Below are 144,179 nucleotides of genomic sequence, written 5' to 3'. Positions count from 1 at the left end.
TCGGATGTGATCTAAGTCTCAAATTTTTCAGAGAGGCTTAAGCACGTGTATTCCAAAGAACCCAAAAAACGTTTTGGGAAATTCCACCAGAAATAGTTGTATTAAAATAATTAATTATTTTTAAAGGGACCCTAAGTCTAAACTTAGGAAAATAAAATAATTAAAGAGTATTAATATAAACTGTGGGCGTAACTTCTAGAAGAAGACGAGGACCAATCAGAAATGATATTAGCCATTGATCAGCTTCTAATCTGGGCCATTGAATGTCAACGAGAAGATTATTTAAGGAGGCTTGAGGGTCATTTGGAAGACACACACAGAGTTCAGAAGTTCGATTTTCTGAAGCAGAGCATAGGAGCTACCAGGAGAATTTCGATAGTGAGTTGTTTTAGTGAGAAGCAGGGATAGTTGGGTTGGATTATCTTCTCCAGGACCTAGGATACACAACAAAAAGAGGTAGAGACACACTAGAAGGGTTGACACTGGGCCAGAAGGGCCCATGCAGAGCTTGACACTAAGCCAGAAGGGCTCATGCAGAGACATTGCAGTCATCTAGAGCAGAAGTTCGACTTTTGCAAAGGAGATGACATTTTTGAGCCGGGAGGGCTAGAAACTGCTCCAAAAGGAAAAATGTTTCCCATTTGAGCTGACAAGAAGCCTTTTGAGGCTGATGCAGGGCATACGCAGGGCCAACGCAAAGATAACCAAGGACAGTTGGTTCAACTACTGGAACAACCAGGATTTTCCGGGTAGAGTGAGGAAATCTCACTAAATTTTTCTGCTAGTTTATTTTCTTTGTAACTGGATTGTCAGAAGGGCATCCAGAGTTTAATTAAGAAACCACTGCATAATAATATAAAACCTCATATTTGTTGCATCGGTTTTCCCGTACTAGGTTTTTCCGGGGACATTTGTCCAAAAACTACTATCACTTGTGTGGATTTTTCTCTATTGTTTTGTTCTTGTTTTGGGAAAATTAATTAGTTAAGTGAAGGTTGCAGTTGTATTAGCTTCGATATTAGGAAATAGTAAATTATTTGTTTTGGTCATTAACAAATAGGAGAATTTTAATGAGTTTCTACAGTAGTTAATTCGGGTGGGATTCTCGAATTTTCACACAAAAGTGATGTTGATCCAAAGATGTAATTCAAGGTCGAGAAGAATGAACCTATGATCCTATTGTTGTATGTTGATAACCAATTCCTGACATGTATGGAGCATCTGATTATTCAGTGTAAGAGGGAGTTAGATTATGAATTTGATATGAAGGATCTTGGATTGATGCACTATTATTTTGGACTAGAAGTATGGCAAAAGCCCGGGGAAATCTTGGTCAAGAAAAATATATTATTAAGATCATGTAGAAGTTTGGTATGATGGATTGCAAGTCAATATTGACTCCCATGATTAAAAATATGAGAAAGCTAAGAGACTCTAAGTCTTATTTGATGAATCCATCAAAGTATAATAAGTTTATTGGCTCATTGATGTATTTGGTTAATAACAGGTTGAACATTTCTCTATAGTGAACACGTTAAGCCATTTCCAAGTGGAACCTAGACACGATCATTGGATTCCAACAAAACACATATTGAGGTACTTGCATGGTACAATTGAGCTTGGTTTGAGATATGTCTCAAACAACAATATTTAGCTACATGGTTACACAATTGCACATTGGGAAGGGAGTGTTGAAGACAAGAAGAGTAGATACATAGGATGCTTCAGTTTTGGCTCCACTATGGTTTTGTGGAAGAGATAGTTGCAAACATTTGTCACATTCAATATTGCCAAGGCAGAATATATTGCAACTATCTTGGCGAGTTATGAAGTAGTATGGCTTCAGAAGTTACTCTTGGGACTATTTGATCATGTGCTCAAGTCGTATGTGATAATAAAAGTTGTGTGAAGCTGACATAAAATCCAGTGTTCAATGGCAAGTCAAAGCACATCGAGATCAAGTACAATTTCATATGTGACATGGTGCTAAAGGGAGCAGTTAAGCTCTAGTATGTCTCCACTAATGAGCATATTGCATATATTTTGATGAAGCCCCTGTCCTATGAAAAATTTTGTATACTTCAAAGATGAGCTTGGAATTATGGAGAATGCCTCTCTCATTGAGAGGGAGTGATGACGAGATAGCATAGTGAACTGACATTCTTCCTGCATCAAGTACTATGATTTGCATTAGGGAGTCAGGTTGATGCTTTCAAACTAAATAGTCTTGTCAAAGTGAGCGTTATTTTTTTATGATTGGGTAGCATCAGAAAGGTGTTCTAGTCTAAACTTATTTCAGAGAGGCTAAGAAACACTAGATCTCCAAAACCCAAAAAAAGTTTCAGGTGAAAACACCTAGAGATGGCTCAATTAAGTTAATTAAACATTTCCTAAGTCTAACTTAGGAAAAGTGATTAATTAACAAGAATTAATTGAGAAAGGTGATATTTCTCTATAAACTCACATGGATCGACTCATAGATGATCTTAGTCATTGAGAGATTATAAGAGGAGGTCGATGGGGTTGGAGCAAGACACTTGAGAGATCAATTTCCTTGGAAGATTGAGCTATCCAACAGAAAAAACTAAGTAGGGAAGAGGGGTTCAAGCCAAAAGGTAAGCAGGGTCAGTGAGGGGAAAAGACATTGATTTCAAAGGAGATTCCAGTTTTGGAGAGGTAGCAACAAGTGACAGAAGTATTCCACAGTGAAGCTATGTAGGGGCTGCGTAGTAGCTTCAATGAGCAGTTTGATTTAGCTAAGAGGGAGGTTGATTCAGCTTCCAAAAGCCGGGAAAATCTTCCATAAGGTTGGGGAGTCACTTCCAGCAGTAGAGAGGCAGAATGACTTGATCACAGGTTGAATCAAGCCACACGTGCGAGGGTATGTGTAGACGTAGTGCATAAGGCCTGCTCAAGGGTTTGGATGACCAATTTTCTGAGGTAGCTAAGTGCCAAGATTGCTTGTAGAGAGAGAATTTTATCTCTAATATATATATATATATATATATATATATATATATCAAATATTTGTTGATTTTCTAGACATCCATAGATTATACTCAGATTATTTCACTCCCGCATAATAATAAAACCCTCATCTGCTACACCGATTTTCCTGCATTGGGTTTTTCTGGGGACAATTGTCCAAAAATAATTGTGTCAATTTTTTTTTGTGTGTGCTCTATATTTCTCAATTTCCAACATTTTATTTTCTATAACTTTTTTATGGTGAAAATTACAGTTGTGATTTTATTCATTATTTGTCGTAGCAAATACACTGCACTTAATTTTTAATCAATTAGAAGAATAATTTCCAATTGTTACAATAGATTAAAGATTTCACATGGTATTAGACCGATTTTGATCATATTAGAGGCCCAAAGAGGAGAGGGATAAATTCTAAAATTCAAAGAGAGTCTAAGTGAAATTCTTCTGAATCTGCGCAGAGGTTATTAGGTAGATCGAATTGCTAGATAGGGGTTCGATTTTCCAGTTGCAGGTGGCAAGAAGAGTTCGATTTGTTCAGTAGCAGTTCCAACAGTCATTAGTGTAGCCGAAAAGTAGCTCTAGTGAGCATATCAGTATTCTCATTGAGAAAACCTGGACGTAGTTGTCTTTGCAACAGTTTTAAAGTAGCAGAATCAACATTGGGTGGAAGAGAAATAGCACACACTAAGGGATTTTTATCAAAGAGCTTATAGATTCAATTTTCTGAAGGAAGTATGTGATTATCAGTTGTAGGTGGCAGTAGCAGTAGGAAAAACTACACATTCCATGAAGGAGTGTGAGTAGCAATGTGTGCAGCCAAGCAGGAAAGGAAGATATTCATGCTTATTTCTTAGTTGTGATTTTTGTAGAAAATAGCCTCAACATGACTTCAAGAACACGATAGGCTAGATGGAGCCTCAAATTATTGTATCTGGAAATCCAGAATGTCTTTCATACTAGATGAGCATGGTATGAATATGTACATTGATAGAGTTGTAGTCGTACTGAAATACCCGCAACAACTAGAGAATTACAATAAGGAGATGGCCAACATGAAGCGGTCGATCATTGATGGAGTTTGAGATCATGTAGTCTCACACATAGTGGCCAAGAATACGACCAAAGAAATGTGGGATGCTCTTGCATCACTCTACTAGAATCCTTCCGAGAATCGAAATATGTTCCTGAAGGAAAAGATGAGAACCTCTAGGATTTAGAAGGGAGCAGTTACTCCCTACCTCACCAAGATTAAAGATGTCAGGAATGAGCTTGCACAGATGGAAAGATACCTCAAGACATTGAGCTGGTCTGTGTAGCTATTAACAGTTTCACTAAGGAATGGGATAATTTCATCCAAGGTTTCACTAGAAAATATCAACTACCAAGTTGGGATCGATTGTGGGAAAATTTCACGCATGAGGAGATTTTCCTTGCTCTAGTCAAGAGTAGTATTGGTGGCAACAACAGAGGATCAAAGAGTGTGAAGGAAGAGGATAATGTAACCCTTGCATCAAAGGGAAATGAAAAGAAATGTCCCAATCAGAGACAAGGCTCACAGGGAGGAGAAAAGAAGAATAAATATCTGTCAAAGATCAAGTGCTTCAGATGTGGTGAATTTTATCAGTATAGTACCTAGTATCTGAAGAGAAAGAAGGAAATGAATGAGAAGTAGGAGAAGGTGGGAGCTTCAGTGGAGATCGACAATTTATCTTCCAAGTTGGAGGATGAATTCACATTGTATGCAACTATACCTCTAGGAGAGAAGTGGGGTCACATTGGACTTTAGTCACCATAGTTGCAGAATTTTGGGCAGGGTCCAAGGAGGACTCCATCTGACAAGTGTTTCCTCATGGATCAATACCCTTGCAACAAGGGCCCATAATATTCAGTAATACGTGGATTAGTATTAGATGGCGTAGTTAGTTCTTGACATCAATTATAGGACTAGTAGTATTCAGATACTTGAGGGGCGCAAAACTAGTCAAGGTGCATACAGACTCAATAGGCACTAGAAAGGCTAGTTGTAGTCAGAGACGCATGAGACAATTGCAGTATAGGGACACAATTGATTCAGTTCTCAATTTTAGTAGTTGCAACAACAACAACATGAGATCAAAAAGTAGAGTTGGAAGAAATACAGATGGTACAATGCAGTGTCAGCAACATCGTAGATGCAAGACTGGTTCAGCTCATAATAACATATGAATTAGAGTTGCACAGTGGATTTGTGGAAGTGGTAGATTGTCACGATTGTTAGACATCAGAAACATGTATGGGAGGATGTTATAATATTGTTTAGAACACCTTCCTCGCTACGAGGGAGTGTTAGTTTTTTATGATTGGGTAGCATCAAACAAGTGTTCTAGTCTCGAATTTGGTCAATGAGACTAAGAAACACTAGATATCTAGAACCCCAAAAACGTTTTAGGAGAAAACACTTAGAGATGGCTAAATTAAGTTAATTAGTTAATAATTAAATATTTCCTAATTCTAACTTAGGAAAAGTGATTAGTTAACAAGAATTAATTGAAAAAGGTGAGATTTCTCTAGAAACTCACATGGATTGACTCATAGATGATCTTAGTCGTTGATGAGGATTTAATCATGGTCATTGGTGAGCCTAGGAGAGATTATAAGAAGAGGTCGATGGTGTTGGAGAAAGACACTTGAGAGATTGATTTCCTTGGTAGATAAAGCTATCTAGTAGCAGCAGCTAAGTAGGGAAGAGGAGTTCGAGCCAGAAGGGAAGTAGATTCAGTGAGGGGAAGAGATACTGATTATGGAGGAGATTCTAGTTCCGCAGAGATAGCAACAAGTGACAAAAGCATTCCATAATGAAGTTGTGCAGGGGTTGCATAGTAGCTTTAGTGAGAAGTTCAATTTAGCTGAGAGGGAGGTCGATTCAGTTTCTAGAGGCTGGGAAAATATTCCATAGGGATGGAGAGTCACTTCCAACAATAGAGATATGCAGGACGACTTGATCAAATGTTGAATTGAGCCACACGTGTGAGGGTTTGTGCAGAGGTAGCTCAGAAGGCATGCACGAGGATTTGCATGAATATTTTTTTGAGGTAGCTAGGTGCCAAGATTGCTTGTGGAGAGAGAGAATTTTCTCTTTAATACTTTTTGTCAGATATTTTCTAATTGAATAGCCAACTAGGAATCCATAGATTGTATTCATATTATTTCACTCTTGCATAATAATAAAACCCTCATATGTTGCACTGGTTTTCTGACATTGGGTTTTTCCGAGGATAATTGTCCAAAAATAACTGTGTCAATTTTGTGTGTGTGTTTTCTATATTTATCAATTTCCAACATTTTATTTTCTGCATCGTTTTAATGGTGAAAATTGTAATTGTTATTTTATTCGTTATTGGTCGTAGAAAATAAACTACAATTAATTTTTAATCATTTAGACTTATAATTTCCAGTTGCTGCAATAGATTAAAAATTCCACATGGTATCAGAGCGATTTTGATCAGATCAGAGGCCTAGATATGGATAGGGATAAATTTCACAGTTTAGAGGGATTCTGAGCGCATTTCTTCTGAATTTGTGCAGAGGCTAGATAGGCAGATCAAATTTCTAGATAGGAATTCGATTTTCTAGTTGTAGGTGGTAGGAAGAGTTTGATTTGTTCAGTAGAAGTTCCAACAAGTAGTATTGTAGCCAGAAAGCAATTATGGTGAGAAGATTAGTATTCTAGTTGAGTAGATTTGGGCGCAGTTGTTTTTGCAGTGGTTTGTAGTAGCAGAATCAACGTTGAGTGGAAAAGAGATAACACACACTGAGGGATTTTTCTCAGAGTGCTTCCAAATTCTTTTTTCTAAAGGATATTCTTGTTTATTTCCTAGTTGTGAGTTTTGTAGAAAATGGCATCAATGGGACTTTGAGATCAAGATAGGCTAGATGGAGCCTAAAATTGTTGTATCCGAAAAGCAGAACGTCTTTCTTGCTAGATGAGCATGGTCTGAATAGATACAATGAGAGAGTTTTAGCTGTACTGACAGACCTGCAACAACTAGAAAACTACAATAAGGAGATGGCCAAGGTGAAGCGGTTGATCCTCGATGGAGTTAAAGATCATGTAGTCTCACACACAGTGGCTAAGAATATGACCAAAGAAATGTGGGATGCTCTCACATCACTTTACCAGATTCCTTCCGAGAATCACAAGATTTTCCTGAAGGAAAGGCTGAGAACCTCTAGGATGAAAAAGGGAGAAGGAGTTACTCCCTACCTCACCAGGATTCAATATGTCTGGAATAAGCTTACCACAGTTGGAGAGACACCTCAATACATTTGATAAGTGTTTCCTCATGGATCAATACCCTTGATATAGGGGCCCATAGTATTTTTTAATAGGTGGATCAGTGTCAGTTGGTGCAGTTAGTTCTTGAGATCAATTGCAGGACTAGTAAAAGTTAGATGCTTGAGGGGCACCGAACTAGTCAGAGCGCATACAAACTCATTAGCCAGTGTAGTGGCTAGTTGCAGTCAGAGACTCAAGAGACAGTTGCAGTATAGGGACATAGTCGATTCAATTCTCAGCTGCAGTAGTTGCAACAAAAAAAACAACATGAGATCATTTCATTTCAAAGCAGAGTTGGAAACAATATAGATAGTACCATGCAATATCAGCAATAACTCAGATGTAGGATTGGTTCATATCAGATTAGCAGATGAATCTTTGTTGCGCAGTGGCTTGTTGGGTAGTGGTAGATTGCCACAGTTGTCAGACATCAGCAAGAATTATCATTATGTATTCTTCGAAACCTCATTCTTGCATGGCCCATGTATGCATCACCATTAAGAAACACATCTCAAAAAATGAGCAATTACATCATGTGTCACTATCAAAGAATCTTACACACATTAAGTTAACGTTGATGATTGATACAGAATTTTACCCAAGTTTCCACATAACTCATAACCACTCCAATAACACAATCTAGGTGGCCCTAATAGTTAAAAACATGAGTTTTTTACTCAGATCACATTGAGCAAGCAAAAATATTAGATCATAGTTATTTGTATTATACTTATTCGATACAGCTATTAAGTTTTTTTATACCATATCTGATTTAATTCACTTCAACAATTTATTAAAACCTTAGAAAATAGTTAACTCAATTATTTCTGAAATTGATGATAAAATATACACATTGGTATATTAACTCAAAAAATTAAAGTCAATGGAAATAAAATGTATAGATCAATGACACTACAGCAACAAATCTGTACCCAACATAATCTTCCTTCATATTATTGAACTCTGGAAAATTTTGGGTTACACCCACACAGAATACATAGAAAAATACAATTGTTGGGAACTTAGAAACTCCACCCCACTAGGAAAATCAGCCTCAAGGAAAATGAACCTTGGAAATCAACCCTCCTAAAGAAAATCCTACCTATAGAATTAGACCTATCTCACCAACAAATAAACCCCCTTTATTCTAACCATGTATGGCCCTCGTGCACTTGAGAAAGTTGTCCTCTCTAGATATTTTGGCCTCCTCCACAATGTATCCCTCCTCTTCAGCAACTCAACCTCCATCTTTCCTGAATTCATCCTCCTAGAAATTTCTCCCGAAATTCCCTATAACGCTTCTCCTCACTTCTTTTTAGTCTAATCAAGCCTATCACTCTAGAGAAGATTAGTTCCTCCACACACTCTGTCTTCACCTCTCCCTTAATATTATTTTATAATTTCATTAAGTCAAAATTCCTAACCCTAATCTCCTAAGTGATCAATGGTTAGGATTAGATCCTAGTCCTCACTTGATATCAACGGATGAGATTACATCTAAGTCACTTAAATAATTTTATTATTTATCCTTAGAAATTTGGCTTAATAAACCACAATAATTAATTCTTGTACTTTTCCTAAGTTAACTTTAGGAAACAAATCATAAAATCAATACTCCACCAAGCAAGCACCTAAAGAGGCAATCAAATATATTCTGCATGCTAAGATAGAAATCCATTATATAAGACCTTTTGTGATCCGAACTTAAAAAAGAATGCAACAAATTATAGATATAACCATAAATACAGAGATGCAGCATAAATAACACTTCATTTCATTAATATCAAATACTGAAATATGCTTACAAATGGAATGGAAATAAGACTAGCTCGGGCGATCGTAGCTTATCTCTTAGAAGAGATGTGGCGGCTACATGCCTCTGAACTATGTTATAATGAGTCTAGGAGGCCTATTTATTATTTAGAAAAAATGGAAAACCATAAACATCCAAAATCCTAATCCTAGGAGATCAAGCACCAAAACTATGGGCCGCGTTTGGGTAAATTGGTACATCAACTTCCCGAGGTCGTAACTTTGGCATACGATCTCCATTTGATGCGCAAAATATCTCGTTAGAAATATCTATCCGAGTAATACAACTTTTGAGTGGCCAACATCAATCCATGACCCATGTTGGCCCTCGTTTTCCAAAAAAAACATCGTTTAGGGCCTCAAAACGGCTTTGGAAGTTCAAGACCCGAAAAACTGCCAAAAATAGTAAATTGCGCTACAATTAAGGAAACCAAAAAACTGAAAGAGATAGTAGTGGGGGTCTAAGTGGAATAGGAAGGTGGCCACCAACATCCACCTACATATTTCCTCCCCCCTTATGAATCAATGGTCCCCATTGTGTTAAGTGTCTCCATGAGATGGGTAAACTTCTGCTGAACTTGGTCCCTGGTGAGCCACTTGCCTTGGTGCAGGAGTTGGCCAGCTTTGAAAACTTGATATTGTTGGATCTTCTGTTGGTGAGTTTTCCTTACCTTTGTGTCCATAATCCGATCAGTTGTGGCTTGTTCCATGCAGTCTGGGTTTAACTCTGTTGGTGTGAGTTGTTCTGCAATGTCTAATGTGTCCAGTAATGGTGGGAAGTATGGTCGAAGGCGGTCCACATTGAACACTGGGTGCAGGCCAAGGAATGGGGGAATGTTGAGCTCAAAATAATTGTCTCCCACAGCTTTGGTAATGGTGTAAGGACCACATTGGAGTGGTCTGATCTTCCGATGGTCTCTGGTAAGGTGTTATTTCTACAAATGCAACCAAACTTTGTCGTTGACCTGAAACTTGTGTGGCACCCGATGTTGATCATGTCATTGCTTGTACTTGGCATTTCACTTCTCCAAGATGTTGTGAACCTATTGGCGGATGTGTTGGATGTGTTCAACAAATCTGATCACTTTATAAGCCTCGAAAAATACATGTGTGGATTATGTCTGTGTAGTCGAATGAGGCATGGCAACATCAATCACAATGGTTGAAATCCGAGACCCACTTGAAAGGGATTGTGACTAGTCAAGCTATGGAGAGTTCTATTATAAATGTGTTTCACATAGGAAAGACTCTCATCCTAGGTTCGTGGATGCTTGGAGTTGTACATGCAAATTATGTGCATTATCATCCTATTGACGACCTTCGTCTGGCCATCAGTTTGTGGATGGAAGGCAGTTGAATTTGTGAGCTTGGCGTCCAATAGTGTCCAGAGGCTTGACCAAAATGTGCTCAGGAACCTACTATCCAAATTTGATTTAATGGTCTACGGGATCCCAAAATGTACCCATACTCGTTCAAAGAAGAGTTTGGTAGTTTCATCTGTTGTGATACTCTTCCTACAGGCCGCCAATATAGCCATCTTAGAAAATTTGCCCATGGCCACAAATACACAATCATTACCATGCTTGGTAGAAGGGTGGCCATACATATAGTCCATGGAGATGGATTCCCACGGCTGGCTGGGAGTAGGCAAAGGAGTGTACAGGCCTTGCTTCTTGATGTTTGGCTTGGCGATGGCACAGGCAGTGTAGGATCTTATATATTTCCCAACAAAAGTACTTTTGCAGTACAGCCATAGTTTTCTCCACACCAAAATACACTGCAACCTGACTATAGTGCGCCTCCCAAATCAACTTGGCGCGCTCGCTTGAAGGAACACAAAGGTGGACAAAGTAGCATCATAATGTGTCCTAGAGGTAGAAATTCAGAACTTGTTTTCCATCTATGTTTGGGCGCGGGATCCCCCAAGGAAAGTTTTGGGGCTTAAAGCCTGGATTTTGGTTAAAAAGTGTAAATCCGATGTAAAGGCTCTACATTTTGTGGGCACGGAGCGCGAAGTTGTAAATGAGTTATAGGGTTGTCCGCCCTCAATTTTGTAATGTAATGTCAGCTTTAGAGATCTATCCATGGTCTGCAGACCATGGGATTGTATAAATAGAGCGAGGCTCTAAGTTGTAAGAATAGAATTAGAGTGATCAAGGAATGATGAAGAATTGAGTCTTCTCTGAAGTTTAGAGTCGAGTCTTTGGGTCGTAGAGTAGGAGAAGGCTCTGCAGCTGAGTGCACAGAGGCCTAGTAGTCTGCAGCTGAGTGCGCAGGGCGAGTCGAGTCTGTAACCGTTGAAGCATTAATAAAGAGAAGTTTTACAGCAATTCTGTGTATTTATTTCATGTTTTCTGTATCGAATATATTGGGTATAAATTGCATTTATGTTGTCTATATGATGCACGAACATATATAACTGTGTTGATTAAGTAAAGGTGAGATAAGGTATCTATTTACATGAAGTTAACTAACAATTGTAACAAGATAAGTAAGATGCGCAGTGTAACTTGGGGAAATAGCGTAGATCGGTGCCCTAACAGCGCGAAAGCATCTCAGCCCCTGGTTAGGGTTGTGCGAAAGGCGATCCTAACAGATCGCGAAGGTCTCGCAGGTCAGGACAGTGCGCGAAGTGACCTGCATGAAGGTAAGCACAGTTGGACTAAATCGACCCCTCAGACATCTCTAGGGTGCGGAAACTTGGTTCCAGCATCCCCCCATACTGCTTCAGGTGAGACTTCAGTCTGCGCACCGCGGGCAGATGCCGAAAGTTCTAGTAGTGTAGGGATTTGTTTGGCTAATTAACTCTGAACCTAGGTCAGACCCCCTCAAGCCTACAAATGGTTCCGTTGCCGGGACCGGAATCTGCATAGAGATGTATAATGTTGTATCATTGGAATCCAACTAAGAAGGAAATTGAAGGTTGGTTAGACAGGAGGATTTACGAGTTCGCGGCGCAAGAGAATAGGAACCTGTGACTGACAAAAGAAGAGTGGTTAGATTTCTACCTGTACACAGAGATCCACAAAATCTTCTTCGCGTCTTTTCCTACTAAGTTGTACGAGTGGATCGCGAAGCTAGCAGATAGCCAAGGAAGGTGGAAACTAGACAATCCTATTGTGTGGACCCCAGAGTTAGTGCGAAGGTTGGAAGCATCAGAGGATAAGATCGCACACGCCGTTGATCACTGGCTTGATCGAATTATAGGAGGATTCATTACTAAGTTTGCGGTTGACACTTCAGTGAGCTACAGTGAGGCAGAGCGACACTTTCTCAAGGGACCGTGAGGTAAGTACGTAAATTCCTTAAATACTTGGATTAAAATGTTATTGTGTGAAAAGAGGGTTATGCAATTACCTTGATGTTCAAGGCTACACGAAGTGAAATAACTTACAGGAACAAATGAAATAAGGGACCAGAAACTAACTCCTTGATTTCACCTCCATTAGGGGACGAGGAAGAACTCGCGAAGGTCTCGCCTTGAAGTGTGATCCATCTGATAAGGCAAAGAATTCTGCGAATACCACCCCCACCCACACCACCACCAGCTTCACCGCCTTCACCTCCATCTTCACCCGTACCACCTCCGCCACCACAGCGAGTCAATATGGCAAGCACAATGAATTTGCATGTGTTCAAGGGATTGGGAAATCAGGATCCGGAGCAATTTTGGTTGGTGGTAAAAGTCGTATTGGAAGCACAAGGAGTTACAAATGACAATATAAAGAAAGCGACACTGGTTAGCGCCCTGTAGGACCACGCGCTGACCTGGTATATTAAGCACTCCAATGATAATCCAAATGCGAGAATCACGAATATCCAAGCAGCACTAAACATAGAATTTAGTTGGCCGAAGCCTGAAGCACAGTCGATCATTGGATTCAAAGAAATCACGATGCTACCAAGCGAGACTCCTTGGGAGTTGGATCAAAGGTTGAAGTGTACGATTCACGAAGCTAATATGAATCTGATGGAAGGACAACATCTCGAATGGTTTGTAGCACCGCTAATGCCACATTTAAGGAGCACGCTATCGCAGCAGAAGTTAACAACTCAGGCCGAGGTCTTAGAGATCGCGATGAGGCTGCATGAGACCCCAATGCAGGATCCTAACTTGGGAGTTCAGCAGATCCACGTGCAGTTGAAAAACTTATGCCTTGAGATGCAGAGTTTGAAATAGGACAGGACAGCTCGACCAGAAGTGCGCGAAGAGGTGTGGTGCATAAAATGCAAGGGTCAGGGTCATGATAAGGACCATTGCCCATTGTTCGCAAATTACCTCGCAGGAGGAGGACCGATGTCGTTAAGGTTGGAAGCACAAGTAGGACCTAGCGCGGCACCTGCTTTGTGGTGTGTGATTTTCCAAATAAGTGGAAAACACGCTACAGACAACTGTCATTTGTTACAAAAGTATACACAAAATTTGTAGCAATTGTTCTATAACTTTTGTATGTCGGTCGGACACGATGAGCGCACTTGTAGGAGCTATGAGTTGATGATGGATAGAACTCCCACCTACGAAGTTCAGGCCGAATCGCGGGCCCTAGACCATAATGCAGGAGTGGTGTGAACAGGATTTTAGGGGCGCGAATGAGGCCGAGGCGGAGGAGGACCTGGAAGAGGTCGCGGTTAGTTGATATGCTACAATTGCAGAGGGCCAGGACATTATGCCCGCGATTGTACAAACCCAACGCGTCCATCATGTCTGTATTGTACTTTGTTTGATCATGAGATGGAAGATTGTCCTACACTGATAGTTAGGATACGTGACAAGGGAGTGCTACCACTTCCCCCGAATCAGAACTTGCAGATGATGAGGTCTGAGCCATGAGAGAAAGATGCAAATGTGAACATTGTGCTCCGAAGTGGAATCGCGATGGCAGATGATAAGGGCAAACAGCCATAGGAAAGTACTTGGGTTAGCAAAGCTCCGGCGAAAGAAGCGGAGTTTGATTTGGATCACACTTGGGAAACCTTCATGGAAGCTAAGAAGACCTTCGCTGATGCCTCCACTTCAGGAAGAAAAGATAGACCGGAGCCAGAGATGGACCCATCTATGCTCACGATGCTCCTGGAAACATGCATGAAGTTACTATGCGACAATAAGGTTGTAAAGGGATTACAGGAACTCATTTATAGATGCGCTGGGACCGCGCCAGGAGAACCGCACGTATCCCGAAAGATTGGAAAGCATAAGACGAGGACAGGAAGAGAAATGAGGCTAACCGCGCAGATTGGAGAATATGAAATGGACCAAGTAATTCTGGATTTAGGGTCGGATACGAATGTTCTGCCAAAGCAGACTTGGGAGCGAATGGGGAGACCTTCGCTACAATGGTCTCCTGTTTAGCTGTGAATGGTGAATCAGCAGAAGATAATACCCATGGGGCGATTGCAGGGACTCACTGTGGATATTGAGGGAGCAAGCACGCTGGCAAACTTTGAAGTGATAGAGATTATTGATGACAACAATCCCCACCCTGTGCTCTTAAGAATTGATTGGGCCACTAACATGAACGGGGTGATTACTCTGAAGAAGCGCAAGATGATTTTTGAAAAGAAATCACTACGCATAGTTATACCTCTGGATCCTGCTGAAGGATCACGCTATACAGAGCCGGTGCGCGACTATGAAAGCGATGATGATTTGGACTACATCTATAAGATAACAGCGTGAAACTAGGACTGGGTGAATCCCACTGCGGATGGATGGCTTGCATGGGAGCACGAGAGCTCCTGTACTTCGAATTCGGATGAGGAAATGGAGTGATGGCAAAACCGGTTACATGAGGTGACTACACTGAATTGTAATATGATGACAAGGTCATTGCGCTGTGTATCGATACAAGTAAGAGACCTGCCTACTTATGATGGGTTAAGTGAGGTATATGCCTTCTTGGAAAAATTTGAAAGGGAGGTGTCGGAAATGAAACACTTCCAGGCCTTGAATTGGGTACTGCGCGCTACGCCCGCGAGGTGGTGAGGTACGCACAAAGGGAGCTTTGATGACTGGCGCGAATGTAGAAGAATGATGCGCACATGGTTTGGGAAGCCTAGAGTACGATTGACAGATAACTATAATTGGTTGGATAATCCGCGCGCACACCTGGCCAAGTGGATGAAGGTCTATGGAGAAAATCCACAACCTCAGTGGGTGCACCTGTTTTTTCATACCCTAGATGTTATACCCATGAATTGGTATATAGAGATGGAGCTCTGCCATGGGATAAGTGAATGGGATATCCTCCGCAAACGGTTCATGATGACCTTCAGATTTGAGGATGGATGGAGGGATAGTATTGATGAAGTGTTACAAGTGATAAGAGCAGCCATCTTTAGGATACTGCAGGAACCTTTAGATCTGAGTCAGCCTGAATGGGCTACTCAGCTGAGTTGCACGCTAGAATGTTATAATGTAACTACTGAAGAGGAGGATGAGGATCCAAGGAATATTAACATTCCAGAAACAGAAGGCCATCGCGAGGTTCAAGGACCACAGATTGAGAACCCTGACATAACCGCGCCGGTAAAAACAAAGCAGGTGAACATTGGTACGGAGGCTAAACCTAAGTTTGCAAAGCTCGGCGACTACTAGGATGACGCGATGGTGGATAAGGTCACTAAGTTACTCCGCGAGTACCAGGACTTATTCCCGACCAAGTTTACAGAGTTAAAGGGAATCATCAGAGATTTAGGAATGATGAGGATCACGTTAAAGCTCGACGCAAAGCCAGTTAAGCAGAGGCCTTACCGCTTAAATCTGAAATACAAGGAGAAGGTCCACGTAGAACTAGACAAAATGCTCGCAGCAAGAATCATTGAGCCAGTGGAAGAATCTAATTGGGTAAGTCCAATGGTGGTGCAGGAAAAGAAGCAGAAGGATGAGATAAGAATATGCATGGATCTCAGAAAATTGAATGACGCTTGTGTGCATGATCCATTCCCAACTCCGTTCACAGATGAGGTGTTGGAATGTCAGTGGATAAGAAGCATATTCTTCCACTGATGGGTTCTCAGGGTACCACCAGATCAAAATCGCGTTGGAGGATAGGAGCAAGACAACCTTCGCGACTGAGTGGGGTTGCTTTCAATACACTGTCATGCTATTTGGGTTGAAGAACGCGTCGACCGTCTTTTCGCACGTGGTGGTTGCAGCATTCAAGAAATATATTCATAAGTTCTTGGAGGTTTATTTTGATGATTGGACTGTATTTGGGTTGGTTAAGCGCCATGTAGCGAGCTTACGCTTGATGATGGATACCTGTCAAAGATACCAAGTCACACTTAACCTCAAGAAGTGTTTGTTTCTTGTTCCCTTTGGGAACCTATTGGGACATGTGGTTTGTGGTTCCGCGAAGTGTGAAACAGTTGCGTGCTACTTTGGGACATACAGGGTACTACAGAAAGTTTATCAAAAGTTATGCCCAAATCACCGCGCCGATGGAGAAACTGTTGAAGAAGGATGTTACATTCTGCTGGAACGATGACTGCAAGAAAAGCCTGGATATATTGAAGGAAAAGATGGTCACTGCACCGATTCTTGTCTTCCCAAACTGGAACAAAGAGTTTCATGTCCATGTTGACGCATCATGTATAGCACTGGGAGCAATACTAACACAGGATGGTGGAGAGGGCTTGGATCACCCTATCGCGTTCGCGAGTCGCAAATTGTCTAAAGCAGAAAATAATTATTCCACCACTGAACACGAGGGACTGGCTATGGTGTATGCGCTCCAGAAGTATTGACACTACTTGCTAGGAGGTCACTTTAAGATGTATACAGATCATTCCACACTGAAGTACTTAGTCAATAAGCCTGTGTTGGGGGAATGCATATGCTGATGCCTTTTATTGTTCCAAGAATATGACTTTGAAGTTATTGTGAAACCTGGATGATTGAACGTGGGACCAGATCACCTGTCGCACATTGAGATAGCAGAGGAACCTACTAGTCTAGAGGAAGGATTACCCGACGCGCAGCTCTTTGTTGTGTGCATAGTGGATGGAAATTTTGAAGATATAATTCACTTTCTCACGACTGGAACTGCGCCGAAAGGATACTCTGTCCAGCAGAAGAAGGAACTAGTGGTGCGCGCGACAAATTTCTCTGTCATTGCGGGGCACCTATATAAGATGGGGAATGATGAGATACTACGAAGGTATGTACCTGAATTTGAATGAATCAATATCCTCGCGGACGCTCATGGGGGCGCTGCAGGAGGACATTATGCAGGGAGAGCGATTGTGCAGAAGATTCTCTGCGCAGGGTTGTGGTGGTCGACCCTTCATCAGGATTCAAAAGCACATTACAAGGCCTGTGATGTATGTCAAAGAACAGGTAAACCATCGCGGAGGGACGAGATGCCTTTGAATCCACAAATGACATTGCAGCCCTTTGAAAAGTGGGCGATCGACTTTGTAGGACCTATCAAACCTCAAGGAAATATGAGCGTGAGATATTTTATCACTACAACGAAGTACCTGACTCGTTGGGTAGAAGCGCAGCCGGTAAAAGATTGCACGGTTGTGAAGGCCGTGAAGTTTCTGTTTGAACACGTCTTGACGTGATTCAGATGTCCGAAGATCTTGATGAGCGATCGCGGTACACATTTCCTGAACGAGACGATCAGTGCGCTGACAGAAGAGTTTCAGGTGTATCATCATAAAAGAACACCATATCACCCACAAGCTAATGGGACAATAGAAGCATTTAACAAAGCACTGGAGACTGCGGTGACCAAATTATGCAACACGCAGCGAAGTGATTGGGACCTATGCGTACTCGCAGTATTATGGGCTTATCAGACAACATGCAAGAAGCTGATGGGACAGATGCCTTTTAGGCTTGTCTATGGTGTGGAAGATGTAATGTCGATGGAATACATCGTGCCTAATCTGCGCATAGCAGCGCTTACAGGTATGACAGACTGCGGAGCCCTGGAGGAAAGGCTAGCACAGTTAGAGGAACTTGAGGAAGAACAATTTTTGGTTGGCTTTTACCAACAGGTACAAAAGCAGTGCGAAAAGCCCTGGCATGATAGACATATTAAGTTGCGCACCTTCAAGGTGAACGATTTTGTGTTACTGTATGATAGTAAGTTTGATAAATTCCCTGGAAAGCTTAGAATGCATTGGCTGGGATCATATTTTATTAAGTAGGTCACAGACGAAGGCGAGGTGCAGTTGGTAAAATTAAATGGATAACCTTTCCTAGGAAACGTGAATGGCAGTTGGTTGAAGCCATACACGAGTGGCCCGGCTATCTGACTAGCCAATAGAAGCACAGTCTTAGCGCTCCAGGTAGCTGAAAGGAGGCACGAGATTATAAACAAGTTCAGGGAAGCAGTTCAACTACAGTGGTCTCTAAACAGCGCGTCTAGGAAGTGCAGCAGGCAGCTACTCAGTGCACTGCCGATCTTGCAGCAGTCCAGGCAGAGTTGGGAGGTCTCCGCGTGAAGATCTCTGCACCGACAGAGTGACTCGAGGGCGAGTCACGATGTTTGTGTTGGGGGCCTGTTGGGCGTGGGATCCCCCAAGGAAAGTTTTGGGGCTTAAAGCCCAGATTTTGGTTAAAAAGTGTAAATATGATGTAAAGACTCGCATTTTGTGGGCGCGGAGCGCAAATTTGTAAATGAGTCATAGGGTTGTCTGCCCTCATTTTTGTAATGTAATGTCAGCTTTAGAGATCTACCCATGGTCCGTGGACCATGTGATTGTATAAATAGAGTGAGGCTCTAAGTTGTAAGAATAGAATTAGAGTGATCAAGGAATGATGAAGAATTGAGTCTTGTCTGAAGTGTAGAGTCGAGTCTTTGGGTCGTAGAGTAGGAGAAGGCTCTGCAACTGAGTGCGCAGAGGCCTAGTAGTCCGCAGCTGAGTGCGTAGACCCCTACAGCTGAGTGCGCAGGGCGAGTCAAGTCTGTAACCGTTGAAGCATTAATAAAAAGAAGTTTGACAGCAATTCTTTGTATTTATTTCCTATTTTTTGTATCGAATATATTGGGTATAAATTGCATTTTTGTTGTCTATATGGTGTGTAAACATATATAACTGTGTTGATTAAGTAAAGGTGAGATAAGGTATCTGTTTACGCGAAGTTAACTAACAATTGTAAGAATATAAGTAAGATACACAGTGTAACTTGGGGAAATAGCACAGATCGTTGCCCTAGTAGTGCGAAAGCATCTCAACCCCTGGTTAGGGCTGTGCGAAAGGCGATCCTAACAGATCGCGAAGGTCTCGCAGGTCAGGACAGTGCGCAAAGTGACCTGCATGAAGGTAAGCACAGTTGGACTAAATCGACCCTCAGACATCTCCAGGGTGCGGAAACTTGGTTCCAGCATCCCCCCATACTGCTTCAGGTGAGACTTCAGTCCGTGCACCGTGGGCTAATGCTGAAAAGGCCAGTAGTGTAGGGATTTGTTTGGCTAATTAACTCCGAACCTGGGTCACGCCCCCTCAAAACAACAATCTACTAGCATTAGGTATGTGGAGGCGAAATCTGGATCATTTTTGTATAGTTGCGGCCATCCAGAGGTCTCGTGACCACAAGAGTTGATAACAGTAGTCAGTGCTGCAACAGGGGGTCGGTTGAGGCAGTCTGCAACATTATTTGTGCTGCCCTTTTTGTATTTAATGTTCAAGTGGAATTGTTGCATATATGTAGACCACTTCTGATGGTGATCATTCTGCAACTTCCCTTATGTTTGTATAAACTGAAGAGGTCAATGATCGATGTGGATGATCGTCTCCTTCCCCATAATGTAATGCTTCCATTGTCGGCAAGCATGCACGATGGAATACATATCTTTATCATAGGTGGGATACTTCTCAATTGTATTGGAAAGTGTCTCACTATGATAGGCCATTGGATACCCATGCTCGGTGAGGACTACACTAATAGCATACTCTGAGGCATCTATCTCGATTTCAAATGGTTGTTTTAGGTCTAGCAGTGTGAGTACCAATGCAGAGTAGAGTCAGTGCTTCAACTCAACGAACACCTTCTATTGGTACTCGGACCAGGAAAACTTTTCTTTCACCCCTCCTTTAGTAATCTGACTCAAAGGCCAAGTGATATGGGATAATCCCAACATGAACCTCTGAGAAAAATTTGCAAGGCCCAAAAAGTTGCGAAGCCTGTTAGAGTGGTTGGGGCTGACTATTCCCAAATGAATTGGATCTTAGTCGGATCCACATGCATGCCACGCTCACCTATGATGTAACCCAAATATTTTCCCTGGATCATGCCAAAGGTGCATTTCTCTAAGTTGGCACACAGTTTGTGCTACTGAAGGTTTTGAAGGACTTGTCGAATGTTTTGCAAGTGTTCTTCCCAACTCTTACTGAAGATGAGGATGTCGTCCAAATGCACAACCATGAATGAGTTGGCGAAGGGTCGTAATATGTCATCGATTAGCCTCATAAAAGTAGCAGGGGCATTTGTCAACCCGAAGGGCATAACCAGCCATTCAAAAAGGCCTTCCTTGGATTTGATGGCAATCTTTCATACATCTTTGGACTCTACTAGAACCTGGTGAGAGCCAAACTTCAAATCGATCTTGCTGAAATACTTGGCCCCCTTGAGTTTGTCTAGAAGTTCATCAATCTGTGGGATTGGATACCTATTCTTGACAATGATTTTGTTTAGTGCCCAATAATAAATATAAAGCCTCCAGGTCCCATCCTTCTTTTGTACAAGTATAATCGGGCTCCCACAAGGCAAGGAACTTGTTTGGATGTGCCCTTTTTGCAGCAACTCCTAGATTTTCCACTTGATCTCTTCATTTTCCAAAATGGAGCAGCAATATATTGGCCTGTTGGGTAGAGGTGATCCAGGAGTCAGATCGATCGAATGCTTGACCTCACAGTGCAAGGGTACCCCTGTGGGTGAGGAGAAGATCTCCTTGTATTCTTCCATGATTGTATCCACCCGCTTCTTCTGCGTGGAGAAACCCTTCCCGGGGGCCATGGATGTGGCTATGATCTCCCCCCTACTTTTAGAGCGAATCAGAAAGAAAACAAATTTCCTATTTGTTGGGAACGGGATCCCCTAAGGGAAGTTTTGGGGCTAAAAGCCCATGTTTAAGTCAATTTTTGTAATGTTATTGTAAAGACTCCACAATTTGTGGTCACAGAGCGCGAAGGTGTTATGTGTCATAAAGGGTAGTCAACCCTTAGTTTTGTAAAAGTAAAGTCGGCTATAAGAGAACTACCCATGGTCTGCAGACTATGGGATTGTATAAGAAGAGCTAAGCTCTAAGTAGTTTGAAAAGGAGAGACAATGATGGATGATGTAATAGAACCATAGCTTTAGAGCAAGAAGTCTAGGTCTTGGGTCGTAGCGTAGGTAGAGGCTCTGCAACTGAGTGCGTAGAGGCCTAGGGTAGAAGTCCGCAGCTAAGTGCGCGGACCCCTGCAGTTGTGTGCACAGGGCAGACAGAGTTTGTAACCACTTGGGAGATATTAATAAAGAGAGATATTCTGCAATTTTTGTGTCTTTGTTCTGTTGATGCATCTTGATATGTTATGTATGAATTTTCTTTATTATGCTTATATGGTGCGCGAATGAATGCAATTACATTGAATAACTAAATGCATATACGAATATCTGTTTACGCGGGGATAACTATAATTGTTTGATAAGATAAGCAAGGCACTTAGATTAATTGGGGAATTTGTACGACATGCTGCCATAGCACGCGAAAGTACCTGAGCAGCAGGCTCAGGCTACGCGAAGGACGATCCTATCCTTTCACGGAGGTATTGAAGAATGGAACACAGGGTTTGTCTTGCAAGCCCTAGAGCGAAGCAACCTGCGCGAAGGCAAGGATAGAGGGAATTAAATGACATCACGACCATCTCAGGGTGCGGAAACTTGGTTCCAGCATCCCCCCATACTGCTTCAGGTGAGACTTCAGTCCACGCTCCGCGGGCTGATGCCGAAAGGGCCAGTAGTGTATGGATTTGTTTGGCTAATTAACGTTGAACCTGGGTCAGGCCCCATCAAGCCAACACCATTCTTGGAGATGATATTACTGCATTACTTAGTAGATATCAAAGAGATGGTAGTAGGCGGGGCTACCTTTGATATCCTATATAACTTACTACCCAAATAAATAATAACAAAGTGGGGTCTAGACTCATATACAACATTTTGTTTCCACAAGTATGGTTTTCCTAATAATACATCACAAACTTCAAGAGGAGAAAAATCACACAGTACCTCATTCGTGAAGGGCTTGATGTTGTAGGGAAGGCGACACTGCTAGCTAACGCGGAGATCTCGTCCTTGGTGAAGCCAGCCAATGGTGTATGGCTGTGGATGTGTTGTGATCAGTAGGCCCATTCGCTTCACGACCTCTATTGAAATGAGGTTCTTTTGGCTCCCACTATCGAAAATGAATTGCAGTGGAGACCCTTCACCCACATCTATGAGTGGAATAGGTTTTCCCCCTCCTCTGTATCTTCAGGCTCAATATTTTGGATCTTGGTGGCGGCCTAAGTGGCACTAGACTCTGCATCAATGATCTGCTTCCCTTTTTCATTCCCCTTGTCAGGTTTTGACTCAAAGTCGAAACATGTGTCTGACTCAGAAGCCTTCAGTTCGGCCACCAGTGACTGCTTAGCCCAACACTCACTTGTGTTTTGAGTGGAGATCTTATGGAACTCATACCACTTTCATGTGTCCTTCTTTGTCTTTGTGGTGTTTTAATTTCCTTGTGGCTTTGATGGGTTATCCTGGGTCACCTCGCCTTGGTTTTTCCCTTTTCTCTGTGGTTTGGGGGCGTCTTTCCCTTGCCTAAAATTCATAAATCCAAAGTGTCACTTTTTCAATTTAAACTTTTTCTCAATCTTGACAACGTATCAATACATCGTGCCAAGAGAGGAGATGTCCATGAGCTCCATCTCATCCTGGATGTACCTATGTAGGTAGTCACGGTACTTGAGTACCAAATGTTTCTTAGAATACTTCATACCCAACTTCGCGTGAAGGCTATGAAAAACATTGGTAAACTTTGGCACGTCTTGGTCCCTTCCATGTCTCAGCATGGTCCACTTTATGTATTTATCCTCATGGACCCGAGAGGGTAGTACTACTCCTTGATGGCGTCTTGGAACGAATTCCAAGCGGGTGCGGCCGAAAATAGTGAGGGTGTACTTTCGTCCTTCTTCTCAAACTAGATTTCCCACTAGTCCTTGACATGGGGGCGGCTTTGAGAAGTGTAAAAGTAATCTTTTCTCGGTTGGAAAAATCATGAATATAAATATATCCTTATAGCAAATGTAACCATTTATCTACGACGTTTTCATCTTTCTGACCCTCAAATATGGGGATGTCAAAGTTAACTTGTACCTTAAAGGGTGTGGCACTTCCAGGGTAGCTGCTGGAAGGAGATGTTTCGCCCTTGGGTATCCGCTGAAGGATCTGGGAAAATTTTTCCATCATCGCGTTCCTTTGTCGCTTGAGGGATTATTCAATCAAGATTTTGAAAGGATCTCCTACCCCCTCGTCTTTCTTCTCCTCCACCATGGGAGATCGTTTGGATTTGTGAGGTTGATCTTGCAAAGGTTCGACCAGTTTGAGGCCTAACTCCTTATATGCCAACCTTGTTGGGGACATGCAAAGAAAAACAAAGAAAGAGCTGACTGCTCTGATACAACTGATATGAACTTAAAAAACAATGCAACAAATTATAGAGATAACCATAAATACATAGATGTAGCAGAAATAACACTTCAATTCATTAATATAAAGTACTGAAATATGCTTACAAATAGAATGGAAATAAGACTAGCTCGGGCGATGGTAGCTTCTCTGAGAAGAGATGTGGTGGCTACATGCCTCTTAACTATGTTACAATGAGGCTTAGAGTCCTATTTATTATTGAGAAACAATGGAAAACCCTAATTGTCCAAAAACCTAACCCTAGGAGATGAAGCGACAAAACTATGGGCCCCGTTTGGGTAAATTGGTTCATCAACTTCCCGAGGTCATAACTTTGGCATACTATCTCTGTTTGATGTGCACAATACCTCGTTAGAAATATCGATCTGAGGAATACAACTTTAGAGTGGCCAAGATTGGAATATAATTCATGTTGGCCCTGGTTTTTCCAAAAAAAAATTGTTTAGGGCCTCAAAACGGCTTTGGAAGTTCAAGACCCAAAAAAATGCCAAAAATAGTAAATTGTGCTACAATTAAGGACACTGAAAAACTGAAAGAGATAGTGGTGGGGGTCCAAGTGGAATAGGCAGGTGGCCACCAACATTCACCTGGATCATTTTGAGCCTACAAAATCAACACTCCCCCCTATCAAGGAAGGGATTCTCAACCACCCCCAGCTTGTGTCTCTAAAACACAACCTTTCCCTTCACTAAAGGCTTGGTGAGAATATTTGCAACCTTCTCCTCTGTGGATATGTACTACAATCTCATAGCACCTCTCTAGGCCATATCTCTGATGAAGTGGTATTTTATCTCTATGTGTTTGGACCTGTCATGAAACAATGGATTCTCAAAGAGCTTAATGCAACTCTGAGTTTCAAAGAGAATCATAAGGGGCCCCATCTCAAGACCAAATAATCCTATGAGCATCTTGTAAATCCATGTGGCCTCACAACTCACTAGACTCACTACCATGTAATTTCCCTCTACTAAGTTAAGTACCACTAGATGTTTCTTCTTACTATACCATAAGATCATAGTTGATACCAAGTTGAAACAACAATTAGAAGTACTCTTCATGTCCACTGCACTCCCTGCTCAGTCTAAATCTATGTAACCTTGCAACTCCACCCCACCAACTCTAACATACCTTAGCTCACACTCGATGAATATACCACGAATATACATCAGCACATGCTTTGCTTCAACCCAATGAACCCTCCTCGGCTCCATCATGAACTAGATAAGTGTGTTCATAGAAAAACAAATATTTAGCCTAGTGTTGACCAGATACATCAAAGACCTGATCAATTGTCTATACAATATAGGATCCACCAACTAACCCTCTGGATAAATTAGCTTCCTCAATTTGGTGACCATAGGTGTAGATATCGGCTTGTAATCCTCCACCTTGAATCTTCTTGGAATCTCAACTATATACTTTCCCAACCCAGAGAAGATATCCCCAAGTTGTTGTTACACCTCTAATCCCAAGAAGTAACGCATCAAAAAAAGTTCATTCAGCTTGAACTTAAAATCAAGGTCCTCCTTACACATCCCTATGAGCTTTTATGATATCATCAACATAGAGGACCAAGATGAGCAGCTTACCCTCAACATGTATATAGTACAAGTTGGATTCCACCTCACTGTTCGTGAAGCCCAATCCAAGTAGGTACCCATAAATCTTGGAACATCATGAATGAGGTGGCTTATTAAGTCCATATAAGGCCTTCTTTAGTCTGCATTCATGGTAATCCCTCCCATACACCTCAAATCCCTAAGGCTACTCAATATACACCTCTTCCTCAATCACCCCAATGAGGAAGGAAGTCTTCACACCCAGCTAATGTATCCTCCACTCCATCCTTGAAGGAATAGATATGACTTCCCTAATAGATGCATGTCTAGTGACAGGAGAAAATGTCTCCTCATAGTCTACTCCCTCCTTATGGGATAACCCTCTCGCCAAGAACCTCACTTTGTACTTCTCAACACTATCATCTATTACATGCTTGATATTAAATATCCATTAATAAGTGACCACTAACTTCCCTTGAGGCCTCAATAAAATCTCCCAAATATCATTATTCCTGATTGAAATATACTTCCCATTATGGCATCCCTCCAAACATGCTAATTTGTTGCCTCAAAGGTAGAAGGCTCGAACTCACTAATGTTTATCATTGAGGCCAAATAACTAGAAAACTTGGTTGGTGTTCTACTTTCCCTGAAAGTACTACTAGGAGCCTCCACATGTTCTTCAACATCTCTCAATGTTTTTTCAACCCATCTCAGCCTCCTCCTAACATAGCTCCAAGAAACATGTCGCTCCTCCTCCTAATCTGAGGGTTGTGTCCCTACAGTTGGTGATATTGGTCCCTGCTCAACCTGGAGCCTTTTGCTCCCAATCCTCTACCACTACTTGATTTCTCCCATGTGACCTCAGAAAGGTATTACCTTCCTCAAATATCACATCCCTCCCAACCATTATCTTTTTGTGTCTTACAATGTAGACCCTATAGGCCTTTTAAGTCTCATTGTATCCAAAAAAAAGCTCGTGTCTAATGAGGGATCCAATTTAGTCCTCTTCTTTGAAGGAAAGTGGACTTACATTGGACTACCAAAGATGCATAGATGACTCACCTCAAATTTCACTCCTATGAAATCCTCCTCAAGAATCATTCCTTCCACTTCCTTATGAGGACACTTGTTCTACAAGTATATAATTATATTATAGCCTTTCACCCATAAGAACATAGGCAAATCTTAATCATGGAACATAGCCTTGGTTTCACTAACTATACTCCTATTCTTCCTCTATTCCACACCATTTTTTTGTGGATTATAGGGCATTGTTAGCTCTTTCTTGAATCCCTCTTTCCCGACAAAAATACTTAAACTTATTGGAGGTATACTCACCCCCATTTTCTGATCTCGAGATCTTAATCTTCTTCCTAGCCTAGTTCTCCGCAAGAGCTTTAAACTATTGAAACTGACTAAAGGCCTCATCCTTGGCCTTCGTGAAGTGAATCCAGGTCCTCTTGAAATATTCATATATGAACATCATAAAATTACTACATCCTGAGATCGGCTTCACTGACATAGGACCACAAATGTCGGAATGCATCGAATCTGACACACCCTTGGACTTGGTCTCACTGCTAGGAAATGTTGCATTAGCCTGCTTTCCAAGCACACATCCCTTACACATACCATCATGCTCTATATTGAACTATGAAAAACTAGTGACCATCTCATGTAACAGTGTTAGAACCCTGTAGTGTAGATGTCCAATTCTCCTGTGCCAAATATCACTCTGGCTATCACTACTATGTTTAAGGGATTTCATTGATTTCCCTCTCAACATATACATTTTATTCTCCCAACTGCATGTAACTTGACTCATGCTAGGATCATCCCCTTAATAGCTACCTAATATCTTGTGAAACTAACCTCAATTCCTCTGTCCTCCATGGCAAAATCTGAGAGTAAATTATTCTCCAACCTAGCTACATACATCACCTACTTCACCTCCATAATAATCCTTGAGTCTACCTAGAATCGTGTGCTACCAATTCCCTCTATTGCATACCTAGTGTTGTTACCAAGATCCACATGTAGATCGCTATGCTCCTTGCGCATAATGTTAAAGATATCATGAGATCACTGTTGAAAATAGCAACAAGAAATGTTAAAAATAGAATCCAGAAATTCTAGTTTAATCTTTCATTGAATTAAACTAAGAATTAAAATCGAATTCTATTCTCATAGCAACTTGTAAATAGTTAATTAAGTTTAATTAAATTAATTAGCTTGGGAATTTCGATTTGGAAGTCTTTCTGAATTCATGTATATGTTTTCCCTATATTATAGGGGTCTAGGATGAGTTAATTGTGAGTTGTAATTAGATAACTCGTTTTACTGAGTTAAGTTCAGTTAAATTAGTTCCAAACTATTTGAGGAACTAATAGTGAGTTAACAATCAGTTGGTGCACTAATGCATTAACTAGTTCTACTCTAGTTAATTGAAGATTCCATCATCAGAAACTCATACATGTCGATTCTAAGAAAGACCTGGTTGAGACTAGAGTGCAGGAACAGTGTATTATCAGTTGTATAATTTTCTGAGTTGAACATATGATGCATGCAATTAGGAACTAAACCTTGAAGGAATTGAACAAATTTGGATGCACTGGTTTCCCTTTAAGATGTGCTAATCAGCCATAGGAATTGCTCAAGGAAATAGGGGCTTGGAGAGCTGGAGAATTGGTTAAGTGTTGGCCAAGAGCTTTCTTGTGAGCTGGGGATTGATTACACTGAGTGTTGGGATTGTTCTTTAGAGAACAAGCATTGTATTAACATCTTGGATTTCTGATTAATGCAATACATATAGTGGGGTTTTGAGATGTGGCTTTCCCTGGAGACCTATTGTGTTATGTGCCATTTATTTGTCTTCCTCTTGCTATTATTGTTTTCATAGATCTATTGGCTTCCGTTGGTTGATAGTAGAAGTAGTTTCTTGTCTCTTGCTTTAGTACATTGCATGAGCTTGTGAATCTACAAGAAATTCTACATGGTATCAGTGCTAAGAACAATATACTAGAGGATATTTCGAAGTTTTTGAGTTCATGGTTATAGGTGAAATTCGAATTTACATTACATACTTCAGGATTGACAGATGGCGTTCTACGGTTTGCAGCTTGAGTATGCCTTGGATGGCAGCTCGGATTATATAGCCTGGGAGGACAGGATGGAGGCCATGTTGGAGGATAATGGCTTGAAGGAATTCAATGATCAGGACATTCCTAGGCCACCAGCATCGGATGCTCAGAATCTAGCCGAATGGAAGAATTGTGTGGCAAGGACGAGACGGATAATCCTTGAGGGATTTCGAGACCACATTGTCTCGAGTCTCCATGGGAAGGAAACTCCACATGACATGTGGAAAGCATTTAAAGACCTTTTATAGAACAGAAGTGACCAAAGGAAGTTAGCACTGAAAGATAAACTTCGAAAAATCAAGATGGAGGTGGACGACTTAATTCCAAATTACTTAACCAAGTTCACTCAATGTCGTGATGAACTTGGAAGTGTTGGAATCAAGGTTGTCGAGGATGATATGGTGAATCTTGCTCTTCTATTACTCCCAAAGAGTTGGCATAATTATCAGGACTCTGTCAATGGTTGGGAGAAGCTTCTAGATTGGGAACGGCTGTGGTCGGATTTGATGCAGGAGTAGATCAAGAGGAACACCAGAGATGGGACCTCTTCCAAGAAAGTGGAAGAGGATTTTTCCTTAGCGAGTAAGGAAAAGAAGGCAAAGGGAAAGATCCCAGGGAGGGAGGGCAGAAAGAAGATGGGCTTGATGAAATTCAAGTGTTTTCATTGTCACGAGCACTATGCCAAGAACTGCCCACAGAAGAAAGAAAGCAAGAAGGAGCCGACAGTAGTGGAAGCAGGTGAAGCTCTAACTTCACAATTCGAACTTGATTTCACTCTCATTGCATGCATGGTCAGCACTACCATGGGAGGCGTGTGGTATCTTGACAGCGGTGCCTCATTCCATATGATGGGGAATAGAGATCTCTTTAGTGATTTTGAGGAGAAAGACCTCAACCAGAGCATAGATTTTAGAGATGACAAGAGGTATAGAGCTATCGGGATTGGTATGTTACCTTTTAGAGGGATTCTAGCTCCCCTCTCAGGATCATATATGTGATGTATGTTCCAGGACTAAAGAAGAATCTTGTTTCAGTCACGGTATTGGAAGACCATGGATATGATGTGGTTTTTAGTAAGGGAAAGGTTTTCCTTAGACACATCACCACGGGACAAGTGAAACAGATTGGTGCACGGGTCAAGACCATGTGTTTTGACATCACTAAGATTCCAAAGGATTGGTGTTAGTCTTGGTCTAGTATTTCCATGGTCACTTTAGTGTCTAATATTTAGAAAAGAGTCTTGTTGGTATGGTCAAATAGGGTCAACACTCCGTTCTTTCCCATCACTGGTCCCACATCACCTAAAATTCCATGTGTCAAACTTGTGTCAAGGTTTTCGTAGTGAAAAAATCACTCTAGGTGTTTTCGTAGTGCAAAACCCAGAATTTTCACTGGCTGCACTATGAAATCAGGGATTCTGAACTAGGAGTTTTCGTAGCGTGCTACGAAACCCCTGAAGCAGCCTGTAAAAATCTTTGTTTTCTGCTTTTACTAGTCAACTTCCAGAAGGTCTCCTGAGCAACTGAGAACTCAATTTCAAAAACTGAAAGAGGCTTTTCTTCCTAACATACTAAAATATAAAAACCTCTTTCAGTTTCTTCAAATTCGTTCTGAGGTGGGAGGAATTTATGGTTAAACTTGCGCTATGAAACTGCTGAAAATCAAGCTTTGTCTTCTGGTTTTAGCAGTGTTTTTCAAGATCCGTTTCTGGTTACAGGAAAAGGTATTTTGGAATTTGGAGGGAGGTTTCTCTTCATCAACTCTCCAAATACAATAACCTATCTCACTTTCTTCATAAGTGTTTTCAGTTGGGAGATACTAAACTTTGTTTGGAACCCTAATTTCAGAAAATGGATTTTCCCTGTTTTACACGTGTTTTCCAAGGACAAATTATGGACAGCTGGAGAATTGTTTTTAAAAAACGAAGAGATTTTTTTGTTCTATACAGCATGGGCTACAAAAACCTCCTTCAGTTTCGTAAAATATGTCATGGATGAGAAGATAAAGGCTCTGTCCCACGTGCCAATTTTCAAGGATCCTAAACCTAAAAACAGGGAAACATGTTCCCTAATTTCTAGGGCTTGTCATCAGAAGTAAGGTGACAACGTGGGAGGCTTCATCAAATTCGATTTCATGAGGTTGCAGCTATCAAATAATGCTTTCATGTTTAGATAAGGTTGTTGTAATCATAATAAGGGGTTACACTCCTAATTGTATTAGGACTCTAGAATTGCTAGTTAGTTGTCATTTGTATTTAATAGTTTGTTTTATGGTTAGAATAGGTGTCACTCATAGAAAATTTGAATTCTCTTGATGAGTGATGAGGGAATACATGTTGTAAATGCTTTATATAGAGCAAGAGGTCGAATTAGCAAAGGGTGGGAGACTTTTTGGCTCAGCTGCTGCTCTATGTGCAGATTGTGTATATTTTTAACCTAATGCAGAATTTCTACTTAGACAACTCAAGATTCATGAAGAGTTCTTGTATGTTCTTGTTTTGATGGCATCTTCCAATACTTACATTGCAGTGGTGTTTACTTATGATACTCAGAATTCATCAATGATGCTTTGACTTCCTTCATAGATAAACTAACTGTGTTTCACTGTTTTGTATTTGCATTTCTGCACTTGAACTCTATAATGCCTTGACTTCCATGCTAGGTAGAATGTTTTGGCTTCACTACTCAGGATTCAAAGAGAGTTTTTAATGTCCTATTGTCTTATGGATTTCCTATTTCACTTACTTGCAGTGGTATGAATACATGTTACTTAGAACTCATCAATGATGCTCTAACTTCCTTCAAGTATTTATAAACTATGTTTCCTTGCATTGTATCTTTGTTTTTTTGATATATAAAAACTCTCTATGCCCTGACTTCATGTTAAGCTGATCTTGTTGTGGTACTGAAACATACTTTGACTCCATAGCCCAATGGTAGCCTCCCTTCATCTTTCAACCTATAAACATATACAATCACAAACCATAGAGTTAGCCATCTATCCATATCTTTAATCAAAATCATTAACCCTTTGAGAGAGCCCTCTCAAGCTGAGGAGGCTAAGCCTTAGCTAAAAGATTGGTTTGAAATAGTTACACTGATAGTCTGATCAGCAACCTATCAAGGTCCTATTTTGGTGATAACATTTTGGTGCGTCTGTCGGGAGTCTGAAGATTATTCATTCCCAAAATCAAGAAGCTGAACTTATGAAGGTAGCAGGAGCTCAAAAGGTTTTCAAGGCTGCAAACTACCTTGGCGACTCCACACATCAAATAAAAAATTGGAAGGTGACTCCACTGCAAGAAATATTAGTAGCTTGATGAAGTTTCAAGATGAGTTCCATTGCAAGAATGAATGCCAGGTATGCCGCTATGAATCGGCCTCATATCCCTGGTTTCCAAATCCTATGCCAAAGGTCGATTGGTTAGATGATCTTCCAATATTCAAAGATGAAAAGAAATACAATGTTGCTCTTCATTTGGTTAGGTTCCATATGCATGTACGCAGTCTGAAGGTTCAGTTCCCTGAAGATTGTCTCATGAGGATGTTTATGACCACTTTAGAAGGGAAAGCATGGTCTTGGTATAAAAGCTTGGAAAATGGTTCATTATATTCTCTTGCTGATTTCCATGATGTATTCTATGACATGTATAAAGAGTGTCATCCCTCCTTATTGCTGGTCAAAGATTGTTGTAAACATTCTACGAGTTTTATTCAATATTTGGAGGATTGTTATGATGTTGATGAGTTTATGGATGAAGAAATTTTAAAGGCTCTTCATAACAATACATTTCAACACCAAGAAGAAAGTATCACATCCCATGAAATGCAGCATGAAAATCAACAGGGGTTTAATTATGAAAATCATATTACATCCTCTGAGATTGATGTAGAGATGCAGCAAACTTTCCAGTATTTTGATCATAAAGAGTATGAAAATGATTACAAACACCAAGAAGAAATACTGGAAGAAATTTTTTATAACCCTCAGGCAGAGGAAAAGGTTGTTCATTTCTGTAATTCCTTGCAGCAGCTTACATCAAAGAATGATCATAATAATGAGGAAAATTACATTGTTTATGGGAATCATTCAGAAAAGCAGTTGGATAGCATATCAAATAAATGTTGTGTAGTTGAGGATCAGTTGTTTGAAGATATAGAATGTTATGAGAATCATCAAACTAACCATGTGTTTTTTGACCCTATAGCTGACTACATGGAAAAGATTTACTGTTCAGGCTTCCAGTTATATTTTCATCTTGAAGAACAGTTACACCTCATGTTGCCTTGGTTATTTCAGTATCTGGTTTATTTTTGCTTCAAGCATAGTCAAGAGATTCAAGTGTCAGATCAGATCGACAACTGGCTTCATTTGAAGTTTCATGTTCCTTGAGCTACAAGTGGAGATTGCAGCTGATAGGGTAGGTCGGAATGTGCAAATAAGCTCAGGGTAGGTTGATTGAGCATCTGTTTCAGTAGGTGCAGTATTGAATTCTTCTTTCAGAAATCATTAAAGGTTTGAGGAGAAAATTGGGCAGAAGTTCAGAGTTTTATTCTAAAAGATGGATAGCGACATTGGAGCTACAAGTTCTTAGTATACCACAAGGGCACACTATCCCTAGTGGAGCCATTGTTATCACCCTAAAAATTTTGTTTCTAAGCTTTCGAAAGTTTGCCTTGTTTCTAGTCATAGTCTTATAGGTTTTGAGTCATCTCATCTCAATAGGTGTCATTCTCTTTTCCAAAAAAAAAGGTTTCAAAACCTCATTCCATGTCCTAAAAGCCTCACCATGTGTTTTGACATCACTAAGATTCCAAAGGATTGGTGTTAGTCTTGGTCTAGTCTTTCCATGGTCGCTTTAGTGTCTAAGAATTAGAAAAGAGTCTTGTTGGCATGGTCAAATAGGGTCAACACTCCGTTCTTGCCCATCACTGGTCCCACATCACCTAAAATTCCATGTGTAAAACTTGAGTCAAGGTTTTCGTAGTGCAAAACTCACCCTAGGTGTTTTCGTAGCGCAAAACCCAGACTGTTATCACTTAAGAAGCAATTTTTTAAATTGTTCACATCAATTTGATTGTAAAGGTTAGGTGTTAGTCCGAGTTCAATATTTTCCATTTTTACTTTAGTGTCTAAGTCCTGGGAGTCTTGCTGGTATGGTTAAATAAAGGTCAACAATCTGTTCTCACTCATCACTGCTCCCACAACTCACGTAGGTTCCATGTATCAAATGTGTTTTAAGGTTCTTATGCACTACGAAACAGTCTAGGAGTTTTCGTAGCGGAAAAACCCTGTGTAGGTGTTTTTGTAGCGCAAAACCCAGATTTTGCACTGGTTGCGCTACGAAATCGGGGATTCGTGCAGATACGTAGCAAATCTCATCTAGCTGTCATATCTGTCAAAATACGTTATTGTTACATCATCAATTGTCATTGCTTACACTTTGCCTATCACATTCAACCACTTGTCCTCATCATTAAGGTCGTTAAATGTCTTGGTACGCTCAGATTGCAACTTTCAAAAAGAGACAAGTTTTCACACTCATCATTATGATTGGGTTCATGCATGAGGAGCGAATTGAGCAAGCTTTCAATTTGAATTTCTTAAAGATCAAGCGAGGCAGTGATCGAAGTTTGAGACAATACCAGTCTTTCAAATTTTCATTCCGCTGGAGTTTCATGGAGGAGTCTGCAGAAAGAAAAGAGCATAGGTCAGGCAAATGTTTGAGGAATGAACCTGAGGGTTTAGACAACATCCTAAAGAATAATGAAGTTGAACAAGCTTTCAAACAGGTTGGCTGTTGGAGGTTTTGCGAAAAACTTCAAGGAGGCCATATGCAAGTCACCAAGGAGTTCACTTTAAATTTCACAGGACTGAATTCGAAAGTTGGGGTGCTTGAATTGCCAATCTCTCCAGAGGTTATATCGACAGTCACTGAGATTCCAAGAGGACAGGAAAGATGGTTTAAAAATTTCAAGTTTGACATGACCCCCTGCAAGGAATTTTTGAAACCAGAGTTCATTGATTCAGACTTAAACAAGTCCATGCCCAGAAGTTCTGTCAAAGATTCATACGCTAATTTTCTTACCTGCATATAGAGGTACTTCACCTGCGAAGGGAGGTATCATAAGGTGTATCCTTATCACTTCAAACTGTTGCTTCATTTCACTAGAAAGATCTCTCTTGATTTACCCTTCTACTTGTTTCGTAGCCTGGGAAAAATGTGTGACAAGGTCCAGTTAAAGAAGGAAGCCTGTGAGACCTCGTTGTTTCATCACGGCTTAGTCAAATTGATCATTTTTCATGAGCTCCAGAAGATAGATAAAGAATGGTCTGTGTTCATGTTTATGTCTGGCTTCAAGAATGAAACCGGTCTTAGTCCTCAGGCTACGAAGAGTTCTCCACCAGAAATTAGTCATCGTGCAGAAACAAGATCCAGGAGATTCATAAAATTGAAGGCTAGGAAACAGGTAAAGGAGCCCACCAGACCAATGGTTATCCAAGACACACCCCAACAGTCCCAGAAAGAGAAAACTCAGATCAAAGAAGGTGGACATGAATCATCTACAGGTGAAGCAGTCCATAGAAGAATAACCAGGAGTCAATTAGCTAAAGAAAAAGGCAAGAAAGTGGTTGCTGAGGAAAGCCCGATCTCAAAGGGAAGTTTGAATGACTTGTTGCAAGCTATTGATATTGAAGAATCTCCCCTGGTTCGAGCAGACTTGATAGAATCAGGTAAAAACAGAACCAAAGGGGTCAAAGCCTCGAAAAAGCTCAAATTTGATGATCAGGTTTCTAAATTTGTCTTTAAACCAAGAAGACCTGTGATGAGGCATTCAAAGGAGGTACAAGAGGAGCTGCCAGAGTCAAGTGAAACAGAGGAGTTAGCAAAAGCTCATGAAGAACCTGTGACTACATCAGAAACACCATCTCAGCTGCATAAAAACGATAAAGGTAAGGCAGTTATCCCTCAAGAGGAATATAGTGTTGAAGAGTTGAAAAAGAAGTTGAAATTAGCAAACCTTGAAATTGCTAAACTGAAGAAAGCCTCAAGGAAACATGCAATTAAGGAAGCTCATTTTAACAAAATGGAGGCTCTGTGGGAAGACAAAACAATTTCAATACCCGAGGTGGTCGACTGTCATGCTCAATACTACACCTGGTCAGTCCCTACAATAAAGGAAGCCAAATACATCAGAAAGGTCAATACAAGACTGAGAGTTGGGATCAGAATCATGAAGAGGCAAATCGAGGATTTGAAGATACAACTAAGCCAGCAAGAAGGACTTCCTTAGCTAAAGAAAATCACACAGCAAAAAAAGCTAAGTCCAAATTTTTGATAATTTACCTTTTTGAAAGAATGGTATCTTTGCATTCAGTTTTGAATAACTTCAGGGCAGATGAAAAAGATATTTTAAGAAAAGGAAAGCTCAAGACAATCAAATTTTGGCATTAAAAACTGTGTTTTTGTGATTACACAGCAGTTTCGTAGCGCGCTACGAAACTGCTGAAGATGATGCCTAATACACAGCAGTTTCGTAGCGCGCTACGAAACTGCTGTAGCTGCATATTTTGATGAAGTTGACCAATTTTGAGGGACAAAAGGGAAACCTTTTTGAAAAGGAGTTTCTGAAGAAAGATCATTTACACAATACAAGCATCCAGCAAGGGCAAAACGAGCAAAGGAAAAGCATATATGAACCATAAGCCATTTGTTATAAAAGTGATCACAGCTAGTATTGTTCATCATACTTCAGGCAGCATTAAAGAGGTTTTATCTTCATACAGGTGCATGGGCAAGGTCTACAGTGCATGAAAAACATGATAGTCCAAAACATTTTTGTGTAATCAAAGAAGAACAGCAGGGATAATTGATTTCGAATATCCTTGTGGAGACCAAAAGCAGAAAAACAGGGGCAGTTTCCTACTTTCCAGGAGCAGTTAAGAGATGAGACATTAAGGGCCAGCAAGCAGTTTCAAACATCCACCAAAGCTAAACTGAAGAAGGCCATCTGTCAGAGAACGAATTTGGATTGTATTTAATGCTACTACCAACATGATGAAGAGTTAGAATCCTAATTGTTTTAGGTCTCTAAAACTGCTAGTTAGCAGTCAGTTGCATTTATTAGTTAGTTTTAAGTGTTAATAGGTGTCATCATAGGAAGAATTCGAGTTCCCCTCATGCTGGAGGAGGAATCTCAGTTATGTAAAGAGCTCTATATATAGCAGAAGAGCTAATGTACAAAAGGTTGGAAAATTATTTAGAAAAGCTCTCATATTTGGCTTTATGTAAAGACTCTGTTTTTAGTAATATAGTACTTTGGCTTTGCTTCTCAGCAATCGGAAGGAATTCGATGCTTTGAATGTCTTGTATTGTTCTCTTCCTATTATCTACAGTGGTATGAATGTGTGATTACTTAGAAATCACTAACAGTGCTCTAATTTCCTTCATGCATTTGTAAACTGTGTTGGTCCTTTGTGTTTCTGGTGTATTCTACATGCATTGAGTTCTAAATGCCCTGACTTCTATGTAGAGCTAACCTTACTGTCAATACTGAAGCATATCTGACTCCATAAACCCAATGGATACTTTCTAATTGTGTTTCCACCACTCACATTTTTACATTTGTTTCACAAGAGTTAGCCATCTTACTCGTAATCAAAAATCATTAATCCTTTGAGAGAGCCCTCTCAGGTTGAGGAGGCTAAGCCTCAGCCAAAAGTAGGTTTGAAATAGTTACTTAAGGTCTACCTGATCAGTAGCCTATCAGGAACTGATTTTGAGATAACATAACTAATAGTGAGTTAACAGTCAGTTGGTGCACTAATGCATTAACTATTGCTACTCCTTTTAACTAAACATTCCCTCATCGGAACCTCATGCATGTCGATTCTGAGAAAGACCCAGTTGAGACTAGAGTGCAGGGTCAGTGTACTAGTAGTTGTATAATTTTCTGAGTTGTACATATGGTGCATGCAATCAAGAACTGAACCTTCAAGGGATTGTGCAGTTTTGGATGCACTGGTTTCCCTTTAAGATGGGTTAATCAGCCATAGGAATTGCGCAAGGAAATAGGGGCTTGGAGAGCTGGAGAATTGGCTAAGTGTTGTCCAAGAGCTTGCTTGTGAGCTGAGGATTGATTATACTGAGTGTTGGGATTTTTCTAGAGAGAACAAGCATTGTATTAACATCTTGGATTTTTTATTAATGCAATACAGGTAGTGGGGTTTTGAGCTGTGGTCTTCCATGGATACTTATTGTGTCATGTGCCATTGATTTGTCTTCCTCTTGCTATTATTATTTTCATCGATCTATTGGCTTCCGCTGGTTGATAGTAGAAGTAGTTTCTTGTCTCTTGCTTTAGTACATTGCATGAGCTTGTGAATCTACAAGAAATAATACAATCACATTATATGACAAGATGCTCCACTATCCACAAACCACACCCCTGTTGTGATGGTTCCAGAAAGACATGACACTAGAGAAAATTCCTTCTCAAATCTTTCATCCATATGTGTAGATGCAGTTGTTGTTTTCCCCTTTCCTTTCTTATTGTTTGGAAATTGTCTGGCATGATGATCAAACTTGTGGCATGCAAAGCACTTAACTTTGCTCATATCCTTCTTCCCTTATGAAGATGCTCCTCCACTCTAGTTTTGCTTGGCGTTACCCTTGCCCTTCTTTGCTTTCCCAACAAGAGCATAGTTCTCCTCATCTCCATCTTTACATTGTACACCAATTAAAAAATCCTCCCAAATCTCCTTTTGGGTGAAATCATCCTACAATCTAGCCCAATTAAGAATATTATCTTTGGATAGGATACATGTCACAAACGTAGCCCACTTCTTGGTACACCCTTTTAGTGCTACTTTGATAAGATCCATCTCGTCCACCTCTTCCCCAACAACTAAAATTTCATCACAAACTTGTTGAATCCTTGTGAAGTATGAGGCCATGGCCTCAAATTTATTCATCTTGATGTTATTAAGCTTCTCCCTTAGCACCATATTTTTTTTCTTGTTGTCACTCTAGTACAGATTTGCCAAGGCCGTCCACATTTGATAGGTTGAATCTTTCTTCATTATCTGAGGGATTATGTGATCCTTCACACCATCCATAATGATGCCCCTAGCTCTTATATGTTTTATCTTATGTTTAGATTCTTAGGTAGCATATTGAGGAAATTGAATCTCTTGGCTTGCAATTTCCCACAAACCATTAGCCATTAAAAACAAGGGTGATACGCTTCTTCCATGGAATGAAGTTTACATCCCCCTCCAACATGTCTTCATAACTCAAATTTGATGTAGCCATGATACTAGATTTACTTTAGCCACAAAATCTCACTACAAAATAAAATTTATCCTTCCGTAAAATAATTCATTGTCATAAACCCCTTGTGAAATCTTATCGCCCACACAGAGTTTCTAAAACTCTAATACCATATCAAAATCATTTATACCAAAATTGATTTACTTTCCTTCAATAATTTATTAAAAGCCAGAAAATATTTATCGCAAATATTTTTGAAATTATTGTTGATAAAATAAACACATTGGTCTATTAACTCAAAAAATGAAATGCAACAAAAATAAAATGGAGAGATCAATCACACTACAACAAAAAAAAATTACCCAACACAGTCTTCCTTCATATTATTAGAATCGAGAAAAATTTGGGTTGGACCCATAAGGAATAGATAGAAAACTGCAACTGTTGGGAACCTGGAAACTCAACCCCACTGGGAAAATCAACCTCAAGGAAACCGAACCCTGAAAATCAAACCTCCTAGAGAAACTCGGCCTTGGAGGATTAGACCTATCTCACCTTTCTTCTCACCTCATATGATCGTTGCACAGTTGAGAAAATTGGCCTCTTTGGATATTTCATCCTTGTCCACTATTCGGCCCTTATCTTTATCAACTCGGCCTCCCTAAAATTTCTTTTGAAATTCCCCGATGCACTTCTCCTCACTTCTCTTCAATCTAGGCAAGCCTTTCGCTCTATAGAAAGTCGCTTCCTATACACTGTGTGTCTTCACCCCTAGCTTAGGCTTATTTTATAATTTCATTAAACCAAAATCTTGAACCCTAATTTCCTAGGTGGTCAATGGCTAGGATTAGATTTGAAGCCTCACTTAAGATCAACGGTTGAGAATATATTTAAGTCACTTAAATAATTTTATTACTAATCCTTAGAACTTGGCCTAGTAGTCCACAATAATTAATTAAATTAATTATTGTACTTTTCATAAGTTAGTCTTAGGAAATAAATCATAAAATCACTTACTTTATCAAGCAAGAGCCTAAAGAGGCAATCAAATATCTTCTACATGCTAAGACAAAAGGCCAAAGTAGAAGACCTTCGAGGCTACAAAATCAACAATAGATAATGAAAATGTTATTTATTCAATATTGTTTCATTCATATAAAGAATCTTGTAATTTGTGTCAATTAGCTTGAAGTCTCTTGTTTTGGATGTAAAATTCCTCATAAGATGATTATCATAGAAACGTGGAGTTAATACAAACTTGGATCTTGTTGTTCTACCAATTGTTTGAGAACGGAAAAGTTTTTAATTGGGTAGTGAACCAACACAAATTAGTCAAGTAAAATGTGCAATGTCCCAATCTCTTGACGCAACTCACATATTTGATATTTATTGGAGGGCGAGGTGGGTGGTAAGGGATAAGGGGTAAGCTATGTACATGTTAGCATGTTGTTTGTAGTGTGGAGCTTGCATGTGTGTATTTTAAGTAAGCCTTGTTTACCTTTAGACTTATTTAGATAGATAAGTCATTATATTAATTGTGTGTTTTAATGCATTTGATTAAGAGAAAAATGTAGGAACAATCTTCGCGTTCACTTGTACCTACCTGCATTTAATTGAGACACATCACATTATAATAATTTCAATCATCCCAATAATTGTATTTACGACAAGAATAGAAATATTACAGTGTGTATTTTCAATATAGCATGAATGATATTGATGACATTCATATTCATCTACACAAACAAATTGATTAGATGTCTATATTAATCAAGTACTTTTACATAAAAAACAATATGTAGCATTATTTTTCTACCACAACCATTTCATTACAATCAACAAGTCCATGACATCTACAAGCAACAACAATCGTGCTTCTCTATGACAATAAGCACTTCACAACAAAATAATTTTTACCTCACACATCGATCAACTTGATCAAAATATTCTCTACCTTCTTTCCACTCAGCTAGCAACAAAAATGTCCAAAAACACGTCCCTTATGACAATTAACAATGGACATAACAATTGAAGCAAAATTTGTTATCACTTTCCAATTTATGATATGATCATTAATGGTTCTTTCAATCTCACATGCTTATACTATTAACATAATGAGGTTTCTACCTCAACCACCAACACTAACTTAACACAACAATCAATATCAAGAATAACTAACTGAATTATGGAGGGCGGCAATTTAATCCCAACTTAAACAACAAAACCACCTTCACACTGCAAATTTCACTGATTCCAACAAATCTACACTTGTCCTTAGTAGATCTACACTTCTTTTTATGAAATCATGCTTCCTACATTTTCCTATCCATGAACATATTCCAATGGTCCAAACCAAACTCTAACAACAAAACCAATTTCAATCCACAAAATTCACCAATCCCAACAAATCTACATTGAGCATTAATTAATCTACACTTCTCTTTCCATACCCATGCTTCCAAGCAACATACGTGCCTATCCATGAACTAGGCAATGCTTTTCTAGCTCCTAAAAACAAAAAAGATCTTTACATTCTCCAAGATTTAATCACCACTATGACCTTTTCTTACACCATGAATTCCACACCCAATCTGCATGATTTCCATTCTAAAAGAAATTTAGTGAACCAAAGTTCCCATTACTTGTGCTCTTTAAATACCATATTACATTAATGCATGAAGAGAGAAACAAAACAAACACAAAACACATGCACACTATAGATCAACACTAGATGTACAATGGAAAAACTTTTCGTCAATGTACGACCCAGGTTCATAACAAGTAAGATTAAATACATCAACCATGCTATTATCATGAAACATATCTACTATTTCCATAAGATTTGAAAAGAACAACATACCTGTAGAGTGAATATAGGCCTTACTAGTGATTATGAGGTTGTCACGCTATCCAGTTCTCGCTAACCACAACAAGGTGTTGGGGAAGACTCTCCACCCAACCTTAGACAAGTTGCGGTCAATATTTCTTGCAATCGTCACCCCCAAGCCCTCAATCAACTTACTATTATCAGTGCCCTTTGTCTCGCAACATTCCCTTCCTCAAAGAATGAGTGAGTGAATGAATGAATGCTTCTCATCTCCCTTTTTTTCCATTAAATAAACCCAACTATTATAAAAATGGTAAGGGGATTGGCAAGAAATCAACATGTGCACTTTATTTCTTCTTATTAGAGTTTATTTTTCCAAATGGTTATTCATAATTTCATACTATTATTATATTTTCTTTGTTATTTGTTATTTTACTTATTTATATATTAACATTATTTCGTTTATCATTATTATTATTAGAAGGCGTTACTGCCAATAGGAACTTACTTTGATATATATATAACCGGTTAACATTATGGGCAATCTAGTGAAGGCACATCTTACAATGGAGACATGAGCCCCTTAAATTGGCCTAACATGTAAAATCTCGTGTCAACAAACAATGGTGACCCAATACCACATATGTAAACCATGTTTCATAAATCCTTAACCAAGTCAAGATTCCATAGCCTAACACTACTGTAATATTCCAAATTTACTCTTCCAAATATTTATAAATAAAATTGTTAAATTTTTTGCATGTATAGGTTATTTTCATTGTATTAGCACCATGAGGTAGACATGTCATGTTGTTGTGAATATAGTAAGTATTTGATTTCTACGGTGAATAAAGCAAATGACCAAGGTTAGCAAATCACGAGCAACTAAAGGGGCTACGGCATCACAAGGAAGGAAAGGTGAAGGGGTCTAAGGGGATTATCACTAAAAACATATACCTTGTCATATTGAACCTTCACTTATTCAAAACATAGTTTGCGAGTTAATAGATGAAAAGGAATGGAAAAACAAATCCGTAGATCTAGGCCATCATTTCCTTGGTATTTGCAAGTTGTATTTCCTACATTATTGGAACTAGCAAGAAGTTGGGTTGGGATTCTCTTGCTATCATTCATGCATGCAAAATTCAAATAAGAGGGGAAGAATTTCTAAGGCGCAAGGTAACAGAGAAGGAAATACTTTTTTTGTTGTGTGGTACGTAATCTGGATGCCTAAGAGCTAATTTATCCTCAGGAAACTTCACCATAAAAATTATTTGGTTTAGACTTGTTTAGTCTAAATTTTAGAACCTTATTTTGTTACTTCATCTTGGTGATATTTTAACATTGCTAGGGGGATATATACAGTGGACTACTTCGAATCTTATTTTGCTAATTATCCCTAGTGGAATCATAAATTGGATGGGGGGTATCCACAATGGACAACCTACAATTGGGTGGAAATCACTATGTCAATGGGTTGCTTGGTCGACAATATAAAAGCATAGAAATTTTCTTTTTTGAAATTTTTATATATATACTTGTTCATAAAATTTGCATGAATGAGGTAGAAACAAATAAAATTATTATATTTGTTTATGAATGTCATAAGTACTTCCTATATGTCTAAATAATAAATCTTTGTTATGAAGTATAAAAACATGTTATGGTAATTGCTTAAATTATACTCTAAAAAATATATTACTTAGTACTGACCTTTCTATGCACACACTAAAGAGCACTCAAGGGATGAATTTCTAAGGCATTATGTAGCAAAGAAGGAAATACTCCTTATGTTGTGTGGGGTAGGTAATGTGGATGCCCAAGAGCTAATCTATCCTAAAGAAACTTCATGATAAACATTATTTGGTTTAGACATGTTTAGTCTGAATTTTGGAACATTATTTTGCTACTTTGTCCTAGTTATATCATAGCCTGGCTAAGGGGGGTATCCACTGCAGACTACTTAGAATCATATTTTTTTTTATTTAGCCCTGGTGATATCATAGCTTGGTTGGGGGGTATCCACAGTGGACAACCTATGGTTGGGTGGAAATCACTATGTAAATGAGTTCCCTGGTCGGCGATATTCCAACGCATAAGTTTTCTTTTCTAAAATTTATTGTGTACTTGTTTATAAAATTGCATGAATGAGGTAGAAACAAATAAAAGTATTATATCTATTTTTGGAGGTCATATGTACTTCCCATATGTCTAAAGAAGAATTATGTATGCTTGAGTAAAGGCTTAAATTATACCATAAAAAATGTATTACATAGCACTAGAAATGAGGATTATAGATTGTATGATAACTTTGAATTCTGTTAAAATTGTTTGACACTTTAATTTTTCAAGAAAATTCTTAAAAACATTATGATTCGTAGATTGGTATGTTTCTCCATTGTCTAGCCCTGACATTAACCCCCATAAAATCTTGCATTATTAAGTTATGGAATACATAGTTGTGTGTTTAACCACATTCATGTGCATTAAATTTTTGAGGATTGTTGTATAGGTACCTTCAGTGACTTGATGCACTTGGACTCTATTTATTCCTCATAGAAAAGCACATATCACAACATATGCATGGAATATTGGAGATGAAGCAATGCCATGTATATTTATATATGGAATTGTTTTCTTTAACGATTTTGTTTTCAATCTGGATTGTTACATCTTATGTCAATTTGAATTGACATTTAAGTCTCCATTTTGCTTTCATGTCCCTTCTTTTACCTACCATTCTATTTCCATTGTAGGTTTACCTGAGGAAATCGTTCATTGCAACTACTATATCATATAACAGGCTTAACATATATCAATCTAGTTTGGAATTGTCTAATTGTAATTAAGTTGGGGACCCAAGAGTTCAATTTTGGAGGTCAAAAACAATAGTTATAAAGGAGGTTGTATGAGCACTCAGTGGTCTTTTTCATTCTACATGTGATGGGAAAGATCATCATTTTACCTTTACTAAGCCAAGGCATTCTCAAAATGAATGGTAACATATATCGATTTTACAAATTTATAAACATACTTTTCATCTATATGTTTCCACTACAAATTTTACCCTTCATTGGTCTTTGGAACCAAATTCTAATTTCCTGGCTGATTTTAAATTTCTCCTAGTTATTTTAAACCCCCAACCTATGTGCTTCATGGTTACTACAGCATAAGAGGTTAACAATGTACTTATTTTATGATACACTAAATTTGTGGAAGTAACACCAGAGTATACATATGACATATTTGTTTATGCTTATACTTGTTCCTCTAATCTTCCAATCTAATAATCACAATGGCATTTTGCTTCCAAAACTATAGTTGAATTCAGAAAATTATAAATGTCAAATTTGGTCCACTATATTGTTTGAAAAAACATATTCAGTTTGAAACACATATTCACGAATTAACCACATTCACAAATTAACTTTAACACATAGTTACAAGGCATTTGTCCTTTGATTCATAAAAGAGTTACCATTGTTGATTCAGTGTAACAAGTTAATTGAAAGAAAATCTATTGACACCTGGCAGCATTGTGATGATTTGGACATAGGCAATTCTTATACAATTACTGAGAATTTTTAATGACAATATCATTTGATATTGTAATCCAACACAACAGTGATGGAAACTTTCAAGAGTAGTTGGATTACAAGTAATAAGTCGAGTTGTAAATTTTGTAGTTTTTTATAATACAGGGTTTTTTGAACTTTCATACGATTTAAAATGTGAGTTGTATTTTATTTGAACTTCCATACAATTTAAAATATGAGTTGTATTTCTCATATCAAATGGTGATATAACTTCTAACAAAATCGTCAAACACAGATACCTCTTACTAGTTTTAGTAAGCCCACATTTAAAAAGGGACTGCAAAAAGAACAATCACAAATAATATTTAACAATTTTATGCTAGAAATCTTCAATTCTGAGGTTTGAATAAGATGTAATTGTTGGATAGAATAAGACTCAGCTTACGTAGTCTTCTTTGTACTCTTGAGTTATATGCACTGTAGTAATGCCCTAACTACATTGATTGCATTCTGACCTGCAAAACAGAGAAAACAACTATCATACACAAAGCCTTGTCGTTTGTTAAATGTGCCCAAATTAACCCTTTAGGCTCTGACAGTGATTTTAAGGAGGTTTGAATTAATTGGGACCACCAATCTTGAATGTACTTGTGCTGCACAAATATATACATTAATATTTATTTTTCATTATTTACCTTTTCATGTATTAAGTATGTTTGAATGAATATAAAATTTTACTAGAATATATGTCAATTTAAACACATTATGGACACATTATCATATTCCATGTATAATTAAATAATTAAACAAATTTTCACTCTACTTAATATGCAACTCACACATGCACAATATTATGTCTACATTTAAGATTAAACACATTTATATCTTAATATGCAACTCACATGCAAAATATTATGTCTACATTTAAGATTAACACATTTATATCCATACACAGGGACAAACAAATCAGAGTAATATATTAATTTTGTTCAACAGCAGAAAAAAATAATTCAAATTTCAAATTTCCCAAATAAGATATTAAAAATGTTTTGATGTACTTAATTTTACTATATAAATATTCAATATATAAATTTTACTCATAAGCTTTGTTGCAGAGCTCTTTTCCAGGTAAATATAGTTTTGGAAACTTGCATCCACATCCCATGAATCCAAATTAATACAAAGATGGTCAAGCTCAACCAGCTATCAACATTGATTAACCTTCTATGTTTCTCCACCAGCTCTCAACATTGATTGATTTATTTTCACCAGCTCTCAACACTGATTGATTTATTTTCAAAATGAGTTTTATCGCAGGGCTCTTTTCCAAGTAAAGATAATGATGAAGAACTTACATTCACAATCCATGAATCCAAATTAATATAAAAATTGTCAAATTCAACCCGCTATCAATATTAATTGATCTTCTCAATCAATTGATATTGATCTTCTCCATCAATTGACACTATCTAGGAAGCTATCAATATTAATTGATCTTCTCTATCAATTGACACTATCTAGGAAAAATAGTTTTACATTAGTAGCGATTTCTTTCTCTGTCAATTGACACAATTGACACTCTCTAGGAAAAATAGTTAGTTTTACATTGGTGGTGATTTCTTTGTTTTGCATTAGTGGTGATTTATTTCTCTGTCAATTGACACCCTCTAGGAAAAATAGTTTTACATTGTGGTGATTTCTTTTTTTAAAACCAGTAGAGCAATGGAATTTGAATTACTCAAACATTGTGGTGATTTCTTTTTTTAAAACCAGTAGAGCAATGGAATTTGAATTACTCAAACATTGTGGTGATTTCTTTTTTTAAAACCAGTAGAGCAATGGAATTTGAATTACTCAAATTTATTAAGATGGTTTATAATTTATATAATATTGTTTAATACTACTATTTAAACGATAATAATTGTAAAGTTATATCGCATATATTTAGATCTATAAAATATGATATTAGAATTCACATAATAGAACTATTTTTAAATTACTACATTATATTTAATGTCTAAAAGGCAACTCAATACTGAAGGGTTGAAATTTCTTCTATTTTTATCCCCAAATGAAAAGAATAACGCGATTTAAATTGTCCAAATATATAATGAATAAAATGATCATAGCAAATGTGAATCTTGGTTTAAATCATTAAAAAGATGTATTCGTATTTAGCTATGTGAAGTTCCAAGTTCACAAAACTAGGGTCTTAATTGTGTCCAATGCACAAAACATGTCCACGACTATTTGTGGACAGACTGATGAAAACCTAATCTGTCGGTCATGAACGGTTAAACGAAGGGACATTCGAGGGCCGAGGGCTTCGAGAATTTGGCAAATAACTGAAGTGCGCTCACACGGTTCCAAGCTATGGATAGAGATTGTTCGAAAATATATTCAGAAGCCATAACTACTCACTGCAGCTGCTACATTCCCCTAACCTCCAAACATGCAAAGGGTGTAGAGTTCTTGGAAAATGGAGGGTTTGGAAAAGATAGTTCGAAAGCACAGGCAAAGATTTTGGAGTCTAGTCATAAGTAAGCATTACTCATGAACTTGCTACGCTTCCCTAGACTCCAAATTCCCAAGTGATGGGCAGTGGCTCAAGGGTCAAGTCTTCGACAAAACCCTACCGAAAAGCACAATCTCCATGAGCTCCGAGCACCAAACGAAAGGGTTTTAAAAAATTCAGGGCTCGTCTTCAGGCGTGAACCTCTAAAGCATCATACGAATCTTCTATGTTTTGACCTCTGAATATAAGAACTAGCGATTTCGGGATTCCAGACAATGCAAAAAATGTAGAACCCTACCTTGGAGCTCCTACTTAAGCGTTCAAGGAAAGTCGACACTTGGAAAATGTGGACCGAGACTTCGGCCTAAAAAGGCAGGCGGACCACACGAATAGAAGGTAGGAAGACTCAAAACTTATCACAGAATTTAGAAAAGTACACCAAGCAACCAGAGGTTCCGCTGATGACAAGAAACAAACACAAAAAGTTACGTTTTCACTCTCAGTAAAGAGGCAGTTTTCCTTGGCTAATTAAAGAGCAATGAATTTTGGCGGTTTCATCTTCAACAGAACATTGGGCAGTAGTGAAGATGATCTATGAGCCAATTTGTGAATTTTGGCATTTTCACCTTCAACAGAAAATTGGGCAGTAGTCAATATGACCTATGCGCCAATTTGGTTGTGGAAAGCACCTATTTATTTACTAGTATAAAAAACTAGCACAACTGTAATTTATTGTGATAACCAAGGTGTGTTAATTACAAAAACCAAGAGTGTGCTGTTGACAAAAAAAAAGCATGCATTCCGTGAGAAAACAGAACGTGGAGTCCCATTATCATTATATTTGGCCACTTGTGGACTGGAGAAATAAAGCTGCAACAGTGCAAAACTTAAGAGTAGACCACAAATGGGACTACAACTAGGGAAGTATCTGATATGGGACTTAAGGTTATAAGTGAGGTAGCCTCCAGACATCCACAATGACCACAGGAGACTGTTTTTTTTGGGTGTATTATCTATAAACTAACCACTTCTGATTGGCTAAGAGTTTATCGTTCTTCTCTCAGATGAAAGAAAACAAAATACAAAACAACATCCCACGACCTAAAAGGCATTTCACAGGGGTGGAAGTCTGCCCAGTATCAGATCACCAGCAGGTTATTTCAGGTGGCCAAGGTTTTATCTACCCGATAATATTGCTCCACATAGGGGCCATGAGATTGTATCAAATACAAACAGTGGCTAGGCTAATACCCCAAGTATTGTAGACTTTTTCTTACTTTGGAGAACTTTCCGGTATTATAGATTTTTTCCTACTTTGAAGGAAAGGACTTTCCGATGTTAGCTGACACTGAGGTCCACCTGCCTCACATAACATCACTTTTGTATCTTATATATCAATGGTCCCCCTCATCTCTGCACTCTCACCTATTTTTGTGTGGGTGCATATTTTATAAAAAAATACACTAGCATTGGTTTTCGGTCAAAATATATCTTTGCCAAGCGAGAAACATCCAACCTATTCATGAAGACTGAACCTAGTGTAAAATTGCAAAGATCAATCTTTACAAAAGCAACCAATGCACATTGGACTGTTGTCAACGAGTCAAACATTTCCAGACCATTGAACTACAAGTTCGAAAAAATGATTAAAAGCAAACAGTAATATTATTCCTTAAAATGTAGAGCCAGTGTCGATCAGCAGATGTTAGTTGTGCAAAGTACAATCAACTGTCCAACATTTTTGTAGGTCTCCATTGTAATTGAAAAACCTATATTTGTGCCTAGTGTGCTTGCTGGACAGAACCACAATGAAGAATGGATTAGAAGATTATTTTTGAAAGAATCAAAATCAGTAAATATCAAAATTAAAATATCTTATGTGGTATGCATCATACACAGCATCACACAGATAGAAACCACCAAACTCTAAAAACAAATATTAACCTACAAATCAACTTTACAGTTAGAGCAACGTGACTATTTCAGAATTAGAATCCATCACTCCAAATTTAACATTCACCAAGAATTTTGCAAAACTCCGACTTGAAAGTGATTGTAGGAAAAATAGAAACCAAAAGACTATCTCCATACAACCAACTTTTAAAGCAAAATCCCTCTGGCACCTCCCTTTTGCAGAGGTTTCCCATCTAGTTGATTCAACTTGGAGAGCTTGCCAAACACTAAATTTGAAAACAATACTGAGTTAAAAATGCAGTGAAAGTTACATGTACAATGTCCTCAAAAAGACAAAAATTGCAATAACTCTCAAGCAAAAAATCAACTTGTGTACATGCTATCCTTGGAATCCCTTGAAACTCCAATTTCAAATTGAATGAAAAACAGAATAATGAACAGAATAACTAATCACATCTTATGTAAAAATGGCACTTGGAAAAAATCTAACTGTAGAACCATCAGAAATTTATCTCATATTCTGTTTTACTTTGATCATTCGCTTAAGGGCAGCAAGCCAGAAACTGCATTCATCCCAGTCACTTGTTGTCAGTCCCACCTGAAAGTTACAATGAAGTTAGTGCATTAAAAAGCATATGCACAAAGGTTAAAAAGGCAAGACTCTGTGCAGTCAAATAACCTGTATTTGAAAAGCAGTTGCATAGTCCCTAGACTCCAGAGCTTGGCAGAGATGCACCAGTTTAGATGCAGCATTGGAAGATATATCACCAGAGTTCAATTTTGCAAACAAAGACCCAATTTTTCTGGAATTATCATCTATTTCACGGCGTTTAGCTGGATTTGCCCTTGCCCCTCCAAGAGCTTCAGATGTTTCGTCGTAAAGCCTTCTTAATGTACCAATTACAGGTCTAATTTCAGCTGACAACCACAGAATCCAAGACGATGGGAATCAGAGACATAAACCCATAGTCAACTACAGACCAACTGAACTTCATCTGTAACAGAAGACAAATTAATCTTACCTGCCACATTTGATGTATCAACATTTTGTATTGTTGGAGGTGGTGTGGTTGGAGCTGTCACAGACTGCACCTGACTGGACTGAGGACTTTGGGGTTGAACTGGAGGATTCGCACTGCCTAGCGGGTGTTGAGTTGGGGTTGTAACTGGCATGAACCCTCGGGGAGTAACTGCAGGTGCAGTAACTGGTCCCGGGACCATGAAATTAGGAACTACAGATGGCTGCCCTGGGGTTGTCCCCACTGAAACAGATGCTGGTGCACCTGTTTGGTAGGGATGTGTTTCAACTGTAGCTGAAGAAACTCCCTAAAACCAAATCATAAAAAGTTTGGTAAAACATAATTGAAAAATCCAAACATAAATGGACATAACTAAATTTCCAACTTGTGAAAGAGCAACATAAGAAAGACTAAAAACCTGATAGAGTTGAGGGTTCAAAGAAGGCGTCTGATATTGATCTACATTTCTCAAGATTGGTGGTGTAGATGGAACAAATGTTTTCATTGGTGGCTGATTCACAGGTGGAGCAAAATTAGTCTGCAAAATGCAAACAAAATTTGTCACATATCAGGATCTATGGAGAGAAATAACCAGAAACAAACTCATCAAAATTACTAGTTAATGAACTTAAGCATAACAAACTTGTATAGGACTGCTTAACAAATTTTCCACATCACCTGCTCAGCTTGAGAAACTTGTGATGGATAGAAAACATTTGGAGATGGTGCTGGCTGGTAAGATGCAGGAGTAAAATAGTTTTGGAAGGAAGGTTGCTGTTGTGGTGCCGGTTGGTAGCCTGCTGTGTAATGGATATTAGCAGTCGGCTGATAATTGTCAGTGTATGACCCACTAGGTAAAACCTGATGCACGTTTTCCTATCGACAAAGAAAATACTGTTAGAATAGAGTTTGAAATGCCACACACACACGCACACATATATATATAACCTCAGCTACTGTCCACTGGGATGCTCTTTAGATATCAGAGCCTGCAGGAGTTTACCATATTAGAAAAAGAAATGGGATATCATGCCGCAAAAACACTACCTTATCCTACCAATAGCAATGTACTATCGGCAACAGAAATCAATACATATCTTCATACTTGCATTTCAAAAATTTGTTTTGACTTCATTCCCTGATTATAATGCACCTTAATCTATGCTATCCTACAACACAAATTTGACCATTCATTTCTCCTCCTGGATAATTGCCTTGGCTCAATTTCAAAAGGATCCATTTAGCATTGCAGCATCTCAAAATAATTACCACTTAGATTTCAAGTTTACAACAAAAAATATCACCAGTAAAAACATCCCAATTACCTGATAATTTTGAGTTTCAGGTGCCCCAAAACCTGTTTGATGCATATTGTACTGGGATTCTGTCAGATCCTGCCTTGTTTCAAAAGGAAAAGATGAAGCCTCCACCTTATTATCTGCAAGAACAAAAAAAAAAGCACACCCCTGTAAAAATGGGCAACAGCCAAACTAAACTTGAATTTCAAAATTTAGAACTTGGCTGATGATAAACAAGGAATGAATTATTCTGAACCTCTAGACTAACCCATGTCAACAAAATGCTACCCAATGAATCTAGTGTGAACGGTAACAAATGGTTGAAAACAATATATTAAAGAGATAAGAAACCTGTAGGTAGTGTTAGCGCTTGAAATTTCACCTCAGGCTGGAAACTGGCAACATTTAGCCTCGGGCCCTGCAGGGATTGGACACAGTCTTTTTTAGCAGGGGGTTCTTTGGGTGCAAGGTAGGAGACAGTATTGATGTCTTTGATAGAGGTGGATGGATGAGAATGACCGGTGAGGAGTTAAGGAGAGCAAGCAATAACCTTGAATTCCCCTTAAACAGTTGAAAACATTGATATTAAGCAAATTTAAAAGCAGAGCATGGAAATCATGAATTCTACTTTAACACTTCATTTGCCTAATTTCAGAAGAAAAAGAAAGAGGATGATTTCACATAACACATTTACAAGTACAAAGAGAAGCACACCATCAATACATGTAACCACAGGAATCCCAAAAAGGACTGCAAAACCCTGGTCTTTCTTCCTTTACCAAAATTGCAGAGATACAATGAATAATACAAAAGAGCTTTCTCCCTCAAGAGTCCAACCTCTTCAACCTCTGAAAATGACTAAGAAAATACATAATATAGGCAAGCTAACACCTTTCCTTGCCTCTAGGGGTCGAGCTCATCCTTCTAGGAGTTGTTTCAACTAATTCTAAACTGAGCACTAAAATCTAGGCAGTCAAAACAACTTGCCTCTATAAGCTAGGGAACCAATTCATTCATTAAATGTTTGCTATTTCATGAATGAATCTTCTAGAATAGGTAAATAAGTGTCATATCAACATGAAAATACATTAATTACATCAAAGAGGGTGAAAAATCCCATCCCAAGTCAAAACTGGCCAAAGCTGGGCGAATTCCTGAGCTGTAGGTGAAAAATTATGAAAATTGCCTGATAGGTCGCGCCCTAATCCTGATAGGTCGCGCTTCTTTGGAGCTCCGTTTGAGGCACTTCCAGGTGTCCAAATGAGGCAAAAGTGGGCTTGTTGGAAAGGTCTGGATGTCTACTTTCCAACCCAACTGGAATTTTTGAATTTGGTGGCCATTTGCCCCTCCAAAATTGCAATCTCCCAAGACTGCTCCCTGTTTGTCAAAAAGGTGGCAGAAAGTCAATTTTTGCATGTTTTTTGACCTTCTGGAGGCTCAAAACTTGATGAAATCTCTTGGTAATTGCTGAGCAAGTGTATCTTTGCATGACAAATCCAGAAATGTTGAGTTTTCCAAAAATGAAGTTGCCCATCGAATAGGTCGCGTACGGCGCGCGACCTATCAAGGAGAAAAACCTGTTTTTTGCCCAAAAATTCATAAGTGACCAAAAATGCTCAAAATTTTTTGAAATTTGTGCTGTAGTGAGGTCATTTAATATCGCGCTCCTTCAAGGAAGCCTCAGCCAAGATGTGGAGGGGATCGGGCCTTTTCCTTCGTTTTAGTGCCTTGGCCAACCTCTTTGGATCTGGCGATTGTAATTTTGACATTTCTCTAAAACCATGACACCTGTGCAAAAAGTGAAGGAGGTTTTTCTTCCTTGGCCTGTTGTGGACAAAAACCTCTCTCAGTTTTCCAAAATTCATCTTTGATTGCTCTGAAACGGCTTTTGAGTGAAACTTATCCCGATGTGTGGAACAAGGGATTTTGTCGAGATGAAGCGAGATGAAGGGGATAAGAGGCTTCTAAATTCTTGGGGAAATTTTTGGAAGTAGGGAGGGATGTTAGGAAGCAGGGGAAAGTGGAATCGCAGAGATTGAGTGAGGGGAAGGGGTCCAAAAGGGCAAAACACAGGCCAAACCTAGAAAATTGTCAGGTTGTAGCTAGAAACTAGGGTTTGTGCAAAAATGAGGAATTTGGCGGATCTAAGAGATGGGAAGCATTTAATAAGGTGCTTTAGGGATAGGGGAAGGTGTATGAACATCAGGATACAAGTTTTGCCGATGATTTGACCGTCTAAGAGAAATTGCCTTCAAAACCCTAGGCGAGGGAAATGACCTTGCCTAGGTGCAACTGAAGCATGGACAAGGTGTAAAATGACTCATTAGTCACTGAGATGGTAATGAAAACCCTATGAATGATGATAGACTCAGCTGAATAGTGACATAGATTTGCATTTGGACAACTTTGAAAACAGTGAAAGCAAACCCTAGACCTAATGCCTAGTGACCAAATTTTGCTTGAAGACTCACTGAAATGACAAAATTTGACCTTGACACTTCAAAATCACTTTGTAAGAGCACGTTTGATCACTGGAGGAAGGCTGGAAAGACTGACACTAACAGGTAGTATTCACAGTTAACGATATTGTTGCTTGTTACCCAAGAGTTTCAAAGCACCATCTTCTAAGGCACTTCTGGGTGGAAATTTGAAGTGCACAAAATATAGTAACGGAGGATAGTACGTTTCTCTGGCAAAGACAGGTTTTACTATTATTCCCTAACAAATGGATGGAAGGCAAGGAAGAAAAAAAAACATATTGAAGTTTTTCGCTTCTTGTCCCTTGGTCATCCTATTTGCTAAACAATTTTGAAAAGCTCCGTTCAATGAACAAGTCAGACATCAATATGTAAAAGCTCAACAATAAACTCCTTAACAATAGAAATCATTAAAAGGGAATGTTTCAACAATATAAAAGTGGCCATGTTTTGAAAAGCTCAATTCAATGAACAAGTCAGACATCAATATGTAAAAGCTCAACAACAAACTCCTTAACAATAGAAATCATTAAAAGGGAATGTTTCAACAATAAAAAAGTGGCCATGTTGTCCTTGAGTCGTGTCCCAGACTCTGGGACTTCATTTACTCCTATCCACAATCATAACAGGCATTCACCCCCTATAGAACAAGTATTGCAACTTACCTCAAGGCTTCTCCAAAACAAAACAAAAGAACCTTATGTCCTCAACCCTCAAGAGATAGACTATGGTGTTTTCCATGCAGAAAGGAATCCCTGTTGCATTTGACATGAAAGTGGGTCCACGTGCCATGAGGCAATCACCTAGACCTGATCATCACATCCTCCTTGCACTGAGCTTTCCAACGAGCCCATACAAACTCATTTGGCCACCTCTAACTCGAGATATAACTCATATAAGCTGAGACTTGATTGTCGTCAATTTTATGTGCAAAGCATTTATGGTCATCATTGGATTTAATAAATAACATTTATCCCACTTTAGTAGTGTGAAAATATTCTTTGATCTTTACATTGAATGGGGCTTTCCCTTTGTTATCAAGTGGAATACCCAGCTAATCCTATCCTCATCGATCACATCTGCCACGCATGATAAATTTTAGAGTGTCTATCACACATGTGCCCAATCATTCTGGAGTTTGTCTACCCAATGACAGTTTTCACCTCAAATGGATCACTCATATGTCACTCAGCCACTGATTGGTCTATCCTATGTCATGCCATCACTATCGACCTAGCATATGCATGTCCCTTATCGACCCCACTGGACAGGTCTTTGGCCTTTATCATTGATGTGGAGAACAGCAAAAGGAACAAGTGTAAAGGGAGGTGAAGTGCTCCACATCCCACATTAGGAATGTAGGAATGCAAAGGTGTGGGTAATGGGAAGGCGGAGATGAAGGGATTTGAAGGACAGATGCTTGGTCAAGGCAGAAGAATGGAAAGCTACGCAGCTAGACGTGGATGTGGAGGAAAATGTTTTGGTCGTGAATCTCTGCATTCTATACTCAAAAAGCCACCAAGCCCCAAAATTGAATATGCATGGATAAAGAGTGCAAAGGAAATGGAAGGTAAAGGAGTGGGCAAGGTCTTGGAGCTCTGCACTTGGCATTCAAAATTTTGACTGAGTAGGTAAGGTCTTGGGTCTCTGCACTTGGCATTCTAAATTTTGACTAAGCCTTTGAAAGGGAAGAAATGGGAAAATGGTAAGGAGAGGATGAGACAAGGGAAAAGGGGAAACCTATAAGCCACAAAATTTACAGATTTGGCCTTGTTAAACATAAATAGTAACTTGTGGAATTTCATGACTTAACAGGAATTATAGGTGAAAGGAGGAGGCTCCACAATCACCGATATGTAACATAAAGTATACAATCAATAATAAAAAAAGACAGTGAGTGAATATGCCAAAGCCAAACAATGGGGATAGTTATGCGCTAACTAGATTGATTCATCGAGCCATACAAATGGGAACTCCAGTAAAATGGAATACCTATTCATAGATGTACCTTACATGGTAGAAACCTTAATACAAAAGGCAGAGGAATTTGTGCATATAGACTTGTAGGTGGAGAACCTCACTAGGGAGTGGATGATCTTAAGTTTTAAGTTTTAACTCGGTAGCGATAGGGATCGCCATACCCTTAAAGAAACAATGACTATTGATGATTACAAGATGAACCATAATGTGGTTTATGGTGTTTTATGGGTCAACCTTCTACCAAAGAAAGAATGGCTAAGAATGGAAGAACAACATTGTGGTACCTCAAATTTCAAGTGAGGACAGTCAGGATGGCATGTCCAAACAAAGTGCAACCTAAAGCAGTGTTAATGCCATATGAATCATTTATAGTTGGTCATAGATGCCATGGTGAATCAGTAACTCGTTGGAGTACTATTGGCGAGGCCTAAGATCAAACCTAGTGGCTGCCACTATAACACAAAGAGTATACCCAACAGCCCATACACCAAATATACCAAGAATTTATGACTTAGCAAGGGCCGAGACTTTGCGAGGATCGGTGAGCCTACTCCTTGAGCCTTATCACAACAGGCCAGAGATGTCCCCCTGTGGGATTTGAAACCGGGTGGAGGGGATAACATCCAATCGTGCCAACCACCTTGTTAATCATGTATTTCCTATTTACATAACGACGCCAACTTATTTAGCTTCTACTAGGACAAGCAAATAGTCCAAGCTATTCATGTTCAGGTTAGGGATACAATGGCTATAAAGAAAGCCGACAAAGAATTATCAATTGGTATTAATAAAACAAACAAATAGTGAGGAACAAGCTTCAACTATGAGCTAAAAAAAATCTTAGCGCATGGTGGAATCCCAATCATAAACCTCCAAAGGACACATCAGAACCCACATATTCTTTGGTGTATTATCGCTTGAAGAATGTTTGGAAGAAGTAAACTCAACTAATGGCCTCCAAAACTACTAGATGGAGGATTTGACATGTCTACACCGATATGTTTCCAAGTGTCTATGACAGAAGACACAAATAGTGAGGAACAAGCTTCAACTATGAACTAAAAAAAATCTGAACGCATGGTGGAATCCCAATCATAAACCTCCAAAGGACACATCAGAACCCACATATTCTTTGGTGTATTAACGCTTGAAGAATGTTTGGAAGAAGTAAACTCAACTAATGGCCTCCAAAACTACTAGATGGAGGATTTGACATGTCTACACCGATATGTTTCCAAGTGTCTATGACAGAAGACACAAATAGTGAGGAACAAGCTTCAACTATGAGCTAAAAATAATCTGAACGCATGGTGGAATCCCAATCATAAGCCTCCAAAGGACACATCAGAACCCACATACCCTTTGGTGTATTATCGCTTGAAGAATGTTTAGAAGAAGTAAACTCAACTAATGGCCTCCAAAACTACTAGATGGAGGATTTGACATGTCTACACCGATATGTTTCCAAGTGTCTATGACAGAAGACACAAATAGTGAGGAACAAGCTCCAACTATGAGCTAAAAAAAATCTGAACGCATGGTGGAATCTCAATCATAAACATCCAAAGGGCACATCAGAACCCACATATCCTTTGGTGTATTATCGCTTGAAGAATGTTTGGAAGAAGTAAACTCAACTAATGGCCTCCAAAACTACTAGATGGAGGATTTGACATGTCTACACCGATATGTTTCCAAGTGTCTATGACAGAAGACACAAATAGTGAGGAACAAGCTTCAACTATCAGCTAAAAAATACATGAACGCATGGTGGAATCCCAATCATAAACCTCCAAAGGACACATCAGAACCCACATATCCTTTGGTGTATTATCGCTTGAAGAATGTTTGGAAGAAGTAAACTCAACTAATGGCCTCCAAAACTACTAGATGGAGGATTTGACATGTCTACACCAATATGTTTCCAAGTGTCTATGACAGAAGACACAAATAGTGAGGAGCAAGCTTCAACTATGAGCTAAAAAAATCTGAACGCATGGTGGAATCCCAAGCATAAACCTCCAAAGGACACATCAGAACCCACATATCCTTTGGTGTATTATCGCTTGAAGAATGTTTGGAAGAAGTAAACTCAACTAATGGCCTCCAAAACTACTAGATGGAGGATTTGACATGTCTCCACCGATATGTTTCCAAGCGTCTATGACAGAAGACACAAATAGTGAGGAACAAGCTTCAACTATGAGCTAAAAAAAATCTGAACACATGGTGGAATCCCAATCATAAACCTCCAAAGGACACATCAGAACCCACATATTCTTTGGTGTATTATCGCTTGAAGAATGTTTGGAAGAAGTAAACTCAACTAATGGCCACCAAAACTACTAGATGCCAAGATGGAGGATTTGACATGTCTACACCGATATGTTTCCAACTGTCTATGACAGAAGACACAACTCAAGACAATGAAGGTGTTGAAGAACACTGTGATGGAAGGTTTCTTAGAAAGATGTTAAATGGAAGCAACAAAGGAAGTGCTACAAGATGAAATAACGAGTGAAGCATAACTTTATAGGATGCCTTGCATAGAAGAAGCCTAACATTTGGATGAGAGGATAGGATATAAAAAGACTAGATAACCTATTACCATGTCCAACAATGAAGTGAGTAATAACATAGTGAAGACAAACAGCCCCTGAAGACATATATTGCCAGCTAAGGCATCCAATAAAGAAATACATGATAACATCATGAAGAAAACAAAGGCATTGCATGACCTACAAAACAGCTAAAAAAACATGTGAAGACCTCATAAGCATAACAACCTTTAATTAGATCGATGAAGACCAATATTATCATAAACGGACTCAGAATCAAAATCAGTTTGCCCCAAACTGGAGCAATAAAAACATGTAATAATGCCAACTGGCACCCTGCAGGAGAAAGAGATACAGTAAAAATATTATGAAATGGTAACTATAAGTTCGCCTGCTCATCTAGGGCTGCACCCAAGGTTCAATCACAACACTTGTTCTCTGTGGTACAAGATTTATTTTTACTGTATCATTACGGAATTCAACTAAACCATGCACCGTATCATACCTCAGCCCTCTAGTACATCTATTGTATCAAAACCAGGACTCTATGCACTAGAATGACTAGTTGTAAAAGGGTATCTGCCTACCAGGAATAGGCACAGTTGCAGAAAATAAATGAAGCTTGTTTATGTAGAAGTGTAAAGTATTGTACAAGAGAGAATAGTAAAACAAAATTGGCATTCCAGAATGCAATTTAAAACAAACAAAACATCTGAGTCAAGCTCATCATCCAAATGCCTCCTAGTCAGTAATTACAATGTACCTGTCCCAGAGAGGTATAGTCTATCTCGTAAAATAGACAGCTCATGAGAAGATTCTTCAGTACCCAGGAGCTTTAGATACTCCATAGCTGTGGTTAGAAGTCCTTGACTTGCTAGCAATTCTGCATAATTCTGAACCAATTTTGACAGAGAGGGACTAACCCGTTTTTGTCCAGTTGCTAAAGCAAGAACAACAGTCTTTTCCATCACGTCCTATGCATTACAACATGCTAGTCAGAGGATATTGTCAACAAATACTTTTGATATGACAACAAAGCAATCTCTACAAATAAAAAATGAAAAATGTAATTTAGTAGCTCACTTGCAAATGATCAACAAAGCTCCTCCCGTCATAATCATACTTAAGACTTCGAGACCATATTTCCACAGTCTTTTCAATATTCCCAGCACATATGTAGCAAAGTGTTGCTGCCATCACATTGCCTGCTGCCATCAATCTAGAAGCAAGCATATCACATAAAACAGTCCATTCCTCCCTCTGTGAATACTGCACAAAACATAATAGTTTATGAATACAAATCGATGCAGATCCAAAGGCAAACCCTAAGTATGACAATCTCAACAATAAACAGCAATTACCTTGAAGATTCTCTTTACTTTTTTAGCACAAGATAAAGACTAAAATCCTACCATATCAAAGGCGGGGTAGGAATAATGTGTATACTGTATTTTTGAAATAATACGGTACAGAAACCAGCATTAAATATGATCCAATTTGAGGAAACTGTAGAAATAATAGGCAGATTTGTCGCTCACGCACCATTTCCAACATATCAACTGCATTTCCTATCCTAACATCAAGTTCCTAATCTTCAAATGTCTTAGTAACGTAGGTCCAATGAGAAAATCTAATGCAGAGCTCATTACAATGCATGAATGAAAATTACCAAATAGATAATTGAAAGATGGAAGACATCCACCTACTTAACATACAAAACAATGTTTCCAGCCATTTCGCATGCTCAAAAACAAAATTGAGGAAGAAAAGGAAAAACTACCACGTCTTGGACAGACAAGCAAGTTGTAAGTAGCCATCATAATATTGTAAAGTATCCTGCTACTGTTACAGAACCTCCTAGTGGTCAAAACAAACTACACACACTCGATCAAAAGAAAGAGTTTAGGAAACCTTTTTATTCTCTATTGCTGTATCTTAAACAATTCTGTTTGTACAACCACATCTAAATTAATGAAAAATTTATTCATTCTGGAGTAATTACCAATCTTAAGCCAACTTCATTGATTGAAATTGAAAAATTTATTCATTCTGGAGTAATTACCAATCTTAAGCCAACTTCATTGATTGAAAACCTTACTTCAAATGCAGTGTATTAACAAGAAAATAAGTTGATTTTTTCAACATTTAGTACAAATTCAAATATATAAACATGAAAGCCATAGAACGTTTCGAATTCTGCCATCCATCACTTAATAAAAGAGTCTACAATGCATCTAAAACAGACACTGCAGAGCATCATGTAAATACGCAAAATGCTCTCTCCATCCAGGTGATGTCTTGAGTGTATAAATCATTCCTATCTTCAGTCCAAAGTCAGGATAATTACAGCTAATGGATATATTCTTTTACTTCAAAGACAACCATCTCATTCCACATCCCGAGAACTTTGCTAAAACCGTTTATGTGTTGAAACTTGAAAGGGACCACTTATTTCACCAGTCTAGTTATTCCAGCTCCACTGATTGCTCCTGTGCAGTTTCCACCTAAATTGTAAAGAAAAACTTTTCAAGCTTCACAAAAAGATATCAAAAGCAGCAAAGATATTGTCATCTCTGGTTGTATTCTTTACCGAGGAAAAAAACCTATCGTAGTATTCTTTGTTTAACCTAAATTATCCAATAGGGTGGGTAGAAATCAGTGAAACCAGATTCGTTGTTTTTTCCTCAAGTGTCCGAATCCTACGAATCGGATTCGGTTCAACATAATTTGAATCCGATTTTCGGGACACAACGTGTCCTAACGGGACACGCTCGAATCCGGGTTGTGCCCTGTTAGGACACATCGTGTCCCAAAAACCGGATTCGAATCCGGCGAAAAGGAACCTGCAGGCAATTAAAAAGGGGGTTGTGGGTTTGCTGTTAGAAGTTTGGAGCAAGGAGCCAAGGGTTTGGAGCGCATTCCAAGGAGATTCAAGCACCAAGTAAGTGCATTTCATCTCTATTTTTTTGCATTTGTATTACAGCAGTTTGTATATGCATTTCTTTTACAAATTTGTGCATGTTTGTTTATTTTTTTTTACAGTATTCACGACTCAATCAAGGGCACCAGGTAGGGGACAAAGGAAGGGGAAGAATGACCACATTGGAGATGCCCCTCCTCCCCCAATATCATCAGAGTCTGCTGCAAGTAATGTTGAGGGAAGAATTCCCCCTAAAGGTAACATTAAGAAATATCCCTTGTGGAAATATGTCACAAGAGATGATGGGCCAAGCAGCAAGGGGAAGGGAGGAGGCAATGTGCATTGGAGATGCAAATTTTGCCACAGTACTTACACAAACACATTTTCGTGTGAAAGGCCATTTTTTGGCTTTACCAAGTTGTGGAGTTGGAGCTTGTGCACAAGTACCTTTACAAAAGAGGAAAGAAATGGAAAAAGAGTTCACTGCTGGTATGGCAAATGTGGCTGCAAAATCAAGAAAAACCAATAATGATGACCAACTTCCATTTTTGAGGAAAGGCACCACCAAATTTCCATTTGAGAGTCCTATTGGGGGACAAGCAGCAAAAAGAAAGGCAATTTCACTTGGTCCAATGGACAAGATTTTTCAAAAAGAGAAATTGGAAGAGCTTGATCTCACCATTGCCTTCTTTTTCTATCAAAACTTCATATCCTTTAATGTTGCACGCTCACCTCTATTTATTGAGATGTGCCGAGCTCTAACTCAAGGGTCTCCATCATGGTATGTGCCACCTGGTTCAGAGAAGCTTAGAACCACATTGTTGACGAAGGCAAAAAAAGAGGTGCAAAAAATGCTTGAGCCTATTAAAGCATCAAGGCCTACATCTGGGGTTAGCATTGTTTCTGATGGATGGACAGATCCAGCACGACACCCACTCATCAACTTCATGGTGTCTTCCTTGAATGGTCCATCTTTCTCAAAAGCAGTGGATACACTTGGAGAATACAAGGATGCGCAATTTATGGGTGAGTTGTTTATTAAAGTTATTGAAGATATAGATGTTGATTCTTGTGTGCAAATCATTACAGATAATGCACCTGTTTGCAAAGGCTATTGGCATGCTTGTGGAAGCTAAATATCCACAAGTGTTTTGGACACCTTGCATTGTCCAGTCATTGAACTCAGCACTGAAATCCATTGCTTCTGATGTCCTTTGGATTGGTAACATTATTAAGGATGCACGACATATCCATAACTTCGTGCAAAATCATACAAATGCCCTCACTATCTACAAGGAGTACAGCAGTCTATCATTGTTGAAGATTGCCAATACACGGTTTGCCTCTTCATTCATCATGTTGAAGAGGTTGAGGGAGGTCAAGACCGCTCTTGGGGCCATGGTTATTTCTGAGTTTTGGTCTTTTTGGAGAAAGACAGATCAACTAGCCTCTAAAAGAGTGAAGGACACAGTGCTAGATGATGCTTGGTGGGAGAGGGTAGATATAATTATTCAGATCATAGACCCTATTATTTCTTTGCTTCGATTTGCAGATACAGACAAACCCATCGTAGGAGAGATTTATGAGGGATGGGATTCCATGATTGAGTTTGTAAGGAGCATTATTCTACAGAGTGAGTGCCCCGAGTATGAGACATCACCAGAGGCCTTCTGTGGTACTATACAGGATATTCTTGTCAGCAGATGGGACAAGAATTGCACACCTTTACATTCTTTGGCTCACTCATTGAACCCAAAATACTACAGCCATGGGTGGCTGAATGGTGGACCTTCCTGCAGATTCCCTCCTCACATGAATGGTGAAATCTCATAGGGGAGGAAAGATGCATTCGGGTTTTCATGATAGAGCATTGCTTGATGAGGTGGAGGATGCCTTTGCAGAGTTTTCCACTGGCACTAGTCGATTTGCAAGATATGATGTGATTAGAGATAGGGGGCTAAGAAGACCTATTCTTGGTGGCCAAATCATGGGGCAACAAGCCCTCCTCTTCAGCAGTTAGCCATGAGGCTCCTCTCTCAGGTGACTTCATCCTCTTGTTGCGAGAGGAATTGGAGCACATATGGGAATTTGAATAGTGTGAAGAAGAGCAGGCTTGAGCAGTCCAGGGCAGAGACAATGGTGTATGTGCACACCAACCTTCGTCTTATTTACAGGCAGAGGGAAGAGTGGTTGAAGGGAAAGACAAAGATGTGGGATGTCTTTCCTGATGATATGGGTCTAGACAACAGTGTTGAGTTGGCATTGGCTAACATGGATCTCAATGATCCAGTGCTAGAGCTTGTTAGATTTGATGACAGTGATATTGTAGAGGGGTCATCATCCACACCAGCAAATGCAGAGGCGACTATGGATACAGGGGAGGAGGAGGATGCAGAGGAGAGCAATGGTGACCATGATGATGAGGACAGTGACGCTGATTCTAATGATGACTATGAGGATTGATGACTCATGAGTCATGGGCTACCTACTGCCTTGAGGCTTGTATACCTGTAGTTTTGTATTTTCAATTTCTATTTGCCATTAGCATTGCACTACCTATGTAACACATTTTGATTTGATGACTTAATGAGAAAACTACAACTTTATCTTACTATCTTGTCTTTCTCCTATTGGATCATTTATGAATTGAATATGTATTATGATTTATCATTTATGAATTTAGAATTTATGATTCATTGATTTATCATTTATGATTTATGTGACATGTATTTGAATTTTGTATGTACTATGCATGCTATAATGTTACTTACTTTGTAAACAGTAAAACTTACATCTAGATGAAGATCTATGTTTGAAATCAACGAATTTGTATCATTAATGAGAAATTGTGTAAGAAATATCTAATTTTTAATATATATATATATAGATATAACGAATCCTATGTGTCCTATTCCGGGGGGGTCAACGTGTCTGAATCCGACACTCGAATCCCCGTGTCAGGTTACTTAGGTAGAAATATTGCAAGCCAGGTCATAGGAAACCAATTTTGTTTATTAGAGTATGGATTACAGAAATATTGTTCTGATTCATTTGTTTCTATTTACATTAAAAACCAGAATCTTCTTTTTATTATTTATTAATAAAGGATACTAAAAATTAAGGCCATCGCATCTTTGAATATCATTTATATTGTCACAAAAGGGAGGGCAAGAATATTTTACTATCATGTAATTGGGTTCTTCTCTGACTAAAACGACATTTTTTGCTCCACATTATTGAAGATTGCATCATAAATAAAAGTCTCTCTTAACCCAAGGGGTTAGCTCTATCAGCCATTGCCAATGTCATTGGGCATTCAGCTATTTCAACGAAAGCAGGTGCCCTTCTTGAATCCTAGTGGGTGAGTCACGCTAGTCTATGCCAATGGATCTATTAAGGATACCATCCAGGAATGTGGGGAAGCATCCTTTGGCTTTCTGCATGAGGCTTTCCTTGGTAAAAAAATAAGAGACTCTTAAATCTGTAATAACAAGACTGAAGCACATAAAACCAGTGTCAAAAAAATCAGCATCAGCAAAAAATTGATGATGGTCCAAAAAACATCTTCTCAGAAGCATCAGCGAAAAAAATCAGCAAATATTGGCAAAATGTGGCAAACATTAAAAAATGAAAATATATTCATGTTTTCAAAATCAGAAAAAATAAGAAATCACGATTCTTTCGGGCCGAAAAATTGGCAATTTTATCAACACTGCATAAGACAAAGAATGTTATGTCGAATTTTTTTAACAATAAATACTATGGTGCGTAAATAAAATTACTTTCACTCTCTTACCAATATACATATATATTATATATATGGTGAAGCAAAGCAAAAGAACACAAAGAAGGATTGCAAGAAGTGCAGGTCTTTCAAGCATGCCATGTTGGGATTATAAACTCTGCCATCTTAGTAAGCACTGCTCACATTATCTGCAGGAAGTGGCAAAGTAAGATCCGGTTCCCTTGATGCGAAAGAGAAGTTGCCTAGAAAGATTTGAATCTGTGGAAGAAGAGGATGCCAAATCTATTTGCCTTAGTGTTCCACAAGGAGCCATCCCCCAAGGTGGTGGTCGCGCTCCCCACATTTACCATGCTCCTAGGACGGGGGGATGCCTGGGGGAACGTTTCCCCACACCCCCCCCTTTTGGGGAAACTCGGGGAGACACAACGGGAAACGTTTCCCTAATGCAGCGGATGCATTTCCTCAAAAGGGGTGCTTGTGGGCATCCCTCATGAATTTTGTTTGGAAACAATCATTTGAGTGGGGAAACCTAATATTTAACCCTAGGACCCTACTAATGCTATGTAATTAATAGTAATGATAAGTAAAAGGATGAAATCCTTTTTACTTAAATTTTTAACATTGCAATTAATTGACTCAAGATATTTGAGAGCAGTTCTGACCTCACTAGATTTTATATGGAAAAAGTAGAATTTTAAACCCCACTTAAAATCTAGCAGACTTAATAATTTTCAGGGTTTCGGGATTTAGGTTCAGTAGGAGTAGAGGAGTAGGTCCATATATTTCCCCTGTCCCCCCTATTTTTTTCTAAAATTTGCCAGTGTTTCCACACACCTCCCCTGTGCATCTCCCAGTTCCCACGCCCCCTATCCAGGAAATTTAATGGAACATTAATTCACCTACATTATGCCTTAGTCAAGCAAGTGTGTGAAGCGAATATGCTCAACAATAGATAGAAGAAATAATTTTTATTAATTTTTGAATGAATGATTGATGGTTTTTTTACACGTAGGGCCCTAGCTTAAATAAGCCCTTGGCACCTTTTTGAGAAGGGGCATGATCTTTGATCGTGCCCCAATTAATTAATTACATAACATTGCCTCCCTCTTGAAAAGATGTTTTGTCCTCAAAGCATACGTAACGACGGGAGTTTTTTACAAAAAGCTTTTTTCTCCCAGGAGGCTTCTTCTTCTAGTAGATTCTTCCACTTGATAAGGTATTCTTTAATTACTTGAGATTGCAACTTCCTTTCCCTAGTGGTAACAATTCCTTCTGGTTCTAAGATGAACTTGCCTTCATCATCTAATATCGGAAGCGTTGCCTATGCTAATTGGTATCTGCCCAATGCCTTTTTAAGACAAGATACATAGAAAAGGTTGTGAACTTGACTATTGTCTGGAAGGCTTAAGTTGTATGCTACTTCGCTGATCTTTTTGTTAATTTGATACAGTCCATAAAACTTTAGCACCAATTTGCTTTTCCCTTTTTGTTTTAGGGATAACAAATATCCATTCTCCAACTTCAAATTCTCTCTTTGTTCTGTGTCGATCGGCCTGCTGCTAATGTTTGAAAAACTTTTTGGGTTTCTTCTAATTGCTCCTTTACTGCTGGAACTTTTGTCTCGGAAATGGCCAAATCCTTCCATTTGGGAGGTTCATATCCGTACAGAGCTTGAAATGGGGTCATCTTTGCGGAAGTGTGATAAGTTGAATTGTACCACCATTCAGCGAGATGTAACCACTGAGCCCACTTATTTTGTTTGTCTGTTGCATAACAACAAAGGTAAGCTTCTAAGCACTTATTAACAATTTATGTCTGATCGTTTGTTTGAGGATGATATGCAGAACTCATGTTGAGGTATGTTCCAATATGTTTGAAAAGCTCCTTCCAAAAATTCCCTTTAAACTTGGGATCTCTATCACTAACAATGACTTTAGGAAATCCATGTAATTTGTAGACATTCTTGCAAAATATCTCAGTGATCTCTTTTGTTGAATCTGATTTCTTCATTCCTATGAAGTGTGCATACTTTGTGAGTTTGTCTACTACTACAAGAATTTTATCTTTCCCGTCTGACATGGGTAATCCTTCAATAAAATCCATTGATATTTCTTCCCATTTTTGGTTTGGGATATTTAAGGGGTGGAGCAACCCTGGGGTCATAATGTTCTCACTTTTATTTCGCTAACACTAGTCACATTTTGCTACATATTTTTGAATATCACTATTCATTCCCTTCCAAAAGAATGGTTGGCGTGCATTATAGTAGGTTTTAAAGAATCCAACATGTCCGACTTACAGTGAATAATGCAACTCTTTAAGAATCTTGGCTTCAAATTTGGAATTTGAACTCAGATAAATCCTTCCCTTGTACCATAGAATATCGTTTTTCCATTCAAATTTTGAATTCTGAGGAAGGTTATTAGTTATAGCACTTGTTTTGGGATCTTTTGCATATTCATTTCAAATCTCATTAAACCATTCGGGAACAACAATTGAGACTGCAAGTAATGATGGTTCTTCATCTTTCCTAGACAGAGCATCAACTACTACGTTATCTTTCCCTTTCTTATGTAATATATCCATGTTGAAGGCAACGATTTTTTCGATCCATTTTTGTTGTTCTGTAGATAGCGTTTTCTGTTGGAGGAGATGTTGAAGACTATTATGATATATTCGCATTAGGAAATTACTTCCCAAGAGATATTGTCTCCATTTGGCTAATGCGTTCATAATAGCAAGCATTTCCTTGTTGTATGTAGACTTGAGACGTTCTTGCTTATTGACCTTCCTACTCTCAAATGTGACTGGGTGTCCATCCTGCATTAGTACTGCTCCTATGCCAAACCCTGAAGCGTCACACTCAATTACAAATGGTTTTGAGAAGTATGGAGTTACCAATATAGGGGCATTAGACATAACTTCCTTCAAGTCTTCAAAACGCTTTTCTGCTTCATCATTCCATCGAAATGAGTTCTTCTTTAGAAGGTTCGTTGGGGGCACTGTTATATGGGCATAGTTTTTAATAAATCTTCGATAATACCCCGTTAATCCTAAGAATACTCTTAGCTTGGAGATATTAACTGGTTTGGGCCATTCCCTTATAGCTTTGATCTTATTAGGATCTACTTTTACTCCTTCATTGGATATTATATGTCCAAGATACTCTACTTCTTCCTTCCCAAGAGTGCATTTGGACTTCTTGGCATAGAATTGACGTTTTTCTAATACAATGAGAACTTGCTACAAATGTTGTAGGTGCTCCTTGCATGTTTTACTATAAATTAGAATGTCATCAAAGAATACTAACACAAACTTCCTTAGATATGGACGAAATAGTGCGTTCATAGTAGCTTGGAATGTTGTCCGTGCATTGGTTAAACCAAAAGGCATTACTTTAACACATAATGACCTTCATGTGTTCGAAACGCAGGTTTTGCTACGCCTTCCAACTTTATTCTAATTTGATAATAAGTCCAATTTTGAGAAGTATTTAGCACCATGTAGTTCATCCAACATTTCATCGATAAAAGGAATTGGAAACTTGTTTTTAATTGTTATTTTGTTTAGTCCTCGATAATCGATGCATAATTTGAATGATCCATCCTTCTTTCGAACTAATACAACTGGAGCAGCATACGGACGTCTACTTTTGGTGATGATGTCACACTTTAAAAGATCTTGGACTAATCTCTCAATTTTAGTTTTTTGATGATGTGGATATCGATACGGTTTGATGTTGATGGGATTTGATCCTACTTTGACTTCTATTGTATGCTCGATTTCTCTTTTAGGAGGCATCTTCATTGGAAGGTCTTGGAAGACTTTTTCGTGCTTTTGAATTAGCTCTTGGACTTCTGGTGCTTCTTCGTTGACCAGATTCAAAGTTAACATTTCTAATTGATGACACTGTACTACATAAGTTGGTGCTCCCTTCCGAATCATTTTCATCATCTGAGATGATGATACAATTTGGTTCTCAGGTGGCTGGAACCCATATAACTTGTATTTATGCCCTTCCCATTTAAATTTTATAAATTGTTTCTGATGGTTGGCAGAGTAAGTGCCTAGGGTTTGAAGCCATTGGATACCTAGGACCACATCCACTCCCCCTAATGGTACAGTGTAGAACGAAGATTCTAGATTATAGCCTTGAATCTGTAATTTAACTTTATGGCATTTCCCTACTTTTTCAACTTTCTTACCATTAGCTACCATCATCTTCAGGTTGGGCATAGGAAATGTGAAAATATTGAGTCTTTTCACCATAGTCGAGTACAAAAAGTTGTGGGTGCTACTAGTATTGATCAGAACCATTACATTCCTCTTCTCGATATGTCCTTTTAACTTTAATCTCTGGGGCTGCGATATACCTGTCATGGCCGATAGTGATACCTGCGGAATATTCTTGTTATCTAGCTCTTGAAAGAATTTTGGAGAATCTTTGATTTCTTCTATGTCTGATTCATCATTGTCTGAATCATTAGTTGCTTCACATTTACACAGGTTCTTGGTCTCTTTTCCTTTAGTAGACCTATGTTTAGGATCCCATTTTTCGCCACAACGTTTGCACTTGCCCTCTTTCATTCTTTGCATTTCCAAGTTAGTTTTTTCTCCTTCACAAAGATGTGGTGGAACATATTTTGTGTTATCCATGTTTGCAACTTGGGAAAATCTTCGTCTCGAATATACTCTTTCAACTTTTGGCCACTACATCTTTCCGTGCTTCTTTTCAGCAAATTTTTCCTTATATCTTGCTACTTCTATAGAAGTGATGTCATGAAGCTCAAGTTCAGCTTGGCGATGGGGTTAAAGTCCAATGGTGTATGATTGAATGAGACGAGTTTCTGATAATCCAGGTACTCGTGTAGCTAAAGTTTCCCATTCTCGAGTGTGTTTGTCAACATCTCCTTCTTGTTGCAGTCTGGTGAATGCCAAATATAACTCTTCTTCCTTGACACCTTGGAACCTTTTAAAGAATGCATTTTTGAATTTCCTCCAACTAATAGCAAGTGTCACCTTTTTCCACCACATATACCAATTATATGCTTGCCTTCCATTTGCATGGATGCATACCTGATCTCATCACCATTGTCAATACCGTAAATCTCGACATATTCTTCTGCTTTATTGAGCCATGCAACACTACACTTTTCGTTACCGTCAAATTTGGAGAGCTCAATTTTTCTCTTCGTTGATATGTCGCAACTGTTGGAGTAAAGAAAAGCGATTGATTTGCGAACTGCATATTTGAGAACTGATTCCAGAGCTACATATTTTGAAAATTCGTGTTACTATTTTGTTGATGGGGTATGGACGATGCTTTTGGAGACTCGGGTTTCTCATGTGATTCTGATGAGTTTGACGAATCTGGAGAATTGAGATGTTGAGTAGCTTCATTATTCTGGGGTATTTGATCGGGTGTAATCTTCAACTTGTCACAAATATAGGTCAACATCACCATTGCTTGACTGTGATTTAGATTCACCGTATTTGAAAGGATTGCATGATCCTTTTTAAATTCATTATGGTTCTGCTCGAGTTGACTCTCTATTCTCTTTGACGTATTCTGGAGCGCCTCGATTTGTTCGCCATGTCTAGTCACCTTAGTCTCAAGATCTATCAATCTTTTATTGAAATCGGCCATCGACATTGATGAAGCCATTGATAACCACAATACCCATGATTACAAATTGCAGCGTAATGTTTTTATATATATAGGTGTCAAGCTATATATAGATATATATATATATATAGATATATATATATATATATATATATAGGAACGAATGGTCGGAATTAACAATGACAGTGGGAGAAGTGGAAGGGTCAAAGGGCGGAAGACGTGGAATGGTGGATGAGAATGATACAGCAGGCAGCGGGCAACATAATTGGAACGCAGCGGATGAACAGAGAGGTAAACGACAGCGAACGAGGCAGCCAGAGAATACAGGGACAGCAACAGTGGAAGGGAACCAATGAAAGCGGGTCGAACAGCAACAGAGTCCGAGGAGCAAACTCACTCTGATACCACCTAAAGCGAATATGCTCAGCAATAGACAAAAGAAATCATTTTTATTAATTTTTGAATGAATGATTGATGGTTTTTTTACAAGTAGGGCCCTGGCTTAAATAAGCCTTTGGCACCTTTTCAAAAAGGGGCATGATCTTTGATCGTGCCCCAATTAATTAATTACATAACAGTGTGGAAGTTCAGTAGTAAATTTCAAGGGTATCCACCACTAGAGGAATCCTATGTTGAACAAATGATTAGGAAATGGCCCAAGACTCCTTGGAAAGTTGAGCTTTCATCACAAGTATGGAGAATTTCACAACGCTTCATCTTCTAATCTCCATAGAATGCCCGAAATAATAAGAATTTTTAAGGAAAAAGGTGGCCTACTGGAACAGATGTTACGAACCTGCAAGATAAATATACTTAGAAAAAGAATATATTCAAGATAAATGATTATAATTGATAAGATGGTGGCATAATTGAGTGATGTCATCTCCTAATATAGTGTTTGAAGAGAATGTATACAACAAATGGTAATGACCTTACGGTTTAATTTACAATAACAATATATTATACATCTAGGTTATAAATGATATATTACTTATAATTTTTTTTAAAAGGAACGAGTATTGGTTTTATTATATAAAAAAACTAGTTTCTTGCCAGTACCTTTACAAAAGTCTTCATGTTCTATAAATTCACTACTATTTGCAAACTAGTACATTGAAATTCTATTCTTGTGACAATCTTGCCTCCTATTTTGAATACATGTCTACTGTAAACCCGAAAAAAGACCCCTAACAGCACTGTAAATCTACATAACATCAAAATTAACTAGATTCAGGGGTGGAAAAAATCAACATGCCTTGATAGAAGTTTAGACTTGCCTCGATGTTTCGGCCTCATGCTCTCTTCAAACTTTTTTCTTTGCAAGTTCATCACTACTTTGTTTTGCTTCCTCACTGGACAAGTCTACCCTTATGAGGTTTTCTTCCAAGTTCGATAATCGTGCAACTAACACTGACAGTTCAATTCGAACCCCCCTTTGAAATTGGTCCACCTAATTGCAAAAAAGTGTGAGTCAAGTATCCATGAAGAGTCAAGTGGTCTTTCTTACGTTTTCTTCAAGCTCGTTCCTATCCTAAAGAGTTATCAACAACGCCTCCACAGAATCAAGAAATTGAGCCATCTCATCATACTTTGTGTCATGAGACTGACCACCCAGAGTCGCCATCACATAAAGATATTGCTTCAAGCTATAGATGAAATCATTCCACTATCAAGACACTACATTCTTCCTAAAATAATCTCTACTCCTACTAAACCATCATCTTAAGCCAATGTTATTGCCCCCAGCCATATCCACGTCTAAGAATCATCGTACTTCAAGAATTTTCATGCGAGAGACACAAGTGAGGGGGGGCATTAACACCATTCTGAAAGTTATTAAATTTTCTAATGTCATTAAGGCTTGCAACTTTGATATAAACCGTGTCGGTTCCTTGAGGTTTAATACCTGAAACCCTTGAGGACGCCAACTATAACTGCTAATTGCCAGTTGTTGTATTTATTGAGACGGGGATTAATTCCCCTAGGGCAACCTGACTGGAGTATTAACTTTGGCATCCTCTTAATGCCCACTTGCACTGGCTTTCGAATTAAGGTCATTTTGTTTGATGAAACGAGGTCCACCAATATGGTTTGTTGAAAATTCCTAAAGAAAAAAAATTGCCAATGCAATAGATATTTTTGTTTTTTGATTCCATTTTTAAGGAAGAGGAGAAGAAACTTGATCCCTGATCCAAAACTAACTTCCCTTGCTCCAAAGTAGCCCCTTGATTAGCCATGGTATTTGCTATTGAGTTTAGTTGCCTCAAGACATGAAAAAATTCAATTTGCTTGAATTGAGTTGTTTGAAGAATAATCCTTTGAAGAATCGAAGAAATACCTAGACTTTGTGTCCCTTTGGCTTTCCACAGCTGACAAATGAGAATCATTCAGTCTCCATAAATTGTTAGTCTGTTGATCTTCCTTGTCAATGTTATTTCCAAACATTGCCAGAGTGCCAAACGTTCAGCTTGATTATTGGTCACCTGACACAATCCCCAAGCATATTTTGTCTTTGTTTGCTCATCGGGGTAGAGAATAATCCCTCCCACTCCTACCACCCCTGATATATTACTTCTATCAGTGGTATACCCTAGGTAGTGTTAAATTTCTAATACCAGCCAAATTTATTTTCTCACTGCGATTCTAATTTATCCCCAATTTATTATTTATTAATCGTTGATATCTTTAACTTCTAGAATTAAAAATATGCCATGGAAATATACCAGAGAGATCAATCACACATTGCAAAAATTAGCCCACAGACAATTCTCCGTCATTTCATTATCTGGAAAATCTGGGTATTTCAACCCATGGAGATACAAGGAGAAATACAATTTGGAACCTACAATTCAGCTCCCTCAAAATGAATTCGGCCCAGGTAGATCGGCCTTCAAGAAATCTGCCTCCAAATGAAATCGCTCTGAATAAATCGACCTCCAACAATCAAATCTGCACCCTCTAGCAACTCGATTTGCACCCTACCACTAATGCACACTGGAAATACCCCACAACTCCAGCAACTCTAGACAAACTTGATCTCCTTTTGGCAACTCGAACCTGCAATCTCCTCCATCTCGGCCCTCCTAGATTTACTCAAACCCACTCGTACTTCTCCTCCTCTATGCACTGGTCACTGAGCCACTCGCAGTGCAAAGAGAATCGCTCTCTCTCATGATGACTCGCTCACATACTTGTGCCCTTCGTTGTTGTGTCTTCACCTCCATCGCTAGCCTCAATTTATAATCTCCATTGAGTGCAAATCTTTAACCCTAATCTCCCCTCTAGAAACATCTTAAATCTTCCTTCTAGAAACATCTTGAATCTTCCTTTTAGAAACATCTTGAAGATTCCTTCTAGAAACATCTTGAATCTTAACGATTGAGATTATTTCTAAGTCAATTAAATAATGAAATTATTTATCCTTAGAAAATAACCCAATAGTCCACAATAATTAATTGACTTTCATTACCGTACTTTTCCTAAATTAAACTTAGGAAAGAAGACATAAGTCAAGAGAATAAGCAAATAATGTCTTCCACATGCCAAGACACCAAGAAATTGTAGAAGACCTTCCAATGCTACTCACATCAACACTCCCTCCTAGCAAGGAAGGGATTCTCCACCACCCCCAGCTTATCCCAATACTTCACAAACTTTCCCTTCAGTCACAACACTATATCCCACACATCATTGCTCATGATGGAGCTATACCTTATCATGGCATCTCTCCAGACCTGCTCGCCTATAGCTTCCTTAAAATTGGAAGGCTCAGATTCACAAACACTACTTGATAGTGCCAAATAACTAGAATATCTAGTTGGTGGTATGCTATGCTTGAAAATGTTGCTAGGAGCCTGCACATGCTCCTCAACTTCTCTCAATGTTTGTTTGGCCCATCTCAACCTCCTCCTAGTAGAACTCGAAGGAATATCCAACTCATCCTCCGATTTTGCTAGTTGTCCCTATTGGTGTTGTTGGTCCCTACGCAACCTTAGGAGCCTCTTGCTCCTTCTCTACCATTGTTGGCTCTCACTCAAGGGATCTCCTAAGGGTCTTGTCCTCATCAAATCTGACATCTCAACTCAAGATCATTTTTCTTTGTCCTAGAATGTAGACTCGGTAGGCCTTCAAGACCTCATTGTAGCCAACAAACATGCCCCTCCGAAATAAGGGCTCTAGCTTAGTCCTCTTAGGAACATGGACATAAATTGGACTATCGAATATGTGCAAGTGACTCACATCCAATTTCACTCCTATAAACAGCTCCTCATGAGTCACGTCCTCCAATACCCTATGAGGACCCCTGTTTTGCACATACGCAATTGTATTGAGGACCTCCGCCCACAACATCATAGGCAACCCCTGATCATAGATCATTGCTCTCGCTGCCTCCATGATCGTCCTATTTTTCCTCTCAACAACCCCATTATGTTAAGGGTTGTAAGGTACTGTGAGCTCCTTGATTCCTACTTCCCTGCAAAAGTCCTTATCTAATCTTAGCACCTTAATCTTTCTTCCTGTCTGCTTCTCCACAAGAGCCTTAAACTCATGAAATCAATCGAAGACCTCATCCTTGGTCTTCAAGAAGTAGATCCAAGTTTTCGTAGAATATTCATCTATGAATGTCGCAAAATATAAAGATCCTATGATCAACGTCACAGACATAGCACCACAAATATCAAAATGCGCCAAGTCTAGCACACCCTTAGACCTAGTCTCACTGTGAGGATATGCTTTCTTGGCTTGCTTGCCAAGTGCACACACTTTCCACACTTCATCCCGCTCCACCGGGATATCTGGAAAACCAGTAACCAACCTATGCACCATCAGAAGTGCTTTGTAGTGTAGGTGCCACATCCTCTTATGCCGAAATAGAGATCTCTCTCCCCCCTACCAATCACTCCTTGCTGAAATCAGTCACCTTCGGCCCAACAGCCACTTCACCTCTCGTAAAGTTGAGCTCGAGTCCTCGATCCTCCATGGCCGAAACTAAAAGGAGATTCTTCTCCAAACCCGGTATATATAGCACTTCATTCACCTCCATGATGCCAACTCAGTCCATTTGGAACTCGATACTCCCAGTGCCCTCGACTGCATACTTGGCCTTGTCACCAAGCTCCACATTTACATATCTAGGGCCCATGGTCATGCTAGTGAAGAAGTCCTGTGACCACGTCATGTGACGAGATGCTCCATTGTCCATGAACCAGACACCTCTCATGACGGTTCCAGAAAGGCAAGATATTAAGGCGAAGTTTTTTCTCAAAATCTCTGCCATCTCCTCCTACGCATTAGTTGTAGTAGTAATCTTACCCTTGCCCTTCTTTTTGTTAGGACACTAATGAGCACAATGCCCAAACTTATGACAAGCAAAGTATTTAACTTTGTTCACGCCCTTTTCCTTCTTGCTCTGTGAAGATTCTCCTCCACCCTGGTTCTGCTTGGCCTTCGCTTTGCCCTTTAAAAATGTTAAGAAATGCTTGCAGAAATGCCCTTTCAAACTCGTATAGATGCTATAGTCACAATTAGATCATCTTGTCCTCATCCCCAAAGAGCATATAGACACAATTAGATGCTTTGGCCATGATCTATGACCTTTGGTAGTTGACAGTCAACATGGGTAATACCAAAATACAATCTCCAACGGGCCGAAAAAAGTTCTCTTGTATCATTTTTTTTTAGAGGATAGGGGATCAAGATTATTTGCACATATACTCACTTGTGGGTGCAATTCTTAGGGCTTCATTTCAGTCTACGACATGTTATTCTACCCTGAGACAACAAGGTTATGGGGTCCATAGTACCTAAGGGACAATGTTGTTGTCACCATCTTCAAAACATTCCATCCAAGACCTCTATCATGGACACCTTCATTCGACCCATGGTCTTTTCTAATTCAGAAGTTTGGGGGCCTTGTTTCCTAAATTCCAATAGAACCTCAACTGAGAGTGTAGACCATTCTACTTTAATGCATTATTAGATGTAAACAAAGAATCCTTCCACCCATCATGCTTGCAAAGTTTGGGGCCTTACCACTCTAACTCGAGATTATGTTCAAACTTGTTTCAGTGCTACGTCAAGTTTGTAGTTTCACTAACTTGACAAAGCGATAACACCAATATTTGCACCTAGGTAACTGAAGTCCCTTGCTTTAGCAAGCAACCCAAGTCATGCTCGATGTTGACTCATAGAGCTCTTAGATCTTCTAGAGTCTCTCAATATTCTGATGGACTGACTTGCTCCAATCATATACTCCCTTGATCCACCAAGTCAACTCTCAACTATTAGCTAAGAGTTAAACAAGATCATTTGGGATGACATCTATTGGCAATTCCTACAAGTTACTTGGATAAAAACATCAAGCGAGTTACATCCAAAGATAGCTTTCTCTTTTGAACACTTCAAAGAGTTGAGAGATAGACTCATTTCCTAGCCTCTTATATGCATCATCATTGGACACATACTCTTTGTATTTATTTAGGCCAATTGATTGTGAGATCACATATACTTCAAGTGGAAGCAGAGCACTAGCCACTATCCCATCTTCAAGGGGTTGAGATAGAGGTGCACTTCATCTTTCCACTACTCGAACTACTACAATATCAGAGAGCAAAACTGTCTTTTTCGAGAAGTTACATAACTCTTCCAAGTTTGTTCTGGTACCTTGACCAAAGATGCTTGGCCTTATACATGCAGGAGACCTTCAAGCCACGCTCCCATACTCTCCAACCACCTTCTACACCAATCCCCAAACAAAACAATCATTTCCTTTTTAACAGTGCTCCCATTTGCTAAGGGCATAAAGAGACAAACAGAAAACAGCCTTGAACTCAATTCCAATTAGTGTCAACTCATGAGTGGTTGGACGAGGTGGTCACCCAAGCCCCAATAGTGGCCAATCTCCTCCAAGTAGCAATGCAGCACACAATCCAGATCCTTCTCTATGTCCTCCAAACAATTTTCTACCCTAAGCTTTCTCCACTTGGTCTCAAATGTTAGGGGAGCTAGCTCCAACGGACCCTAATACATTTTGTTCTTGTGTTTTAGTTAAGATCGACACTTTATGTCTTACAGCTTGCTTTTTATAGGAGTCGCCTTTACACTCTCGTTTTGTATTGGCATCATTGTATTTGCCACTTCCATTGACCTACTTCAATGGTCATTATTCAAACATTAATAAAATTATCTTATCTTATCTTATCTACATCTAGGCAGCCCAACTACCATAGATGTAGAAGCCGATTTGAACTCTAATAAATGCCCCCTTTCTCAACCTAGGTGGAAAAGTATAGTTATCTTCAAAAACCAAGCTTTTGAAGCCTGACTCAACACATAAAAGAATTTCATCAATATGATCCCTCTTACCTGCAAATTACAACTCCTGTGGATTTACATACGCCAGTATTTACATACAACTTACAACACCAACTGATTTGGATGAAATTCTTTTCAAGGTAACATGTTTATAAGGCCTTCCTTGCATATTATTGAATACTTAGGTTTCAAGTTTTCAGTATGTTTGTGTAACTCGTGAAGTTCATCACTATGTCTCCTCCCATATGAAAATATAATCTTGGTTGTATTTGTGCAAATACAGACTTAGTGAAAGATAAGCGCTCTTTCAAATCTTGTGAATCTCCATTGAATAAGAGCAATATGTATCTTTCTTACCACTGGTCCGTTCAATTTAGCAGATCACGACAAATCATGCTACGATGTTCCAAAAGATGAAAAGAGACTACTATCGAGAGCACTAACATATAGATGAAGCATAGTCATACAAAAGAAAGAGAAATGACATAGATCAAACAGATTTGGAAGGTTTTCACTGTTCAGAATCATGTATCTAAGACAACCAACAAAACTGATAACAGCATTCCAGAAGCATGCCAAAAGAAAAGATTCTAAATTCTACATCTGCATTACAGTGCCTCAAAAAATATATGCTTTTCTGTTTTGCAAGATTTTGCTGTGTATTTTCAGCATAGTAGTTTTCAATGCACACATAAATCTATATTATAGACACACATTTTGATGCCATTAGACTAACATTGCAAAAAATGGTTGTATAAAATAAAGTTGAGAAAAAACAGTATAGATATTACACAAACTACAACTGGGAAAAGGCTTCTCCTTGTTAAATATGTTGTGGTCAGTATTTTCAAACTATATTTCACACCAGGTTGAAAAAATTCAATGTCATTACTTATATAATTATGAATTCCAACAAGAAAATTCACTTACTGTACAAAGCATAGCAAGAGTTTCTTTCCAAGATTTCAATGGCCTGCTGTTGACAAGGCCTGTAAGATCATTATTGACCATGGCAGAAACCACCTGGAATCAGATGAGGTATGTCAGATATACTTTAAGTGGAGAATGACCATTCGAAATCAGGGAGATTACAACAACAAGATTGTTTTTCGATATATCCATACACACACATGCACACACACATTGCTGAACAAACAAGTCGAAATAAAATGGTAAGCATTTCAATCTAGAACAGTGAAAGCAATAAATCATTATAATTTATAACAGTCTATGAGGATACATGATATGGAATTAGCTAAACAAAGTGACCTTGAGATAGGAAGAGTTGGCTTTTTTCAAATATTCATCACGAGTTTTCTCCCACAAAGAATTCCCACCAAGGTGAGCAATAATAAGAGCATCAGCCATCCTGTTTGCTGACAGGCATTGTAGAACAGCTCCCTTATAATCACCAACAACTAAGGAATGTTGAATAGCTTCATTCCAGTCTGAATATTCAGTCAAGTCTTCAGTTTCATGTTCAATCTCTGCACCATTTACTACCATATCCTTATCCTTTTCTCCAACAAAATCATTTCCTACATGAGAAAGAGAGACCTCTTCTTTGGGACTGTGTAAATTATCAAAAAAATCTTCTCCATTGTCTTGAGGGATAGCAGCATCTTGTCCACCTTTCAACTGAGGCAACACATCCTCTTCTGTTTTATCATCAAGAGTAAGAGTTTTGCCTATTTCACTACCAATGTCATCAATTTTGCTGGAATGAGTTTCCTGTAAATCCCCATTCTCTTCTGACTGCACTTTAAATCCAAGGTGTTCGAGTAGCTTTGTCCTAGCCGTGCCTTCATCTTCAAACATGACTCTTAAGAAGTTCCATGTTTCTTTCTCTTCGTCAGACCTAAGCCAATGCAGCATCCATAAATATTCAAGATAAGAAATTAAAAAGTAGGAATACAGGGCAAAATAAAAATTTACTCAAACAGCATCTTCAGAAATCTTACTGAGACTCTTCGGCTTTTCTATCACACAAAGCCCGCAATGATACTTTTTCACCATCTGCTATTGCAGCTTCAAATTCTGTTGATCGAATAACCAGATTGTCCTCGGTAACTAGATTATGTATAAAAACCTAAAGAACACCAGAAAAAATAATGAAAATGTGTCAAATATGAAGATCACTTACACATTCAATGAAGAATCACATGTACTATAAATAGAGACAAAGGAAACTACGTCAAATTTTCTATGAACAGCAGCCAGAGAGACTACCTCAGAATGTCTATGATCGGCAGCCTGAGCCACCGTACTGGGCCGAAATGAAGCAAGCTTTCCGCCAAAGCCAAAACTTACACCAGCAGGTCTCTCTAACCACTTGGGGGCCTTCAAGAGAGCTGCTAAAAAGAAATAAATATGCATGTGGCATCACTTCTTGCATTGGAGCAAAAACTTTTGACAGATAAAACAAGACTTGGTACGCAGTATGCATTGAGAAAACAACCTTGAAGTTAGAAAATCTACTGAGTTTACAGTTAAATATATTAGAGTAAAAGAGGGAAACAAAAGACCTCTGCCCATTTAAACATTGAATGCACACTTGAAAAGGAGGTCTCCGCACACTCAATAATATTCAAACACACCTAACATTTACTTCCTCTGACACATAGGGTTTGTCAGACTCTGGCAAGTTCCCTTGGAGTTGAAAAGGCCCTGATTTGCATACATGATTTGATTTTATTGAAGGTTAGCCCCTACAATTGGACTTTAGAATGTAGGTTTGAATGTCACTGTTTGTCTCATCTGTCACAAGAAAGAATCCTTTGGGTGTCACAATTCTCTGCTTTGCTTGTTCCTTGTTACACTTCACTATGCAGAGCATATTACCAGACATTTTACAGCTTACTTAGAACAAACATTTAAACTATGTACTCAATCTATATGATGGACAGTGTATTATTAGCAATTGCCTCTTATGGTGCAGAGAGACACCCTTCGAATGTTTTAGGTATTAGAATGTGTTTGGATTTGGTGGGTTTGAATTTTAAAATATACAAAAAATATTTGTTTTCTTTATTTAGTATGTAAACTATACGAAACATATTTATTTTCTTTCTTTAGTATGTTGTACAAGATATTGTCTGGAAGGAAAGATTTTCGATTTTTAATAGTCCAAGATTTTTGTTTCGTTCACTCTGTAAACTAAATATAATATTCTCATTAATGTCAAAAACAGCATACAAAGAATCGTGTAATTTTCATTTATGGACGAATTAATGAGTTATTTGAAAGCTGTAAATATGCATAAATTAGAGCGAAAAACAAAAAGCAGTGTGACTGAATTGACTATATAGTCATAACAAAAATACAGAAGAGTCACACATCACTAAACACCCTGAATTTCATTTTTTGTTCAATAGAAGAGAATCACGACTACAATTAGATGAAAATTTTCCACCATTGAGAAATTCCGATAAATTGTCATATTGACAACAATCGACAGTGCATATTACACATGACTTAAAGCACAGATTTGAGAAGACAAAGTGGCTCAAGCTTTCATTAATTGATACTTAAAATGGTGAAAATGCCGATAGTGGTAGAATCATGTGGTTACAACTTATGTGATAGTTTTAATGTTGTAGAAGGGTATGCCCTAGAAATGAACAGATGACAGCCAAAAAGAATTGGGATGGTTTTAGTCTTTCGATGTCAAAGGCAAAGTAGTGGGTGTTGAGCCCTGAATCTTGATCGTGATTTGTATTCATCCCTATGTTTTAAAAAACAGTCAAGCCAGCTCTGAAACAGCCAAGCCAGTCCAAGCCAACCCCCATCCGGTTCGGCTCGGTGAAGAAATTGATCTGGCGGCTGGTTTGTTACCGAACTGACCAAGCCAGTCACCGATTCGGCCGGTTCGGTAACAAACCGGCCGGCTCAGCCGAACCCGAGAAAACTCAGCCAGTTTAGCCAGTCACGCTGATACACGGCCAGTTGGCTTTTTGGGGGAAAAAACGAACCCCTCACTGCATTCTAATTGGGTTTTAGGTTTGTTTGAGGTCCCTTCACCTCTCCCAAGCCTATAAAAGCTACTCAACCCCCTCACATTTCCTCACAGCTATCTCATTGCATTTGTGAGGAGTTTGTGAAGAGTTGTGGAGTTTGTTTTTGGAGCAGCCGTGAGGAGTCTTGGGCAATCATTGGAGCAGCAGTGAGAAGCTTCTTGGGCAGCCATTGGAGCAGCATTGAGGAGTTGGTTTGTTGGGGCAGTATTGAGGAGGAGGTTTGTGCCTAGAGGTATTTTTTTCCACTTCTAAAATCTGTTTTTGCTTGTTTTTTTTTTGGCAAATCTGGAAATTGAAAAGAGTCTTTTTTGTAAAAGAAATGAACATTGAAGCAATGTTATTTTTTTCTTTTCATTTTCAGATTTTTTCCTTTCATTTCCAAATCCAAAAATGGCTCCTAGAGTGAAAGATGTTGCTTGGGCATATGCTGAAATGATTGATAATCAAATGCATTGCAAATTTTGTCATAAAAAAATTGAGGGTGGAGGGGGCATTCATAGGCTGAAACAACACTTGGCTGGTATTAGAAGCCAAATTACTCCATGTGAAGCACCATCAGAACAAATTGGGGAGATTAGGAAGGAGTTGCTAAATAACTTTGAGAAGTTTGAGCAAGAAAAAGCTAGGAATAAAGAAATAGAGGCTGAAATTGGAGGAAGAGTATACAACAATGATGGCTTCCAACCCCAATTTTGATTATGAGGGCTCTTCATCTATCCCTTGCACTAATGCATCCAACCCCTTTTGCTATGTTCCTCTCTCTTTGGAGTCTACGCAAGAAAAGGGTAAGGGTAAAATGAAAGAAAGGGGTGATATCAAAAGTTATTTCACACCCTCCTCTACAATAGATGCACATGGTCCTCAAGCTAATAGATGTCATATGCAGCCCACTTTAGATGACCACTGGAAAAAAGAATTGAGAAAGACTACCTGCGATTACATAGCTAGATGGTTGTATGATTCTGATATCCCCTTCAATGCTTCTCCTTCTCCATAATATGAACCTATGTTTGATGCCATATTTGCCACTGGAAAGGGCTTCAAAGGCCCTACTTTGCATGAGTTAAGGGGATCTCTTTTACGAAAAAAAGTTTCCTCCATTGATGAATATTTGAAAGATTTCAAAAGCTCATGGGTAAAAACAAGATGTACCATCATGTCAGATGGATGCACTGATCAAAGGAACCGTACCATCATAAACTTTCTTATCTTTTGCCCACAAGGAACCATGTTTCAAAAATCAGTTGATGCATCTGATAGGGTGAAAGATGCACACTTGTTGTTTCAACTTTTGGATGAGGTTGTTGAAGAGGTGGGGGTGGCTAATGTTGTTTAAATCATCACAAATAATGCCTCTAACTATGTTATTGCTGGTAAAATGTTAGAGGAAAAACACAACCATCTTTTGGACCCCATGTGTTGCACATTGCATAGACCTCATGCTTGAAGGGCACAAATTAAAATAGATTGGATCAAGAACACTGCAGAGCATACTAAAAGCATAAAAAAAAATATCTACAATCACTCATGGATTTTGAGCCTGATGAGGAAACACACAGGGGGCAGAGATATTACTAGGCCTCCCATCACTAGATTTGCAACTCATTTTTTGACATTGCAATCTATGCTTTCCCAACATAGAAACTTGCAAAGGGTGTTTTCCAGTGATGAATGTAATGAATGCCAATGGTCTCGCAAACAGGATGGCAAAGATGTGAAAAAAAAAAGTTAATGAAGAAATATTTTGGAAAAAGGCAGCAGAGATTGTGAAGGTTGTTGAGCCACTGGTTAAGGTGTTGCGGTTGGTGGATGGGGACAGATTGGCTATGGGCTCCATTTATGAGGCTATGGATCAAGCAAACGAGCAAATAAATGCAGTATACAAGGATAGAGTGGCTAAGTATGGGCCCATTTGGGAAATCATTGATAAAAGATGGAAAAATCAACTCCATCGCCCTATACATGCAAATGGGTATTTTTTGAATCCAAGGTATCATTATAAAGCTTTGGAGGCAGGCGCTTTGACTGGGGAGGTTAGAGATGGATTGATTGACTGCATTGACTACATGATCCCTAAGGAGAGTGATCAGCTAGAGATACACCGACAGATCACTTGTTTCAGCAGAGCCACATATACCTTTGGCAAGAACCTAGCAAGGATTGCAAGGGAAGCAGATGAGCAAGGTAAACAAAAATTTCAATTTTCAAATTCTTATTTTGTTAGATTGTTTATAATTTGAAAGTTGGATAAAATTTGTTGAGCTAACTCATTACACTACTATGTTTTTTGCAGCACAATGGTGGGAGGCTTTTGGTAGCCATTGTCCTCAATTGCAGAAGTTTGCAATTTGTATTTTGAGTCAAACTTGCAGTGCCACTAGGTGTGAGCGCAATTGGTCTATCTTTGAGAAGATTCACACAAAGAAGAGAAACAATTTGGTACAAAAACGGTTAAATGATCTAGTTTATGTCCAATACAACCTCCGACTAAGATGCAACCAATTGTTGAACAAAAGACCTGATACAAATCCCATTGTGTTGGAAGATATTGATCCAGCATCAGATTGGGTAGTGGAGAGTCATCCAGCAGAGTTTGATTTTGATGAGGATATTGGTCTTGATTTGGATTTACATATGGAGGCATTAGTTGAACATAATGTTCAGTTGAATGCAGATCCACTTGTACCAGGCCCAGCCCCAAGTCCTCCAGTTGCAGGCACTTCCTCTACTAAGCCACGACGGAAGCGCATATCTCGTCTATCTCAGCGTGCAGTTGCTGCGCCTGCTAGTGCTACTACTTCTACAATTGCAGTTGGAGATGGTGATGAGGAGGAGGAGCCATGGGTTTCCTTGTCTGACTCTGATTCAGAGTCTGAGCCAGATGATGTTGGCTTCTCTAGCAGTAGCCAGTAGTACTGGTGACTAGTGATGTTTTACAGTTTACTTTTGTTGTAGAGGCCATTTAGAGCCTCCTTGGTTATGTGTTTTTGTTTTAATCTCTATATCATGTATGTATTGGACAGTGTGCTGAGTGCCATTTTGATATAATGGATATATTCATGAGCCTACATTGATCATATGTTGTCTTCTCTCTTTATTCTAATGCTTTGTGTTTGCAAACATGAATGAAAATCTTTAAAATTATGTTTTTCATAAAAGAAATATTTAATGTATTTTTTACAACGACAAAGTCATTGAAATCAAACTAGCCAAGTCGATACCGAGTTAGAGTCGATGTCGGCGCCGACCCTCAGCCATTTCCAAACCCGAGTCCGTTTTTGAAAACATTGGTTTGAAATACTCGAAAACACTGGGAAAGGTTCAATTTTAATCACCGCGGGGGAGATCCTATCATGAGGAGAAGCATGCCATTCATTTGAAGAGGGTTCAAAGTTCGAATGCCTTGCAGGAGTTTCAGCCATAATCATATAGTTTTTATGCACCTCTTGTCAGCTTTCTTATATTAAAGAAATGAATTTAGAGTAATTAATAGTAACTTCACATACTTTGTGTTAAACGGAGTTAGAGGAGGAAGGGTTCTGCCAAATTTAGAGGTGCACTAAATTTAGTACGGGGACCCACGGGGAGGCCTACCGCACAATTTACACTTAATCTCATTGTTTTGACTTGAGAAAAATTTATTTTTCCTATAGTCAAAAATGGAAGTGATCTCAGCCATTCGTAGAGATGGTGGGCCCAGATCAACTTCAAAGGAGGAAAAGGGCACAGACTAGGCTCACTATGCAGTGTGCACTAGACAGCTTGTGTGTTCAGCTCAGCAGAGGAAAGTGTGTTCAGCTCAGCGCCTAGGGTTTTCAGATCAGCGCATCTTGGGAGAAAGAGAGGTCGAATAGCCTCAGAATTTTTTCCAGCCAGCATACATCTTCAGTCAGCATGCATTCAGCTGTGCAGAGGGGCCATACGGGCCTGTACAATTCCATACAGTGCACATGCAAGCAGGTCGAGTAAGAGAGAAGGGCACAGATCAGTTGTCTTCAGGGATTTGCTGAGTGAAGGGAAGTCTTCCCTCCTCTTTGTAATCTTTTCAGAATATTTCACTGAGCATAATAAGAACACATAAGTTGGCAGGTTTTCTCCAGGGTAAATTTCTGGTGTTTTGCTGTTATGGTGTGCTTGTGTCTTCAACTTTGTTTTTTCCGATGCAATATTCAGCTAGGAAACTCAGTATATTTGATGAATGATTTTTGAAAGTTCAGGTTCAGCTCTTACATTTTCAGAAATTTCATTAAATTCATTGTTGGGTTTAAAACTAACACTTTGAATGAGACAAATCCCACGCAGCCAATGCAACACCCACTCAGCAGACACAACTCCCACAAAACCGACATGACTCCCACGAGGCTAACACATGACACTTCTCAATCTCTCTCTCAGAGTTCACAATATAGCAACTCCAACTGAGCAGACACAACTCCCACAAAGCTGACATGGCTCCCACATGGGTAACACATGACAATGTAGCATTCATGAACACAACTTGTTTGGCATTACCCAATCTCTATTCTCACATAGACTACATGCTCAATTGGTAATAACAAACCACATCATTGACAATATAGACATGGGAAGTCTTTCTTGAAGTCAAGGGGAGTTAAAAGGGAAGATTGCGGAGAGTGAAATAGTCTTCCAACACTGAAGAATCAAAAGATATGTAATTGGAATAAAACAGGAAGGAAAAGCGTAGAAGGCTAGTTCTTCAGGTGATAGTTGTTCAGAATCAAACAAGGAACCAACCTTCCATCTCCAATGAAGAAGACTTGAGAAAGTGATATTAAATCTAGCCAAAGGTTGAGGACATATTGAATTATTGTAATAGTTAGGAGTAAATTTTTGTAACAGCCAGGAATTTCGGAGCATATACTTAAGTATCGCTATAAAAATAAGAAAATGAGCTTCAACTTTGAAATGCAAATAAAAATCGAAAAGATCTTATAAATCTAGAAAACCATGAATGTTGAACCCAAAGCTTCTCAGAATGAAATGCTCCTTGGAAACAAAAAAATATCAATAGATCCAATCCACAAGAGAAAATACATATAATGTAAATCACCCCACAAAGATCCCAATGGGATAACTCATCCAATAAAATCCTGATCATTCAAGGTGGAACTCATTGAAAGGATGCAAGATAGATCACTGGAGAGCCACATTAGGTTACTAGTAGCTCTTGCAACTAGTGGTTGAACCCCCTCCATCTGAAAATTCTGCGTAAGAGGGAGAATCCCACAAAGTTGTTCTTTATTGGAAAAAAAACCTTTATACAAACAAAGAAGTAGAAGAATCGAGGAAAATTATGAGATAAAGGAGGTGGAAAATATGATCATGACTAGGAATATCGAAAGAGTAATAAACCTGGCCATGATAAAATGGAATTTAGAAGAACAAGAAGATATTTGAGATATGGAAATATAAGCTCAAAGCACCAACCAAAGAGTTGCTCAATCTAGCTCCAAGACAGTTTGCGTACAAAATGTGCTAAGCCTAGAAATCTATTTAATACCAGGTTTCAAGCATGTGGAGTTAGGGGTCCATGGAGACACATACACTTTCTTCCCCGGGCAGTACCCAATGACAAAAAAAATCAATCACCGAGGGTTAGCTCAATTGGTCGAGTTCCAGTAGTTAAAGCACCCTTGCTATTGAGAGATCACAGGTTCAATTCTCTCAACACCCTCGAGGTCAGGCTCTGTGGTTGAGCTAGCAGGAAATCATCCCTTCATGTGGATCTGCTTGGTAAAAATATTTTGTGGACGTAGCGGTCACCGATCTCCAGGGTCCATGAGCCACATAGAAAAAAAGGATATGTTTGTAGGGCACAAGTGACCACTACCCCAAATATATAAATATTAAAAATATATTAATGCATAAAACTTTAAATTTTAAAAATATATCATAGATGAAGGATGATACATAACAATCATTATTCAAAGTCAAATCCAATGAAAACACACCATAAATCCATTGTTGCTATGAGTTACCAGCTACCAAACCACCAATCTACCCAACACCAAATTTATGGGCTGAAACTAGCAACTGATCATTTTCATTTATTTTTGTGCTTATTCAGAGTTTATGCATGATGGTGGGGGTAGATAAGGGCATGAAACCAGTAATTAGCCTTCAGGGTTTAAAAAAAATTATCATAGAAAAAGGGTGGCAAAGTTGGGTACCTCTAAACATTACTCATGGGCATACCCACATGTGCACCCTCATGTACTCAATGTATCGGGTACTTATGAGACATACTTGATATCCACACTGTGAAGCCCACATCTAAAACATGTTCCCAAGTGTTGGGTGCAAGTATCAATGTTAGACCGCTGAAAATGTGTATTTACTATATATAGAACTTAAGACAAACAAAGGCCATTCAATTGTAAAAAAATCATTCCAATTCCAAATTTTGAAAAATTGTTGATGCAACTTGATGAGATTATAACAACCCAATTCCTTAACCCCATGTATGCAATGTAAATGCTTTTATAAAAGAAATATGGGTTGAGTATGGGGCACAGATTCCAAAGACTGAGAAGGGTAATTAGTCCAAAAAATTGTGGGTGCTACCGGCGTCAATGAGAACCATTGCATTGTTCTTCTTGATATGTCCTTTTAATTTTAATATTTGGGGTTGTGATATCCCTGTCATAGTAGATAGTGACACTTGTGCAATGCTTTCGTCATCTAGTTCTGGAGAGAATTCTGGGGCATCTTTGATGTCTTCTACGTCTGATTCATCACTGTCTGAATCATTAGTTGCTTCACAGTTATACAGATTCTTGGTCTCTTTTCTTCTAGCACACCTATGTTTAGGGTCCCACTTTTCGCCACAGCGTTTGTACTTGCCCTCTTTCATCCTTCGCATTTCCACCTTAGATTTTTCTCCTTCACGAAGATGTGGTGGAACATATTTTGTGTTATCCATATTTGCAAACTGGGGAAATCTTTGTCTCGAATATACTTTTTCAGCCTTTGACCACAGCATCTTTTCAAATTTCTTTTCAGCAGCTTTTGCTTTTTGTCTTGCTACTTCTATCGACGTAATGTCATGAAGCTCAAGTTCTGCTCGTAGATGGGTTTTAAGTCCGGAGGTGTATGATTGGATTAGACGAGTTTCTGATAATCCAGGTACTCGTGTTGCTAAAGTCTCCCATTCTTGAGTGTATTCATCCACATCTCCTTTTTGTCGCAATCTAGTGAGTGTTGAAAAGAACTCTTCTTCCTTGACACCTTGGAACCTTTTAAAGAACGCATCCTTAAATTTTCTCCAACTGATAGCAAGTGTCGTCTTCTTCCACCACATATACCAATTATATGCTTCACCTTCCATTTTCATGGAAGCATACCTAATATTTTCGTCACCATTGTCAATATCATAAATCTCGAAATATTCCTCTGCTTTATTGAGCCAAGCAACGCTGCATTTTTCGTTACCGTCAAATTTGGGTAGCTCGATTTTTGCTCTTCGTTGATATGTCGCTAATGGTGGAGCGAAAAAAGGGTATTGATTTGAAAACGACATATTGGTGAATGGATTCCAAAGCTGCTTATTTTGAGAGTTTGTGTTACTATTTTGTTGAAAATAGCAACAAGAAATGTTAAAAACAACATCTAAAAATCCTAATTTAATTTGTCCTTGAATTAAATTGAGAATTAAAATTGTAATTATTTTCTCATAGCAACTTGTAATAGTTAACTAAGTTAAGTGGACTTAGTTAACTTAGGAATTTCGAGTTGGAAGTGTTAAAAATTGGCAACTAGGGCCAAACTCCATGTGGATCATCTTATTTATGGTCGTTGATATTTTTCTTGGATTCCTCTCGTCGAGAGGTGTAGGATTGATCTAACGATCATCCGATTACAACAAGTATTTATGGAGATATGAATTTATTTGTATTTAATTGACAAATTGTCAAGGTCGGCCAAGAGCTAAATATGCGGCACACATGCTCAACGTTTCATATAAATACAAGATAAGTTGAGGCATTATTCACTCATCTCATCTCTCACAGTCTTCACTCTCCTTTGTTGATTGGGTTTACACACAAGGACCAGCTCACATGTGGGAAGGAGGACGCAGAAGGACAAGGAAGGAAGACGCAAAAGGATGCAAAAAAGAGGACGCGAAAGTTGCAGATGGTATCTTTGACCAACTTGGACTTTTTAGGGCTGCGGTTTTGGTGTGGTTGTCTCTCCTAGGCAGGCCGCAAATTTTGGCACGCAAACCGAGGCATTTTGACCTCAAGTTTGACCAGCGTTCACTGCCCTAATTGCTGGCAACAGGTTGACTTCAATTGACTGCATTTGACTGAGTTTTTCAGACTATTTTTGGGCTGCCTCTTCTCGTTGTTGGAGGTCGAGTTGACTAGGATATTGACCAAGCAAATTGGAGGTCAATTCTATCTTGTTTGACCAGCTTTGACTTTGTTGGTTAGGGTTCCCTGTCGCTATCATAAAATTATAGATTTATGTATTTGTACTATTTCTCTCTCTGTTGAACTATTGAAGATTATAGAAGATTTGACCAAAGGGTTTCCCCACGTTGGGGTTTGTCCCTGGCTAGCCACCACATCTGGTGTCTCTTGTCTTGGCTTGTTTTCTGTTGATCTATTAATGTTCTATCAGCATTTTACTTTATGTTAATGTGATTGCTAAACAGTGGCTAATAAGAAGAATTTGAAGTAAACTGCTCTAAGCATAGAACATACCATAAATTAACATGGTATCAAAGCTGAGTTGAAGACAAAGCCCAAGCAAGAGCAAGAGCAAGAGCAATCACCGAAGATTGTTGGAAAAGGTCTCCATGGTTCATCACACTTCCCCACCAAAGATAAGCTCCGTGAAAAGTCTAACTATCACGGATGGAAGATGTCTCTCGATCTGACATTGGAAGAGCAGGAAGTGTTGGACCATGTGAGAGGCAGAATCATTGAGCCTCCATCAAATGCATCAGTTGTTGCAAGGAACAAGTGGACCAAGGGAGAAGTCAAAGCAAAGAAGATCATCCGAGACTCTATCGACGAGCACCTGGTGGCTTACGTTTCCGAGTTGAACACCTCCAAGGAAATCTACAATAGACTGGTAAGCCTGTTTAAAATTAGTGATGCAAATCAAGTTTTGTTCCTTAAGAATAAGCTTAAGGAAATTAAGAAGGGCAAAGATGAGAATATGCAAGCCTACTTCTTAAGGATCACCAAGATCAAGAATGATCTCCTATCGATTGGGGAATTCATTCCTGACAGGGAACTAACCATTACAACTCTTGGAGGGCTCCCATCCGAATGGTATGTATTTAGAACCACCCTTCTCAACAATAATGTAATTCCAGGATTTGAGGAACTGATGGCGAGATGCATTCAAGAAGAGACAAGGATGGAAGAGCGGGAAATGCATGCATTTAGAGGCAATCCCGCTGCTTTCTCCTCTCATGCTAAAAGGAGAAATAATTCCGGGTCAAAATCTAAGGGAACGGTTGGACCAAAAGGTGGAAGGAAAGAAAGATGTTTCATTTGCAACAAAATTGGCCACTATGCAAGGGAGTGTCCTGATAGAAAGGACACATCTCATGACGATGATCAAAATCACTCTAGAGGCAATTCCAACAACAATCAGAGGAAGGGCAGGTTCAATGGCAAAGGAAAGAGGAATGTCGGAAATCAAGGAAGTGGTCGACTCTCCAAGAAGGCAAGAAACTCCAGGTATGAATCTAATGTTGTTAACAATAAGCAAGATGAATATTATATGATATCGGCCCTCTCTACTACTCCTCCGAACTCGTTGGGTAATTGGCTTATTGATAGCGGTGCCTCAAGGCACTCCACTGTTACAAAAAAGCTCTCTCTAATCTAATAGAGAAGGAGACCAACCTAGAAATTATTCTTAAAGACAACTCCAAATATCTCGTGAAAGGCGTAGGGAATGTTTCCCTTCAATTGAATCAGGGTAACACAATTCATTTGCAAGAAGTTCTATATGTACCTGATCTCAAGAAGAACCTGGTGTCCATTTCGGCAATGGAAGACAAAGGCTACAAGGTGGCCTTCATCGATGGCAAGGTACGTGTATGGAAAAAGAATTTTAAAGATGCTTTCACTCTTGGGTTTCAAGTTGACTCTTTATATCAAGTCGGAGGAAGTCCGTTGGGTGTCATGTCTTGTGACACATCTCTTCAGTCCAAACTATGGCACTGGAGGTTTGCTCACCTTCATTATAAAGCTCTACCCGATGTGAGACAAATGGTGACAAGGATGCCCGAGTTTAAAGTAGAGCAAGAAGGTGTATGTCCAGGGTGTGCCGAAGGAAAATTCAAAACGGGACCATTCCCCTCAAGCCATAGCAAGACCTCCGGTATATTGCAATTGGTTCACTCTGACATATCTGGTATGATGCCTGTGAACTCCTTGGGAGGATATTTATATTACCTCACTTTTACAAATGATTATTCTCGCAAGACTTGGATATACTTCTTGAAAAAGAAGGATGAAGTGTTCTCCTGGTTCCGTCACTTCAAAGCCTTGATCGAGAATCAAACTGAGAAGAAGATCAAGATCTTAAGGACTGATAATGGGACCGAGTATGAATCCAATAAGTTCCATGACTTTTGCAAAGAAGCTGGCATTAAGTGGGAGACCACAACACCATAGACTCCTTAGCCGAATGGTGTGGCAGAAAGGAAGAACCGTACAATTTTGGAAGTTGTTCGTTCCATGCTCCATGATCAAAGTCTTCCAAAGTTTCTATGGGCCGAAACTGCAAATACCGTCGTATATGTTCAAAATTGATGCCCTCATCAAGCATTGGATTCTAAGACTCTCGAAGAGATGTTCACTGGTAAGAAACCTGATGTATCTCATTTTAGAATTTTTGGAAGTCTTGTTTATTTTCATGTGCCGAAAGAGAAAAGGAATAAATTGGGTGCATCTGGAAAGAAGGGAATCTTCGTGGGCTATAGCGAAAATACTAAGGGCTATAGAATCTATGTGGTTGGTCAAAGGGAAGTCTTGATTAGTCATGATGTCACCTTTGACGAAGATATGGCTCTTAGCAAAGTTGACAATCTTCCTATACTAAGGAAATCTGGAGAAGCTGACACCAGCAAATTGGAGGAAAAGCAAGATGAAACGATGCTCGAAGTGGAAGAACCTATGGACCCTATTGATCCCCCTCCGCAAGAGCCTTCCTCTTCTAGGAAGAGGCCCTCATGGCTTAGGGGGGCACTTGATGATGCTAAAGGACACATTGCCCCCAGAGGGACTTTCCGGGAAAGTAAGAAGCTGACCAGGTATCATGGATACTTTACCATTATGAGCACGATCATTCAAAATGAGCCCTCATCTTTTGCAGAAGCCGTGAAGCATCAAGTATGGAAGGATGTTATGACTGAGGAATACGAGTCCATCATGAAGAACGATATCTGGGATGTGGTCCCTAAACCCCTGGACAAAACTGTTGTCACTTCGAAATGGCTTTACAAGATAAAGCATGGAGCTGATGGAAGTGCTGAAAAGTATAAGGCTCGTTTTGTCGCTCGTGGCTTCTCTCAAAAGGAAGGTATAGACTATGACGAGATATTTGCACCTGTTGCCCGATACACCACCATCCGCTCAATCATATCCCTTACTGCTTCGCAAGGATGGAACCTACATCAGATGGATGTCAAGACCGCATTCTTGCATGGTTCGATCAAAGAGGAAGTCTATGTGGAACAACCCGAAGGATTTGAGATTCATGATCGAGAATCTCACGTGTGCAGGTTGAAGAAAGCCCTCTATGGGCTGAAGCAAGCACCCCGAGCTTGGTATGAGAGGATCGATAGCTACTTGATGAAGTTGGGATTCACTAGGAGTGAAGCTGACCCTAACCTTTACTTTAAGGTTGAAGATGATAAACCTCTCATACTAGTGTTGTACGTTGACGACCACTTTTTGATAGGTGCAAACCCTCTCATTCACAAATGCAAGAGGGAGTTGGCTTTCGAGTTTGAGATGAAGGACCTAGGGCTGATGCATTATTTCCTAGGACTGGAAGTCTGGCAGAAGCCAAGGGAGATTTTCCTATCTTAAGAAAAATATGTGGTGAAGATATTGGAGAAATTCAGTATGGTGGACTGCAAGCTCGTGACTACCTCGATGGAGCTTGACTTCAAGAAGTTAAGCGGTAGTGTTGTCGGACCTGTTTTGCAAAATGCTACCGAGTATCGTCAACTCATCGGAGCATTGGTGTTCTTGGTGAACTCCCGTCCGATTATATGTTTTGCAGTCAACACGTTGAGTCAACATATGGTTGAGCCTCACCACACACATTGGATTGGTGCCAAGAATCTGTTGAGATATCTGCGTGGCACAATCACTCATGGGTTGAGATACATTGTTGGAGATGTGAGACTACATGGATATACCGATGCTGATTGGGCAGGCAATGTGGTGGACCGAAAGAGCACTTCCGGGTGTTGTTTCTCTTTGGGATCTGCCTCGATATCCTGCATGAGTAGGAAGCAGAAGTCGATGGCTTTGAGCATCACTGAGGCAGAGTACATTGTTGTGAGTATGGCCTCTTGTGAGGTTGTCTGGTTGCGGAAGCTGTTCAATGAGTTGTTTGGATTTACATTGGATACTACCGTGATCCTGTGTGACAACCAGAGTGGGATTCGTTTATCAGGGAATCTCGTATTTCATGATCGCTCCAAACGTATCGATATCAGGTACCACTTTATCTAGGATATGGTACAGCGGGGAGCAATAAGGCTCCAACATATCAGTACAGATGATTAGGTCGTCGGCATTCTGACGAAGCCACTGGGAAAGGTCAAATTCTTGACTTTCTGAGAATGACTTGGAGTCGTTGAGAGACCCTCTTATGAGGGTCCTGCATGATGCATGCATTGAGCTCTGGGAGCTCCAAGGGGCGACTTTGGGACAGGATGAGTGGTTCTCACATCCTACCCATGCAGTTTGGGACTCATGGGAAGTACCTCTCATCTGGACAATGAGCAGGGAAATGGGGTTAGGGACCATAGTAGTACTATCGATGGATGCATCATTGTATCTACCGTACTCCCTATGCTAGGATGACCTCCATTGATCTGGGATCAGTTAGAGTGGTTTGAGACACTCTTTTGGCACTGACCTGGGATCAGTAAGAGTGGTATGACGCACTCTCTAGGACTGACTTCGGGTCAGTGGAGGATGGTATGATACATCCTAGATCATTCCTTCTTCTTCATAGTTCAGCAGAGGAGAGCAGAGCCGAGCAGTGCAGGGCAGTGCATTTGATCGCAAAGATAGTACCGACAGTCAGATGGAGTTCTCCCTAGTTGAGAGGGAGTGTTAAAATTCGCAACTAGGGCCAAACTCCATGTGGGTCATCTTATTCATGGCAGCGGATATTTTTCTTGGATTCCTCTCGTCAAGAAGTGTAGGATTGATCTAACGATCATCCGATTCCAACAAGTATTTATGGAGATATGAATTTATTTGTATTTACTTGACAAATTGTCAAGGTCGGCTAGCAGCTAAATATGTGGCACACATGCTCAACGTTTCATATAAATACAAGATAGATTGAGGCATTATTCACTCATCTCATCTCTCACATTCTTCACTCTACTTTGTTGATTGGGTTTACACACAAGGACCAGCTCACACGTGGGAAGAAGGAGGTCGCAGAAGGACAAGGAAGGAGGACGCAAAAGGACGTAGTAAAGAGGATGCAGAAGGACGCAGGAAAGAGGACGCAGAAGCTGCAGATGGTATCTTTGACTAGCGTTGACCAGCATGGACTTTCTAGGGTTGCGGTTTTGGTGTCGTTGTCTCTCCTAATTGGATGGATACCTTGAGGAGCCTAAGGGCAGAGGTCAGAAGTTTTAAGGCAGACAACGAACGATTGATAAGAGCTCAAAAGAAGCAAGCTGAAATCAATCCAATTATCTTGCAAAGCCTCTCGAATTTACAAAGACAAAATCAGCATGAGTTGGAAACTAGTCACAGGGGCAAGAGAAGCCTTCCGGAATCAGAAGAGAAAACAAATGGACCAAATGGTGGCAGGTCCAAGAAGAGGTATAAGCAGGAGACTGAAGACACTGTGAAGGGAAACGTACCACTAAGTATCCTAGAAGGAAGAACCAGCACTTATGTGAATCAATTTGGTGGATATTCTAGCTCTACTACCAGGAGGCACCATCATCACTCTCATCATCATCATTAGAGAAGGAGAGAGAGAGATTATATGCTAGAGGAATTTAATAATGCCACGCCGCCCACATTTGATGGAGATATGAAGAAATTTGAAGATGCAAAAGCCTGGTTGCATGGCATGAAGAAATTTTTCGAAATCCAGGATTATTTTGAAAACATGAAAACCAAGATTGCCACCTACAGCTTGAAGGGGAAGGCAAACGTATGGTGGGAAGATCGGAAGAATGTCAAAGGTATCATTGAAGAGGAGTTGGTCTGTTGTGAATTTGAAATGCTCTTCAAAAATCAGTGTTTATCAGAGCGATACTATGACAGCAGAGCAAAAGAATTCTATGAACTTAAGATGGGACAACTGACGAACAATGAGTATGTCACCAAGTTTCTGGAATTGTTAAGATATGTGCCATATCTTCGAGATGAGAAGGCCAAGATTCAAAGGTTCATCAGTGGGTTGCCTATGATATTCAAAGACCGAATATAACTGTTGGAATCTCAAACCTTAATTGCCACTCAGAAACTGAAATATTGCTAAGAGCAGGCAAAGTGTAGGCCGAAGATCAAAGTTGACTGGAGAGCAAAGAGTTGTTGAGAAATCAATAGGGCTATAATTAGGATGATTTCTCTTATACTTGAAAACTACTTATGATGTATTTTTACTTTTTCTTGATTATTAGCTTCTTCACTTATTATTATGTTGTTCTTATCATCAAATAGCTACCAAAAACATGAAGATCAATCGTACACAAGAACACAAGATGTAGGTTGCAAGCCAAGCCCAAAACCTCTCCTCTTGAGAGGAAAACCCACAAATATCCTCTTTTTATAGATTCTTCAAATGACAAATTTCAAGACCTCTAGACCAAGACCAAGCAAGACCTTCTTGATGATGTGCTTATTCTATCCAAGTCAAACCCAGTCAAATCTCTTCCAGCTACACAATTTCAAAACCCAACTATAGAATCTCGGCCTCCACTGTAGGTTTGAAATTTTCAGCCCCTGCGACAGTTGTTGCGTCCACACATGTGAGTGAAATTAGGGCTTCCAAGGCTTCCTTGCTCCTTCGCTTGGGTTGCTTCTCCTTCTAGGGCTAGTAGGTGACCTAAAAGTCCTTTTTTCGACCTTCTTTCTGCAACTTGACAATTTCGACCTTGTAGCTGCAAAACCCTAGCCTTATCTTCAAACATGTGAGAGAGAGAGAGAGAGAATTAACCCACAAACTTCGTCCTTCTTCCTTCTATCCTTCTTCGCTTGCCTTTCTTCTGCCTCTTCTTCACTTGGATGATGAGGAATGAGTGAGTGTCCATAAGAGGTCGAGTTCTCTCCTATATATAGGCTTTCAAGGAGGACAACATGCCCTAATGAGATCGACTTCTTCGAGGGGTATTTTGACACTTTAAATACAAAAAATATTATTTTGACATGTTACAATATGCCAAATGGGGTCTTCTCATATGACAATGACTCCATGACAAACCCTAGAAGCACTCAACGGGTGCTTTGTTAAATTTACATCAGTTTGTTCTGTGTTACTATTGCTTCAGCAATATCCAATAGCATCCAATTTAACAATTTCCACTTCTTCAATTTAACCAATGATAGTAGAGCAATAGTAGATAGAATAAAGAAAAACCCCACTACGGGGAAAACCCTTGTGAATCTTCTTCTATTAGATTGTCTTCAAAAGTTCAGCAAAGAGAGTACATCATCCAAGAGTCAAAGTCAAACTTTGACTAGCCAATATCCAATATCAAAACAACTATCCAAACCAGAGACAAAGAGATGAAGTCAACAAAGGTCAAATTTGATCTCCCTGTAGTCTGCCCAAGTCAATAGCAGCGCACTCGGCCCTAACCAGTCTACAGTCAACAATCAACATAGTCCTTTAGGAGCTCGGTTTACTTCAATCAAACTCAGCCTTAATTGTTGGTCAAAATCTTCCCAAAACAGTCCTCAAAACCTCAATCAAACTCAGTCAAAAGAGGTTGAAAGTTCAATCAAACTCGGCCTTAAATGTTGGTCAAAATCTTCCCAAAACAGTGCTCAAAACCTCAGTCAAACTCGGTCAAGAGGTTGAAAGTCTGATGTCACAGTCTGCAATTTTCTGCGATCAAACCAGAAATTCACACCAATCAAAATGCTCAAAATTTCTCGTTTTGTGTGCCGTACAATGTGGCCTATAAAAATCTAACTTTTCCACCCCAAAACGCAATCAAATGAGGTCAACTTCACCTTGGTCAACGCCCTGCAACTCGGCCAAATCAAAAGTGTCTTTTGTCCTTCGCACGTGTGAGAGCAGTCCATCGAAATCTGAGTAGTACGAACCAACAGAAAGAAGAGAGAGAAGATATGTTGTGTGATGATGAAGTGCCAAATGAGGATGAAGGTCTCTTGTATTTATATGAATCGATGAGGGTGAAAAGACATGTCGTTTGGGCTTCATGAGCTTACATGATGTTGAAGCCGACCTTGATAATTTGCACATTAATGGGTTTTAATTCAAAAACACACTTCTCCTTGTTCGATTTGAGTGATCCTTCGGTCGATTTTGGTCCTCTCAAAAAGAGGAATTTAATGCAACAATTATCTCCAACAAATGAGTTGTCCAAAGTGGAATTTGATCCTAGTTGCATGATTTAACATGCTTAACCTCTAAATTAAATGACCTTGAGCATGAAACCCATGCTACAAAAAATAACAATAATAATTTTTCTTTCTTTTTACAATATACAAGAATGAAGAGTACATTTCATATTTATGAAGACCGAACCTTGTTACATATTTCAACAAGAGAAACACTGGAAATAAAAAGAAATGGGCTAAGAAAATCATGGCAGTAAAGTAAGGCATACTCCCAGATAAAGCAAATTGATCTCAGCCGAAAATTGGTCTGGTTTCCAAAGGCAATGCACACCAGCCCACAGCCCACAGTCGAGACAACAGAGCAATTGAAATGTTGGATGTTTGGTGAAAAGCACCATAAAAGAGACTGCCAACATCAAAGGAACATGGGGCCTAAGATTTAAAGTGCCCAAGAAGCTCATACAATGGAGGCGTAGCTCAGAGCTTGCCCAAAATTTATGCAGTCATGGACAATCGCCAAGCAAACCACCAAGCATCCATCACCGAAATGGAAGGTAAGTTGTGTGATCAATTTATTTTCATTTTAATTGACTCTGGTTCTAACTACAACTATGTCAGCCCAAAGCTTGTGGAAAGATGCAAATTGACTAAGGAATTGCACACAGAGCCATGGTTAGTTCAATTGGCAACCGGGACAAAGAGAAAAGTCAATCATTGGGTGAAAATGCGTGCATTTGAACTCAGTGGCATGCAACAACAACACATTTAAATTTGTTGGCATTGGGTGAGTATAGCATAATATTGGGCATGGATTGGTTGTACATGCATAGAACCAAAGTGGATTGTTTTGAAAAAGCAATTGAATGCTTGGATGATGCTGGGAAAAGGAAAATATTACAAGGCAAAAAAAACCAATTTCAATTAGACTAATCACAGCAATGCAGGCTAAACGCGGTTGTCAGAAGGGTTGTAAATTATTTGTGTAAATATCCAGTGATAAGGAAGCTGGTGACAGCGTTGGGCAAGAAAAATTGAAATATTGAAAAAATATTCAGCGCTTCAGCAATATAAGGATGTGTTTCCCACAAATATAGTTGGTTTACCTCGTCATAGGGAAGTCAATTTCTCTATTGAATTGGTGCCTGGAGCAGCACTAGCATCCAAAGAACCATGTCGAATGAGTACGTCGGAGCTACTGGAGTTAAAATTGCAGTTGAAAGACATGCTTAATAAAGGCTACATACGGCCAAGTGTTTCATCTTGTGGAGCCCCAAGATTATTTGTGAAGAAGGATGGGACGGTTCCACTATGTATTGATTACAAACAGTTAAATAAAGTAACCATCGGTATCTGTTGCCACGAATTGATGACTTGTTTGACCAACTAAGGGGAGCAGCAGTGTTCTCCAAGATCGATTTAAGGTTTGGGTATCATCAGGTGCGCATCAAAGAAGAAGATATCCATAAAATTGCTTTCAGGACAAGATACGGGCACTACGAACTTGTAGTGGTACCCTTCGTACTTACTGATGCACCTGCAACCTTTATGTGCCTTATAAACAATGTATTGCACCCTTATTTGGATAAGTTTGTCATAGTCTTCGTGGATGACATTTTGGTTTATTCAAGGACCAAGGAGGAGCACAAAGAGCATTTGGCAGCAGTATTGCAATTGCTAAGAAAGCATAAGCTTTATGCAAAGCTTAGTAAATGCAATTTCTTCCAATCACAAATTCATTACTTGGGGCATATTGTCTCAAGGGAGAGAGTAGCAGTTGACCCAAAGAAGATTAAGGCTATCATGGAATGGCCAACACCAAAGAATGTGAATGAGGTCAGATCATTCATGGGATTAACAAGCTACTACAGGAGATTCATCAAGAACTTCTCCAAGATAGGCCACCCCATTACATCCTTGCAAAGGAAAGGAAAGAGGTTTGAGTGGACAGTTAAATGTGCAACAAAGCTTCAATCAATTAAAGCAGTTGCTAAGTAATGCACCCGTGTTGAGGATTGTAAATCCGGATAAAGATTTTGTAGTATGCAAAGATGCCTACAAGGAAGGACTCGGTGGAGTCTTGATGCAGGAAGGTCAAGTGGTTTGCTATGAGTCGCAGAAATTAAATGGGCATGAGGTAAATTATGTGACTCGTGATCTAGAGTTAGTTGTCATTATTCATGCATTGAAGATGTGGAGCCATTATCTCATCAGCAGAAAATTCACACCCATGACAGATCATGGTGAGCTCAAATATTTATTTGATCAACCTACGTTGAACACAAGACGAGCTAGGTGGTTGGCTACACTTAGCGAGTTTGACTGTGAAATTAGTTATCAAAGGCAAGGAAAATAGGGTTGTTGATGCACTTAGTAGAAGGATTCGATTGAATCACCGGGAAGTTATAAGCTCTTATGAAGTGGACCTGGTGAAAAGGGTCAAAAATGCAGGACAACATCACGAAAAATATCAACAAGTGAAGGAAAAATTACAACAAGAAGGTGAGGATGAGGAGTATCATCTCACAACTGATGGCTTAGTTAGATTCAAGAACAGAATCTACGTACCAAATAATGATGATTTGAAGAGGCTTATAATGAAGGAGTTTCATGAGAAACCATATTCCGGCCATCCAGGATATCAAAAGACTCTCACGGCCATCAAAAGGTTTTATTATTGGCCTAATTTAAAGAGGGAAGTGGTTGATTTTGTTGCTAAATGCATAACATGCCAGCAAGTGAGAGTTGAATGCAAACACCCAACAGGTTTATTACAGCCCATTCCCATTCCAGAATGGAAGTGGGAAGTAATCTCTATGGATTTCATTACAGGATTATTGAGAACCTCCAGGCAGCATGATGCCATTATGGTGGTGATTGACAAGTTGAGCAAGGTGGCTCATTTTGTGGCGGTCAAATCCACCAACTCAGCAAGTGAGGTAGCTCAGATTTTTATAAAGGAAATCGTGAGGTTGCATGGAACCCCCAAGAAGATTATCTCAAATAGAGATGCCAAGTTCACTTCCAAGTTTTGGAAGGAGCTATTTACAGGTTTGGGGACTGAATTAGCCTTCAATACAACCTATCATCCATAAACGAATGGGCAAATAGAGAGGACAAATAGAATCCTTGAAGACATGTTGAGGATGTATGTGATGCACCAACCCAAGAAGTGGGAAGAATATCTTCCTCTTGTAGAATTTGCATACAACAATGGGTACCAAAAATCCATAAAAATGAGCCCATTTGAGGCACTATATGGAAGGAGTTACAATACACCTATCAGTTCAAGTGATTCGTCGAACAAGATCCTTATTGGGCCTGATATGTTAAAAGAAATGGAGCAAAAAATGCAGGTCATTAAACAAAATTTGAAGGTGGCACAGGCCATGCAGAAAAGCTATGCAGATCAACATAGGGTACACAAAGAGTTCCAAGTCGGGGAACATGTCTATTTGTGGATTAAACCCAAGAAAAGTTCCTTAAAGAATGGGTCATGTGCCAAGCTAGCGACTCGGTTTTGTGGACCCTTTTAGATCCTTGAAAGGATCGAACGAGTGGCCTATAAGTTGGTCTTACCTCCATCAGTAAGAGTCCATGATGTTTTCCATGTTTCTTTGCTTAAAATAAATGTACGAGATTTGAATCATGTGATTGATTGCTCTGTGCTACAGGTGGAACCAAAGGGAGAGTTCCAGCCAGAGCCACTATCCATCCTAGATCGAAGGAGCATCATGCTCCGGAATCAAGCAATAGAGCAAGTCAAAGTGCATGGGAGGCATTCAGCTTGACGAAGCCACTTGGGAAATGGTTGATTCAATGAGAGCAGCATATCCTTTTTTGTTTGTTGGTTAAAGCAAATGTATATGAATTGCAAATGTGCAGAGCTATGTATATAAAGCTCCATAAAGAGTATGTGTTTGTTTGAAGCATGTCTTTTGTATTGCATGTGGACACAGAACACTGAGGATGGTGTTCCCCCAAGGGGGGGGGGGGGGGGGGGTTGTAACAGCCCAATTGCTCAGCCCCATGTATGCAATGTAAATACTTTTATAAAAGAAATATGGGCCGAGTATGGGACACAGATTCCAAAGACTAAGGAGGGTAATTGTTGGGATTTAATTGCTATGACAGCCAAGGAGGCTGGTAGGTATGCTTTCTAATTAAGTTGGACCATACAATTAAAGAGGAGGTTGGACATGAGGACAGGGGCAATGCTTCCTTGGAGGAAAAATGCAAGCAAAAGAGGACAAAAATAAATGGCATGACAGCATTGTTGAGGAGATGATGCCCAGAGCATGCATTCGCAAGAGGACCGTTGGATTGCAGACATTAGACAAGGGAGTGGGGAGACGTGGCACAATCCCACAGGCCAAGAAGATCCTACAACACTTGTCGGATAGCAGGTGAAAAACCACCGTGGACGAAAGGGGAGAACACAATTAGAATTGCAGGAAATGGGCAGGAGTGTGAGAGGAAGGAGGAACACAGTTGAACAAGGCAGCAGCACTGAACTTGGAAGAGCAGCTTGACAAAGGAGAGAATGCAGAGGAAAGGCAAAAGGAGCAAGAGACTACAACTATCTACGGTTGGGTGGAGAGTCATTGTCCCAGACTCAGTTACCCCAAGATTTACAAGATAAGTGTTTCTTATGTATGTTTCCCTGTAATGAATGTGTGATGCACTTCTGGTTGGAAATGGTGTTGTTGTGCAAAATACATGACTATTCTACTATTGTTACACAATTGACTAACATATTGTGCAATGTTTAAAGGCATTGGAATGGCCTATAAGAATCTTGATTTAATTGCAGCAATATTTAGCGTGAGAACTTATTCTTATTACAGTATGATCCTTACAATGACAACAGTTTGCATTGACATAGTTTATGTTTCAATGAGATGATGTTGAGGATTTCATCCTCCTTTATTCTTATAAACCTGTGATCTCATATAAGAGACCGCTTCGAGCTCTCGATGATGCAAATCCTGATGATTGGGTCTGTACCTCCATTTTACTCAGATCCATACCAGTAGGTCTGTATTATGTGTTGTGTAAGGCGCATTTTCTCTAAATCCGAATGACTTGGACGTTCACTTTTGGTCCCACGATTTGTTACCAATGAATGCTCATATTAGAATCAGTGTGGAAAAAGTCTGCAAAAAATCCCGATTTAATCCTAAAAACGCGATTTTTTGAACTAAACGATTTAATCCCCCGACTTTTTGGCGACTTTTTCACAAAGGAAAAAATCGCAATTTTTTCCTTATACTCCCGATTTAATCGGGAGTCGACCCAAAAAGTCTTTCTCCCTTCCCAGGCCGCGGATAAAGAGGCCACAAAGGTGAAAAAACTATAAATTGAAGCTTCCATCCATGCATTTTCAAGTTATTGCATTGTATTGTTTGTCATACTTCTTGCGAGCATAGAAGTCTCATTTGTAATCTGTTAGTTTTGAGGTTAAGATATATTTTTGTTTTCCAAGGAAAAACAAATCTTTATACTTCATATTTCTAGTTAGAAAGAAAAGTATACATTGGCTAAGCCTCCAGGCTTTCAGTGATCCAGACTCTAATAGCCATTGCCCCTTCAAAAGATTACAAAAGTACCAAAAGGATAGGCATACAACAGTCTTCCGTAGAAAGAAACCCACACCATCAAAAACATTGTTATAGTTGTTGAATGCTTCCAGGAGAAACAACAAAGAGGAGGCCATGAAGATCAAATAGCAACAACCTGTCCAGAAAAACAAAACCAGTGCCTCAAAAAAGAACCCATTTTTCAGACAGGAACAAAGTACCTATGAAATCTTGTGATAGCAAAGATCCTTCCTGCAATGAGATCACGTTTTGAAAGGGAATCTTCTTTAGTGGTGAATTCCCTGTAAATGTGGGGAAAGGTTATGTATCAAAAGTGGATTTTACCTCCAAGAGTTTTTGAATATTAGATGCCAAGGCTAGGTTAATAATCTGACATCTACTGTTTTCTCAGAAAATAAGCAGCTTGGATTCACCAAGCGTTAATTTTCACATCTATTGTGATACTCACTGTTAATTTTCATTGGACCTACCACCTGACACCTTATTACCCACGCAGATTACAATCTACTAAATAAATGCATGACTTATTTCTTAATACAATTATCGGAAACAAAAATTAAAAGGGGAAGAGGATCTCAGTGACTGATTACTTGATGACTTTTAGATGACTCATGATATACATTTATTATATTTTTTGCTGATATTTTGACTCTTGAGAGTTGAGACTCGGACAGGACTCAAAATTCAGGGGTTGATTCACTATTTTGATATGTGATGTAGCATTAGACTTCATATACATATTATATATTAGCTTTCTTTACATGTTTATGTGGAAATGCATTTATTTGATGTTATGGATACTCTAGATGTTAAAAAAAAAAGAAAAAAGAATAATTTTGTGTTTTTTTATTTTTGCCGACTTTTTTCCGACTTTTTCAAAAAACTCCCGACTTTGACGAGTTTTTCAACTTTTGGACCCTTGCCGAATTAATCCCGACTTTGACGAGTTTTTCAACTTTTGGACCCTTGCCGAATTAATCCCGACTTCGACTTTTTCCACATTGATTAGAATACGTTCCAGAAATGCAACTATTTCGAACATGCAATTTTCTACAAGACGAGTTCACAGGGTTCTTCAAAGCTCGACTTTGTCCATAATCCAACTATGACTTGACTCCAAACAAATCCGCAGGTAGACTAACAATAGTCTGACCCAGACATAGAAAGGAAATACATTGCTCAGTATTATAATTCAGAAATCCACCTACCTTAAAAACTGCAGTCCGCTTCACAAAGATCCCAGTCTTTAAATTTCAGAGAGACACTCGACCTGCTTCAAGACTCCTTACAGAACTTAAGAAAGACTTCGGTGCTCCTATATGAAGAGAAACTTGTGCCAGAACCAGATAGAGAGAGAGAAAAGAAGCAAAAGATTTATCAACTAGGGTGGAATCTTGCACTACCAAAATTGATTGGAAGGAAGGGGTCTTAAAACCCTCAGAGCTCCAACTCAAGAAATCAAATGATTTGATCCACGAATGATGATGCCTCATTTAGTCTCAACCCTCTTTTATTTATAGATTTTCCAGGGGGCTTCAACAATGTGAGGGGGTGTGCATGCAACCCCTAACTTAGCCCTAGCCAACCCAATTTTTGCCCAATGTTGCCCCAACATAGGAAAAATTGGGGTTTTATCCCTTTAACAAGACTATAGCCTACAGGATTGGATAGGCTATTTCAATTTTCATCCCTCATTAATCTTCAAATTGGAGAGGACATTACACAATATTTCCTAGACAATATCTTTGTGCTAAACATTGAATCTAGAGTTTTATCCCCTTCTACTTTGATATCTTCACCCTATGCAATTCCTGAGGTAACAGATTATTTTTCTTCTTCATCTTCTTCTTCTTTTGTAAGACGATGGAGTAAGCCACTTTTACATTGTACTAATGGATAAAGCCATTTGCTTCTACGTTTACTATTGTTCTTTTGTAGTTTCTTTTTAGCTTTTAGGAGTCACCTTTGCACTTTTATCACTGCCACTTTTGAGTCCCTAGACCTACCTTTTAGTTATTTCTAGACAACAATAAGAGTATATTATCTTGTCTTATCTTTGGACTCTTCCAATGATATCATTAATGAAACAAGCATCTTCTTAATGGAAACCCATGAAACCCAAAAGAAATCACTATTCAACAACACAAGCTATTTGCCAATGTTGATCCACCTTAACCCTGGATCTATTAAGCACTAAGAGGGATCAAAAAGAATCTGATGCCTAAATTTCTTGATTCTTAAAATATTGGGGTTATTATGGTAACTATTTTTCCTATTGGTGTTATGTTAAATTACATATCTCATCCAAACTGAGCTGCAGAATGCACCTCACTTCTCTCAGCGCCACTAGATAAAGGCACTTTGACGATAAGTATGTTCTTGTCAAACATTTAGCACTAAGAGAAAACATTTGTTGTGGTTTCATCCTGTGGATGTCATCTCAACAATCATTTATAAATATTTTGACTACTGATAAACAAAGAAAAGTAAAAGCATTAATAACTGCTCCACATGCAATGACTGGTGAGTCAAATATCTACATCAAAAGACATGCTGTAAATAGCATCACAAGGAAACACTTGACACCGGCAATTAATTAAGTTGGATTGACTTTGACAGATACATGTGGAGTTAATTGATCTACTTTTAATAAGTATCGTTTTACTTCAAGATATTTTGCCGGTGTTAATTAAGCAAACATAAGTTCTTGATTCAAAATCAAATTTTAAAACACACAGAAGAAACCAAATATCAAACAACTTCAAATTCTTACCTGAGGGTCCCCCGCGTACTATAGCACCACCAAACTCAGCCTCACCAGAAACATTTCGACTGCAGGCCTGAACTGGGGGCAAAGCATAAGAAACAATCGAAACAGGCACAGAAATTAATTGGACAGACATCTTAAAAGAACGCGATCAAATAATAGAAAGGGAAAATGCATTCTATTGGTCACTGCATAAGTACCCAATAAATGTACAAAATGTTTTCATACTGAAAACCATTTTGAAGCCATATATGATTATGACTTCATTCTGTTTTAAGTTTTCTTATTTAATCATTGCAGAAGAACAATCTAGTAGTTCCAGGCTGGAGTGAAGATTACTGGAATAAAATGTCAAACCAAGGGATAATCTTTTAATCAAAAAATAGGCAATCATATCCAGAAACCCAAATGATACCACATTGGTGCTCTTTCAAATTTCAATAAATAACCTCCATGGAAATTAGCAATAGACCAATCGGAGAGGCAAGAACACTAGAGCAAATTCAGCAATCAAGTGCAGAATGCATTGTGGATCCTGATCCTAGGGTCAAGCCAGTGGTGAAAAATCTTTAAATAGCTCATGTCTAAAAAAAATATTCCTAAAGATTTCAGTGTAACTGGAATCACATATATTCCACAAACAGTTCAAAAAAAACACAGTTTTATATGCACAACAGGGGGGTGGCAGTTACGCTCTCAACCTCACTCTACCTTATCCAATGAAAGTAGTGTAACAAAACATCAAAACGCAAAAAGAAAGAAAAAACCTAGGAATATAAATCCATCACGTCATTTACTTGGTCATTCATTTTCACTCGTAGTCTCCAATCCATGGCAATCCACAAAGAGCACTTCTGTCATTTATCTTCTATGTGTTATAACATCATGATTTATGAACTAAATTCTTCAGAAAATTGTTCATGGTGTAGTTTTGCATCAGCAAGCTTTTGAAGATTTCATTTCCTAATCGCCATCTAATACCCCAAAAAAATTGCCTAGATGGTTATCTTATTATTTTTTACATCCAAGAGGAAGCAATGTATTTGGAAAGAGAGTTCTAATTGTATCAATACCTTCTCTAGAACTCCCAACTAAATAGGATGTAACTAAACAGGATATGCATTCAGAATTAAGCAGATTATTTTCCTATTTAAGCTACAGAAAGATAACAAACTAACCCATGATTCACCAGTGTTGCAAAGATTGGACTTGGAAATAACTAGGAAGAGTCAAGAAATTGGACTCAGGGAAAAATTGGGAAAAAAACAGACTGATTCCATTAAAAACCAACAAGCAAAACTTCAGGTTTTGTAAGAGATTTTGCACTACATGAGAATTTTCATGCTGCAGGCAATTTTCTCATGACACGTGCAGTTTTCTATTTTTTTCTTAAATAGTCACAATTTTTTTATTCCAAATTCTTCTTTGGGAACTAACCCAGGGAATTTTAAAAATCAATAAATCAGCCATTTTTGCAAACATGATTTCACGATTGTTCTTAACCCCCCAATAAATGACTTGTGCCCATAATTTACACCAACCTGGATGATCAAAGTTTGTAAAATACAAAAATGAGTCATTTTATTATCATGAAAAATTTCCTCTAAATCAACATTAACAAACTAGATCATCTTACCTCGATATTGTGAATGCCAATTTTCCCATCAAAAGAAGATGTTGATAAAATTCCAGGTATCTTTGGTGACCACTGAACATCAAAATTCCAATTTGCCCCAGCCGGTAATTCACACACTATCTGCAAGTCAAATTAAGATGCATGTGCAAATAAGACATTTCCAGCTTTTACTTTCATGTCATAAACATAAAGTATAAGAACAACAGTAAAGGGATATTCCACGAGACCAAACTAACCCCTTTTGACCAGTTAAACTTGCAAACTATTTACCAAGAGCAAGTAGATATGCCATACCTCCCCAGATCCAGTGTCCCAGCAAAGAGTGCGATTATCTTTTGCACAAGTTAGCAAGAACAAACTGTCGCTTGGGCACCATGACATAGCTATGACTCCTGAAAAACAAAACAAAGCAAGACCCATAAATCTTCAAAAACATTTACTATGAAAGTACAGGGAAATATGAAGGAATAAAAGGCCATATTAAAACCAAGAAGCATTCACACCATTCACTTCAGATATTCAAGATAGATAAGATAAGAAAAGGTTATACTATTGATACCACAGGTGACCAAAATTTGTCAATGGGACTAGAGAGTACAGCAAGCTACAATAGCAGTATGGGCCAAAATGGATAGAGAGATATGGATGAAATGAAAAGTAAAAAGTGAGTGATAGGGAATAAACCAAGATATAGAAATAAATGATATTAAAAGAGCAAATAATTAAACAATATGAGAACGCCAACAACCCAGCCAAGGGAATTGCAGAGGAAGAGAAATTTGTGTGTTATACGATACCGGGTGCAACAAACCACAATGCAAGGCATTGTGGGTAAACAACTAAGTTAGAGGGAAAAGGTAACATGAAATGAAGAAACAATTTAGATTATTATGATCACATAAAAAAAATAAAAATAAAAACCATGAGCAGCTACACCAATGTACAAATCAAATACACTGGACAAAGCAGAATGCAGCGAAAAAAAAGCTTAGTGATCTGCATCTGGCAGCATAAAATGTATCCATCAGAGGCAACAATTTGATGGGCTATACTGCTCACCTCTGCTATGCCCTACAAATTCCTTGTATGGAGAAATTGTGTTTCGCAAGTCCCAAGCCTGAGAAGAAATGAAAAATAAAGTTATGCATTACAAATTTAATTTCACTTGGACCATCCAGAAAAATAATGCAAACCAATCAACAAAAGTTGTCTGTACCCGTAAATTGGGTGAATTATCATCATCTGAGGCTACAATAAGCTGTGTTGAAGCATCAGGGTTCCACTGCAAAACAGAGCATCGTCTTCGAGTTGCGTCTGGAAAGCTGTTATCAGAAAAAGGATGGAAGTGTCAGTTCTTCAGAATTAAGAATTGAAGCAACCAAAATATTCACCAAACCTTGTATGCACATTAACAGCAGGCTGAAGGTTTTACTTAAGATTACAACTGATTAACAAGTGCATTACCTAATGATAGGTTTCTGGCGTCTTAAATCCCAAACCACTGCACATATTACACACCAAGTTCAAAAGTTTTATTAACATCCTATTGTAGGATACATGGGCTTTCTTTTAACTGATGCCTCATTGGGCAATCAACAAACAAATAATGTAGCAAATTTCAAGACAGATTGTGTCAAATACCAACATCCTCACCTGTTGTTCCACTATATGAAGTGGAAGCCAGTATATGCTGAACCTTCCGATTCCAAGCTAAAAAAGAAATTTCCCCTTGAGCACCTGATCCCACACCCTGCAGAAAAATGTTTACTATTAATCTCCTGAAATTACACATATACCAGTAAGCCTTCGACAACTGTTCACTTGGTGACAATTATCCAAATCTTATCATGGTACCAGCCCACACCTTCAATGGTGGAAAATGGGTTGGTGCTGCAGGATTTGCAAGATCCCATATACAAAGCTCCCCTTCCTCAGCTCCGGAGGCCAACAAATTTGTAGAATTTGTATTGAACTCCAGGCCACGAACCTGCAAACAATAATTTGAGAGAACTATTGTACCAGTCACAAATAAAATTGATAAAAAAAAATTACATCCCCAACAACGAATGAGTGAAGAAACAAAAAAAACCCACAGGTCCTGTGTGTTGTTCAAGCCGTGCAATAAGTGCATCTCCATTGTCCTCCGAACTGCAAGAAAAACACTCTTATCAATCAAGAGCAAAAAATGTACTATCCAGGTTTAAAGAGAACATCAAAAATAAAACAGAATTAAATCATCAATAAAATTTCAACATTATGAACACAACATCTAAACAGTACATATAGAAATTTTCATCTGCAAAGACATCACAACCAATGGAATTAACCGCAGGAAATTTCAGACAACTAGCAAAATAAAAGCAGAAATTGGTAAAAGAACCTCATAGATCATCAAAATTAGGAACTAAAAGATCTTTGAGTTTCAAAAAATAAACATTTTTTGTCATATTTCAGTAGAATGCACCTAATTAATCAGAAGAGAGTTAATTAAAGGCATTAGAATAATTAATCTTTGGTGTCAAACTTTGCACAGCTTTCAGAGTTACAACTCACACTTGGTCTTCGTAATTTTTTGTTCATTTTTTGTAATAACCATGCCCAACACTGCCGCGCAGCATTTCATCTTTCTCCAGGACTTGCTACACTAAACAAACTAATGCCCAATTTCCCTGTACATATTGCAATGTGACATTCATACAGTGCCTATATCGAATGGTTCTAAAGGATTCTACTTGAGAACACTAGTAGACCAATCCTTCTTATTATTCATTGGAGAGAGTTTGTTTCACATCGGTATATACCATGAACATCAAAGAGGAATGATAGGGCTGCAGGGCCAGGGTTAACAGACTCTGTAACTTTAGTACGTTTAACGTGTTCAAATTCTCATATCCCTCAGAGGATACGTTCCCATGACAAATTATGTTCTTGGTTCAACATATTTTTTTACACAAGCGTTTCTAAGGGCTTCTTCACTTTGGTAAATGCTATATTCAAGGTGCAACTTCTTTTGCTGCCCATTTTTATTTGCTCCTAAGCTTGGCCTCTTTCTGTACAGTCATTTGGGACCGTCCTCAATGACGGAAATGCAGAGATACCCGTTTTATCACAGCAAACAGATCAGCAAGCTTTTGAATGAAAACCAGATAACCCACTCTGTTGTGAACTTATAGAAACACATATTAGCTCTAAGATGAGGTAGTTTACTTTCAGACAACTGATTTAATTGAATAGGGACTGCAGCAGTATTTTTATCCTAGAACAAAATCCTTAACAAGGATATGGCATGTTCTTTTCTAGTAAGCTTGCAACTAAGCAGAGAGCACAAGGACAGCAATTGCAAGGAAGGGCACCTACAAAGGATACAGGCACATTTGAGCAATGTTCGAATCAGAGTAAGGATGCTACCACACCAACCCTGGGACTTCGACCTTTTGAAGCCGTATAGTACTTCATAAACCACCTTTCTCTTGTAATTGTAGTCACTTAGAAATTAAGAATCGATACGCTACACTCCAACTCAATGTAGAGCATGAGATCAATCCTTTAGAATAACAGTTTGATATATAATTTACAGTCAAGGAGAGATGAGACGACAATGAACACTGCAGTTTGTGTGGGCCTTCCAATATTTTAGCATTTTTAATAGTCAGATCAATAACAAGAAACTATGAATTATCATAACATAGTGAATCCATAGTTTGCTAAATTAATCCAGTGCATCAGGATGCACTGTGTAAAGCAATTAACTTTGGTGGATTGTTGAACGCTCGAATCCTTTGAGAAGCACACTTAGCAGAGTAATTAATTTGATCATATTGTGGAATCTCAAATCACATGAAAGGCATACTGAGCCTACATACTACTTGGTTGCAAGTAAAGGCAATTTGTTTAAAGTACATAATATAAAGTGCTCCGCATCAAGAACTGAATCACAATATACAGGATATAAAGGCAAATGTCAGTTTGCAGGAGCAAATTCTACTAAATTATGGGTTTTACATGACCAGGGAAGCAGATCGGATTTAGCAAAAAGATTGTAAAACCCAGTAAGACAGTAAAACCCAAACAAAATCTAGAAAGAACAAAAGCATGCATACTTGATAAGAGTAGCTGGATTCCAGATGTTGATGGTTCCATCAACTAGTCCACCGGCAATTATTCCGAAGGAGCCACCGGCGCTCCCCCACGAAAGCCGATTCAATCGTTCGTTGCTTGGGCATTCTCCGACGACGGGGAGCTCCGGATCGTCGGACTGGAAATCCAACTTGAAGATCTCTAAGTTGGCTAAGGAGCTGAATGACAAGTCGATGGCTCCGGCCATCGTACCCGCTGCCAACAGGGGCGCGTCGGGGGCAAACGCCACCGACGCGGATCGAGACGTGGATTTTATGGCAGCCATTTGTACACGATCTCACCTTCTTCTGCCCTAATTCACCTCGATCGCCACTGGATCTGACTGTGGAGATAGCAGTTCGACACTGAATAGCCACGAATTTTTTCAGGAAATTCAAGGCATGGATTTGGCGGAGGTTTATGCTTCAGAACAGAGCAGATCTGCGAGGGTTTGTCTGATGATTCAGACGAACGACGGATTCGAAGGATATAAAATGAAAAAATGACATATATTTATTTCCTAGCATACTTTTATCTTCTACTTGCCTTTCAGGCTTTTGCTAAAACGACCGATCGTGGTATGACTTAGAAATCATAAATTAGAGAAGCAATTAAGGAAGGTTATTCCAAAAGTCTAACAGTTCGTTTTTAATTATGAGGTTTTTATAAAATTTTATTGGTGTTAAAAGACAATTAAATTGATTTCATTGCTCTTTACATTGTTTTTATTTAAAGTGGGTATTTGCATTTTTTTTTAATTATGGTGAAGTGGTAATTTTTTGGATTAATATAGGGGAGATTGAGGTTCAACCCTGTGGCTACCTTATAACACCAAAAACATAGCGAACTTGCCCTTTGAGCCGAGATCATAGCAGGCCACATAATCAATGGGATTTGGATTTGAACCGCAGTCTTGTTGGTTTCACCAAGCCGAGATCATAGCAGGCCATATACTCAATGGGATTTGAACCGTAGTCTTGTTGGTTTCACCCAACCAGACTTACCGTTAAATCACATATCACTGTGTTGGGTCTTTGCATTGTTACTTTGCAAGGAAGTAAGGATCCTTGTGGCTAGTAATGTTAAAGGATCATGGAACTTTAGCTTAAAAATTATGATAATGATATTAATATTGTTTTGGAAATTTTTATGGGTCTATATGGCGTTTGTTATCTTATTTTATTTTTTAACAATGTGTTAATGTGGGGTTTATTAATAAATAAAGGTAAAGTGTTTTTAATTGAAATTGTTTTTTATTATATTGTGTAATATGAATTGAGTTTGTTTTGTTTCTGCATATTTCATTTTATTGAGAGGTGCTCTCTATGGAAGAGATGTTGTAATGTTATGTCATGTTATGTTACATTATCTAAATATTTCGACTCGGTCAAATTATCGTATTCTGGGTTTTGACAACCCATAGTATTCTTCTCTAATTTAGCCTATTTAAAGACATAAAATTCCAATTAATTTTCCTCTTTTTTGAAAGAGGTAGCATTATTTGAAGAGATTAGGTACATAAATCATTCCTCTAAGGATTCGTTTAGGTTATGGCCATACTTTTATTGGGAAAAGGGTTTGAAAAAATATTTAGAGGTAGATAAACTAAAAGATCATGTTTCGTAGTAAAATTGTTTCATTTAGGTTTTGGCCATACTTTTACTAGAAAAAAGGTTTGAAAATATATTTATAGGAAGGATAGTTTATATACTAGAGGTTGGAAAACCACAGTTTTAATCATTTTCATAGCATTTTGTCTAGAACTTTAATGCGTCAACATAAAACTATTGTATATTATTTGAATTTACTCAATATTTGTAGTTTTATTGTAGCTTATTGAAGATCTCCGACCGAGGATGGACTTTAAGTGATATTTGAAGAGATTAGGTACATAGATCGTTCCTTCTAATAAAATAAAGATTCGTTTAGGTTATGGCCATACTTTTATTGGAAGAAGGGTTTTAGAAAATATTTATAGGAGGGATATATAAACTAAGCTATTATGTTTTGTAGTAAAATTGTTTAAAAACAATGAGATTTGTTTAAGTTATGGCCATATTTTTATTGGAAAAAGAGTTTGAAATTTTATTTATAAGAAGGATATATAAACCGAGAAATCATATTTTGCAGGTGTATATATATATATATATATATATATATATATATATATATGAAATTTGTCCAAATATACAATTTTTGCATCTGTGGATTAGCTTTAATTGAATAATCAAAGGAGACACTATTACAGCAGATTAAATTTGGGCTTTAATTGAATAATTAAAGGAGGTACTACTACGAACAATCTATAAGTAATATTTCTAGGCTACTCATTGTTTTGACAAGTTGGAAAACCTAAAAATAATATTTTGTGCCTACTCATTGATAAATTGATATGATAAAATTGTAGTCATAATTTCCCTGTAAATTTGACACAAATATAAAAATGTTATCAATTGAAGGTACTAAGCCTTTAAGTCTTTAATATCTTGCATTTTCATTAGCTTTATAGATTTATTAGCTATAGTTTATATTGCATTTTTTAACTATTAGTTATTATATTTAAATAGAAATAGAAAAAATCAAATCAATAGAGGAGAAAGTTGTTTTGTTTTTTTAACAAAATGCCATGAGGACAAATTTACTTTGTTTTTTTACCAAATCAAATCATTGTAATCTTTAAATTAACTAGAGGATTTTTTAGAGGAGAAATATGCTCTTTTTTTCTTTTCTTTTTTCTTTAAATACTAAATTTTTCAAGTGAGAATTTGTAAATTGTGACTTAATACTACAGGGAGTTATTGAGAGAGTTTCGATTTGGCATTAAGTGTCACTCACCATCGACTTGGCATTAAGTGCCACCCACCACAACAAATTGTTTGTATGTTAACCACTCGATGGATCAAGCAAACCATCTTTAAATGTTGTGTAAAACGATGGAAATGTATGAAGGGTCAAGGAGAGAGCCAAGTAGATCTCAAATGAGAAAAGCCTAGAGACAGGTAGTTATAGGGTGAGGGTGAAGGTTGAGGTTTAGGTTAAAGTTAAGCCTAGAGACAAGTAGCTCTCTAGGCTTTAGGGTGGGGGTGAAGGTTGAGGTCGGTTAGGTCTTAGGGTTAATGTTAAATTTGGATTGCTTGAGATGGTATTATTCAACTCTTTTATTTAATTTTATAGCTTTTTAAAGAGATTATTAACCTAGTGATTTAAATTTTTAACATAAACACATAAATAAATATACGTACCTAAGGAGTATAAGCACATGCATGATAATCCAATTGTTTTATTTAATTATAAAACCTTTTGAAGAGCCCATTGACTTAGTAATTTAAAGTTCTAACAAAATCACATAAATAAGTACAGCCAAATTGCATAAACCAACCTAGATCCATTATAACTCCAAATCTATCAAGCACTAAGAGGGATCAAATCTATCAAGGTCCAAACCTCTTTTTTGAGTGCAAAACCTCTTGGTTCTCGTAGCATTTGGTACACAAACAAAGCAGCTTTGTCCTCATGGCATTTTGTAAAAAAATTAAAGCAACTTTCTTGGAATCGATCTGCGAGTAGTCCCACCCATGTTCAAATCTCTGGAGGTGTCACCCATATCACCTGTAGTGTAGGAGGATACAAGCAATATGAAAGCAAGTCCCATCCCCAACTCCAGCCTCTGGAATTTTGGTGTTTGGAATCGATTTGCAAGTAGTCCCGCCCGTCTTCTGTTGAATTGTTTTTTTCTATTTATATTTAAAACTAACAACTAATAATTGAAAAATGAAATATAGTTAATAAATCTATAAAGGTAACTAAAATGTGAGATATTCAAGACTTAAGTGTCAATTGATAGCATTTTTATATTTGTGCCAAATTAAAGGAAACTATGACTACAATTTTATCATCAATTTATCAATGGGTAGGCACGAAATATTCATTATTGTTATTGTAATGTCGTGTTATATTATGTTATCTAATCATCTTGACTTGGTCAAACTACATAAAAATAAGATATATTATTTTATGGAAGACATATGTGTGTGTGTGTGTTAACTACGGATCTATCAAGCACCGAGATGGATCAAATCTCTCGAGGTGCAACTCTTTCATCAAGTTTTGCACTAAGAAAATGTTAATTTTTTGTAACATCGAGAGGTATTCTCGTATGCCAAAAGGTCGCCTAAGTCAGCACCCCCCCCCACCCCCCCAAGAAAAAAAAAAAGGGCATCGTGTAGGCTCATAAAAAATAAAATAAAATGGGCATCATGTAGGCTCATATAAAATAAAATAAAAAGGACAAGTTGGCCCCACCATGAAAGGGTGTGTCCCTTGGTAAAAATTCACCCATTCAACTTGTATATATACATGATGTGACACTTCAACTTGATCACACAACACATCACATCATCTCTTCTAAAGCAGCTAAATGTGGGAGCAAATACAAGCCAAAGTGACTAAAGTTGACCAAACTTGAGTTTTACTAAGTTTGACAAATGACCAGAGTTGACCGCAATACAGATCTGACTGCAAGCAATTGACTGTAGGATCGAGCTTGAATGCAGGCCAAAATTTTGATTATTTACCAGTGTTGACTTTTGTATTTTTGGTTGGTTTGACCAACATTGAATGGTTGGAAATCGACCATGTTAACTGGTATTTGGACTTGGATTTTGGTACAGATTTCTAGACACTTTGGAATTGTAAACCTTGCAGAAGAATATTTATCCTAGAAGAAAACTTGTTGGGCTTTCTCCTGAGTTTGGGATTCATAGGGAAAGTTTGTTGTCTTTATTATGCATGGTTGTCTCATTATGATCTTTACTATTCCCACTACATTTACTATTGAAAATTTATGTGTATAATTGCTCAATGATATAAGTGGAAAAAGGTAAATTAATTGAAGATCATTAGGTAGTAATTATCGGATCAAAAGATTGGTTTCTACTATGCATCTTGTAGGAAAATCAACATGGTATCAGAGCTTTGTTGAAAAAGCAACCATTAAAGTCATCCTAAGAGGCAAGTGTGATTGACTTCACTTTGTGAAGATTAACCCTAAAAGAAGAGTCATAGCTTAGAGGAGGATGAATATGTTTGTAGAGGTTGAGTTTATTGTCCTAATTGAGGCTGAATTTTGTGACTAGTCTGGAGGTCTGTATAGTAACCATTATGTGCAAAAGAAGGAGCAGAAGCCTGACAACCAGCATTAGAGGGTAGTCTGAGGTTGGGAGAACAGGGCAGAGGCATAGTTTTGATAAACCGAGGTTGATTTAAAGCCTAGAAAGGCCAACTGCAAGTCTGTTTGTGGTTATAATAGTAGTCGCTAGGTGTATTAACCCTGGAGTAGGGCCACAGGGTAGATAGAGCTGGTCAAAGGCATATAACAACAAATCAAGGGCAACCGAGGGCTAGTGTGAGGGGACAGAGGCTAGAAAGAGTGTTAGTAGACCTATGTTAGTCTAAGTTTGAATATGTTTAAGGTTGACAAAAGGCTACTAAAGTGGGCAAACCAACAATGGACTAAATGTGGGAGCAAATACAAGCCAAAGTGACTAAAGTTGACCAAACTTGAGTTTTACTAAGTTTGACAGATGACCAGAGTTGACTGCAATACAGATCTGAATGCAAGCAATTGACTGTAGGATCGAGCTTGAAAGCAGGCCAAAATTTTGATTATTTACCAGTGTTAACTTTTGTATTTTTGGTTGGTTTGACCAACATTGACTGGTTGGAAATCGACCATGTTAACTGGTATTTGGACTTGGATTTTGGTACAGATTTCTAGAAACTTTGGAATTGTAAACCTTGCAGAAGAATATTTATCCTAAAAGAAAACTTGTTGGGTTTTCTCCTGAGTTTGGGATTCATAGGGAAAGTTTGTTGTCTTTATTATGCATGGTTGTCTCATTATGATCTTTACTATTCCCACTACATTTACTATTGAAAAATTATGTGTATAATTGCTCAATGATATAAGTGGAAAAAGGTAAATTAATTGAAGATCATTAGGTAGTAATTATCGGATCAAAAGATTGGTTTCTACTATGCATCTTGTAGGAAAATCAACATGGTATCAGAGCTTTGTTGAAAAAGCAACCACTAAAGTCATCCTAAGAGACAAGTGTGATTGACTTCACTTTGTGAAGATTAACCCTAAAAGAAGAGTCATAGCTTAGAGGAGGATGAATATGTTTGTAGAGGTTGAGTTTATTGTCCTAATTGAGGCTGAATTTTGTGACTAGTCTGGAGGTCTGTATAGTAACCATTATGTGCAAAAGAAGGAGCAGAAGCCTGACAACCAGCATTAGAGGGTAGTCTGAGGTTGGGAGAACAGGGTAGAGGCATAGTTTTGATAAACCGAGGTTGATTTAAAGCCTAGAAAGGCCAACTGCAAGTATGTTTGTGGTTATACTAGTGGTCGCTAGGTGTATTAGCCCTAGAGTAGGGCCACAGGGTAGACAGAGTTGGTCAAAGGCATATAACAACAAATCAAGGGCAATCGAGGGCTAGTGTGAGGGGACAGAGGCTAGAAAGAGTGTTAGTAGACCTATGTTAGGCCAAGTTTGAATATGTTTAAGGTTGACAAAAGGCTACTAAAGTGGGCAAACCAACAATGGACTAAATGTGGGAGCAAATACAAGCCAAAGTGACTAAAGTTGACCAAACTTGAGTTTTACTAAGTTTGACAAATGACCAGAGTTGACCGCAATACAGATCTGACTGTAGGATCGAGCTTGAATGCAAGCCAAAATTTTGATTATTTACCAGTGTTGACTTTTGTATTTTTGGTTGGTTTGACCAACATTGACTGGTTGGAAATCGACCATGTTAACTGGTATTTGGACTTGGACTTTGGTACAAATTTCTAGAAACTTTGGAATTGTAAACCTTGCAGAAGAATATTTATCCTAAAAGAAAACTTGTTGGGTTTTCTCCTGAGTTTGGGATTCATAGGGAAAGTTTGTTGTCTTTATTATGCATGGTTGTCTCATTATGATCTTTACTATTCCCACTACACTTACTATTGAAAAATTATGTGTATAATTGCTCAATGATATAAGTGGAAAAAGGTAAATTAATTGAAGATCATTAGGTAGTAATTATCGGATCAAAAGATTGGTTTCTACTATGCATCTTGTAGGAAAATCAACATGGTATCAGAGCTTTGTTGAAAAAGCAACCACTAAAGTCATCTTAAGAGACAAGTGTGATTGACTTCACTTTGTGAAGATTAACCCTAAAAGAAGAGTCATAGCTTAGAGGAGGATGAATATGTTTGTAGAGGTTGAGTTTATTGTCCTAATTGAGGCTGAATTTTGTGACTAGTCTGGAGGTCTATATAATAACCATTATGTGCAAAAGGAGCAGAAGCCTGACAACCAGCATTAGAGGGTAGTCTGAGGTTGGGAGAACAGGGCAGAGGCATAGTTTTGATAAACCGAGGTTGATTTAAAGCCTAGAAAGGCCAACTGCAAGTCTGTTTGTGGTTATAATAGTGGTCGCTAGGTGTATTAGCCCTAGAGTAGGGCCACAGGGTAGACAGAGCTGGTCAAAGGCATATAACAACAAATCAAGGGCAACTGAGGGCTAGTGTGAGGGCACAAAGGCTAGTAAGAGTGTTAGTAGACCTATGTTAGGCCAAGTTTGAATATGTTTAAGGTTGACAAAAGGCTACTAAAGTGGGCAAACCAACAATGGACTAAATGTGGGAGCAAATACAAGCCAAAGTGACTAAAGTTGACCAAACTTGAGTTTTACTAAGTTTGACAAATGACCAGAGTTGACTGCAATACAGATCTGAAGGCAAGCAATTGACTGTAGGATCGAGCTTGAATGCAGGCCAAAATTTTGATTATTTACCAGTGTTGACTTTTGTATTTTTGGTTGGTTTGACCAACATTGACTGGTTGGAAATCGACCATGTTAACTGGTATTTGGACTTGGATTTTGGTACAGATTTCTAGAAACTTTGGGATTGTAAACCTTGCAGAAGAATATTTATCCTAAAAGAAAACTTGTTGGTTTTTCTCCTGAGTTTGGGATTCATAGGGAAAGTTTGTTGTCTTTATTATGCATGGTTGTCTCATTATGATCTTTACTATTCCCACTACATTTACTATTGAAAAATTATGTGTATAATTGCTCAACGATATAAGTAGAAAAAGGTAAATTAATTGAAGATCATTAGGTAGTAATTATCGGATCAAAAGATTGGTTTCTACTATGAATCTTGTAGGAAAATCAACATGGTATCAGAGCTTTGTTGAAAAAGCAACCACTAAAGTCATCCTAAGAGACAAGTGTGATTGACTTCACTTTGTGAAGATTAACCCTAAAAGAAGAGTCATAGCTTAGAGGAGGATGAATATGTTTGTAGAGGTTGAGTTTATTGTCCTAATTGAGGCTGAATTTTGTGACTAGTCTGGAGGTCTGTATAGTAACCATTATGTGCAAAAGAAGGAGCAGAAGCCTGACAACCAGCATTAGAGGGTAGTTTGAGGTTGGGAGAACAAGGCAGAGGCATAGTTTTGATAAACCGAGGTTAATTTAAAGCCTAGAAAGGCCAACTGCAAGTCTGTTTGTGGTTATAATAGTAGTCGCTAGGTGTATTAGCCCTAAAGTAGGGCCACAGGGTAGACAGAGCTGGTCAAAGGCATATAACAACAAATCAAGGGCAACCGAGGGCTAGTGTGAGGGGACAGAGGCTAGAAAGAGTGTTAGTAGACCTATGTTAGGCCAAGTTTGAATATGTTTAAGGTTGACAAAAGGCTACTAAAGTGGGCAAACCAACAATGGACTAAAGGTCTACAAGGAAGTTTAGGCAAAGGAAGGGGCTAACAACAAGGTGATTAGTGAATGTTATGTTAAGGAGCTAAGGAGTCTTTATTGATGTACTCATCTTGGAGTCTTTATGATTGTGTGGTATGAGAAGACTTGGAGGGTACAACTTGTATTGGAGTCTTGAATGAGAATGTCTCGGGGTTTATGGGATGAAACCCTAAAGCAAGATTTGGAATGTTAGATGCAAGTGGAATTCGTGTGATGCATACTTGGTTTATCTCCTTGATAACATGACTTGGTGTTGATGCTAGCTTGTTGTTGAGCCATTGGTGTGCGTAGATAGGGCGATGATTCTACAAGATGAAGAAACCCCAATCCGTACAGTTCATGCAAGAAAAAAAGGAAGGGAAAGCAACATGCATCAACAACTGATGATGAAGATGAGGATGAGCATCCACCTCAGAAAAAGACTAAGAAATTTGAGCTTGATGAGACTGCAGATGGAATTCATTGATTTCTGCAAGGAGGCAAGAATCAAGAGGGAGTTGACAATACAACCCTCTTCAGTTCCCTTCTTGATCAAGAGATAAATACTTCGTATTTTTCTTCCTTGATCAATATTATTATTTTTATTTTGGTTAGCCTCTTGTCCTTATATTTTTCTTGGTTATGATTTACCTTCCCTGACCTCCTGAATAGAGGGAAGAATGGGTACATTGTGGTGACTACGAATGTAATGATTCATGGAGCATGCAGATGTTTGTCACAAGAGGGTTCTCCCAGAAAGAGGGAGTGGACTACGGGGAGATTTTTACTCCAACCACTAAATGGTCAAATTCTTGGGCTCAAGCATAGACTCGGCAAGTGTGATTGATGTTTGAGAGGGAGGATTTTAAAGATTGCTAGGACATCCAATACCGTGCCAAATGGCTGGAAGAGCTTCCATTTCCGAGGGAGAAAACAATCAAGTAGAATGAAAGGTGCAACCTTCTAAGAGGATGTCATGAATTTGTCATGTGCTTAGAGACAAGAGGTCTCTAGGAGTTGTATGCCTTCTATGAAGGGACCATTCCAGGCAACACGATATAATTTAGTGAAAGAGGGAGCTATAGTAGTAGAAGGACTTGCCTGCGTGACAAAGGGAGCTACAGTGGCAGAAGGACTTACCTACATGATACAGGGAGAAACAGTGGCAGAAGGACTTGCTTACGTGACAAAGGTAGCAACAACAACATAAGGAAATGATTACATGACAAAGGGAGCAACAGTGGAAGGGGGATTTGCTTCTATGATAGTGGGAACAACCAAGATTACAATAGGAAGGATTTGCTTCAGTGTCGGAGGGAGTTGGCCTCAAAATTCGATAGGAAGGATCTTGGCCTCATGCATTATTTCTTGGCATTGGAGGTGTGGCAGAGACCTAATGAGATCTTCCTCAGACAGGGAAAGTATATTGTCCAGACTTTGAGGAGACTCGATATGATGAACTGCAATTCCATGACTACTCCTATGGTTTCTAATATGAGAAAGCTGAGTGATTCCACTTCAGATTCATATTTTGGTGGAACCCACAATGTATAAGGAATTGATTGGATCCTTGACGTACTTGGTTAACACCAAATCGAATTTTTTCTTTGAGTCAACACCTTGAGGCAATATATGGTTAAGCTGAGGCAAATACATTGTGCTGCAGGAAAGCATGTGGTGAGGTACTTTCCTGGTACAATTAGATGTGGTTTGAGATATGTCTCAAGTGGTGAAGTAAAGTTGCAGGAATATATGGATTCAGATTGAGCAGGGAGTGCAGACGACCAAAAAAGAACCTTGAGGGTGCTGCTCCAACTTGGGATCAGTTATCCTAGTTTAGTAGGAAGCAGACATATCTTGCACTCAGTTGAACAAAGGTAGAGTATGTCACAACCAGTGTCACAAGTCAGGAAGTAGTGTGGTTTTTAGAAGTAGTGTGGAGATCAAATATCACTTCATCCGAGACATGGTGTGGAGAGGAACAATGGAGCTCAAGTACATATCCACAAATGAGCAGATTACAGACATTCTCACCAAGCCTTTGTCGAGAGTGAATTTTGTATACTTTAGAGACAAGCTTGGTGTGATGCAAAATGTCTCCCTCGTTGAGAGGGAGTGTTTATTTCTTTGCAAGACCAAACAAACCCTCTCTTCAAATGCTAGAAGGACTTGGATGGGTCATTTGACTAGGGGAGATGGATAAATTCACCTGAGAATCTAGAATAACTTGGTTGGGTCATATGGATTTGACCAAGGGAAAATGGCCTAGATAAATTACAGATTGGATAGATCTTCTCCTAAGCTCATGAACTTTTCTTATGGAGGAGAAAATTTAGCTAAGGGGAAATTTGTTGTAGCCAAGGAGAATACCTCCCTCACAAAGTGTGAGTGTTAATTTTTGTGTAACATTGAGAGGTATTCATGCATGCCAAAAGGCCACCTAAGTCGGCCTAGAAGATTTGAGAAAATAAAAATATTTTTTAATTTTTTTGGCATCACGTAGTCTTAAAAAAGAAAGGACAAGTCGCCCCCCCATGAAAGGGTGTGTCCCTTGGTCAAAATTCACCCATTAGAATTGTATATATACATGACGTGACACTTTAACTTGATCACACAACACATCACATCGTCTCTTCTAAAGCAGTCGCACATGGGAACAGATAAAGGCCAAATTGACTGAAGTTGACCAAACTTGAGTTTGAATAAGTTAATGCTGACCACAATATGGATCTGATCATAGGCCTTTGACCACAGGCAGTTGACCACAGGATTTAGCTTGACTGCAAGTTGAAATTTTGACTTCCGTATTTTTAATTGGTTTGACCAACATTGATTTGCAGGAAATTGACCAAGTTTGATTGGTATTTGGACTTGGATTTTGGTACATATTTCTAGACAATTGGAATTGTAAACCTTGTTGAAGAATATTTCTCCTAGAAGAAAAGTTGTTTGGTTTTCTCCCAAGTTTAGGTTTCCTAGGGAAAATTTGTTGCCTCTATTGTGCATGGCTATCTCTTTATGATCTTTATTGTTTCCGTTGCGTTTACTGCTAATTTTTTGTGTATAATTTCTCAATGATATTAGTGGAAAAAGATAATTTGTTTGAAGATCATTAGGTAGTAATTATTGTAGGTTTTAACCTTATACATAAATGACCTGCAAACGGATTCTTAAAAACAGAAGGAAAAAAAAATATACAATGGCAAGAACAAAAAAATATACACAAAGATTTTCTTTTGAAACCCAAAACCGATAAAACCAGATTGATTTTTCATTATATTCCTTTCAATGTTACAATACATTATATACATGTCAAAGCATTCATAAACCCCAATCCATCAACCCTGAATTATAACATAATAGCAGATACATTGACCAGATCTACAAAATACCATGAGTAAAACCATCAAGCCCAAACCATGCGCAAAACCATGGGTGGGTTTTCCTAACATTCTTGGGTCCACCCCCCATCCTTGGACCCTCCCAACCATTATTGGGTCGGCATTATTGGGACCAGATACCGTGCAGGGGGGCTGATGCCCCCCTTGCAACCTCCCCACCCGCTGCACCCGATGCAAAGTAACAACACGTGGTGCTACTCATGAAAAGAATATAAATCATACGCAACAATTATCATATTAGAAGATTAGTTTCTACTATGCATCTTGTAGAAAAATCATCAAAAAAAAGGTTTGCACCTTGAGAGATTTGATCTCCCTCGACACTTAATAGATCTGTAGTTAAGATGGATTTAGATTGGTCATTATTTCTCATTAATTAATTTTTAATAATTGGTTTTTGTATGGTTACTTTGCCTTACTATATCCATAACATTGTCATTGGGTTATTGTAATTGCTTATCAATAATGTTTTGTCGTATAATCAATTTCTCTTATTTTATTTACATCCTGGAATTTTTACATTTTTTCTTGAACTTGTATGTGTTGGAATATCCTTTACGTTATGTTTTTCAAACTTTAATAGTAAGAGGGGTCATAATGTGCTTCGACTTTTGTAAGTTTTTTTTCTTTTTTTGATGTGGTTTATTTCCAGCTTCCTTTCTCGTATACAATCCAAATTGAATCCACACAAAAGAAATTGTTATCAACACAAGCTCTACAATGATCACCGTTGGAAAAGCTTGAGGCTACAAATGAGGAAGGAGACCAAGTTGATGGCATGAATGCCCCCATGCCATTATAATTGGTGTCCACCACTACATTAAATCAACTCACAAGGCAAGCACATCAGACGTAAAGTTACAAGGAATAATTATTTTGCTAAGAAAAAAAAATGTACTGAAAAGATAATAATAAAAACATAACACCTCTTCTCCAATGTACTAGAAAAAAAAAAAACACGAAAACAAGAATCGGCCTTGGGGAAACTTAAGGGTTTGGATTCATTACCTTTCAATTATCCCCCAACTGAGTCATCCTCCTATATATTATTTCCCCACAAATGAAGAAGGGTTGTTTAACTGAGAGTGGAGGGAATGCTACCTAGACTTCCATGAGGAATGTGAGGAAGAACCAAAGAGACTATAAACTACCTATTGCCACATAATAAAGAGCTTGGTTAAAAGCCAATTGAATGTTGGTTTTTCCACTTGGGTGTCAAATTTGAACAATGACTCATATGTGATATTTTTCTCTATTAATGTGTGATTTATTGTGTTTTGTTTACTACATTGATTATAAACTTTTCTACATGTGTTTTAATGGATCCTAGTGGCAATTGAGACTATGTGTAAGTGGCAATCTTCATCAGAACTTTCAATTTCTACATGCTCTATGTTTTTCTAGCCATTAGAGACCCCAACAGTCAGGAAACCTCCATTATTAGATACCAATTCAGAGAAAATGTTGGCTTATGCTTCAAGGTCATTACAATATTTTAGGGGGTTTCTAAATTGGTTTACTTTTTGGTTGTTGGATGATTTTATCTCTCCTACGAGTTTCAATCATTCCCCACATACCATACAATCTTCCCTAAGATGAAATTTCTTCTTGGTTGTGCAATTCCTCTTAGCCACAAATTGTACACACCCTCCAAGCTACAATTTCTCCTTTGTTGCAATGTATGCCTTCATATCCAAGTAAATTTCTTCATGGTTCGACATATTCCATCTCCCATGAGCTATACACTCTCCATTAGTTAGTCGTACAAATATTCTAGTCAATTTATTCTTGGTTGGGTATATTCCATCTCCAATAAGGCATATGCTCTCCATTACTTCGGTGTATGTGATTTGTTAGCTAATTTGTCTCATTCTCTCAATTAGTGTTGAGATATACTCTCCCAGTAGTTAAGGATTTAATGTTAGCTATATGAATACTTCACTATGTTAGTTTTGGATAATGCTCACATTTCTTCACTATGTTAATTTTGAATTATAGTCACAAATATTCTCCAGGTTAGTGCTTGATCATACTCACATATATTCACTTGTGTTGGTATTGGAAAATTCCAAAAGTAAGTGAATGGTTATTAGGCTCAAGGTAACATTGAGTTTAATCAAATGAATTGGATTTTGAAATAGAGTTGTTAAAGTACTCATATTGTTAGATCATGTGAGGAGTGTGTTGGAGCTAGTTTTGGAAGAAAAAAAAGAGTTGGAGAAATTTTGCAAGAGTTTTAGCAGTTTTGGCGGAGTTGCGTGTAAAAAGGTAAAGCATAAAACAATGAAGAAAGAGCAGTGTGCAAATTTGTTGCAGAAGGAGTAGTGCGCAAAATTGGCACAAGAAGGAGACATGCATAGAAAGGAGCGACGCGCGAAGCGGATGAGGCAGAGTGGTTAAGTTTCACTGTATCTTTTGTTGATTTTCTAGTGCAATTAGGGTTGGTGCAATACTTCTAAAATTTTGATAGTTATGTTTGATGTGGATCTTATTTTTAACTTATTCCATATAGCATTCATCAATTATACTTCAAAAATTCAATAATAAAGAACAATAGAGACCATGACGCACAAAAGGGAGACAAGATTTACCCTGGGAAAACCCACTATGGTGAAAAGCCCAACAACCTTTTCAATAGAAAAATTCTTCATTTTCATTTAGAGAGACATCTAGATCTATGGTCAAACCTGGTCTTCTCCTCCAAGTCAAGTCACCCAAACTGATCTTGCACTTTGCAATTCATCCTACACTTCCGGAATTTTGGCCCTGCTAAAATAACCAGTTGCCTAGAATTTCAACCCTGCAACAGTTTCTCCATGATCTAGATTGAATACATTATATTGTTTGTCATCCATCTCGATGCATTCGAAGTCGAAAAAGTGGAGGAATAAGCTCACAAGACCATTTTTACTGGCGGGACCCAGTTTGACAAAACGAGGTATGAAACCTTCCAGGAGTGTTTTAAGGCATCAAATGACGTTTTGGAGGGTAAAAATTTGTTGCTTTAGCATAACATCTTTTCAGGTTATTCAACACACAAATATCTTTCCAACGGTGCAAGGAGTGCGTCAATCAGAGTCTGTATGAAAAATTTATGCCACTCAGAAGTTGACCTTCCTATTTTCACCACCATGGTTCGAGAGGATGTCGCGTCAACCCCCATTATTCATGGAAAAGGGGCTAGCCTCATAATTGTGATGTAGAATACTCTAGAAGAATCTATATTGTAACTTTGTTTAAGAGTTGAGGTAGTCAAACTTAACCACTAGTAGGCTATCAAGTTGTGTTATAATGAGGCCATTAGGAGGAAGAGGCATTCCATTCTTTTGAGTGCATTTGTTCCATAACTGAGCAAAAATAACTAATAGGGATAGGAGGTAGAGCACATAGAGAGGATTTGTGCATTGTAGTAGCCCATGGGCCACAATGATCCAGGTGACTCCAGAAATAGAAGTGGCCTTGAAAAAACTCAAAAATCAAAGTCATTAGATTGAAATAAAATCAGGACCAAATCGTAGTGCTCGTTCTCCTGATTCCAGCGGCACGAATGACACTCAAATCTGAGTTCGTATGCTCAAGATATAGTCAGTCAAAGTTTTGGTCAAACAAGGTCAAGTGGCAGTCACTAACGAGGAAACAATTTGGCGAAGTACCGACGCATGGAATCTGGCTGCCGGAATGGGCGAATTTGTCGACTCTTAAATTTTCCTAGTAACCCCCAAAATTCGGTCAAAATTTTTTGAGTAGTGTTTTCATAAATTTAATAAAAATAAAAAATAATATATACTTGTTGGCAGGCCACCACCCCCATCAACCCTCCAACCACATATTAATATATATATGGGTGGCAGGCGGTCAAACCCTACCACCTCGTCACCTTATAATAGGCATCATTTATATTGGGGAGGGGTGGGCAGGGGGGCGTGGGTGTCGAACCCGCACCGAGCCCCGCTGGCGCCAACCCCATATTCAACCAACAAATGTTAATCGTTACGTATACCATGCATTCTAGATAGCCGTGCTCCAAAACGTTAACCACATGCCATATCAAACGAAAAATGCCAAATGTTAAACGACTTGCCAACCAAAATGTTCCCAAATCGGGTTTTGAACCCGGGCCTCACGCACCCCACTTGGGTATGCCGTAAATGGCCCAAGTGGTTAATCGTTGTTATACATGCCCAAAACTTTTTATAAGAACCATAGTTATGCATTCATCGAGGCAACGAAATGGAGACCAAGAGAGAGAGGAACCACGCCCATCTGGACATGAATTCTGAGGCGGGTATATTCTAGGGGAATATTCCACTAAATATTCTTTGATGCGATGAGGAATCTAAAAGATTCCCTGGAGGGTGATTTTTCATAGTGACGAAATCATGCCAAATTTATACTCAAAAGAAACAAAATTTCGTAGGGAACATGATGGTATGGTCCATTTCCTCATCTGAGCAGCAAAATTTCAGGTACTCAGCGGTGAGGAATCTTTACAAAATCTTGAAGAATATTTAGATTCCCTTGGAGGTTGATTTTTTACCAAGGCGGAATGATGCCGACTTTATAGTCATTTTTATTAGGATTTCGCAAGGAGCATAGTGGTGTGCTTAGAATTTTCATCTAAGCAGAGGATTTTTCACCCATATCCAAGAAGGAATCTTTGGGGGAATCTTCGAGATTCCCTTGGGGCCAGATTTTGACGGTGTCCGAAAGGGGCCAAGTTTACAGTCGTTTGACACGTTTTCATGCCATGAATCCAATGGTGATGTTCGTTTCTATGGCCGAGCTTTGGATTTTCAGTCCATGTCAGGAAATGGAGGTATAAGGGTCATTCATGTAATTTGATTTATGTTGTCATTTAATGAAAGATGCCTCCCCACTTTGAGCATGGCCCGGAGACGTAGCCCACACTGGTGAACTCCATAATCAAATCGTTTTGTGCCTATGATTTCATGGTTGCTTTATGATTTCCGCTTCTTTTTCACGTGTTTTAAATTACTTGGTTACATGCTCTTTTATATGCAATTATGTATGAATCCTTGAAGTAAAAAGATATGGATCAAGTTTGGTATAAGAGCAAGTCTTCTTGACGCGAGTTGCATGAGTGAATGCTAACCAGGAACAAACTCCAAAGAGGCGAAGGAAAACTCGAATCCTTTGATCCCGAAGTGGGGCATGCAACACAAAGATGGAACATGGAAAATGAGGAAGCTCGAATGGAGGAAGAGCGAAATTATCGCAAGATCTTCTTCACCATGGCAGATAAAGTTGACAAGTTGTTTGCAGAATATGAGAAGACAATCAAGCCCGAGAAAAAGGAGCAAGATGATCATGCATCGGTAAACCATGAAAGTGGAGGAGAAGAGCCTCCTCCCTCTCTGTCTTCCTGTGAAAGTTATTCTTCTTCCTCTTCTCTTCATTCTAAAAGGCATCATAGGAATGCATCTAAAAAGCCCTTTTTCAAGCTGGATGTCAAGTTTTATTTACATGTATTTAGTGGAGAATCTAATGCATAAAAGCTAGATAACTGCATATGACAGGTTGAAGTGTATTTCCGCATACAACAAATCAGAGAGGATGAAGCCAAGATCTAGCTAGCATCCCTTCGATTCAGTCGCACTACTCTCGTCTGGTGGGAAGGCTAGTTGTAGCAAGGTGGTAAGAATAGTTGCAAGCTTCTTTCATCTTGGTTTGAGTTCATTTATGCTTTAAGAGGACAATTTTACCCATTGGGTTACAGACAGAAGGCCATGATGGAATGGAAACATTTGAAACAAAGCAAAGGTCAAACTGTTCAAAATTTCAGAGAGGAGTTTAGAAAACAAGCATTAGCATTTAATGTTCAACTAGACACTTCTGAGATGTTGATGAAATATATTGGCTCTTTGCATAGTTATATGCGTCATTCATTGTTATTATTTGAACCTAAGTCTCTTGATGAAGCTAGTGTGAACGTTGTATGTAACAAACCTGGTTAAAAATCCATGTAATAGTTAATAAAGGCAAAATATTTACCAAGGTCATGGGACACGTATTCCAAGTTGAATGGGGAAAAAGCATAGTGATGAGGATCACTGACGATTGATTAATGGCTAAGGAAATTGGCAAAGGCTTTAGAAAGGAAAAGTGGTATTTTGGCACATTTATTTATGAAAATAATGGAAATTAGGAGAAAAGGGAGGTGAAAGGTCATAGGTTGCATGTGAGGAGGAAAATGAAGGAAAATAATGGAAAAATGAAGAAAAATAGAGGCCTCTTTGATAAAAAGGCTTATGAGGATCAGTTGGTAGATTTTTGTCAATTCAATTTTGGAGCTGTCATTTTATTCTCTCTCTCCCATACTCTTGGACACTTAAAGTTTTCTTGGAGCACTCTTGGGGAGTGTGGAATAATTGGATGCTTGGAGCAAGAAGGCAAAGGAAAAGTAGGAAAGTTCAAGAGGACATCGAGATTAACAACCACAACAGGTTTTGCTTGCATGTGCCGAGTTGCATGTATGTTTTCCTCACTAGTTTTGGCATGCATGGCATAAACATGTGGTTTATTGGTCATATTTTGTCATTGGCATGGACCATTTCCTATATTGACAGTGGATTTTCCTAGCCTTGCCATTTTCAGGATATCCATGGTGTTGTGGATTCATTTCTTTGATTTTTCTGGTTGGTTCTCATGTTTCCTTTAGCTTGGGTTGAGTTACTAGTTCCTGGAAGCCTTGGTTAGACAAACGTTCTGGAAGCCCTGTAACAACTTGGGTTGATTTACTAGTCGTGGAAGCCTTGGTTGGAAAAACGCTATAGAAGCCCTTGGTGGGTCGAGTACTAGTCCTGGGTGGACAAACGCTCTGGAAGCTCGACGAAAGTTGTGGGTTGAGTTACTAGTCCTAGAAGCCTTGGTTGGAACAAACGCTTTGGAGTCCTGGAAGGCTTGGGTAGAGACCAATTTGGTGATGGTTTGTGATGTCTGACCGTGATGTGGAATCACTGTTTGATCGGTTGAGGTGGTTTGGCCTATGGAAGCCCTGGTTCGATTTTTATGGATTGTTCCATGAGATCCCACATTCATGCTTGGAATATGGCATGAGGGTGACTGACTGAAGAGATATTTGGCTCAATCATGTCTATGGTTGGGTGGTTCGTGGAAGTCCAAAACCTGGTTGGCCTTTGCATCATTAATATGAGTTTGTTTCTCCTTGTTAATTCATGAGTATTATATTGGTTTATATGTGGATTATATGGTTGTTGTTTCCTTGGTATTTCTGTTGTTATTATGCTGGTTATGAACATGTATTATGACAATGGCTATGTATGGCTCTCATCATGTTTTTACTTGTAAATGAATGAACAATGTATCTATGGCCTAATAGATGAAATTGCAGTTAATGTGTTGTGGTATCAATGCTTCTTAGCAATTTTCAGATACGTATGTGACCCCTATGTTCAGTTCTGCTGTTAAGACATGTAGCTTTCATGTTTGTGACATGTTTGACGAAATGCATGTCATGGCTAGTAGGGGTCCAGTCTAGTCCTTGTTGATGTTTTTGCAAATGTATCTTTGTTCCACTGTGAAATTTCATTTATGAAGGTGTCATTGAGTTTTGGGCAATGACCCAAGCTCTGGGCCTTGAAAAGTGGCACAAATCCCAGAGTCGCAGGCACAACACTATGGAAAAAAAGTCCCTGGAAGCTCCCTTGTCCTTATTGTGGGAGCTTATGGAGCCTCCTAGACGCACCGTGCTCCATATCAAGGGACCCTCCAGGGGTTTGATGCAGTAAAACTTCAGTTGGTCTCAGGGGCTAGTTACTTGAGTGGTTGGGATGGCTCCTCAAAGTTTTTTTGCTAATGTAGAAGGTTTGTGTGATGTGTTCCGCTAGTTCCACTTCCTTAACTGACACATAGGGAGTCAAATCATATCATAATATCTCCTTGTCACATGTTTACCCTGGTTGGTCGGTTACTTGAGTAGATGTGGGAGGAGGGTGTTATAGAGTGGTATTAGAGCATGGTTCACCCCTTGGACTGGATAGGTTGTATGTTGGTCATGCATTCATGTCAGTTGCATTTGTGTTTATTACGTTGTAAGACCATGTGCTTATTGCATTTGTATGGCATGGTTTATGGTTGCAGTGAGGTCACCATGGGAAGTTGATGGTGTCGTTGTGGAGTGCGTTGTCATGAGTGTATGGTTGATTATGCATTGTTTATGCACGTTAGTATTCACATGTGTTCAAGTGTATAGTGATGTGGTGGTTGTTGTCATGCATGAGGTCATGGTATGTGTAGTTGATATGGTCATGCATTGATGACTAGACTCTAGCTAGAATGATGGTTATATGGTTATATGGTTATGTGTTATATTTTTATATGTTATCATGGTTATGTTATACATGTATTATGTTGATTTGTTGATCCTGCAGACAGGGTATCCTCCCCGAAATATGCTAAGGTACGTTGGTTTATTGTGATTTTGTTTAGATGACATGGTATACCTTACATGAAGAATATCAAATATGGCTAGTGAGATGGTAGACTATAGTTCCCAAGACTCTCCCTATGGATCATATGAGCAGCGTGGTGTTGGGCACTCTTCTATTTTGGCAGACACACTAAGAGGCTTAAAGGCAGAAATAAGGAGTTTTAAGGTAGACAATGACAAAATCATACAAGCACGAGAGAAACAAGCAGAGGTAAATGCAATGATACCTCAGATTTTGTCAGAATTGCAGCGACAGGGACCACTTCGAATCAGCCATGAGCAGGAGGACAAAATTAATGGGGCATATGGCATCAGGTCTTATGGTGAGTACATGTTTGATAAAGAGGACACGATTAGAGATGGCAGGTCCTTGGATACTCCGGATAGGAGAGGTGATGGACGCAGGTACTATTCTAGTTCTGGTGCAGACAGGCATTATGATCGGCATCATTATCATCCTTACAGGAGGAGTGACAGGGGATATTTGCCAGATGAGTTTAAGAAAGCAAAGCCACCTACATTTGATGTAAAGATGAAGAAATAACAAGATGCAGAGGCATGGTTGCTTGGTATGCAGAGAAAATGAAAGCCATAATAACTACATTCAGTTTCAAAGGTAAAGAAGATATATGGTGGGAAGATGTGAAGAATTTAAGAGGTATTCACGAGGAGGACTTGACTTAGAGTGAGTTCAAGAGGGTATTTCGAAAGAAGTATCTATTAGATAGATACTTTGATGACAAGGTAAAAGAATTCTATGAGCTAAAGATGGGATCGATGACAGATGAGGAGTACACTAGTAGGTTCTTGAAGTTGTTGAGGTGTGTGCCTTACCTCGAGGAGGAGAAGGCCAAGATTTAGAGATTCATTAGTGGATTATTGATTGCATTCAAAGACAGGATTGAGTTCAATGAGCTTAAATCATTGGAGGAGGCCATCTGAAAGCTAAAGCATTGATGTGAGCAATTGAAGTGCAGGTATGAGACTAAGAAAGATTGGAAGGGAAATTATAAGAACAAGGGAAAATGGGAAAATAAGCGAGCAAGAACTCAGGATTTAGGTAACAAAGAGAATGTTGCACCACCTAAGAAGTTCAATACAACTGACAAAGGATAAGGACATCAATCTGAGGATCATAATAAGGATGAAGGTTGGAAGCCTTTACAATGTTGGACCCTTAGAGGAGAGCATCGTAGGAGAGATTTTCCACGGCATCAGGGTGGTAGACCGCAGATCTACAGTGCTCAGGAGGCATAGACAGTGAGATATGTTGGGCAGAGTATTCCTAAGACCTATGCAGTGCAGGATAAAAGACTGTAACACCCTCATCCCACATCTACCCAAGTAACCAACCAACCAGGGTAAATATGCTACAAGAGTCCACTATAATGGGATGCAACCTACTAGGTGAACTTAAGGAAGTGGAATCGATGGAAACACACCACACAAACCTTCCACATCAACAGCAAAACTCCCAGGAGCCATCCCAACTACTCATGTAACTAGCCCCTGGGTCGCACTAAGCTTTTAGACCATTAAAGCCCCGGACGCTCCCTTGATATGGACAAGCATGCGTCTAGGAGGCTCTTGACGCTCCCACAACATGGGTATGCATGTGTATGGGGACTTTTCTCCTCAAACATGTGCCTGTGACTCCGAGATTTTTACCACTTTTTCAGGCCAAGAGCCCAGGCCACTGCCCAAAACTCAATGACACTTTCAAAACTGAAACATAATAACATAATAAGGATACAAATGCAATTACTTGAACAAGGACTTGACTGGACCCCCACTAGGCATGACAAACATTTCATCAAACATGTCACAAATACGTTATCTACAAGTTTAAACAACAGATCTGAGCATAGGGGTCTCATACTTATCTGGGAATCACTAAGAAGCATTGTTCCCTTATATCATTAGTTGCATTATCATATATCAGGTCATAGATACATTGTTCATTCATTTACAAATCAAAACATGCGGAGAGCCATAAATCATCACTATCACAATACATGCTTCTAACCAACATAATAACAACAGAAATATCATGGATACATTAGCCATGGAATTCACATATAAACTAGTACAGTTACACATGAGATAACAAGGAAAGAACCTCTTATTAATGAATGAAAAATCCAACCTGGTATGGGACTACCACATTCCACCATAAATTGGTTGAGCCAAATATCTCTTTAGCCAATCACCCTCATGTCATATTCCAAGAATGAATGTGGGACTCAAACCAAAAGAACCAACCAGGGCATCCCAAGGCTAAACCACCTCACCCTCATCAATAGAAACTAAGCTTTACCACAATCCACACCAATTCAATAGGCCAACCCAATAAACATGTAATGACGGGCTTTACCATGATTTCCACCAGATCACTAGGCCAAAACAGGCATGAATTCCACCTGATTTCTCCACCTACACCGTAAGGAATTTTCTTGTCTCCTACTCTCTCAGGCTTTATCGCATTCTATATTCTGATCCAGGGATCACTAGGCCCTAAACCGAGACTTCACCCTCTAGGCTTTACCGTATATTCTGCCATTCATCAAAAAATATTTCTAGACCTAATCAAGGGAAACCACTTTTAGTATTTATCGTATATCCCGTCATTAATTGGTCAAGGATTCCTAGGCCCACCGAGGCACACAATACCTGGATTTACTGCAACCTACAGTCTGATTCAGGGGTCACTAGGCTAGTGGCTTATCGTAATCCACAATCTGGTTCAGGGATCACTAGGCCATATTCTTTCTTTCGGAGATCCACTTCACTCAACTTCAAATCCATCCGACAATCCAAGTCAACCAAAACATGAGAACCCCATCACACCATGGCTATCCGAAAATTGCAAGGCTAGGCTGAAAACATTGTCACACCTAGAAAATCCCATGCCATGACAACAAAAAACCACATGCAATACCATGCACTCCAAATCTAGCAAGGAAAAAACACATGCAAATCAATACCTGCAAAGAATCTTGTTGTAGCTGCTTGATCCTGCTCTTCCTTGCTTGATCTATGATTCCTCTTTGCCTCATTTGCCTTTCTTGATCCAATGCCAAAGTGGTCCAAGAAAACTCTAAATGTCCAATAGTGTGAGAGAGAGAGAGAGTAATGAGAGAGCTCCAAAATTGAACTAACAAAAAGGTACCATCTGATCCTCAAGAGCCTTTTTATCAATTAAGCCTCTATTTTTTATTTTATTTTTCCATTATTTTCCTTCATTTTCCTCCTCACATGCAACCTGTGACCTTTCACCTTCCTTTTCTCCTAATTTCCGTTATTTACATAAATAAATGTGCCAAAAATGCCATTTTGCCTTTCCAAAGCCTTAGTCATTACCTTTGTCAATTTCCTTAGCCATAATAAACCAAATGAACACTCACACTATGATGTTTTGCTCAATATTCGGCTTGGAATAAGTGTCCCATTGACCATGGTTATTATTTTGCCTTTTTAACTTTTATTACATGGAATTTTCACCAGGGCTATTACAAAACCCTCCCCCTTGGGGGAACACCGTCCTCGGTGTTCAATGACACCAATAACCAACAAGATTGTTGAAAACAAAACATACTTCCCATGGAGATTTATAATACAACTCATTGCAGTATTCACCATGACCAATGTTGAAACATGACAATCATACCGTTTACTGGAGTTTTATAACACATCTCATTATGGTATTTACAATAATAACCACATATACACACATACACATTTGTTTCACCCAATAAATAATCATACGGTGTATGCAGCTTTATAAATTTAGCTCGATACAATATTTACAATAATATACACATATGCACATTTGCTCAACCAACAAATAAAGGATACAACACCCATATCAATCAACAAGGGAATCTAGAGGCTCACACATCCACCCTCAAAAGTAATGCCATGATTCACTTCCTTCCCAGGAATTCTGGAATCCACTACCAAAGTCAAAGTTGCATCCAATGCCCAACTCTACAATCATGCGCCACTTGTCCTCTCAGCAAACAGTTACCAACTCATTGTTCTAGGGCGCACTCCCAATGTGCATCTGATTCCATCTGGAAATGCTAATGACGAAAACAAATCCATCCTCAGCCTTCCCTTCACTGCTACATAGTCCCTCGAGAAATATGGTCACCCCCTTCCGTGTAGTCACACACCTTCCAAGTTCCCCAACTTCCCCTATCCCGGGTGATCCATTCCTTGGCAAGGCTTCCTCACATTGGAAGGTAAAAAACCAAGGCATATACCTGCCTCAAAACCATCTTACAAGTCATAGCATGCTCATGGAAGTCAATGGACACTATTGGGTACCATTGTCCCACAATGGCCCTTCTCCTGAATGCTTTACCAACATATTGTTGCCTATTCCAATTCCTTTTGTTGTTGTTGTTAATGCTTGTCATTAGTTTCGACCTCCCAACCGGGAATTTCATGCTTTCCTATACCAAGCACATAATTTCAATTAGATTTAAAATAAAAATGGAAATAACTTCAAATCATACCTCATTGGTGGCCCATCAATAACGTATACTTGCAATTTTGTTCGCTTCCTGTCACAACAAGTCAAGCTAGCATCTTTGACCAAATCATCATGTATAAACATATCAAATCAGGTTAGCTAAAAGTACAACCATCATAGATCAAAATCATAAACCACATGTAACAATCATAAACCAGAAGCATAGATCACATGTAATCATCATAGACCATAATAATAAATCACATGCATAATAAAATTGAAATAAAATATTGATACTTGTCCTTTAGTCAATCCTTATCTTCTACCTTCGTCTTTATTTTGTACACACCGGATCATTTTTCACACTCGACAAACACCCAGTGCCTTCTCCTCAACCATGTGCACATACCCATAGTTTACATCCCACGCATGCAACCACACATGACATGCAACACCATGCAATAAATGCACCTACACCTTACATACAACTCATACATCTACACCCAGTGTACAACACAACACATACATACACCTACACCCGGTGTATGACACAACACAATACATGTACTACACAGAGTACAACACAACGAGTACACATGTCACGATACCACAACTACACAATGCACATACATAGTACCAGATTCTCGCAACACAACATGTACGACATGCACACAATACCACATGTACACTAGTACCATATGCGAAACATGTACACAGTACCACTTGTACAAAGCACTACCTACACAATGTGTGCACAACATCACATGTACACGGCACCACCTGCACAACGTGTACACAACGCCACATGTACAACGTGTACACAATGCTAGACGTACACAACACCACATGCATGACATGTACACGACACCGCATGTACACAACACCGTATGCACGACATGTACACAACACCATTTGCAAGACATGTACACAACACCACCTGCACATAACACCACATGTACAACATGTACATGACACCACATGCTCACAAAACCACTTGTACAATCATGCACACAACACCATATGTACATATAAGCACCACATGTACAACATGCACACAACATTGCATGTACACAGCACCATGTATACAACGTGTACATAACACCCTATGTACACAACACTACATATCTAACATGTGCTCAGCACCATATGCACACAACACCGCATATCCATTGTGCGCTCAGTACAATATGTACACAACATCGCATATCTGACATGTACATAGCACCATTTGCATCCAACACTACATATGTAATGTACACACAACACCATACATACAATATGGACAACATACACACAACAGTAGTACCGCACATCCAAAACTACAGTGTCTCTACCAGGCAACCTCGCTTTTAGTGTCTCTCCACAATCCATGCTTATCCTAACATATCACGGACCTCACTGCTTTCATTCGGCTGATGTATCCCTCAAAGTTACATGTCATAACATAAACATAGGCATAATACAAGCATACAATATAAATACATATCCACGTGATACTAACCTCGTATATTTTTCATGATTACTCTCCCCACTTGATTCCCCATAAGACCAGGAACCTCGTCATGCCATTCACCTGCATAAGCAATCATTCCTCCACAAAAATGATCCCTGAAAACCCGGTCGAATAGTGACATAGATACATAGATACATATACATAAATATTAGCATAAAACAATCATGATCTTGTCAGGCAACGACATACATACACACATACATCCATATATAAACATCAACATAATCATGATCATATCATAATTACCAAATAGCATAAGGTCAAGGTTAAGAGAATTCCCTTTATCTGTGCACACCGTGCACAACTTGATAACAATCATTCCCAACATACCAAGGCTTTGACGCCTGAGATCCATTTACTTTACCCTTTCTATTACCTTTCTCATGATTGTCCTGCCACCGTCCATTTACCACAATGGACCCAACCATTCCACCTAACTGTCATATTCTTACCTTCAACTTCCCTTACTCATGCACTGAGCTTCATCCAGGCCTTACATTCAGCTCTCTTGAGCTCCATTAACTTCCTCCATCCCAACCAATTCCCAATACCCTCAAAACATAAATGGTGAGAACAATAATTAAATAAGAAGAAAACAAGGAAAACCAATAACAATACGACACCACAACCAAAGTGGCATGGCCATGCACTAGACGCAATCAAAATCACAAATCAAGTGCAACAAATCACAAAAGATCAAAAGCTCAAGACTAGCAACAAACACCATGACTCAATCCCCCCTGGTTCCAAAGGAAAGCTCAACCTGAGCCCTCTTCAAGATTTCATGGCAACCTCTCTTGCCATGCAGCTCCCTGCATCACACTACCATAAACACATAATTGTCAATGTATAAATAAGTATAACAATATACCAATTAGCTTACCTTGTTATGCCAAACACATTGCCTTGCACCTGAACACATTTGTTCCATGTCTCAAGGGACTCCAATTCCCTTAACATATCTAGCTATAACTAGACACCAATTGTTATACCTTTCAAATACATGTCCATGAATATAGCACATATCCACATAATTTCAGATAAATTAGGGTTAAGAAGACTTCTTGTATGCAAAGCACTCATTCGTTTGGAATTGCAGTTTCCAATCATAGCCAAAGGATTTCTCACCCAATTCCTTTCTTTTACATTTACCTTGCTGCAACTGAGTCTTACTATGCACTGTCACATCACCCAGTGGATAGTTATATAAACAAATCAACTATTACCTTGTCATGCTAATACCAAACATGTCTCCTGAAATTGTTCACACATGTCGACCACATGTTCCAAATATCAAGACAATCACATCTATAAATTTGAAATCAACCTTTACCAAGACTAACAATCATGTCATAATCCATAGTCAACTCATAGTCATTACACATATTACATAATGCTACAACTATCACCTACTTATACTCAAGTACATATCAACCGTCTCAACACATATGTGTTATTACAGTTGTCTTAAAACAAGATCATTCCTTCATGCAATCCTACAGACTCGTACTCATATCATGCAATAAATCAAACATTCAACAGACTATAAACATACCATGTTAGGTAAATCAACTAGACGACATAACAGACACCAAACACTCAAACACCAAATAGAGGACATAATCAAATAGTGAAGAACCAAATATACGACATAAGAAAACTCATACCTTAATGTATCTCAGGGGAGGCTATCTTGTTTGCACAATCAAGATAGATTAGCACAATATAACTTCACAACATATCAACTCAACCATAAATAAGGTCATGATATCCATAATAGTAACTAGCTAACATTTTCACATCATAAACTCATAAACAATTATCATTCATGCATAACAATCACATATGCACCATCAATCTAGATTAGTATGACATAATATCATAATGTATTAACTCATACCTGAATGTCATAACCATGATCTTCTGCATAGGTCAATCCAAATTAACATGATATATATATAACATCAAAGATCTTAAATGAAATAACCCCAACCATCAAGTTAACTAACACATAACAACAACAAGTTAACATATAACATACTCATCAACAACATATAACATAATCATCAAGTCAACTAACATAAAACAACAATAGCAATGCATACAACCACAAGTTACTATCATTCATGACTACCTGACACATGTGCATATGACTACACTAATCAACTAGCATCTATCATGTACGTAACCATAACATTAATAGAATGAAAGGCATACACATAACCATAATGCATATAACAATCCTTAACCTACATACGTGCATGCCCAACATGCAAACCTGTATGATGACATGCTCTTGCCTCAAGGTCCAATGTTGGAATTTCACCTTGATGGTCGACACCTCCTGCTTTATCTCAACCAACTCATTAGCATCATAGCATACCAATAACATCATGATGACCTACTTGCATACAATGACCTCACAATGCATGTTTGACCTACCATACATGCATAACCATAATCATGACACTGCATAACAAATTCTTATAAAACCATACACTCATGATGACACATCCTACAACAACACCAACAACCTTCACACAACGACATCACTACAACCATGATCAACACCATGCAAATGCAACAAGCACATGGACTGCAAGCATGAGGAACACATTTGCAACCAACATGAATGCATGACCAATGCACATCGCCCATCCAGTCCAAGAGGTGAACCATGCTTTGATACCACTCTGTAACACCCTCATCCCACATCTACCCAAGTAACCAGCCAACTAGGGTAAATATGCTATGAGAAGGAACTATGATGGGATTCAACCTCCTAGGTGACCTTAAGGAAGTGGAATAGATGGAAACACACCACACAGACCTTCCACATCAACAACAAAACTCCCAAGAGCCATCCCAACCACTCAAGTAACCAACTCTTGGGTCCCACTGAGTTTTTAGACCATTAAACCCCCAGACGCTCCCTTGATATGGACAAGCATGCGTCTAAGAGGCTCCAGACGCTCCCACAACATGGGTATGCATGCGTCTGGGGACTTTTCTCCTCAGACCTGTGCCTGCGACTCCAGGATTTGTGCCACTTTTTCAGGCCCAAAGCCTAGGTCACTGCCCAGAACTCAATGACACTTTCAGAACTGAAAGATAACAATAGAATAAGGATACAAATGCAATTACTTGAACAAGTACTTGACTGGACCCCTACTAGCCATGACAGGCATTTCGTCAAACATGTCACAAATATGTAATCTACAGGTTTAAACAATAGATCTGAGCATAGGGGTCTCATACTTATCTGAGAATCGCTAAGAAGCATTGTTCCCTTATATCATTAGCTACATTATCATCTATTAGGTCATAGATACACTTCTCGTTCATTTACAAATCAAAACATGAGGAGAGCCATACGTCATCACTATTATAATACATGCTTATAACCAACATAATAACAACAAAAATATCAAGGATACATCAGCCATAGAATCCACATATAAACCAATACATTTACACATGAGATACCAAGGGAATAACCTCTTATTAATGAATGAAAAAGCCAACCCAATATGGGACTACCACGTTCCACCCGACCATGGATTGGCTGAGCCAAATCTCTCTTCATCCAATCACCCCCGTGCCCTATTCCAAGCATGAATGTGGGACTCAAACCAAAAGAACCAACCAGGGCATCTCAAGTCTAAACCACCTCACCCTCACAACAGAAACTAGGCTTTACCGCAATCCACATCGGATCACTAGGCCAACACAATAAACATGTAATGACGGGCTTTACCATGATCTCCACCAGATCACTAGGCCAAAACAAGTATGAATTCCATCGGATTTCTCCACCTACACTGTGAGGAATTTTCTTGTCTCCTAGTCCCTCAGGCTTTACCGCAATCCACATTATGATCTAGGGATCACTAGGCCCTAAACCGGTATCTTCTAGGCTTTACCGTATATCCCTCCATTCACCGAAAATGATTCCTAGGCCTAATCAAAGCCAATCACCTATAGGCTTTACCGTATATCCCACCATTAACTAGACGAGGATTCCTAGGCCCACTGAGGCACACAATACCTGGCTTTATCGCAACCCACAGTCTGTTTCAGGGATCACTA

The 144,179-nt window shown here is 38.8% G+C and overlaps 1 protein-coding gene across 1 annotated transcript; it reads right to left on the bottom strand.

Annotated features, from left to right (window-relative positions):
• Positions 1-49,700: 49,700 nt before the first annotated feature.
• LOC149258602 (transducin family protein / WD-40 repeat family protein) lies at positions 49,701-113,989 on the bottom strand. The gene is made up of 22 exons (XM_089415558.1): positions 113,415-113,989; positions 111,408-111,462; positions 111,179-111,301; positions 110,968-111,064; positions 110,779-110,815; positions 110,531-110,636; positions 110,374-110,431; positions 109,609-109,706; positions 109,315-109,434; positions 107,685-107,751; positions 80,738-80,859; positions 80,470-80,597; positions 79,778-80,366; positions 79,439-79,531; positions 59,987-60,172; positions 59,667-59,877; positions 51,916-52,028; positions 51,269-51,466; positions 51,009-51,128; positions 50,594-50,897; positions 50,251-50,489; positions 49,701-50,169 (listed from the first exon to the last, which is right to left on the bottom strand). The coding sequence occupies exons 1-22, from the start codon at positions 113,714-113,716 to the stop codon at positions 50,080-50,082; spliced, it is 3,456 nt and encodes a 1,151-aa protein (XP_089271684.1). The 5' UTR covers positions 113,717-113,989; the 3' UTR covers positions 49,701-50,079.
• Between the last annotated feature and the right edge of the window lie 30,190 nt (positions 113,990-144,179).

The sequence above is a fragment of the Pinus tabuliformis genome, chromosome 6 (genome assembly GCF_031772625.1).
Source record: "Pinus tabuliformis cultivar Carrire ecotype Pingquan chromosome 6, CPIR1, whole genome shotgun sequence".
Taxonomy (NCBI): Eukaryota; Viridiplantae; Streptophyta; class Pinopsida; order Pinales; family Pinaceae; genus Pinus; species Pinus tabuliformis.
Note: the sequence above shows the minus strand (reverse complement) of the source record. Positions and strands in the feature narration are given on the sequence as shown.

Coding starts and splice junctions, on each gene's coding strand:
- LOC149258602 (XM_089415558.1), bottom strand. CDS start 113,716: ATGGCTGCCATAAAATCCACGTCTCGATCCGCGTCGGTGGCGTTTGCC. Junction 110,816..110,967: donor TTCATATAGTGGAACAACAG/GTGAGGATGTTG, acceptor TAATATGTGCAG/TGGTTTGGGATTTAAGACGC. Junction 80,367..80,469: donor AGAAAAGCCGAAGAGTCTCA/GTAAGATTTCTG, acceptor GCATTGGCTTAG/GTCTGACGAAGAGAAAGAAA.